Source organism: Phocoena phocoena, chromosome 2, assembly GCF_963924675.1.
Source record: "Phocoena phocoena chromosome 2, mPhoPho1.1, whole genome shotgun sequence".
NCBI lineage: Eukaryota > Metazoa > Chordata > Mammalia > Artiodactyla > Phocoenidae > Phocoena > Phocoena phocoena.
The window spans coordinates 39231213-39375391 of record NC_089220.1 but is presented as its reverse complement, the minus strand read 5'-3'; the positions used below and the strand labels follow the sequence as shown (position 1 = coordinate 39375391).

Below are 144179 nucleotides of genomic sequence, written 5' to 3'. Positions count from 1 at the left end.
CCGATAAATCAAAGTGCAATAAAATGAGATATGCCTGTATTTTACTGACTGGAGTCAGTCAAGGGAGACCTCTCTGATGAAGCTGATTTGAGTAGAAGCCAGTGAGAGAGAAAGAGAGAGAGAGCTCTGTAAAGTTCTGGGGGGAAATCCACCCAGCGGAAGGGACTAGCAAGTGTGAAGGTGCTGAAGCAGATGTGGACTCTGTGCATTGGCAGAACAGCTCAGAGGCCTCCAGAATCACAATGTGGGTTAATCTTGGGGGAGATGATGTTGCAGAAGCAGGTTTTTCCCTTTCCCAAGTTTCTTTCAATCTTTCTGATAACTGCAAGGAAAAGGTCTCAGTTTGATGCAAGTTTGTACTCAACACTCCTCTCATGCAAAATTTGTTACTCTAACTTTTAACAAAAAGATGACAGATTAAGGGATCACAGCCTTCTGCTGTGACAATATTTAACTAAAATAGAATAGTAGTGTTGGTTTGTATTTTATTTACTTTTACATTTATTATCTATTATGGCAAGTGCCCTGGTTTCCCGTTTATAAGAGTGATAAAATTGTCTTTTTAAATAAACATATTTAAGTTTTCAATTAACTCAACTTCAAGAAAATATATGACATAAGATATGGATAAGGGGTATGTAGTCACAAATGGCAAAAATCGTAAATGTGACTGGCAAATGACTAAAGTTTGGGAATCACGGTTCTAGTCCATCCCACCTGCACCTGAACTCCCTAAAGATGGATCCAAATCCATTGAACTCTGCTTCTGCTAAGACGATTACGATGTAGTGAATGTAGGTATAAATTAATCCAGATGCGCTAGTCAGTGATACTCTCACCCCTGAGTGAAAATAGCGCTTTTTGAGAACTTTAATTCAAATATTCTCTTTGGAAGAAATATCAAGGTATCATGGCTAGTGCAAAAATTGGGCAGAGTTCTGAACGTGATTTCCCATATATATTACCTAGATGATTTTATTGACTGTTCTCCCTAGTTGTTTCTGGATTTATGTGCTAGTTTATTTTTAGATTGATACTAATTTTTAAATATTTATTTATTTATTTATTTATTATTTATTTTTGGCTGTGTTGGGTCTTTGTTGCTGCACACGGGCTTTCTCTAGTTGCGGCGAGCGGGGGCTACTGTTCGTTGTGGTGGGCGGGCTCTAGGCATGCAGGCTTCAGTAGTTGTGGCATGCAGGCTCAGTAGTTGTGGCTCGCGGGGTCCAGAGTGACGGCTCAGTAATTGTGGCGCAAGGGCTTAGTTGTTCCACGACATGTGGGATCTTCCCGGACCAGGGCTCAAACCAGTGTCCCCTGCATTGACAGGCGGATTCTTAACCACTGTGTCATCAGGGAAGTCCTGATATTAATTTAGATGGAAGTTTTTCTTAAATGAAGTACTTTCACAAACAAAAAGATACTTTGGGGGAACTATGGTTTAGAAGGCTGTGTTCTACCTACTTAATGATGCAGTTTGAATGCCTCAGTACTGTATATTTGAATGTTTTTTTCTGAATTTCTTTCCAGTGAGATTTAAGCAAGGAGATGGGTGGGGGTCGCTTTGTATTCTTGGCACTCTCTGGAAGGAGAAAATAAAACGTGAACTGACCTGTTCCACGTAGAGGTCCAGGCTGATCACCAGTGAGTTAAATGGTACAACACCATATCCATCTAAGTGTAAATATTTTGCTCCATTTTTTAGTGACTCTGGAAGACAAGAGTTGGGAAATGATGTACCCACTTTCACAGAGAAGAAAGCCCCACTTGCACCACATTTTAAATCATTAAAGAACTATTGATATAATCTAAATAATCAGAGGAGAAACTCGTCACTCATTTAAATTATCTGCAGGATTTTTGAAATCCCTGTGACAAAACACATATAGTGATAAAAAAGACTCCTCCCCTCACCCTGAAAAAAGCCCTGGGCTAGAAACCAGAAGGCTCTAGGTGCTAGTCTCATCTCAGTCAACTATCCCAGTGTCTATTGACCTTGAAGAGCTCACTTGGTTTCTCTGGGCTCAGTTTTTTAACCCTGAAATGAGAGAAATAGATTAGATATATTCCCCTTAGGGTAAAAATGCAGTGCTTTTTATGATAATAACAACAAATATTACCAGAGTGAGTAAATTGTGTATCCTAAATAAGATAACTGGCTAAAAGAGTTTCTGAATGACCAAGCAATGAAATTACAGAAAGTAACAAGTACAAAATATATGCTTTTTACAAAAGTATAATTGTTGGGAAGTACTAAATTACATTTGGATGTTGAAAAGCCATGAAAGAACTCAAGCAGACAAAAAATATATATATATATACAAGATAAGAAGCACACACAGTTGTGTTGTAGCCATAATACTGCCCAACTCATTGGACCAGAGAAGGAACAAATTTTTGCTATATATTTCCATTTCTAAAACACACACACCAGCTGGGTCATTGTGACATGGATCGAAGGTCAGTTTACTCCTCAACTGGAATCAATGCATAGCTGTCAGAAGGGAGTTGTAAAAGCTCCATTCTGAGCAAGTGGAAAGGGAGCAACAGCCAGGCTGGAGCCATTAGAAAGTATTTTTAGGGCCACACATATCATTTCATAATAATGTGCATGTCATTGTATACTGTGTGGTCTGAGAACAACTTCCAAATTAAAATATAGTGATTGCTCCCATTAAGTTTTTCCTGGCAAATTTTTCTCTTTTCTACTTCTTTAGATGGGACCAGACATTGACTCAATACTCTGAAGCAGGTATATTCAACTGAGAGAGAAAAAAAAACAGGCACATATAAAGCAAAACTGTTAAGGGCTACAAGGAGCCTTGGCCACATTTGTGAAAGACTAAGATAATGCTAGCTAGTCTGTCCAGATGTCTGGGAATGGAATAGATTACTTTCTGGGGCTCCTTTTAGGATCAAGATGCCATAGAAAATTTCAGTAATTGACACATTTAGAGGGTGAAAAGACTATGTTTACTTATTTTTAAATGCTATGTACCTTTGTACTTTGGTAAATATTTGTGAGTATATTTTACATTGGCTTCCTTATAATATTTTCAGAGACACAATTTACTTAGAAATCAACTGGGTAATATAGCAAACTGCCGTGGGTGGAGATAAAATCTCATACCTTACAGGAAGTAATTTATCTGCCTGGTGGGTTATCAGGATATGGTGATGATTAGACTTGTTACTCAAATTATTTTCTAACAATTTCAAAGGAAATGATGTTGAATTTGAAACCATCTAGCATTTGAAAGCCTGTGTGAGTTTCAACTCAGCTTCTCAAGGACCACATTTTCCAAGGGGTCAGAAATGGAGTTTCAGATATTATCTACCATAGTGGCTATACTCTGAGGCCTAAACATGTCACAGGATGAGCTGCTAGTAGAAAGAAGCAAATCTCTCAGCTACATGGTAGTGTGAATTTTTGCAGAGGACATTCCAAAACATCCATCAAGTTAACTGAAAAAAAAAGGACAAATATAAATGTAGAGTCTGATGGATACCTAAAGCCCAAGGGAGCAGATATTTGTCATTTGTGAGCAGAATTCAAAAATTCCAAGAAGCAAAAGCAAAAAACAAATTTACCAAGTGGCATTCTTCCTAAATCCAAAACTAGACGCTGCGTGAGTTGATATCATGCTGATTTTGAAGCTCTTACACAAAACCAGCAAAAAAAATTATACACCAGAATTGCTGGATCAGTTGCAGATATGTTTGTTTGTTTTTAATTGGAGTCCCTAACATCTCTGAAACACACAGCTGAGCCACGAAAAGTACAGTTGACCACATATGTTAGTTTTCTTCACTTTTAGAACTGGCCAATTTTAAAACTCCAGAGTGAAGAAACTGCATCGTTGACATTAAAAATGTCTTTCTAACTTGTACTGTAGCAGTTAAACAATACACCATATTTTTAAAAAACGTATAAAAATAAAACCAAAAAGTAAACAGATTTGTGGAATTCCCTGACATTGTGTTAAAGTATTTCAGCAGCAGCCTCTGTGTTAGACTGGAACACCAGAACTCCTTAAACGTGTATTGTATTTAACTTTTTTTCCAGGAGAATAAAGAAGTAGAATTTTTTGCTGTAACTAAGTTGGCATTGCATTAATCAAACAAAAAAGCAAACAGGATGTCTGAACCACATGCATTAAAGATTTCAGAATGACACGGCAAGCAAATTATACATGCAGTGCTTACGCTTCCAGAAAACGAGGATGCTCAGAAAGAACTAAATCACATGTGGGTACTATGAAAAAATGATGAGGTGGGATGTAGCTGGTTGAGGGTGAGATTTGGAGCTTTTTTTCACTTAAAATACTTTGGGCTCATTCATGTGTGCAATGCCTCAACCCCTAATGGAACAAAGAAAAGCCACAAATATGAACAGAACAAAAGTTCTCTCCAAATGGAAGCTACAGATCAGAATCTTTGAGGTTTGCCTCCACCCCCTCTGTAGGGGTGGTTGGCACACACTTAGCTAGACACAAAGTAACTTGATAGAGAAATGTGCTGAGGATTCACAGTGGTCTGTGCTGTCCTTGCTCCGCCCTACTCCGTGGTCGCTCAGTAACAGGACTGACTTGAGTGAGCAGTTCTGCTAAATCAGTCTGGTTTGGTGCCCCCTGTGCTCCAAGGTCACGTGACTAGACATGTTCCGATACTCCAGAGGTGGGATGGTGTGACTAACCTTGCTGAGTCATGCTATACTTGTGGGGCAAGTAGCATCAGTGTTTTAATTAAAGTGCCCTTACGAGCATTGGGAAACAATGACCACCCTTTCCCTTTGCTTGGGGTGTGTCAGTGACACAAGACAGAGTTCTACACACGATGTAATTAATATGAGCCAGTCATGAGTAGATTTTTTTTTTCCAGTTAAAAGAATATAAACCTGACCACTCCTTACAGATGTGACAAAGGAAAAGGCATTTTCTTAATTTTTCTGATCATACTGGGGGAAAATGAAGAGCAACGCTATTTGTGGATCTATTCCCTCATTCCAACCCCTGTGTGTGGGAAAGGAGCAGAAATTTCTGTTTTTGAGAAGATTCTGCAGATGGCAGAATATAATAAAGCTCCAATAATTTAGAATATTTTGTACTTGTACAGACTTTTAGAGTTTGCCAAACACTTTCACGTAAATAATTTCATTTGTGTCTCACAGCTTCCCATGAGATGTCAGGATTGTTCTCTTTATATAAGTTGATTTTTAAAAACTTTGAATGCACTATAATATGTATACAAGTGATGTTCATTATACAGGTGCTTTTTCAATTTTCCCTACAAGCGTATGTAGAAAGTTTTACAATAGAGGCCATCCTCCAACCCCCACAAATACACACCCCACCCTACCCTAAAACATACTGTAGAATGATTTTCAAGAGAAAGTGTTCACATCTTATTTTATTTTTTCTAAAACAGGAAGTAGGCACCACAGTAGGAGAAAAAGGAAGCTAACCTTCCTCTTTCACTCTTTCTGGGGCTGTGAGGCAAAGCAGTGATGCAAAATATTTTAACCCCAGTTAATCACCATAAGAGAAAACATAATTAAAAGTATCACAGTTGAAATAAGCAAGAGTCAAAGAAAGCTTTTTTTTTTAATGACAATCTTCAACTTGTCATGTGCATGTGGGTTAGTGAATTAAGTGAAATAGAATGAGAATATTTAATTATTATTTATCTTTGTTTCAGAGTTTAAAATTTTTTTTATTGAAGTATAGTTGATTTACAATGTTGTGTTAATTTCTGTTGCACAGCAAAGTGATTCAGTTATACATATATATATACATTCTTTTTTGTATTCTTTTCCATTATGGTTTATTACAGGATATTCAAAATAGTTTCTTGTGCTATACAGTAGGACCTTGTTGGTTATCCATTCTATATATAATAGTTTGCATCTCCTACTATTTTTAGTTTTTAAAAGGTTACTGCGTATCTACTCTGATAACCACATAAAGTTCCCCATAATTTTTTAGCAATTTGGCCCCCTTTTCATTCATTCAATAATACATGATTTTAGAGAAATGAAAATCAAAACTACAATGAGGTGTCACCTCACACCAGTCAGAATGGCCATCATCAAAAGAGCTACAAACAATAAATGCTGGAGAGGGTGTGGAGAAAAGGGAACCCTTTTGCACTGTTGGTGGGAATGTAAATTGATACAGCCGCTATGGAGAACAGTATGGAGGTTCCTTAAAAAACTAAAATTAGAACTACCATATGATCCAGCAATCCCACTAGTGGGCATATACCCTGAGAAAACCATAATTCAAAAAGAGTCATGTACTGCAGTGTTCATTGCAGCTCTATTTACAATAGCCAGGACGTGGAAGCAACCTAAGGGTCCATCAGCAGATGAATGGATAAAGATGTGGCACATATATACAATGGAATATTACTCAGCCATAAAAAGAAACGAAATTGAGTTATTTGTAGTGAGATGGATGGACCTAGAGTCTGTCATAAAGAGTGAATTAAGTCAGAAAGGGAAAAACAAATACTGTATGCTAACACATATGTATGGAATCTAAAAAAATAAATGGTTCTGAAGAACCTAGGGACAGGACAGAAATAAAGACACAGACGTAGAGAATGGACTTGAGGACATGGGACGGGGGGGAAGGGTAAGCTGGGACGAAGTGAGAGAGTGGCATGGACATATATACACTACCAAATGTAAAATAGATAGCTAGCAGGAAGCAGCCACATAGCACAGGGAGATCAGCTCAGTGCTTTGTGACCACCGAGAGGAGTGGGATAGGGAGGGTGGGAGGGAGACGCAAGAGGGAGGAGATATGGGTATATATGTATATGTATGTCTGATGCACTTTGTTATAAAGCAGAAACTAATACACCATTGTAGAGCAATTATACTCCAATAAAGATGTTAAAAAATAATAATACATGATTACCTGAATGGTGTAAATGCCACTGTCCTTTTCTTAATCATCACAAAACTTTTTTAGCAGCATTGATAATTATTTGATCCTTTCTACTTGTTCTAGTGGCATTCTTTCTTTTCCTTTTTCCATCTATCTATCTCTCAATCTGTTTTCTGACTCTGTGTTTCTCTCTCTCTCTCTCTCTCCATACCTGCCATTTCACTCTCTTGCCCCTACACACTATCCTCCTCTACCCCACGCCTGTTAACTGATGTCTCTTACATATCAAGAACAATATCAATTCATAAACACCTCCCTGCCCCCTCCCATGAGCCCCTTCTTCCTACTCCATCTTTCTCACAATCTACCCAAAAATATCTTATTACAGGTGCTTGAAGATTCACCTTAAAAATCTGTTGCTGATGGCTCATCTTAGGTATGCAATAGTGAAAAATTGGAGGTTAGCCAACTATCTCTCGGGGGGCTATTGGTTAAATAAATTATGGTGAATTTATGAAATGGAATACCATACAACCATCAAAAGTGCGACCAGATACTGGCATGGAACATTGTTCACATATTTTTGCATGGAAAAAGTGGACTGCAGAGCAGTATGTATAATATGAAGACACTTTTAAATATACATAATGTCTTACTCAGTTCAGGCTGCTATAACAGAATACCACAGACTGGGTGGCTTATAAACAACATCTATTTCTCACAAATCTGAAAGCTGGGAAATCCAAGATCAAGGTGCCGGCAGATTTGGCGTCTGGTGAGAGATGGCCTCCTGGTTCATAGATGGCTGTCTTCCTGCAGTGCCCTTACAAGGGAGAAAGAGCAAGGGAGCAATCTGGAGTCTCTTTTATAACAGCATAACTATCCTTAAGGACTCCACCTTCATGACCCAAAGGCCCCACTTCCAAATACCATCACATTGGGGATTAGGTTTCAACAAATGAATTCTGAAGGAAACAAACAGTTGGTAGCAATTTGCATGGCAATGGATTTAGAAGAATTTATTCTGAATTGTAAGGAGAGATAGCCCCTACGTAGTGAATTAGGCATGACTTAATTTCTTTTTTTTTCTTCTTTTTATTTTTGTGATAAACCCATGTTGTTGTTTTTCTACAAAATTAAAATGATTCTAAAATACAAGTTTCATACCCAAAGTATGAGATCAAGGACTCACTTTCTCTAGCTTCTCACTGCTGCTTCTGTTTTTGCTGTAGAAAGCAGGAGGAAATATTTCTGATGGGTTCTCCACCACCAGAAGACAGGGGACAAACTGAAGCTGTCACTGGCCTCATTCCTTTCCTCCCAACCACAGATCGCGCAGCATGCAAAGCCCCTGGAGCCCAGCATGGTCCCTCCCACTAGTGACAGAAGCAAAACCCACGAACCATAGCTGTCAAAGACAGACTTGACTCTCCTCTGAATAAGAGAATCCTTGCTCTTAAAAGAAATTATCATATATAGGCATCAATAACTTTAAATGGGAACGTTCCTACTATGAAAGCCATCTGTCTTTTTGAATTATGTACTGCTGCCAAAATTCCCTTTCTTTACTTGAAAATTTTACTAAACTCTGAGCGTTAGTGTTCCTTGATTTGACTAGTCCTGCCATTCAAGTGGCTGCTCTGATACCCTTATTCGCATGTTCTAAAATAATGAAATAAAAACTCTCAAAGGCCTCAAACAACTGATTTCCCCTTTGTGTGTGTGTGTGTGTGTGTGTGTGTGTGTGTGTGTGTGTGTGTGTAAGAAGATATAGTTGTAGAACCGGTAAATTGAACAATATGTGATTTAAATCAATGTAACTGGCTCTTATTTTACTGAATTATGAAATGTCCTATCTTAATAGCATTTCTTTGCTCTTACTGTCAAAACCACTAATGCCATATCAACATTTACACTTTGTAATGCCCTGTTTGTAACTTCCGATATATTCAGCCACGGCTCAGAGTTGGTAATCTGAACCCTGGCTGAGGTTACCTCTGTAGATCATTTTCTGGGAAACCAATTGTGTATCCAAGGTTTGAGGATTCAAAGAAATGTTTAATGCATTTAAACAAACCTACTATCTTCAGTTTATTTAGCAATACGCTTTATACACACAGTTGTATGCACAACTGCAGTGATTTCTAACTATTCTTATCTACTCAATAAATGACTTTAACAACTGGGGCAACTTATTGCCGTTCATTCATTTGTATCGTGACAATCCTGGGGGCAATAAAACTGCCTATGCTAACAATATTCAATGATTCAGATTTCTTATTAATTCAGATTGGGGCACTCCTCAGGTTGATGGGTCCAGTTTTACTGTAAAAATGGATCCACCAGTTAATATCACTCAACAATAGTGTGTAGGCATTATGCATTCATTTCTTCATTCAATAAACCTACATTACTGAGTGCCTATTCTTTACCAGGCATTTAGTTGGCCCTGGGAATATGGAGAAAAAAAGCTGGGCTTTCTACACTTAAGGGTCTCTCAGGCTGGTGGAGGACACAGGCAGGTAAGGAGACAATTGCCCTCCAGGGAAGTAAGTGCTATGATAAAAACTCCAGTTTTCTGTGTGCTGGTGACTCTGGGCCCATATCTTACTTCTACGTACTCAGCTGTTTTTTGCATATCTCCACTTGGATCTTCCTCAAAAAAACAGAACAGTGGCATGGACATATATACACTACCAAACATAAAATAGATAGCTAGTGGGAAGTAGCCGCATAGCACAGGGAGATCAGCTCGGTGCTTTGTGAGCACCTAGAGGGGTGGGATAGGGAGGGTGGGAGGGAGGGAGATGCAAGAGGGAAGAGATATGGGAACATATGTTTATATATAACTGATTCACTTTGTTATAAAGCAGAAACTAACACACCATTGTAAAGCAATTATACTCCAATAAAGATGTAAAAAAACAAACAAACAAACAGAACCCATTCTGAGTACCTCCAGAGCAGACGCAGCCACAGCTAGAGACATGCCCGGAGGTTGGAAGAGAAGAGAAACAATATCTGTCTTGGCTTTTCCCCTCCTCTTGTTCTCTAATCCCTTGCCAGTGCCTCCCATGCCCAAACCAAACCAGAAACCAGCTAACATGAGAGCCCAGGGATCATAGCCAGCAAGTCAGCTCCTGGTGACACACCACAGAGCAGGGAAAGAGCAAGGAAAATGATCTGTGGGTAAACAGGCCCAGGACCAACGCATGCCTCCAACTCCCTCAAACCTTCAAAATGAAAGTTTTCATTTCTCTCACAGCCCAACCCTATCCCCAGAACCTCTTCATCCTCCTCTGTTTTCCTGCCTTCATGGCTGCCAATTATTGCCCAAGCCAACAATTTGGATATCATCCTTGATTGATTTCTCATCCTCATTCTGACAATCAATCGCCAAGTCCGTTGATCTCTGTCTGCTTCATCTCTCAAAAGAGTCATTCTTGTCCATCCCAACTGCACATCCTTCTTTCAGGTCACCACCATCTAACATCAATGACCACAACAGCCTCCTAACTGACCTCCTGCTGCTAGACTTGCCTTTTGCTCTCCTTCCATTTCACCCAACCTAATCTTTACAGTATAAATCTGATTATGTCAACCTCTTGCTTAAACCCTTTCTTCTGTGGAGTCCCAATGGTGTGTCCTCAGAATAAAATCTAAATTCCTTTTCATATGAGGTCCTTCTAATCTGGCCCCTTCTGTTTTCAGCACCATGTGTTCATTCATTCACGCCTGCATGCATTCACTCAAGCAATAAATGTTCACTGAGCTGCCTACTCTCTGTCAGGCACTGGGCCAAGCCCTAGGGACACTCCCTACAGTGAATGATCCAGGCTCTCACTAACCAGCACCCTGAAATCACGTTCCCTCTCTCCTTCCTCTTCCTCAGCCACTCCCTCCTTCACCCATTCCCTTTCCCTCATTCGTATTCTTCCTTCATATCTTAGATGAATCTTCCTCTAAGCAGCCACCCCTCATTCTCCAAGTCCAACTGTGTCCCTTCTAAGTATCCGCAGAGTGCCTTGTGCATACTTCTTTCATTAGCTGATCACGCTTTATCATGATTGTCCCTTTACTGATCTAAATTCTCAAATTGTGCTAAACTCTTTGAGCACAGGAGCTCTATTTTATTCACTGTTTTACTCCTATTGCCTAACACAGTGAACACTACATTGTAGGCCTTCGAATCTTTATTGAAAGAATCATCTAATTAACTAATAAATACACAAGGTGCTCTGGGAAGGTGCCCTATAAGGGGGTGCCCCATAAGAGGGTGATATAATGGTAGGAAGGGAAGGATGGGGAAGTTTTCCAGAAGAAGGTATTATCTTAACTGAATTTTGAAGGACAACTTGGAAAATTGTTGGAAGTTGGAAGGAAAACAGGTAGGTGAAAGAGTAAGGGAAAGTGTGAGAAAAGTTAACATGATATGAACACAGAGGCACACTCCAGAACTTCAGGTAGCTTTATATAGCCCAGTTCATAAAGTTTGAGGGGAAAGAGTGAAAGACGAGGCTAACGAGGATAATGAAAGACTTGCTAAAGTGTTAAGAGCTTGAACTGAAATTTCTGCAAGATGTTAAACAAGAAATGAGATGATCACACTTGCATTTAGAATGCACTGGCAGCTATGTGGGGAGTGAATTGGAGACAGCAAGGCTGGCTGCAGGAAGAGCAGCTGAGACAAGAAATGGCTAGAGCAGGAACTTGGACAGAGTGAAGACATATAAAAGAAATAGAATTAACAGGACTTGGCTTGATTGATAAGGAAAAAGGAAAAATAAAGGGTGAATCTAGAATGACGAGTTGAATTTCACCATGTTGGGGTTGAGATGCCTCTGGGCCATGGAGGTAGAAATGTCTATTTGGACCAGACAGGTCTGAACTCAGAAATGGTCTAAAGTGGACGTATGAGACAGGAATGGCTGTGAGTGTGAGAAGGTAAGAGAGAAAGGGATAGGTATATGGGTGTTCACTGAACAATTCTTCTAACTTTTTCCAATTTGATATTTTTCATTAAAAAGCATTGAGAAAAAATGAGAAGAGGCTGAAGGAAACAAAGAAAAATAGAATAGAACAGAATAAAAATGAAATAAATTAATTAAATAAAGAAGCTGCAACTCAAGAGGCAGATGGCAAACCAGCAAAGGGTGGTATTCTAGAAATCAAGGGAAGTGTTTCAAGGAGGAAGTAACAGTCAAATTCTGCAGATCAGTAAAGTGAGATAAGAATTCTAAATCATTTATTGAACTAAGTAGTTTGAAACCTAGGGAAAGGCAGTTTCTTAGAGTGACGGGAGTAGAAGACAATGGGAATAAGCAGTGATCAGGAAGTAAAAAGGGGAGACAATGACTGTAAACTACTTTTTTTAGAAAATTTGGCTGTGAAGGGAAAGCATTGTCAAGTGCCAGGTAGAGGGGGCAATGGCAAGAGTCTTTTTTTGAGATGGGAGGCATTTGACCTTGTTTGTACCATGAGGGGAAAGAGTCAGTACTCTGAGGAGAAAGAATCAGGGTGGAGGGTGAAGATATTGGGTCGGCCAAGAAGTTCATTCGGGTTTTTCTGTAACATCCTATGGAAAAACCTGAACGAAGTTTTTGGCCAACCCAATACAAGTGAGAGAGGAGATAAAGGGTGTTCCAGATCCCTGAAGAAAGGACAAGTGATGAAATCCAAACACAAGAGCAGAAATTAGCTGCTCACAGCAGGAGAGGTATCCCTTCGTGAAGACAAAGAGATAAGGATGGGAATAGATGCAGGTAATTTTGTCAAGGGGATGCAGGAAGTTGAGTGAGTTCTTGTTCAACCACTTCTAGTTTCTCTGAACCCAACAATTTTGACCACCTGGTTGCAGTTGGGTATAACTGCTAAGGTTAATATGTTGGGAAACTTTTGGTTGCATGCCCAGATAGTTGTATGAGATTGGGTTTCCTGGAAACAAACTTTCAAACCAAAAGTTGCATGCAGGAGGTTTACTGGGGAGACCTCTTAAGGAAATATACCTACAAAGAAGAGAGGAAAATAGAACTGGGGCGAGGGAGAAGCCAGTCCACAATGCATGTGCAACTGAGACTTTAGTTAATCCAATAGTGAGCCCTGGAGCTGAGATAGCCTTTCAGAGCTGTCTTAAACTAAGGCAGTTGGGATGTGCCTTTGTGCCTATACATCAACCAAGCTTTGGCTACAGACCACTCCATAGGAAAGGATACAGCACATGGCAAGGCTGTTCTCTGTGACTGAGGGCAATGCCCTGGGAGAGACACAGCTGCAAGCTGTCAGTTGATATTCGCACCAGTGTGGGTTGGATGAGCCAGCCCTGAAGAGGCGATCTGGGTGGAGCCATGGAATCCATTAGAGCCCACCATCACACAGAGCAGTCCATTTGTTTCTTACAAGTTTGTTCCATCTCGGAGTAGCTTCTTCAGGAGTTTGGTTGGAAAGCCTCATGTTTTCTGAGCAACTCAGAGAGGTTAGTGGGATGAAATACAGCTCCCGAAGCTGCATTTGATCTTAGGGCCATAACTGATGCTCATTATCCTTCTCCACTATCCACCCTCATTTAGCACCTCTGTGACCCAGGCAGCCTGAGAAATCTGAGCCTGTAGTTACCATTGCTCTCCTCAGGTGGTGGCTGCTGATGGTATCCATTTACTCTTAGCAAGAGGGCATGAGAAAACCAAGAGAGGCTCCAGTGGATCACCTGCGTGCCAAACATCGTCTTTCCTGCCCCTACTGTGGAGCAGTAACCCTGCCTCCTCCTGATGATTAGGGTCAATTACTCTTGCCAGGTTGGTGATTCCTTTTCTTGCCTGGATGGTGATTCCTTTTCTTGCCTGCTAGTCTTTTGGCACATGGAGCCCAGAGTGACCAAGTGAGTGCTGAAGCTTAAAATGTAATGGGACTCATTATGTCCTCTAATAACAGGGCCTCCAGGTCCACGGTGCCCAACACAGGGATGAGACGTACAGATTTCTCAAATGGGTCTCTGAGATGATGATATAAAGGGACAGTTCCATTCCATTCCTTGGTTTCCAAACTTGCAGCTTACCTATTAGGAATACAGGAGTACCATATAATCTTTGTTATTTAGGATGTACACAACATCCTGGGAGATGGTGGCAACCTCACAGGGTAACATCTCCAAGATGGAGCCTCAGATGCATCTTTAAGAGGCTGTTTTACTGCTCTATCTGGCTGATGGCCTCTGCGGGATACAGCAAGAAAGGACCAATGGATCCCATGGCCATGTTCCACTGCTACACTCCTTTGCTGTAAAGTGGGTCCCTAGGTAAGTCATACTCGGCAGCACTAGCTGAATGGCTAGTTGATGTCTCATGGTCATAAGCTCTGTCTCTTTTGTGACCCAATAGCCCACCAAGTAGTTTTTGAACGGTTTATAGTTCTTTGCAGCAGAAGGCATGGTCTTGTGCCAGAACACCAGAGGTATACATTATGATTTTCCTTTTGAGACTTCCCATGAACTACAAATGATCTCATTTCCCACCACAAGTACCTCTATTACATGCAGTTTGAGGGTAAAAATTGATTATTGGATGGAAAAAAACTCTTAGACAATTGCAATGGTTGGTAGTTCTCCAAAGCTCAACTCTACCTGACCAAAATCATTATTCTTTATTTTTTTCATTATTCTTTAATGTTTCATTTCTCTTATTGAATTTTCATGAGCATGACATGAACAGCATTGACATTGACTTCATGGAAATACACAAAAGGTATATAAGGTGAGTGCTACAAAACTATGGTGAACAATGGCTGTGATTGGCAGGTTTTCTCTTGATGGAGTCTCTATCTTAAAGTCATATAGCGAGACTAGACTGCATGTTCCTATGGGTTGCATTGACTATCTTGTGGATGTTGTCTATGTTTGATCCTCAGTGTTTATGTGTGTGACTTGGACTTTGAGAATTAAGTAAAAATAGTTTACATTTTATTATTTAATTCTACAAAAGTCCTTCAGCACATCATTAATTATGTCAAGTGCTAAAAAGAAAAGATGGTCAGCAATATCTTACTGAATATCGGCCTATGGTTCTATTGAAAGCCAATTCAACTCAAGACAGTCTCTATGTCATATATTGTGATAGTTCTTTTGCAACTGAGGCTATGAAACCAATAAGACTTTTGGATCACTTGAAAAGAAAACATCTTAATAAAGCAGGTAAGAGTTTAGAATATTTCAAAATTTTGAAAGAGAATTTTGAGTTATGTAACAGATAATCTCTAGTTAAGAAGAACACACATTTGGTAATGATCATTTTGTAATGAGCACAGATGTGGCATCATAATGTTTATAACTGAAACTTATATAATGCTATATACCAATTCCACCTCAATAAAAAAATTAATATGTGAACTTCTGGTTAAACATGATACATTGAAAATATAAGTTTTTCTGTGCTACCTCTCAAAGCTCAATTTTAAAATGTAAAGAAAAAAACACACAAATAACAATGGAATCATTGAGTCTTATAAAGTTGCAGAAATCACTGAAAAATCTGGTAGTTCTCATACACTTGTTGAGAGTATATGGATGTAGGGTCTGAAATTTCAATTGTGATACAGCAAAATACAGTATTTAAAAAGAACTGCCAGGGCTTCCCTGGTGGCGCAGTGGTTGAGAGTCTTCTTGCCGATGCAGGGGACATGGGTTCGTGCCCTGGTCCGGGAAGATCCCATATGCTGCAGAGCGGCTGGGCCTCTGAGCCATGGCCGCTGAGCCTGTGTGTCCGGAGCCCGTGCTCCGCAACACTAGAGGCCAGAACAGTGAATGGCCCGCGTACCGCAAAAAAAAAAAAAAAAAAAAAAAAAAGAACTGCCATTGAGTAATGATTCAATTCAAAGATATATCTATGAATTGTCTGTTAACATTGAAAAACAATAAAAATTTTTATTTAGGTTGATGAAACACAGTTACTGAAAATAAGACCCTTCTATTTGTTGTATCTATGATTATGTTAAATTGTAAAAAGTGATGTTTGTAAATTTTTTAGAAACTGACTATACTAGGGTATGTATTTTTGCTGCTCTAAAATTTTGGTTTGATGAAACACCAATACCATAGAAGAATTAGGTGCCCAGTGCTTCTGATGGAGCAAATTGCAGGGTTGGAAGACACAAAGGTTTAGAGCCCACCTAAAGGAAATACATCCTGAAGCTCTCGCAATAAACTGCATTGTGCATTGACATCAACCAGTTGGAACAAATGTTCGTGCAGCTCTTTTTCTCACTATTATAATTCGAACCACCCATAATATCATAGCAAATATGATTACCTTTTCAGAAAATGTAATGTCGATAAGGAACAGTATATGAGCCTTCTAAATGGCTTTCTGAAATAAACTAACAAGATTTGTACACCTTTTCTTTTTTTTTTTTTTTAGCGGTACGCGGGCCCCTCACTGTTGTGGCCTCTCCCGCTGCGGAGCACAGGCTCCAAACGCGCAGGCTCAGCGGCCATGGCTCACGGGCCCAGCCGCTCCGCGGCATGTGGGATCTTCCCGGACCGGGGCACGAACCCGCGTCCCCTGCATCGGCAGGCGGACTCTCAACCACTGCGCCACCAGGGAAGCCCCCTGTACACCTTTTCTTATATAATTCATTTTTCAGAAAGCAAAGGAGACAAATTTAGCAAAGAAGATCAGCAAACACAAAAAACAGCTTATGTACTATGGTTTGAATTTTCCAGTAACTTTATGAAGCCTCATTTCAACTTCAAGTGAAATTGTGATAAATATGCAAATTTAGCGACCTTTACTGAAAAACTGGAAATAGTTTATTTTATCTCATTTTTATTTTATTTTTAAAAATTTTTGGCTGCACCACGTGGCTTGCGTGATCTTAGTTCTCCCACCAGGGATGGAACCTGTGCCCCCTGCAGTGGAAGCACAGAGCCCTAACCACTGGACCTCCAGGGAATTCCCAAAACTGGAAGTACTTTTAGTTGGTTGAATGAGGAAGTGGTTCCAAGGTATGCAGGAGTTGGTTGAAATAGATGGACTACTCACTGAGAATAAGCTTAGTGTTTTTCAGATAGTTTAAGAAGTCAAACTTCTTACCAGAAAGCAAGCTAGAGCAGCATGACTCAAGGGCCAAAATCCAGGGGAAAAAAAAATCCATTGTTTTATAATCCCACATGACATTTTGTTAGTAAAATTCTCCACTTGTTTAGGCAGGAACTCCAATTCTCCAAAGTATTTCTGAGAATCCCAGAGGAATATCTCACATGCATTAACTAATTAGTTCAGGTTGTTCACTTTCCATACTATGGCTATCCTCTGCCATGCTGGAGCTCTGCTGTGGTTAAATGCCAGCTGGAGATCTGCTTAAATGCTGTTGCTTAAATCTGCTACGTTGATGTTCTATACCAGATCCTTGCCAACACTCCAGCTACCAGTGCCCTCAACCCTCGTTGGGTGTGATAGTACAGCAGCAGTGAGCTGCAAAGTGAGAAGGAAAACAATTTTCTCTCTGTATTATGCTGTGTGAGGGTCTCAAAGCAACATTCTTAAACTCTAATGTGTTTTCTAAAAATCTAGAAAAGCTCTCTTCAATCTCTTAGCTTATATTCTAAATCCAACCCACACCAGACCCTTCTCCCTATAGGGTAATTTGTATTTGAGATTCAGGTGTCCCTTGATTGTAATTTGCTCCCGTTGCTTCATGATCTATAGGTGCATATATATGCCTGAAATCCAATATTAACACTCATCCAAATTATTTTTCCAAAAGGTTTATCAGCATCTGTTTAAATCAAATCAAACAAAATAGGCACAAATAGGTGCAGGTAGAAAGGAAGTTGCCTATCTCTGCCCATAGCTATATCCGAATTTCAGTTTTGGCCCAGCTAGGATGCCCTAGTACCTTCTCAAAAGAAATGTAAAAGTTTTTCTGGAAAACGTTTTACATATATATGTGGAAAAAACTAAAACTAGGATTCAGGATATCTGGATTATAATCTTATCTCTGTAACTAATTTTCTTTGTGATCTCATGCCATGAACCTATTTCTTAGTGAATTAAATTAGTTTTGTAAGGTGGCTTTGACTATCAAATAGGATGATGGGTGTGAAAGTGCTTTGAAAATATTAAATGTACTAGTGAAAGATGAAGGATTCTTATTCTTATTAATTAAAATTTTGGTCTCTGACTTTAATTGTCCACCTACTAAGTTATGACATTCACTCTGTGTTTCTCAGTTTTATTCCTTTGAAGATGTGAGATAAATTATTTTAGATGAGCTTTGTCATAAAATGTTAGAGCTGGAAGGAGGGACTTTGGAGATTCTATAGCTCAAATCCCTCATTTTTCAGATGAGGAAATTGAGTCCAAAGAAGGGCAGATTATCTAGATAACAGATGGGGTAAAATGTCAGGCACCCAAGACACTGATACATGTAGTACTGATTTCATCACATCAAACAAGAGTGCTCTTGAGACATTATGTCTTCTTTTTCAGAAATTATTCAATGAACAGTTGTCCACCATGCTTATTGCCCAGACCTCCAAGTAAGATATATGATATTTATTCACACCACTCCTTATTCCCAGAGCTTTTACAGACTAGTGCTCATGGAGCCCAGTTTTTAGGAGGCCAACAAATTGGTATTTATTGACTTCCTTTTCTGTTCTAGCCACTAGTCAAGGCACTGAAGATTTAGCATTTAACAAGACAGTAAACCACTTCCAGAGATTATATTCCACTGAAATACTAAGCATAAAAACGATACATGTGTTAAAAGTAACCTGTTCTCTCAAGCTTGTAGGAGACACAGCTAATACTCTTTTTGGCAGTGTATTCCTTTAGTTGGAAGACTCTGTTGAATCACTGCTTCTCCATATTGGATTAATACTCAAGTTTCAATCTTCCTAGAGGTAGTTTCCAACTCCTTAAGACTGTTAAGAATATGTCTATGCCCATTTATGATAAAAACCCTCCAGAAAGTAAGCATAGAGGGAACTTACCTCAGCATAATAAAGGCCATATATAAAAAACCCACAGCCAACATCGTTCTCAATGGTGAAAAACTGAAAGCATTTCCACTAAGATCAGGAACTAGACAAGGTTTTCCACTCTCACCACTATTATTTGGCATAGATTTGGAAGTTTTAGTCACAGCAATCAGAGAAGAAAAAGAAATAAAAGGAATCCAAATTGGAAAAGAAGAAGTAAAGCTGTCACTGTTTGCAGATGACATGATACTATACATAGAGAATCCTAAAAATGCTACCAGAAAACTACTAGAGCTAATCAATGAATTTGGTAAAGTAGCAGGATACAAAATTAATGCACAGAAATCTCTTGCATTCCTATACACTAATGATGAAAAATCTGAAAGTGAAATTAAGGAAACACTTCCATTTACCATTGCAACAAAAAGAATAAAATACCTAGGAATAAACCTACCTAAGGAGACAAAAGACCTGTACGCTGAAAACTATAAGACACTGATGAAAGACATTAAAGATGATACAAATAGATGGAGAGATATACCATGTTCTTGGATTGGGAGAATCAACATTGTGAAAATGACTCTACTACCCAAAGCAATCTACAGGTTCAATGCAATCCCTATCAAACTACCAATGGCATTTTTCACAGAACTAGAACAAACCATTTCACAATTTGTATGGAAACCCAAAAGACCCCGAATAGGCAAAGCAATCTTGAGAATGAAAAATGGAGCTGGAGGAATCAGGCTCCTGGACTTCAAACTATACTACAAAGCTACAGTAATCAAGACAGTATGATACTGACACAAAAACAGAAATATAGATCAATGGAACAGGATAGAAAGCCCAGAGATAAACCCACGCACATAGGGTCACCTTATTTTTGATAAAGGAGGCAAGAATATACAATGGAGAAAAGACAACCTCTTGAATAAGTGGTGCTGGGAAAACTGGACAGCTACATGTAAAAGAATGAAATTAGAACACTCACTAACACCATACACAAAAATAAACTCAAAATGGGTTAAAGACCTAAATGTAAGGCCAGACAGTATAAAACTCTTAGAGCAAAACATAGGCAGAACACTCTATGACATAAATCACAGCAAGATCCTTTTTGACCCACCTCCTAGAAAAATGGAAATAAAAACAAAAATAAACAAATGGGACCTAATGAAACTTCAAAGCTTTTACACAGCAAAGGAAACCATAAACAAGACCAAAAGACAACCCTCAGAATGGGAGAAAATATTTGCAAATGAAGCCACTGACAAAGGATTAATCTCCAAAATATACAAACAGCTCATGGAGCTCAATATCAAAAACACAAACAACCCAATTAAAACATGGGCAGAAGACCTAAATAGGCATTTCACCAAGGAAGACATACAGATGGCCAAGAGGCACATGAAAAGATGCTCAACATCACTAATTACTAGAGAAATGCAAATCAAAACTACAATGAGGTATCACTTCACACCAGTCAGAATGGCCATTATCAAAAAAGCTAGAAATAATAAATGCTGGAAAGGGTGTGGAGAAAAGGGAACCCTCCTACACTGTTGGTGGGAATGTAAATTGATACAACCACTATGGAGAACAGTATGGAGGCTCCCTAAAAAACTAAAAATAGAACTACCGTATTACCCAGCAATCCCACTACTGGGCATATACCCCAAGAAAACCGTAATTCAAAAAGAGACGTGTACCACAATGCTCATTGCAGCACTACTTACAATAGCCAGGACATGGAACCAACGGAAATGTCCATCAGCAGGTGAATGGGTAAAGAAAATCTGGCACATATATACAATGGAATGTTACTCAGCCATAAAAAAGAAGCAAAATTGAGTTATTTGTTGTAGTGAGGTGGATGGACCTAGAGTCTGTCATACAGAGTGAAGTAAGTCAGATAGAGAAAAACAAATACCATATGCTAACACATACATATGGAATCTAAAAAAAAAAAATGGTACTGATGAACCTAGTGGCAGGACAGGAATAAAGACGTAGACATAGAGAATGGACTTGAGGACACGAGGGTATGGGGGAAGCTGGGGCAAAGTGAGAGTAGCATGGACTGATATACACTACCAAATGTAAAATAGATAGCTAGTGGGAAGCAGCAGCATAGCACAGGGAGATCAGCTTGGTGCTTTTCGCTGACCTAGAGGGGTGGGATAGTGAGGGTGGGAGGGAGGCTCAAGAGGGAGGGGATATGGGGATATACGTATGCATATAGCTGATTTACTTTGTTATACAGCAGAAACTAACACAACACTGTAAAGCAATTATACTCCAATAAAGATGTTAAAAAAAAAGAATATGTCTATGGAAGCCCACATGCAATATGAGAACCACCTTTATGTTTCACATCTACCTTGTATTGAATGAAACACATATTTTGCTTATACCCTTGGTGGCATTCATCTCCTAAACAGCAGCATTTGGTTGAGCAGAAGGAGAAAAGAGCCAGCTTTTAACATCTGTGTCTGGCCATTTTATTTTCCCTCAACATTTTGGAGCAGACAGAATTCATTCAGCTATTTTATCCTCTGGATTCTTCTCCTCTGGGCCAGCTGACCATTAGCTGCTATATATATTCTTTTGGTTGGAATAGTGAAAGCAGGGTGTGTAAAGTTCTGAGAAATGGAGCTGGGACCCAGGAGCCAATGGACCATAGACAGAGCTGAGATGAACAACTAAAGGCTAGGGTGTAGACAACATTCTGGTGATCAACTAATTGATGGGTGAAATATAGTCTGGTGAGAATGATACCAAGTAAAGGGTCAGAAGTTAGAAGAGTGGATCAGTGGACAGGTGGTGAGCCTCATTATGACAGTATAAATTTTTTTTTTTGGCAGTACGCGGGCCTCTCACTGCTGTGGCCTCTCCCGTTGCAGAGCACAGGCTCCGGACGCTCAGGCTCAGCGGCCATGGCTCACGGGCCCAGCCGCTCCGCGGCATGTGGGATCCTCCTGGACCGGGGCGCAAACCCGCGTCCCCTGCGTCGGCAGGCAAACTCCCAACCACTGCACCACCAGGGAAGCCCTGACAGTATAAATTTTAATCAACTTTACTGAGATATAATTTACAAGCAGTAATATAAATCCATTTTATGTGAGTTTGATGTGTTTTGAAATATGGATCTACTTGTGTATCCACCACGACACCAATATAATAGTTTTCAGTATGGACTCCTGTTTTCCCACCACATAATCTTCTCAGCTTTGTCTTCCTGCAGGTCCTAGGATAGCCAAGCTCTGGGATTGTCTTTGCTCCAACAGAAAGTATCAAGCAAGTACCAGGTCAACAAGACCTTGAGATAAACTCTTGTCCCTGAAGCTAGTTGCCACAGATATGGCTAACAGGATTGAGAAAGGGCTTGGAGAACATCCATGAAGCAAGTATCATAGATGTTCTGTTGCTTGGTCACATGGGGAGTGTGGAGGGAACAGTCAGGTCATGAATCCAGATGCTTATCTGTCCAAATACAAACACTTTTAACAACTAATTGGATTGTTTTCCTGTTGTCCCTCACAATCCTGGAAGAGTGGACAGGAAATGAGAATGGAAGTGAGGGTCGGGACTAGAAGGTGTTGGTTGAAATAATGAGAGACAATGTCTGTAATTCTCAAGATCCAGCCCAAACCTTGGCACATAGCACATGTTCAGTATCCTGAGCCCTGATAGACAACGCTGTGAAACTTTGTCTTCCTTGGTATTGCCCTGTAATTCACACTCACACAGGAGAGTAGCTAACCTGTCTTTGCAAGTCCATGCATTATATAAAAACCAATTTCTTGCGACTGCCTCTGCTTTTTCATAGGCAAGTTCTGACACACTTAACCAAAGAACCTTTATAAGTTTTCCAATATGAGAGCCAAACAGCTAATGTTTCTGCATTACCCACAAAAAATCAAAGGGAAAACATCATCCACCCAAAGTTTGGAAAATATGAGTTGCCAGTGTCTTAGCACACATGGAAAGAAAACCAAGCTAGAATAAATAGTCAATGTAAGATCCTTCTTCTCTTTCTGCTTTACTTTTTCTGTCACAGTTTTTAAATTAAAAATGCCTATTCTATCTAAAAAAAAAAAAAAAGGTTGTGAAGAACCTAGGGGCAGGACAGGAATAAAGACGCAGACGTAGAGAATGGACTTGAGGACACGGGGAGGGGGAAGGGTAAGCTGGGACGAAGTGAGAGAGTGGTGTGGACAAACATAGGTTACCAAATGTAAAATAGGTAGCTAGCGGGAAGCAGCCTCATAGCTCAGGGAGGTCAGCTAGGTGCTTTGTGACCACATACAGGGGTGGGATAGGGAGGGTGGGAGGGAGATGCAAGAGGGAGGAGATATGGGGATATTTGTATATGTATAGCTGATTCACTTTGTTATACAGGAGAAACTAACACACCACTGTAAAGCAATTATACTCCAATAAAGATGTTAAAAAAAATGCCTATTCTAAAATAAGTAAATAAATAAAAATGCCTATTTTTAAAAATCCCTGTATAAAAAAAAGATACAACTTGTAGTGGAAATTATTATCTAGAAGAAAAATACCTTTTAAATGACGTGTTCGCTGGCATCTTTAATGTTCTGGTAGTGTTTTCCTCCTGATAGAAAGCACAGTTGTTTTGGAGAGGATGACTATATTGCACGGTTTATAAAAGTAAGCACTTCTGTCATAAGACTTATTTTGGGATTCTCTCACCTACCTTCAGTCATCTGACTGCCTGAATTACTATATTAAAAAAAAAAAGTTTTCCTTGTAGCATTGAAACAGAGTTGGATGGAGTTGCACAGAAATTCTGGAATGTTACAGTCTAGCAGGAGCTATCGTTTAGCAGGGTTTGGGCAGAACTTCAGCAGACTGTATATAGAACTTGAAGATTTTCTCCTCTAGAGATGTGTGAGCAAATCCGAATTTTGGCCCCAAATAAGGAATAATTATATAATATTAATTCATATCACAACTATAAATGCTCAAAATCTACTAATCGAATTCTTAAAACTCCTACTTTAGAATGCTTAGACTCATAGAGTACTTTTCACCCTTCATTTTCATAAAAATCAGAATGAGCTAAGCTGGTTTGAACCAGATTTTGAAATTGTTAGTTATTTACAAAGAAGAGGTTTCATATCCTTGCAGCTGAAAAACAGAATGTATGATATGCAAAATCAGAGTAGTTGCTGTAGAGATAGTAAGGACAAAGGAAAGAAAAAATAATTTTTTAACTGGTTAGAATAGTGAGTATAGATAGAAAGCGATTTTCTCTATTTGTAATTCATTTAAGGTTGATAGCTTTCACAAACAGAAATTGACATGGTAACGTTTTCCCAAAACAAACTATAATATAAAAGTTTGTCTTTCTAGCTGTTGAATGTCTCTGCTAACCTAGAGAAACCCAATTTTATTTGTAATCAAATGTAAAAGATCTTTTTCATAGATATTAACGTTACATTAGTTTTACTTTAAAATTCTTGTGATTTTGCATTCTCCTTCACTGTACGTCTATTTATTATAAATATTGAAATTATTAGATCTATACAAACGGATAAAAAATAACCTACAAACAATTTTGTCACATGGAGTAAATTCGACGGATGGACAAAGTCTATACTATTCCATCATTTGTACAAAAAGGAAAGGACACAAGACAGAATATTTGGTATATTAATTGAATATCTCTGGGTAGAAACAACTAATTGGTAACAGCAGTTCCCTCTACAGAGAAAGAAGAGGGAAGAGAAGTCAGAAGAACTTTTTTATATTTGCTCATTTGCTGTATTTGATTTTTTTCTAGCCAAATGCATAACATATCCACAAACACACACATAGTTATATTACTCAACTTTTCCTCATTCTAAAATTGATACTATGCTTTTGTCCTCCCCACCCCTGACTTCCACAGCTTTGAGCATTCTTTGCCACACGGGTATCACAGTTTGAATAGCATAAAGGAGTGGCATGGTTCCACTGATTCTTAGCTTTGTGACTTTGTATTTTTAGCTCTTTGACCATAAGCTTACTGAGCCATAATAGGACCACCAGAATTTCTATCTCATAGGGCTGTCCTAGTGCTTAAATGAAAGAGCACACCTAAAAATCCTAAGCACAGTGCTTAGAATATGGCTGCTGTTCAAGAGATGATTGTCCTTGTGTACTGGTTAGCATCCCGCATTCTGGGGCTGCCAAGATGAAAGTTCCTGTCCATCGAAACCTCTCTACACTCTATAATGGCACATAAACCTGCATATTAAGCAAAAAGTATATGTCTGGCCCATAATAGAATGGCTACGATATATATTGAATCAGTGAATGAAACAATGATATATTTTAACTATGCTAACATGTTGGTGTGGTCTGGGATGGGGGCTAGGAAGTGGGCAAGACAGATTCTTAATAAACATCTTTCTTCGGTTTATCAAGGTACCAACTTATATACAGATGAAAAAAAGTTGAAATCCTGTAAGTAGTTATTTGGATCAGGAGGTAGTAGTACCATTAATTTTCAAAGACAAGACTGTTCTTTTTTCTCTTATGTCTTTCCTTTCTAGAAATGAAAAACCTTATGAAGCTGTGGCTTTTCAGAATCTTTCAACTAACTTTGATGTTGGAAAAATATCCAAATATCACTTTCCTTTCTATTCAAAGGGATGCTTCATCAAGGTTCATTGCTACAAATTAAAGCCTTTTGCTTTGTTGAGGAATATATGAAAACTTGACTTTGGAAGAGTATTCCCTTTTTCTCTTATAATTAATAGACCATTTCTTATAGTAGTTTTAGGTTTACAGAAAAATTAAACAGAAAGTTCCCATATACTCCCTCTTCCTCCACCTACAAACCCAGTTTCCTCTATTATTGACATCTTGTATTGGTGTGGTACATTTGTTATAATTGATGAACCAGTATTGATACATTATTAACTAAAGTCCACAGTTTACATTAGGGTTCACACTTTGTGCTGTAGATTTCTATGGGTTTTGCCTAATGCATAACGTCATGTATCCACCATTAGGGTATCATACAAAATAGTTTCACTGCCCTAAAAATCCTCTGGGCTACACCTATGCATCCCTCCTCTCCTCCCCCTAATGCCTGGAAGCCACTGGTATTTTGTCTGTCTCCATAGTTTTGCCTTTTCCAGAATGTCATATATCAATAGCTAGAATCATACAGAATGAAGGTGTTCCAGATTGGCTTCTTTCACTTAGCAATATGCATTTAAGGTCTTCCTTAAACATGCATTTAATGTCTTTCGGTGGCTTGATAGCTCATTTCTTTTTAGCACTGAATACTATTCCATTGTCTGGATGTGGCCTAGTTTGTTTATCCATTCACTCATTGGCAACTTTTAGTTGCTACCAATTCTTGGCAATTTTGAATAAAGTTGCTATAAATATTCATGTGCAGGTTTTAGTGTGAACATAAGTTTTCAACTCATTTGGGTAAATATCTAGGGGCATGATTGCTGGATTGTATGGTAAGACTATGTATGCTTTGTAATAAACAAACAAACTGTATTCCAGCATGGCTCTACCATTGTGCATTCCTAGCTGCAATGAATGAGAGTTCCTAGTTCTCCATGCGCTCAACAGCATTTGGTGGTGTCAGTATTCTGGATCTTGGCCATTTTAAGTGTGTAGTGGTATGTCATTGCTATTTAATGTGAAATTCCCTAATGATATATGATGTTGAGCACCTTTTCATAGGCTTGTTTGCCATTTGTATATATTCTTCGGTGAAGTATCTGTTCAGAAATTTTATGCAGTTTTTAATTGAGTTATCTATTTTCTTATTGTTGATTTTTAAGAGTTCTTTGTATATTTTGGATAGAAGTACTCTATGAGATAGGTGTTTTGCAAATATTTTCTCCTGGTATGTGGCTTGACTTTTCATACTCCTAGCAGTGTCTTTTGAAGAGTAGAAGATTTTAACTTAATCAAGTCCAATTTAGCTATTTTTCTTTCATGGATCACACTTTTGGTACTGAAGCAAAGGTCACCTAGATTTTTCTCCTATGTTATCATCAAGAAATTTTATAGTTTTCATATTACATCCAGGTCTAGGATCCATCTTTTTTCAAAATATTTATTTATTTATTTGGTTGCGGCAGGTCTTAGTTGCAGCACGTGGGATCTTCATGGAGGCACGCAGGCTCTTTTGTTGAGGCGTGCCAGTTTCTCTCTAGCTGTGGCGTGAGGGTTTTTCTCTTTCTAGTTGTGGCACACGGGCTCCAGAGCATGTGGGCTCTGTAGTTTGCGGCAGTCGGGCTTTCTCATTGAGGCGCGTGAGCTCAGTAGTTGTGGCACGTGGGCGTAGTTGCCCTGCAGCATGTGGGATCTTAGTTCACCGACCAGGGATAAAATCTGCGTCCCCTGCATTGTAAGGTGGATTCTTTACCACTGGACCACCAGGGAAGTCTCTCTAGGATCCATCTTGAGTTAATTTTTATGAAAGGTGTAATAAGGTTGGAGTCCAGATTCATTTTTTTGAAAGTGGATGTCCAGTTATTCCAGCACCATTTGTTGAAATGGCTATTCTTTCTCCATTGGATCACCTTTGCTCCTTTGTGAAAGATCATTTGGTTATTTTTGTGGGGGTTTATTTCTGAGGTCTCTATTCTATTTCATCGTTCTATTTTTCTACTCTTTTGACAATACCACTCTGTCTTGATTACTCTAGCTCTATAGTAAATCTTGAATTTTGGTAGTGTCAGTCCTCCTACTTTGTTCTTCTTCAATATTGCATTTGCTGTTCTGATCTTTTGCCTTCCCGTATAAACTTTAGAATCAGCCTGTTGATGTTGCAAAGTAACTTGCTGGGGATTTGGATTGCATTGGGTCTATAGATCAATTACGGGAAGAACTGACATCTTAACAGTATTGAGTTTTCCTATCCATGAACGTGAAACCTCTATTTATTTAGACCTTTGATCTCTTTCCTTAGAGTTTTATAGTTTTCCTCACATAGGTCTTGTACATATTAAGTTAGATTTGTACCTAAGTATTTCTTTTTTTTTTTGGAGCTAATGTAAGCAGTCTTTTGTCCCCACAGCCCCCCTGCCCCATTTTACTGAGATATAATTGACTTACAATATTATGTAAGTTTAAGGTGTGCAATGTAATGATTTGATACATGTATATACTGCAAAATTCTTACAACAGTAAGGTTGGTTAACACATCCTTTACCTCCCATAATTACCATTTTGTTGTTGTTGTTATTCTTATGGTGAGAACATTAAAGCTCTACTCTCATAGCAACGTTCAAGTATACAATACAGTATTATTAACTATAGTTCATAGTGTTGTGTGTTTTTAATTCAAACTCCAATTGCTCATTTCTTTATTTAGGAAAGCAATTGACTTTTATATATTAAACTTATATCCCACAATCTTGCTATCATTACTTATTCATTCTAGGAGTTTTTCTGTTTGTGGTGTTGTTGTTGATTCTGTGGAATTCTATTTATTGCCCTTGTTCTTTGTTTCTTTTTTGTCTTCCACTCTCTTTCTGCCTTCTTTGGTTTTAAAAAGAGGCTTTCCATATGATTCATTCTATATGATTACATTTTCTCTCCTCTCTTGGCATATCAATTATACTTTAAAAAATTTTAGTCATTGCTCTAGAGTTTACAATATACTTTTATGACTAATCCAAGTCCACTTTCAAATAACATTATACTGCTTCACCAGTAGTGCAAATGTCTTTTAATAGGGTTTTCCCAATTCTTCCCCCCATCCCTTTTAATAGTGCTGTCACTCATTTCACTTATCTATAAAGTATAATCATCAACTATACTTTTACTATTATCTTTCTGAACAAACTGTTACTTGTTATCTGTTAAACCAAAAATAAGAAAAATTTTTAAATTTTATTTTACCTTCATTTATTTGTTCCATAACACTCTTCTGGTTTTTATGCAAATTTGAGTTTCTAACCTATATTACTTTCCTTCTCTCTGTAAAACTTCTTTTAACATTTCTCGTAAGGCAGATCTACTGGCAACAAATTTTCTCAATTTTATTTCTCTTTCATTTTTGAAGGATAATTTCACTGGGTACAGAATTCTAGGTTGGTGGTTCTTTTCTTTCAACAGTTTAAATATTTCACCCATCTTTTCTTGCTTGCATGGTCTCTGAAGAGAAATCCAATGTAATTCTTATCCTTCCTCCTCTATAGGTAAGGTATTTCCACTACAGCCCTCTGCCCCATGACTTCTTTCAAGATTTTCTCTTTTATTTTCTGCAGTTTGAACACTTTTTGATATTTTTCCTACTTGGTATTCTCTAAGCTTCCTGGATCGGTGGTTTAGTGTCTGTCATTAATTTTGGGTAACTATCAGCCATTATTTCTTCAAATATTTCTTTGTTCCTCTCTCTCTCTTCCCTCTCCAGTATTCCCATTACAGTTAGATTACATCTTTTGTAATTGTCCCACAGATCTTATTCTGTTCCATCTTTTTCATTAATTTGTTTTCTTTGCATTTCAGTTTTAGAAATTTGTATTGACATATCTTCAAGCTCATTCATTCTTTCCTCAGCTATGTCCAGTCTATTGATGAGCCCATCAAAAGCATTCTTTATTTCTGTTACATTTTTTCAGTTTCTAGTATTTTCTTTTGATTCTTCCTTAGAGTTTCCATATCTCTCTTTACTTTACTCATCTGTTCTTTCATGTTGTTCTTTTTCCATTAGCACCCATAGCATATTAATCACAGTTATTTTAAACTCCTGGTCTGATAATTACAAAATCTCTGCTGTATCTGAGTCTGGTTCTAATGTTTGGTTTATCTCTTCAGATTATGTTTTTTGTCTCTTAGCATGTCTTCTAATTTTGTTGTTGAAAACCAGACATGGTATATTAGGTAAAAGGAACTTAGGTAGATATGTTTGGCTGGCGAGGAGATAGGCTATGCTACTTTTTGCTGTAGTTGTGGTGTCTGAAGCTAAAATTTTCTCTAGTGTCCTTGTTTTTGTTTCTCTTATTGTTTTCGGATATCCCTAGTGATTCTTTAAATAGGGTCTGAGTCTTGCAGTTCTTTTAGCTCTAATCCCCTGTTATTACCCAGGAGACCTACTGATGTGGTGGTATGGTATGGTAAGGTGTGGACGGAGGGAAAGCGTTCTATAATCCTATGATTAGGGCTCAGCCTTTTTGTGAGCCTGAGTTGAGTATTTCCCTTCTCTCATGTTGAAGGCTAGAAGGGGCTGGAGTTGAGTGTTCCCTTTCCCTAAGGTAGGTTAGGCTCTGGTAAAATAGCTTCCCTTGAGGACAGATCTTGTTAAGAACAGAATATTCTGAAAGTATTTCAAAAAGGTAATTTCTTCTCTAGCTGTGCAAAAAGCAAGAGATTTTCCTCAGACCTTCACAGTGATTATCTGTTAGGCTCCTGGAGTTGAAACTCAAGAAAGTTGTGGGGCCCCTCTAAGGCTGAACCCCCTTTGTAGTTTTTAACTCTCAAGCTGGTCCACACAGAGCCTCCAGCAGTTCCTCACTTGCAGTTTAAAGTGTTCCTGCTGATATTGGCTCCAACTGTGATGTTGACTTCAGCTTCTGGCTTCCGCTCCTGGTAAACTGTGATCCTCTGGTAAGCTTTGATTCTCTATATCTGTCTATCTGTCCCTCCAGGTTTCAGGGCAGCAGTTTGCCCTGTGACCTCATTTCCCTGGTGGATCTAAGAAGAGTTGTTGGCTTTCAGTTTGTTAAGCTGTTTTTTCTTATTGCAAGGATGGATTCTTCCAAGCTCTTTTCCAGAAACTGAAAATCCTTTGGCATTCCTTTGTAAATTTATGCTTAAAATGTCTATCATAACTGAAAAGTGCTAGTGTCAAAATTTCAGTCTATTCTTATTCTCCAGAAATTCAGACAAATATACATATTTATTTTCTGTTTTGATCCTTGAAAGAAAAAAAAAAGACTTTTAATGTCTATTATCTGCTAAGCACTTCCTTCCAAATGATATGCTTTTTCGTTGCTCTTATAATAGAATAGATCAAGATGGAGGAGAGGAGGAGCACTAAGGATAGTAATGAATCAGGAATTACTTATCGGGCTTCCCTGGTGGTGCAGTGGTTGAGAGTCTGCCTGCCGATGCAGGGGACACGGGTTCGTGCCCCGGTCTGGGAAGATGCCACATGCTGTGGAGCGGCTGGGCCCGTGAGCCACGGTCGCTGAGCCTGCGCGTCCGGAGCCTGTGCTCCGCAACGGGAGAGGCCACAGCAGTGAGAGGCCCGTGTACCGCAAAGACAAGAATCACTTATTGACCACTAGGTCTTCTTATATAGTTTGATACATTCTAAATTATCTGAATCTGATGTGTTTCACTCTTTGAAAGGCTCAACGCTCTATGTTATTTAGTACTAATCTAGATTTCAAGTTTTACCCTGCCTCTTCCTGAGTCACTGCCTAACTTACTACTATAAATATGGGTTAAGGGTCAATTGAGTCATTCGCAAGTAATCTTTCAGCCTACTTAGAAAGTTCTGCAAAGTGGCTTGGAATGAAATTTGGACACTTACAAAGATTAGAAAATAATTAAGTAAGATTGTTCGTTAAGGTTTATTCACATTATAATAACTTAAATGCATTTATTAATGGATGTTTATAAAGAGGATAATTTAAAATTTTACCCCATAGAAAGTTTTGCTTTTTAGAATTCTGTTATTTAACAGGATTGATTGAATTAGGGAACACTATTTAGTTACTTTCTAATTATGTGAAAACAAGTTGAATATTACCACTTTCCATGTTCATATGTGTGAGTATACACATATATATGTCTACATACACACATAAAATACCATATTTTATACATTTTTCTGAAAGCAAAATTGAACTTTGAGGCAAATGTAATGACTATTCAAAAATATCTTTTGCTGATCGGATTATCATTCTGCTTTAAACTTTTTAAAATGACTTAGATTTGGTATTACAAAAGGCTCACTTTTTGTTGTTGTTGTAATAAACACTATACACGTTAGCTATAATCACTGGCCAGAGAGAATTTCTCACCAGCATAATGAGAGGAAATGATTGAAGATCTCTGCAATCATGCTCATACACAAGGGTGGGAACATTATGGGCAGTTCCACAGTTGAAAACAGAGAATATATGTGAATTTATATTAACATAATTGGCATTCTTAGGAAGTTAAAACTGGCTGAACTGCGGTAGAAGCCCAAGTAATTATCACTAGCAGAGGCACAAATTTGGGGGTAATAATAATGATAAGAATAATGAAAACAAGATCACCAACAATACTAATGGCTAACATTTATTGATAACTTACTATGTGCCAGGTATTGTTCTGAGTACTTTACATGTATTATCTCATTTAATCATGCCCAGATTCTATGGCATAGATATAAATTAGTAAACTGAAGCACAGAGAGGTTAAATGACTTGTTAGAAAGTGTCAGAGCCTGTACTCAAGCTCACTCTTGACTCTGGCATCAGTGTTCTTAACACTGAGTTTTCAGAATTTTAAATTAAAAGGTTTTTAATTTACAGAATTATTCTTTCCACAATTAAAAAAAGAAAAACATGAATAATTTTTTTTGGTCCTTTCCTTTTTTCAGGCATTTCCCATGTTACTTTTCAAGAAGACTTATCATTCAGTGTTGTAGATCTGGAAAAAAAAAAAAGTAGCATTAAGATCAATCTTTAACTATATCTCTGGATCTGCTGACCAGTTAAGAGGTGCTATGTGAATTGATTTTTGTCTTACCAGAGTTTAATGCTTATGCTACGTGGACCATTGTTTTTACATGACAATATAATTGAAATCTACTACAGATATCCACATTAATTTATAACCCAAAGCTAGATTGTAACAATATAACTAATAAGGCAAAGGTGAGAAGTAAAATAATCTAGTGCCAGCTAGAGATATGTGTGCAGTGCTTCTTTGTTTGGCTCAAAACACGTTTCTTTTTCATTTAAAAGACTGACAGGCTTGAAATGTACGCTTCAAAAGCCAAAAAGTGATTAAGTCTTATCCGGGAGCTTGCAAAGTCATGCTAGCAAACAGGCAATAGTGGCTGCCACCATATCGAGTTGAGGTCCCCTGCTCAGGTCTCGGTGCGGGTTTTGGAGTCTCCTTCCTCTTTCCTGTCTACACAGTGAACTCACTTCAAGGTGGTAAGTCTCAATTCAAGGTGGTAAGTCATCTTCCCCTTTTTCTAAATCCATCTAAGATTATTTTCCACTCTTTGAAAAGTACCAAGAAAATAAATGTCAACCTAAAACCATTTTTCCTACTCTTTTTTTCTGAAATTCGGGTTTATGCTCTTTTATTAAAGTCACATATCTATTTGTAATGCTTAAAATAATTTCAGATTTTAAGAGTTCCTGCTACCTTAACTACTTCCCTTGAGAGGTTTACAGCAAGAAGAGTTTATTTTATATTTTTATTCGTATTTACGCAGTAATCAAACTTCATCACTGAGAAACTTAGGGGACAAAGAGAGTACCCTAGTGTTCTATGGCAAAGGCTGCGGTCGGTGACATGGCCCATGGTTGGGTAACCTGGCAAGAAAGACCCCACCGTAACACAGCTGAGCAAAGGGACCAAGGGTTTGCTGCCACGAAGCGAAAAGTCTGCTTTTTTAAACTGAGACTTGGCAGAGCGCGCGGCAACCCTGCACAGCACAGCTGCCGGAGAAAAAGACAGCGGGAGACTTGCTGCTCCGAGAGCAGGAAGTGTGATGCAGGCTTGGGACCCAAAAACCGAAATCCCTTCTCAGCAGCGCCTCCCAAAGCCAGCCAGTGCTTTCCCTAGGAGAAGGCGCAGAGTCCCCAGACCCAGGCTGGCCGCACCCCCATCTCCTTTCTCTTTCCTCCGCAGCGGCACACAGACGAGCACGTGAGCTCGGCAGCTCGTCCCAGCTGTGCCTCAGCTGACCGCCTCCTGATTGGCTGAGACAGACGTGGGCTGGGGTGGGGACTGGCCGCCTGCGTCGCTTGCCATTGGCTCTCAGGGAACCCGCCTCCCCCTCAGGTGAGGCGGGCTTGCGTGTGCGCGCCCTGTGCTCCGCGGGCGGGCGCGCCCCCGACACTCCCTCCCACCCCCCGCGCGATCGCGCGCCCCCCCCGCGCGCCTCCGCCTTTGCCCGCCCCCTGCCGCTGCCTCAGCTCCTCAGTGCACAGAACCGCCTCGTCTGAGGGGACGCGAGGATCGCCCTCGCTGCTGGTTTCGCCAGTGCGTTGGGCCGGGCCCTGACAAACTGCCCCAGGGGAGGCTCTTCGGAGCCGGACCTGGACCCCTGCGATAGCCGTCTGCTCTCCCGCCTCTGGTCTCACGAAGGGTTTCCCGCCTCGCACCCCCCACCTCTGGACGTGCCTTTCCTCCCCTCCTCGCGTGTGGAGGGAGCCAGCGCTTAGGCCGGAGCGAGCCTGGGGGCCGCGGGCAGTGAAAGCATCGCGGTGACCGATTCGCCATGGAGGGCGCCGGCGGCGCGAACGACAAGAAAAAGTAAGCCCACTCCCCCAGCCGGCCGCGTTCTCCGCCGGCCCTCCCGCCTGCCAGCCCGCCGCCGGGGGCTCGCTGGCCGGCCTCCGCGTTCCGGGGGGCCGCCTTTTTGTTTCTGCCTCTCTCCCCTCCCCTCTTTCTCCCCCAGCCTCGCCGGCCGGCCTCCCCCACTGTCCACGTCGCCATCTTGTCGTGGGGGGTGGGAGACGCGTCGAAAGTGCTTTCAGGGGCCGGGGGCCGGGGGCTGGGCCCTGCTCGCCTCCCCCTCCCGGCCGCCCGGGCCTCGCACCGCCCTCCTTACCCGCCTCAAACCCCCAGCCTGTCCCGTGCCCCACTCCGGGTGGACTTCCCCGAGCCTGAAAACCCCGGGAAGAGAAATGAGCCGCAGCTCAGTCGCCGCCGCTTGCACCCGAGCTTCCGCTCCTTCCCGCCCCCATCCTCTCAGGTTCCATTGAAAACTCGGCCCCGGGGCGGCCCCTGCACGCAGGTCCTGGCTTCCCTGTGGGCTCGGGGCCCTGGGTTTCCGACCCAGGGACTCGCGTGGTTGGATGATCTTGCCCCGCGGTTGTCCGGCTAGGCGTGTGTCTTTGCCTTTGTGCATTAGGGATTTGCCGCGATGGCCTGGGATGCTAACTTTTTAGTTTGCACGTGCAGGTTTGGTTTGGTTTGGTTTGGTGTGGTTTTAATCGCCTTGAAAAACTTGCGTAGAGCGAGAGTCGGAGTAACGGGAATTTAGGGGAATGGCAACATTTTAATGAGAACATAAGAATTGGATACTTTCTGTCACCTGTCAAGAGAGCCCATACTTTATAAGTGAATTATATGCTTCATTCATTCTTGGAAATATTTTAGTGAAAACGTAGCGGCTGGCTAAATTCAGGCAGACACTTTTAATGAGATTGAAAGAAAAGTATATGATCAGAGCAATTGAAATGCAGCAGTAAAATGTTGCAAAGTTTTTGGACAGACCTGCCTCATTTTCCTGAAATTGAAGTATATTAAAATATACCCGAAGTAAATAATCATCCTGTTAGAACTTAATGCAAGTTTTAAAAACACCTTGAATTTTGAGTCTTAAGTGGTACATTATAGGATTAAGAATTGTGAGTCCAACCAGTGGAATTAAGTGACCCACCTCCACTCCCACCTTTTGGTCCACTCTGGTATTTTAACCTTTGAGGAAATTATTTTAAGGAATTGAAGATTTATGGTAAGAGTTCTGGTTAGTAGGCTGGCTTTACTGTTAAGTCCTCCCACTCGTCTGGGAGAGATTAACTGCCCTAATCAGCATCAGCAGAAGATAAACTTGTTTATGTTCTTGCTATTTTGTGGATTCCTTTTTGGTCTTTATCGAATGGAATGATAAGTTTGCAGTTTGTATACACCAGAGAAAGCACGTATTAAATTCAAAAAGTGAGAAAACAGGTCTAGATTTCCGTTCCAAGGGTTGCCAGGAATTAATTGCAATTAATTTTGTAGAAGTGATTACAAGGTTTTTGATGAAATGATGAGGCTGCTATATTGTAAACCTAAGGCATATCATCTCTATGTATTGCCAATATTCTGTCCTTATATGCTGAATCATATTTAATATTGTGCATGAAGTTATGCACCAGTCACTCCCTTTTTGTATGCAATGTTCTACTTATTTCTCCTTTGCAGTTCATCAGTTGAGAGGAGCATAAGCAGCTTTAATATAAATGAATTAATTAGCTACTGTGCTTCACTCCCAAGTCTAAACTAGTTCTTAGATTTTCCTCAGTCACATTTGTTATTTTCAAAATATTCTCATTTGAAAATTTAGCAAACTTGGATCAGATTTAATGTTTCTTAATACAGAGGTTCTTAAAACTGAAAAATTAAGTTAAACAATAAATGGTAGCTACTCAACAACTTTTAGATGTTGTTTGTTAAAGATGTCTGTTTTTTTATCGTTTTCTAACTAATAATTTTAAAACTTTTTGAAAAGATAACTGAAAGATTGAGGGGCAGAGATTTTTCTCCTTAGAATTTTTCCATTTTAAGTGAGCCTGTAGAGTGCAGGTGGGGAGACAAATTTGTCATTTTTAAAGGAGGGTTAGGAAATTCAAAAGCTGAAGGATTGGAAAAAATCAGAACAGAGGTTGGGTATAGTTATAATAGATTTAACATAGGGAATTTCATGTTGATTCCTTAATAGTAGGGATTGAACTTAATTAATAGCACATTAATGTTGATTTTTAGATTTCAGTGGAATGTCAAGAGGTTCATTGTTCGCTGTCAGGTTTCAGGCCAGACCCCTTCGGTGTTTTCCAAAACATAGTTATTGGATCATTAAAATCTCAGAGAATGGACTTTCCTTAACTTCCTTCTTTAACTTTGGTCGTTAAAAATCAAGAAGCTCTCATTTACTAGTAAACTTTTTTCTTGTTACAATTTTACTTTGATTTCCTCTTGAAACTCTTGAAGAGGTTGCCTGGTGGTCAAGAGCATAGGATTTGAACTTGACACCTCTGCGTCTAGCCTTTTCACTTGTTAGCTTTGTGAGCTTGGGCAAGTTACTGAATGCTTGTGAGCCTATTTCCTCCTTTTGAAATGATGATAATAATAGCAACCATCTTAGTGGTTATTATGAAGATTAAATGTGATAATGCCTAGTGCTTGGTTTAGGAGTCTTGGTAACATTATATACTTGAAAATAGGTGTTACCTGTTAAAGTTTTAGTTTAAACTTCCACAACACTTTAAAACTCTTCCAAATGTTTCTTTGTGTTAGTTCTCCTTCTCCCCACTTTCTTTTCTATATCTCCTAAAAATGAAAAGACTGTCATTGGATCCACAACTTTAAAGGGGATTCTTTTCAGTTAAAACAGTACATCCCTGGATTATGTTGGCATCTAGCATCAATTATTCTTGAGCATCTGATCTACTGTCTACCTTAGGTCCCCTTTTTCACATTTCCTTACCCCCTTATTTCCTCCCCAAACAGGCTACTAAAAATTTCCTCTGGACTTTAGAGACTAGAGTCATAAACACATATACTAGTTAGACAGTTCATTTCAGCAGGGTATGTGCAAGGCACTGCAGTCTTAGGAATGGCAGTAACTTAAAACATTTTTATTTTGTCTTGATGCCACAGTTTGGAGTAGAAAATTTTATAAATATTAATCTTTGCTAAATATGATGACTTGATAAAATACTTGTGGTAAAACATATGAGCCTACATAGTAGAAAAACTGTACTTTACTTATGAATTTCTCCAGAGGTAAGATCTTAGGCTTTTATCTCAAGGCAAGGCTTCAAGCCTGTACTGTTTGTCTGATTTTTGTAGCTCGATTTGTATAAAATTTATATTAGTGCACTCTTCCATGTGTATGTGTTTACTGAATTATCATGCTGTTTTAGATTATGTGTGGTAGTTCATTCCTGCGGTCCACTGCAAAGCATTTTGTGCAGTTTAGATAACATCCAGTCTTTCTACCTATTGACTTCCATTGTCTTTGCAGCTCTAATGGTGTTTGGGCTCAAGGTAAAGATTTTGTGGTTACATTCTATTGTTTTATGTTAGGAATGGTGTATAGGAGGCTGAGGGGGATTAGTCTCGACTGATTTTTTTCAGAAGAACTCATAATAGTTTATTGTGTTTGGTGGTGAAATAAAAAACTTACCATGCATGGATGTTAAAGATTTGGGTTAGATTACTGTGCTTATTTATAGACATGTCCTCTTAAAATATAATTTTAAAAATTTACATATTTAAAATACTATATTCTTTTCTTGTCTGAGATGGTTAACATAGGTCTGTTTTTCAAGTAGGAGAAAATAATCTGACTTAAATGTGTTGTTGGATTAGTTTTCTATTAAGATTGATTTTAATTCATAAGAAGAATGCTCTTTTTTCTTGTTCCTTTCTCTCTTTTTTTTTTTCAACATTGGGACAAATTATCCAGTTGGTGGATTTTACCTAGCCTTCTGCTATTTGTGATGTATGTATGTATGTATGATATATGTGTTGTGTATGTTTCTGCTTAACTAGAGAGTTAGAAAAAGAATTTGAAACTAAGACGAGCCAACCTTCTTGTTGCTCAGTATTTTCGGTGAAAGTATAGTGATAATTTTTAAATCTACTATAGGCCTTGGAATTTTAAAGATAATTGTATCCGTGTCTCTTGGCGCATCAAAAATTAACTATTTTGTATGTGCATTGAGTTTTACATTAAAACTTGTATTTTCTGCAGTAAAAAGTAATAAACCCATATCTGTTTGCCAGACATGACCCTTTTAGGAAAATATAATGTATAAAATCTAAATCTATAAAAACAAACTTTAATGATTACCTCATGACTTTTTTTTCCTCCATAGCTTTTGAAGTGATTGTAGGGTTTTTTTAAGTTGTGGTTTTAAAAAACAACATAAAATTTCCCATCTTAACTATTAATAACTGTACAGTTCAGTAGTGTTAATTCACATTGTTGTGTAATCAATCTCCAGAGCTTTTTCACCTTGTAAATTTGAAACTCTGTAACTGTTAAACAACTACCTCCAATTTACCCCTCTCCCTACCCCGCCCCCGCCCCCGCCCACTGGCAACCGTCATTCTACTTTGTTTCTATGAGTTTGACTACTAAATACCTCATATAATTAGAATCATACAATTTTTGTCTTTCTGTGACTGGTTTATTTCACTTAGTATAATGTCCTCAAGATTCACCCATGTTGTAGCATATGTGAAAATTTTCTTCCTTTTTAAGGCTGAATAATGTGTATTAGATTTTAGTTATCCATTCATCTTTCGATGGACACTTAGGTTGTGTTGACAAAAATAATCAATAGACAATCTATAATAGAAATAGGAAAGGGTTTTCTTTGAACCGAACTGAGGACTATAGCCCAGAAGACAGCCTCCCAGATTACTCTGAGAAACTGCTCTGGAGAAGCATGGTTTTAGCATAGTTTTATGTCTTGTCAGAACAAAAAACATCAAAAACAAGTCAGAGATACATTCCTTCAAGGTTTCAAAAAAAAGCAGATCAGCAAGTACATAGCGAGTATGGCCTTGGCACCTGGGATGGGAGTCTTATCATCGAAGGAGTACCAGCTTTGTTGTCCCAGAAAGGGAGGCATTTAATCTTTATTTTTAACATGGACATTCTTTACTTCTGGTCAGTGTGCCCTTTTCTGTAATAATTAAAGCAGATGTACAGTGTATATTTGGTAGGCCACAGTCTGTTCTAGTTAGCATAAAATTCAAGTTAACTTATGTATAAGCCAGAATGATTTCCCCACACCTGGACATGTGAATATTTCTTTTGTCAGTTGCTTCCATTTGTTGACTATTGTGAATAGTGATTCTGTGAACATGGGTATGCAAATATCTCGTTGAGATCTTGCTTTCACTTATTTTGGATGTATACCCAGAAGTGGATTGCTGAATCATATGTAACTTAATTTTTTAAGGAACTGCCCATACTGTTTTCCATAGTGGCTGCACCATTTTACATTTCCACCAACGGTGCACATGGGTTCCTATTTCTCCACATCCTTCCCAACACTTGTTATTTTCTGTTTTTATGGTAGTAGGCATCATAATAGATTTGTTGAAGTGGTTGTGTTTTTAAGGGTTAGTTTGTGAATAATTAAACTTAAAACTAACAGCAGAGAACAGTTGCCACTGGAAGCTTTATCAGAAGTGAGATTAAGCAACTCTAAAATGAGAATTAAGTTTTTCTAGTGACTTAGAAAGATTTGATGTGCCAGTACTTCTTCAGAAAAATACTTACTGTTTAAAATGGTCTCTACCTGTTCTGTTGTTGATAAAGTCCCATTTCATTAGTAACTTTGTTTTAAAGAACTTAAAACTATAATTGAAATGACTTATTTTTATAAAATAACTGTTCCCAAGATGTTATCTTTTAATTGTTCTGGTGATCTCACCTGTTATTTATGCGTGTCTTCATTTAAAAATTTCACTTGGTTATAATATTAAACATAAAGATTATTTCCAAGTATGATTTTCAAAATTTATTGTTTTATAAATGGGACAAAAATTAGTGATGGAACATAACTTACTGTAGTTCTTGTAGTTCTACCAGTTGTTTTGAAAGTCACAATATATTTAAAGTGTCTCCTAGCTAATATTGCAGTTTTCACTGATTAGTGACAGTTCCCTGTGCTTCTCCACTTTTCCTAATAGTTTGTGAGAATTTCTTTTTCCAACTGAATAATATTATGGTAAAAATAAACAGAAGATTTAAAGGCAGAACATTTAAGTCTTTGAGTTGGAATATATTTCTATTCTTTTTTTTTTTTTTTTTTTTTTTTAACATCTTTATTGGGGTATAATTGCTTTACAATGGTGTGTTAGTTTCTGATTTATAACAAAGTGTATTTCTATTCTTATATATAGATCTTTTCTCATGAATTCAGATGCTAAGCAAATTTATTTAAAGTGACCCCTTCCCCTTTTTTCAGTTATAAAATTGAAACATGTTTCAATGAGCAAGATCACAAATAGACTGAATTTGAAACTTGTGATGGAGAAGAGATTACTGGCATACAGTGACCTCCTAAGTATTTGAATGAATAAATGAACAAAATGAAAGGATAACTGAATGAACAAAGAAAGCAGAGGAAGATTTTAAGATTTTTAAAAGGATTTTTTGGAAGTCATTATTGCTCTTCTATGTTGCACTTTTGATAGGAATTTTTCTTATGCTGGGGCATCTCTTGTGCTACTTTAGAACTTTCTTGAATCTCGAATTGTAATTTTTCATCACTTAAAAACATTTATAGTATCTATTAAAACCAGGTCGGAAAACAATTTTGTTAATAAATACAGCTAGGTAACATGTACTGGCCTTGAAAAGATCTCAATACCCTATTTTAAGGTATGTTAAAGGTTAGTGCCTGCCAATTCTATGTACTTAGAACACTGAGTAAAAAGTTTACTAAGAGGCGTGTATGGCTGGGGAAAATCAGCTAGGCAAATGTGGAAAATATCTTTACCCTTGTTTCATCTTTAGCAAACATTTCTTAAATCTACTCTAAACTTCCAGAAAGTTTAGACCAGTTTACATTCTCTAGCAGTATTTGAGAGTGCCCTTTTCTTGTACTTTATCATCATTAAAGTTTGTTTTTAATATGAAACACTGGCAGTTTGTAAGTGTATTAGGATTCTTTTTATTGCAAGTGATGAAACACAGCTCAGACTAGTTTGGGGGGTGTGGGCTGGGAGGCCGTTACTAGCTCACACAATCTAGCTTTGGTTTAAGGGACAGTTAGATCCAGAGTCTTAAGTGATGTCCTTCAAGTGTAATCTCAGGCTTTCTCTTGAATATTACTTGGTTTATATTTTGCTTGATTTGCATGTTGGCCTCATTCTGCCATTGACAAGCTATTAATATGGTATGAATTATGGCCACTAAGCATTCCCATGTCTGCATCCATACAGTTTGTGATGATAAAAAAAAAAAAAGAAAAGAAACTCCCTCTGTCTTCTAGTATCCACGTATCAGTCTCTTGGATGAATGCCCATTTCCCTGCTTGGACTATTCATTTTTAAATGTCAGTGGGGTTCCCTTATTACATGTGTCAAATGTCTTTTTGCAGATTATTTGATTGTTTTGATGTAGATTATTATCTCCTTATACAGGACTCTTGATCAATGCTGGGCTATAGGTTTTTGTTGCAAATCACCAGAATTCATATTCTGCAGAGTTCTCTATATCAAATCTAGTTGGTCTACAATTGTTCTTGCTTTGGGAAAGCTTAAAATCTCTTCTCTGGACTAAGGCTTTCATTTCTTTAAGAAAGATGTAGTAATGAATGACTAATGGCTAAGAGGTTTGGCTCTAGAGGCTGGCTGCTTACTTTTCCACTTAAGCTGTGTAATCTTGCACAAGTTGCTTTACCTCTTTAGGTCTCACTTTGTTTATCCGTAAATTAGGGTAAGGGTAATTGCCTTATAGTATTGTTGTGAGGACAAAAGAGATATTAACCCATGTGGAACACTCATAACAATTCTTGGCACAAAGTAAGGGCTTAATAAACTAGAAACCAATTATATCCGTATTATTATTATATTTATTAAGTTGTTTTCAAAAGAGTTTCACTCCCTTGAAGTCTCATGGTATTATTTAGAATCCTTCAAACCTTCTTTAGGACAGTCTGACAAAGGCTGATGTCCTTTTGAGACAATCAGTGAACTTATAATAGTAGTAGAATAGTTGGTGGTGCTTTTCCTCTACATTGCTATTTTTCCATGAATGTCTGGCCTTTGAAAATTAAGTGAAGATACTTGTTTTTTTTGTGTAGACAGGTTATTCTAAAATAATCATTTTCTACAGTGATAATAGTAAAGGAAGAAGAATATTCTCAAGGGTATTTGTTTGGCTGTTACAGGATGGGAAATTAAGAAAGCCTACTTTTCCATGCTCTTTTGATGTCAGAACTTCATTAAATGTCTATTTAGTCTGTTTGCAGAGGAAAGTTGGAAATTGCCTACCTTTGCAGGTAACATAGCTAAAATGTTTAAATGAGTTATGTGTCAAATCAATAGAACCTTCATTGTGAGTGGAGGAAGGGATATTTTCTTGGATAATATGAAGAAGTTGATTTATCTCAATGATTCAAAAAATTTTTTCAACCCTAGACCACTACTCTAGCACCTAACCACCATGGCCTGTAACATATTGTTGCACATTCATTTATTCAGCAGATATTTGTGCATCTAATTTGTCAAGCAGAGCGGTGAATTGTTGATGGCTCAGGCCATAGTTGAACATTCAGTTTTTGGTGTTAATTGATTCATCCATTATGTGTTCCATGTTTTAGTTTTTAGTACAGTGTGATTTAAGTTTGAGGTTATTGCAAAATAATTGACTTTAGGATTGAATTTTTTTATTTATTTGTTTTATTATTTATTTTAATATCAGCCATCACAGGAGTATCTTTTATAATTGTGTTTACAAATTTGCCAGTCTGCTGTGAGAATTTTCTTAGACACACATAAAAAGCACTCTCACAAAACAGTCTATTCATTTTTGCAGCTTTAAATGTTAGAAAGTTCTTTATCCCAGCATTTCTCAACCCTGACTACTGTTTAGATCTCTTCTGGAGCAAAGTAATCCTTGTGAACCTTTGAGATGTGCCCAGTGACCTCAATCTGTGTGTACCACGTTTAAAAATGTAACCCTGTTCATTTTAGTGATCATTTGGTACCAATTTGATCATAAACAAACGCAACTTCAAACACAGAACGTTTCTAACAATGATAGAGATCTATATAGAGATCTTCTAGATGATCCATAACATGCTTTTTTCCTTTTCTTTTTCTTACATTGCCACCAAAATGAGAATAAGATTTAAAAATTCTTATAGCTTACCTTCAGCACTGCTTAACTCTATTGAGCAAACCCTGCCATGTTGTAACTCCCACTTATTACTCTCTGGAATTGCATAAATTATGAAATCTGCCTTCTGTGTGACATCCTTTTCAAATATCTGAAGGTAGTTATGTCTCTTCCTTCTATTCCTAAGTAAAAACATCCTAAATTTCTTTAGTCTTTTAATTTAAATTTTAAAATTATATGTTAAGCATCTGATGTGTGGAAAGGCATCGACCGTATTAAATACAGAGGCATCATTCCTAGGTGGAATCTGAGAGCTGCCACTTAATAATAGTATTACTTATCCTCTTTTTATAGACAAAGAAACGGGATCAGAGGGTTAGTTGAAATTTTAGTTGGTAACATTGGATAGGATGGATTGGTGTAGGTGGAAAATCAAGACATTTGCTTCAGAAGAGCTTCTCTTTTGTCATCGTTTCCAGAAACTTCATCATGGTCAGGGCTTAGAACTAAACAGGAAAAATCTTCAGGGTGTGATTTCTGTGTGTATACCTTCATTCCATGTGATTTTTTTCCTACTATATAAGAAAGAACTTGATTATTATAACTTACGTATCGTTATATTTAAGCAAATAATTAAGGATACATTTTTCTGAATATACACATGCATAAAGTTTAATGTCACTGACCTTGATTTCCAGTCTCAGTTCTACTACTATCGGAAAGCATATGATAAGGGAAACAGAAAGGCATTTACAAGCTGAGAGGGAGGTAATGCTAAGGGAGAAGAGTAGTAGCGTAGGTGACGGGAAAGCCATTAACACACAGCTGTTACTCACGGACAGTGAGTCTCAATCCTTTGATGTTTGTGGCATTCATAAAGAGTTTAAAAGGTGATTTATGAAAAATTATTTCAGAGAATTGAAAAAAACGTTGCACCATTATCACATTTTTCGTTTGGTCATCTTTAAAGCCTAATTATGCTCTGATCTTTTTGAGGAAAATTATGGTTTTTACTAAGCACATACTTTATTACTGGCTTGTCATTGAGTGGTACCTCTAGCTTCTTATTCCCAGCAATTGTACTTCGTTCTACATAGTATTGCCCAATCCACTCAGTTCAGTGTTCTGCCTGACAAACACAGTTATCATGGTATGTGTAGGTAGCTGCAGCTACAAATAAATTTTTCTGTTTTCAAATTTGCTGGCTAACCTGTTAAACTTCTGCTATAAGATCTGCTGATGGTTCTCAAATTTCTGTGGCTTAAGAATCACCTGGGTGTTTAATTAATATAAGGGTTCCCAGGTACCCATCCACAGAGGTTCTGATTCGGTAAATTTAGGATGGGACTTAGGAATGTGTAAACTTTACAAGCACCTATAAATGAAACACAAACCTTGAACAGCTAGGATTGCTCATCAGAATCACCTGGAAGATTCTTTTTTATTTTTACTTTTTAATTGGACTTCGTCTATTTTTTTCTTCCAGTTTTCTTGAGATATAATTCACGTAAAGCACTGTATAAGTTTAAGGTGGACAGCATAATGATTTGACTTATATACATCATGTAATGATTACCACAATAAGTTTATGGAACATCCATCATTTGACATACATACAAAATTTTTTAAAAAGAAAAAAAGTCTTTTCTTGTGATGAGAACGCTTAGGATTTACTCTCTTACAAACTTTCGTATATAACATACAGCAGTGCCAATTTATTAATCATGTTGTACACAGAAGACTGTATTTTAAACTGACATGCCAAGCCTACAAGTTGAATTTCCAGGATTGGGATCTAGGTACAAACATCTGGGGGGAAAAGTTCTATTGGTGATTGTGATGCAGACCACAGGTCAACCATTGATTAATTTTGTGTAAGTCCATATTGTATTTTATAGTTACTGAGTTCTAAGTATGTGGCTATGTTAATGTCTTAGAGTCTGGATATGTTTTCCCTGTTTGTAAAGCATTTGGGCAGATTTTTAAAGAGAAGGTATTTAGTAGACAATTTTTGAGTGTTGATGAACAATCTTTTACGTCTCTGGGCATTTTTGAAGGACACATAATGAAGTATTTTTTTAGAGCAGAGGGGCTCAAGGTATTCTCCAGACCAGCATCTTCGGTATTATCTGCTAATTTATTAGCATTGCAGATTCTCAGGCCCCATCCAGCCCTTCAAAATTGGAAACTCTGATTGTGAGGGAAGCTAAAGTTTGAGAACCTCCATCTTAGAGTAATAGCTTCACATTTTTAAAATTTATCTAGTACTTTATATATTGTAGGGGATCAAAGATTTTTTTGAGAGGCTCAATACCAATTCTGAACTGAGAAAGTTGATTTTTAAATCACTAGTTAAGAATAATCTAAAAACAAGCATATTCTTTTTCCAAACAGAATTTCAATATACAATCATTAAACAGATGTAAATCTATTAGCTAATTAATTTAATTAGTGCATAGATAAAACATTTACATATTAATGCTATCTCAGATGTGATACAGATTTCATTTTCAGAATATACCCTCTAATTTAAAAGTGATTCTTTTTCCCCCTATTTATTTTACTGCAACATTAGAAAATCGAGTGTTAAAACTAAGCATTTTTGTGAGGTTACTGGAAAGTGAATAATCCATCTTTCTCTAATTGTGGACATTTAAGAGATCTTAAGTTAGTAAGTTAGTAAGATAATTATCATCTAAACCAAGAAATTTTAAAGCTGCTTTCAAAAATAATACAAGTAAATGTATTCTTAATATTTTTTGTTATAAACCATTTCACCTGCCTTTTGGAATTTCAAATTAATTACAAAATGATGAATTTTCAAAATCTGAAAATTAGATTAGAATGAGAAACTGAAAATACTGAATTATATTGCTTACTCAGTTTTACTTTCCATTCCCTGGAAAAAATATGATTGTTCTTGCGTTATTCCAAAATGAAGACAAAATTTAACTTGTTTTCAGTTAGTCTTTTTAGAAGACAAGTTTAAAAGATGACTACTTTCAGATTTTTCTGACAAGTGCAGGTGTCAGTGTTAGTGTTAGTTCAGTGGTGGATATTCTTAAAGAACAAAATAATCTGTGATCCTGCCATCTTGAAACTGCTATTGTTAACGTGTAAACTTTGCTAACACTTTATATATTGTATCTTTCTGGTTTTATCTGTGCATTTATAAGTTATACATTTATTTATATACATAAATATGCATTACATAGACACAGAGAGAAATGGATTCATACTCAAATTTTGTTGTAGAGCCTGCTGTTTTTGCATACTACTGTATTGTAACATCTTATATAAGTACAGATTAATTTTTGTAGACTGCCTTGTCTCCTAAAATTTTATATTACTTGGTTTTGTGGGAAGATTATTTCTGTGGCTAATGTTCTGTCAGTTAGGGATTGACCCTGGTAACGACTATTGAATAAAGACAAGAAACGAAGACATATTGGTCCTAGAATATAAGCTCCATAGGGGTAGGAACTTGGTCTGTTTTGTTTATTGTACTATGTCCCATGCTGAGAACAGCATCTGTCTCATAGGAGATGACCAAGAAACATTTGTGGAATAAATGAATACATTCTCTAACATGAGTATCCTAAAGGTTCATTTTTAAATTTATTGATTAGAATTCAGAGAAATTTTTCTGGAGAAATTAATTATAAATAATAGCTAGCTAACTGTCCTGAAAATTTAATTTGAAATGTCAAATTTTTGTTGATTTGTCCATTAAGAGGGATTTTTAAAAATTAAACATTATCTGAAGTATTCTGGTTTTACAGCAATTACCTGATGGAAAATATAACAACAAATCCTATTTATGATGAGAATACTCCTAATAATAAATCTAAAATACTTGTCTAAGGCTAATCCCCCGTTGGAAAAAAAGCCAGTAAGATTAGAAATCAACTTACTGAAAACTTTTGTGTCTTATGATAATAATTACAACACTTTCTAGGAAAAGATTATAGAAAATAAAAGGAATCAACTCTCATGTTTCCAGCTGGACTAGGAAGACATAAATGTGATAAAGGTATTGATTTAATTGGTTAACAACATTAACTATAACTCATGCATTTTCCTGACATAGATTGCAGTGATAAGGGAAGTAATCTTAAACTTCAAGCTTCTTTTTAGCAGATAGGTATTCTAGTTTCTCAGCTCTGTTCCTAGGCTGTAAATCTCTTCTCTGTCAAGATCACTTAACTCTCCTTGGTGATGGTATCCGTGCGATTCACTGTTACACCGCTTGGTGAATTTTTTTTATTTTTAGCTTTTTTTTTTTTCCATTCTAACATCTAGTATGGTTACTTATATTTGAAAGTGCATATCCAGATAATCGCAGTAAATCCAAATAGTATGCCTTGTTCCCAGTACTGACATCGTTACACTGTTTAACTATGATTGTAATCTATAGGATCACAGGAATGCTGGTGAATCACAAATTCAGTGATACCAAAAAAGAATGTTGAAGGGGCAGTTAACCTTCCATGGACCGAAGTTAAAGTCAAATAGCAGATTTGGGCCAAATACTTAAAGCCACTTACGCACATGCCTACTAAGAACACAAAACTGAACGAGGCAGTCTCCTGCCTCCAGGAAGATTTAAGGACTGTAGAGGAACATAAATATAGCAAAATAACCAGAGTGGTCCAATCTAGGGGAGAGGAGCAGTTTTTGGAAGACAAAACAGAGACAAAGTGATGATGGAATTGAATCTTGAAAGTTTCTCACATAAATTTACCAAGTTACATATTGAGAAGGATACCCCAGCAGAGACAGTGGAGTGAGTGAGTGAGCCATAAATGAATAACATACTATGCTTTTGAGTAACTACAATGTGGCCAAAGAAATGTGGGGAATGATGAGGATGAAGAGATGGGCAGGAAACTAGCTAAAGGAGGGTTTCATCTGAAAATAATTAGACTTTGTCCTGTGTACCTTTGATGGGATTTTAAGCAGGACATAATATCAGAGTTCTTAGTTTGGAAGTATCATTGTGGTAGTGATTTGAGGGCGAAATTGAATGAAAATGACAGTGCAGATTAGTTCAGTCAGTGGTTCCTAAATCTCACTGTGTATCATATACATTTTGGGAGTTTTAAAAAACCCAGATTTGGGGGCCCTACTTCAGATCTACTGAATCAGATTTACAAAGGTAAGGCCCAGAAGTCTGAAATATTGACTGTCCCCAAGTAATTACAATGCAGCTAGATCAGCATTTGGGAATATCGCATTAGGTAACTATTTCAGTAGACTAAGTGGGAGGCTGGCTATGCTCCATGAGGGTTGTTCTGCTTATCACTATATTCCTAGTACTTACACAGTGCATGGTACTTGATAAATGCTCAATAAATACTTATTGAATGAATAGTTCTTGAATGAAGATGGTTATTCTGAGGTTCAGGAAGGCCACTTCCCATCTAGTGTTTTGGTTCTCTAAAGAGTTATGATAATTAAATGAGCTAATATATGAAAGCATTATATTTATGTGAAAGCAATACACAGCGCCTAGCACATAGTAAGTGCTCAATAAATGTTAGAAGGGGGGAAATTCTCTTCATCTTTTCTCTCATGGTACTTTGTGTAAATAGGTATCTTGGCAATTGGTTTATGCCTGACCAGAGCTCCTGAAGTAAGTATGCAGATTGGTTTTACTTTGGGGATCTGGATGTTAAGCAAATAAAAAAACACCAACAATACTGAGCTTAAGATGTTCAAATTAGGTACAGAGATGCTCCTCTGCACAAATTAAAAATAAAGTCTAGTGGGAATGTATGAGTTGATTGGATTACTGATTCTCTCCCTTTATTGGCTGGCAGTACCCATTAAAGGGTGCTTTGCCTTGAACAGGTAGTCGGTGGGGCAGAAAGGATTGCCATTGTTAGATGCCTTTCAGTTAGAATTTTGGATTTATAAGCAGACTCCAGGAAGGAGCCTGGCCATGAGTTCCTTTGGATAGCTTAGGGTCAGGTCCTAAGTTCCAAAGCCAACCCCTATACCTCTCTTTTATGTCTTTGACGATGTAAAGTAGACCAATTTTGAACTTTAATTAATAATGGCCTGGACTTATAAATACTTACCTTGGTTATTAAAATGAGTTTCTGAGAGGCAACATAGTCTAGTGTTAATAGCATGGTTCCTAGAGCTAGACTGCTTAAGTTTGAATATAGGTTTACCATTTATTAACTGTGTAAACTTGGGTAAACTATTTATCCAGGTTCCATTATCTGTAACATGGTGATGATATAATGATTTAAATAAGTTAATAGGTGAAAAACGTTTAGAATACCACTGTGTACATAGTACACACCATGTATAGATGTTTAGATTTAAAGCTGCAGGCCAAAATGCCAACTAAAGAATGAAAATTTCCTTGGAATTTCCTCTGACCTGAGACATTAAGAAGTACAGGGCAGCTAAAACAATGAGATATACAAATTTCATATCTCAGCTTGGGAAAAATTAAAACAATAAAAAAGACCCAAAAAAAAAAAAGACCCATAATATATATTACCACAGAACACATGGGCAAATAAATACACATTCATGGGTTGGCAGAGACAAAAATGGAAACAGATCTTTTTGGAAAGGATAACTTAAATGCCACATCCTTTAGATCATGGAATTTCACTTCAGAATGTCTATCTTATAGAAATACACAAGAAGTGCAAAACAACAACAACTTGTACCTTCAAGGCCAGAAAGAATTTTTAAAGCCACAAATAATAGAGCTGAGAGATTTTTTTTTAATTGATACCTTAACTTTATTAGAAATGTCTGTTCATCTGTTAACATTTCGAATGATTATGATCTAACTTCAGTTCTTAAAGTCACCAATATTTACAATTAGGAATGCCAACAGGCTTTTCTTGTGCAATTAGTAGACAACACAGATGAATTAACATATATGCAATTATTCTGTGTTCTTATTAATCTGAAGAATAATAGGCTTTCTCTGTAAAATGGCTATTGCTTATTCATGAACTCTGTACACAAGAAGCTTAATAAGACAGCAGCTCTAAATGTATTTCCTTTACAAAATCATATGAAGATATAACTACTAGCTTCTTGTCCAGTACTGTATGCTAAATAATAATGAAATAGTAAGTATGTGAAAACTATAGTACCCCAAAGGTTAAGCTGTACTGCTAGTTAACTCAAACATTGATTCTAAAATGGTCATGGAAATGGGTAAGCAAACTATTCAAAAGACAGAATTTTTACTGTACTCTTGACTGATTTCTAGTGTGACTATCTTTACTTGATCTGTACTTAATAAAAACAACATAGATGGAATTGATAATTTAGAGAATAACGGTGCCCTTATTTGCATGCTAAAAATCTGCCTGTTCTGGTCTACAAAACTTTTATTGTGCCATCTAAATAGTAAGTAAATAAATAGTACAGGATTCATCTTTGTGGGACCTAGATTCCATGCTCTACCAGAAATAATTTGTGGTCAATAGTACTGTAATTCTGTGGAGTATGAACTGATAAAAAGAGCCTTCCTGTGAGTAGACAAGAAGCTGGGCAGTTCAGATGCTAAAACTGTTAAGAATTTTGGAAGTTTTAGCTTTAAGCTGAGAAATGTTTTAAGAGCTCCTGTAGTCACATGTGAAGAACATCAGATAAATTTCTTCATTAAATCTTTATTACAGGTCTCCTGATTGCTTTATGTCTAGATTGATTATGAATAGAAGACATACTGATTTTCATCACCTTCTTTATCTAATTTAGGTTTGTCAACTCTTGAGCTATCATATTACTTGTTTTATTGAGGCTTACTTTTTTTCCAAAATCCTGGCTCATGCTCAAATTCTTATTCTCACAGTCTTCACTAGCTTAAATATATTATCCTTTACATGTTCTATCCAAGCTCACATTTCTAATGGATTTGTCTTATAAAACTTGGTTGCCGTATCTTGGACATTCATTATCTTCAAAGTTCTGAACAATACAACTATTTCTAAAGATATAGAGATAATCCATCAGCATGGTTAGCTTGATCAGATGCCCTTTAAAAGCATATAGCATGTAATATAAGGATTTAAGTTTTTCACCAGGTGTTTCAGTTGGGTAGTAATTTGTTGGTAGCTTAGATTTGGTTGAGTAATTTAAAAGAAAGAGGGCTTAGTAAATCTGATGAAAGTTGCTGATTAAATTCTGATCACCTGGACTAATTGTGGCATTTGAACCAATATTCAGGTTTATCATGAGATCATTGATCATCACTGTTTTTTTGGTGATTTTACTTGAACCAGATAGAAATCTGTTTCCCACTCCACTGCTGCCTCTTACCTGCCAATTCAAAAGGGAAAAGAAGTGAGAGAAACAGTATCTGAGATGCTAGGGCCAATGAGGACACACTAGATGTCTCCCGCACCCCCAGGAACTTCAGTACATGTATAAGATAGGTTTTTTAAACTTTTATTATTGTACATTTTAAAGTTCAAATTTAATACATTTACTTAAAATCAATGAGAACAATGAAGTTCTAATGCAAATAAAAAATGAAGTTGTAGACTGAGGACACTTGGATTTTCATGTTAGACTTATAGCATCGAATATATTTTTGTGTTTTTAAAAAATTCTACAGCATTGAGAAAATCCTGATTCATATAGGTCAGTAGTTATAAGTAGTAATAATTTTTAATAGCTCACCTTCAATCTCAAGATACTCAAGTTAAATTGATCTAGTTGCTTGAATTGAAATTTTTGTATCAAAGTTTACTAATAATAGCAAATGTTCACATTCCTTATTAAAGTATAAAAGTCAGATGAGCACACAAACGTGAGCAACTGCTAAAATTATATCACTATTGTTACAACACCGCTGCTGGAATTTCACTTTGTAATTATACAGCATAACAGGAGCATACTCTGAGAATGAAGAGCCTTGCTTGTTTTTGAGAATGTTACTTCTATGATTGAACCTCATAACTTTGTAGATCATTGGAGGGAGGAGAGATTTAAGGTGGAGACAATCATGTACTTAATTCACAGAATATAAGGAAGATTAAGTGAAATAATGCTGGCAGGGTTCTTAGCACAGTGCTAAGTGCTCAATAAATGGTAATGGCTATTTTCAACATTTAATAAGTAATTGATTTAATTGGATTAGGTTGAGGGTCATAGGAGAGCAGCTGAGTATTTGAGGTAGAAGCAGCATTCTCCATTAAGAAGATAAAGCCTTGTGGAAGAGCAGAGACTTAAGTAAAAGTTTAAAAAAACCACCTGTGTTGAAATCCTGTCTCCTACAGCATGGCTATTTTTAACCTACTGAATCCCAGTTTCCTCATCTGTAAAATAGGGATAATATTTAACCTGTTTACAGGTTGTTATGAGAGAACTAGTACAGGACAGTGTTTGACACATAGAAGGTTTTAATAAACAATAGCTGTTAAAGAAGAAGCTAAGGATAGAACCAGGTTAGCCTTGTTTACCTTCAGCTGGGTCAGGAGGAATAGGTAGTGCTACACAGTGAAGCAAAGGAAGATGGCTCTGCTTGGATGACTTATGAAAATCTTTCTGACTGATTTTATTCTTGGAAGAGTTCCCTAAAGATGTATGATTATATTGACACCCTTATTAGTTTTTCTTAAACTGTTCTCTTAAATTCTTAGTATTATGCCACATCATTTTTTTCTTCCAGACGCCTGCATTTATTTGGTACTTTTTGTGCCAGTAATACTGAATAGATAAGGGGTTGCTAAAGGAGTAAGCAAGCTGAAAACAGTAGCTGATTATAGATGCTGATATAAATCCCTGTAGCTCATAGTCAGTATTGCTCATGTGGTAGCATAGAGGGAAAAAAGTCTCTAAGTTGAGACTACTTTTGAATGGCTATGAAAGTGCAGCCTTAGATGTACAGGCTACTTTTAAGATTTTGGCCAAATCAAAAACATCCTCTCCAATTTGATGTGCCAGGGAGGAAACACTTGCTTTGGACAGGTGTGAAGCTTCACCTCGGACTTCTTGTGAGAGTTCCTTTTGTCTGCAGTAATCCAACAATTTGTGTAGCTGTCTTTAAAAAAATACATTTATGTAGTAGGATACATCTCTATATAATTTAACTACATGGCATCTTCTTATCCTTTCATGGTAAGCAGAAAAATGTAAAATGAGTTTTATTCAAGCAAACACAAACTAACGTATTGTCTTTTTTCTCTCCTCCTCCTCCTCTCTTTTGTTAAATAGGATAAGTTCTGAACGTCGAAAAGAGAAGTCTAGAGATGCAGCCAGATCTCGACGAAGTAAAGAGTCTGAGGTTTTTTATGAGCTTGCTCATCAGTTGCCACTTCCCCATAATGTGAGCTCACATCTTGATAAGGCTTCTGTTATGAGGCTTACCATCAGCTATTTGCGTGTGAGGAAACTTCTGGATGCTGGTGAGTTGTTTTACAAGGACATGATAGGTCTAAAAATTAGAAATCAGAAGTAATTGGAAATTACTTTTAGAAGGTGGTCATACTCTCACTTCTTTTGTAACATGATATCCTTTTTATTACCTGCCTTTAAAGCTTCATTCAGGAATTTTAAGGTATTGGCCTCCCTCCCCCTCTTTTTCTCTTGCTGCACTTACCTACCTACCTACCTGTATCTAATGACATGACCCGTCTCTTTTCAGTGGTTTGCCTTGCTTCATTAGTTTAAATAATCATTAAAAGCCCCTGGAAAATCTAATTTTAGTCTTCCTGTCCTCTGGCCTTGACTGTGTTTTGTGTTAAAAGAATGACAGGAGAGGGCTTCCCTGGTGGCGCAGTGGTTGAGAGTCCGCCTGCCGATGCAGGGGACACGGGTTCGTGCCCCGGTCCGGGAAGATCCCACATGCCGCGGAGCGGCTAGGCCCGTGAGCCATGGCCGCTGAGCCTGCGCGTCCGGAGCCTGTGCTCCGCAACGGGAGAGGCCACAACATTGAGAGGCCCGCGTAACGCAAAAAAAAAAAAAAAAGAATGACAGGAGAAAAAATTTAAATATATAGAAAAAATATATGCTGCATGTATTAAATAACGTATCTGGGGAAAACTTTATAAAAACATCTGAATATTACTATCATTTAAGTATAACTTTTTAACTAATTTTTTTCTTCTTGTGCTTTTTTTAGGTGATTTGGATATTGAAGATGAAATGAAGGCACAGATGAATTGCTTTTATTTGAAAGCCTTGGACGGTTTTGTTATGGTTCTCACAGATGATGGTGACATGATTTACATTTCGGATAATGTGAACAAATACATGGGGTTAACTCAGGTAAAATACCCACATATTAAGAGCCCTTCTGTATGTGTTTATGATTTTATGTTATAGGTCTAATTTTTTTTTTTAATGTTTTTACAGTTTGAACTAACTGGACACAGTGTGTTTGATTTTACTCATCCGTGTGACCATGAGGAAATGAGAGAAATGCTTACACACAGAAATGGTGAGAAGAAAAGTTTATTGTTTGATTTATTGTGACAGGTGGTTTTACCTAATTGGATACTGTCACTAATTTAAAAATTTTGCTGTTGTAACCTAAGGCCAAACCTCATTTCATGCTTAATAAAATGTTACTCTATTCTTCGTTAAGTCCATGTTATTCTATTTTTTAGGAATTTCATAAAAATACCTAACTTTTTTAAAAAGCCCACCTAATCCATAAATAATTATACAAATATAAGAATTAATAAAATGGAAAAATAAATAAAAATCAGGACCAAGGAAGTTAATTTAGAATGTAACTTTAAGGCAAGGGGAAGTCATAATACAAATAATAGGATTTTAGACAGTTATTAAAGTTGAGGTGCCAGTTTGGGCTCAAGCTTCTAAATGCCCAAGAAAAAGAAAAAGTTTCCCCAATTTTAAAGAGCATAACTGCTGTCTGACCCCTCAGGTTGTTCACAATAATTTGAGACTATGCAGTTCAGTTAGAAAGTATTACATTATGGATGCCTCCACATTAGTAACAAAAAAGACCTGCTCGGACCTTTAACTCAGGAATGAATTGTTAAAAATAATCAAATCTTCCAAGATTTGGGAGAAAAGTACCTTGTGAATTACAAAAACTGAATTAGTCTTTTCACACCTGTGCCTTCTTAAACAGAGTATATAGATCATAATTTGATCTATCTTTCATGACTCAAAAGTTACCATACTGAAAATTTGTCATTTTGCTCTGTGGTTGTTCTTTGCAGCTCTCCCACTTAAGTGTAAGTTTGTTTGCTTCTACATTAAACAACCTCATTTATATTTCTTTGTTAATAATTTTTTATGGTTTTCTGTTTAATCTCACCTCATTTATACTAATAGTTAACCTTTATTGAGAGATTACTCTGTGCCAGGACACTGTTTTCTGAATTTTATGTGCTTTAACTCCTTTAAAAACCCTGTGAGGTTAACTATTTCTATTTCACTGAGGAAACTGAGTTACAGAGTTATTGAATAACTGGCTGAAGATTACTTGGTTAGTAAACAGCAGAATAAGGGTTAAACTAAGGTAGACTGGCTCAAGTCCACACTCCTTAGTACTTTAGAGCTCTTTTCATGTTCACCAACTCTCACTACATTCTACTGCCATTTCTCACTTTGGAGCCCTCTTCCGTTATTTAATTTCATGCCGTGTTCTTACTGTGAACTTGGAAAGCAAATGAATACTTTTTAGAATTCTGTGTAAAGGAGGAGTAAATATACTCTAAGCAAGGACCTAAGTGGGCCGTTGATGAGTTTAATATAGTGTTTACACTTTGAGGTTTGTATTGGCAGCTCAGAGCTTCCCTTGGGCTAGACTATAAATGCATGGATATATGGAAGTCTTGTTTTGATTTGGTAATGATGCTAATGCATTATTCTAAATCAGCTATAGTCTACTTATTATAGCTTAAATGTATGCTTTTAACCAAATGTTTTTTTAAAGCACATGAACGTTCAAAGTACATGTGCTCTCTTATAATAAATTTGTGATTTAATTATGAACATTAAAAAAATCATTCCTAATGTTAATGAATTTTTGATATCTTGTTGGGAAAGAAAAATGCAGATTTTCACTTTTAGCAAAGTGGGGCTGCTGCAATGCATCACATTTTGATGATACACTAAGAGCCTGTGGTATTGTTTATACAGCATAGTCCTATTTCATTTAAATTCTAAAAATAAGATTTAGAGTTCATTAAATTATTATAAAATATTTATTTTTATAGGGCTAAAAACTTAGTTGTTTAAAAACTATTTTCATTAGGAAAATGCTAGTACTTTTCACTTACCATAGTTTTTAAATTTATTAATATCTTTATGTCCCAGTTCAAAGGCTTTGGGTTCCCAAAGGTCAGTCCAGGGCTTCCCTGGTGGCGCTAGTGGTTGAGAGTCCGCCTGCCGATGCAGGGGACTCGGGTTCGTGCCCCGGTGCGGGAAGATCCCACATGCTGTGGAGCGGCTGGGCCCGTGAGCCATGGCCGCTGAGCCTGCGCGTCCGGAGCCTGTGCTCCGCAACGGGAGAGGCCACAACAGTGAGGCCCGTGTACTGCAAGAAAAAAAAAAAAAAAAAAAGTCAGTCCAATTCAAGTTTAGATTTTGCAGGACTGAAAATACCCCAAAGAATTTACATGTGGATCTCTGCTGCTACCACAACGCCCACCCCCACACACACACACATCCCTAATACCATCACCAAGACCATTATGGTTCTTGTGTCTTTTTAAAATCCACTTTCAAATGCTTCTAGGGAGGGCAAATTCAGTCCTATTTAAGTAAACCCAAATAACTTGTATCAGCACCAAGACTGCCCCAACTTGCCTATATTCTGTAATTGTGAGCATGAACTAGAACTCTTCTTTCTCAAGAGTCCAGTATTTCTAGCTAAGCAGCCTAAATTTAAACGTATTATCTTGTTTCTTTTCCACATGTTACTTTTCTTTCAATATACTAGCCTTAAAATCTCCAGGTCTTTTTTAAAAAGTTCTCTTCTCCATTATTTCCATTAATCTTTGAGTTTTTATGGATTCTACCTCTTCATTTGTCTTTTGTTGCCCTTCTTTTCACTTCTACTGCCTGCTGCTCAGCCCCTCATTACCATCATTGTATTCTAATTCTAACACATCATATATATTGCTGCTAGATTAATGTTCCTTAAGTTCCTATTGTGCTTCCCAACTCAAATTTTTTAGAAGCTGTATTTTGTATATGTAAGGCTGAACTCCTCATTGTGGCATCCATAGCCCTCTATAGTTATAGCCCTAACCATCCCTTCTAAGTCTGTCTCATTACTCCTCTGCATGTACTTTATATTATAGTCAAACTGGACTATGCACTGTTCCCCAAGTATGTGCTGTTTTTTCTCACCTCTCTGTTTTTCGTTCTGTTCCTTCTGCCTGGAATACTCTTCTTATTCATCTCTACTTACTGAAATTCTAATGTCTATTTTTCTAAGAAGGACTTTTTGGTTTCCCCTTGACTAGGTTTCCCCTTGACTAGAAGTTATCTTCTAATCTCTCTCTGTACTCCTTTAAAGAGTTCTTGTAAGCCTTGGGCGCTTACTCTACATCATATTGTTGTCATTGGCCTCACTAACTTCTTCAGGATAGGCATTGTGTCTTATTCATCTTTATATTGCCTGAAGTATCTAGTCCAGATCCTGAATAATGAATATTTTTGTATTTGTTGTGAATCAGACTGATCAAGGAAGAGGAGAAATCAAGTTGCTGTTTGTTTAGTCACCTGAGTCTAATCTCATTTTTTTAGTTATCTGAGGCTTGGAATGGGAGTAAATAGACTTGAGTTTATTTAAATCTTGAGTTTATTTAAATTTGAAATGTCATTCAACATGTTTTTTTTTTCCTAGTAACAAAGTAGAGATAATTTCCTGCTTGCTTTACAGGGAGATTTAAGAAAAATCAGATATATAAAAATGTTACTTGCTATTGAAAAGAAATTTTCTGTTTTAAAAGTTCTATAAATATACAGAATATTTATTATAAATTGAGCTAGCACATCTAGTAAAAGTTTGGAGGAGTTTGCTGAAGTTCTTTTTTTGGGCGTGCTTTGTACACTGATAACACAGTTATAGGGCAAATTCATACAGTGTTTATATTTCTTTGTAATTTGACCAACCTTACTGGCTTGAATGTGAAATGATTAGGTGCTATCCCAAATATGGATTCTCATCCCACCAACTCAGGGAATCACTACTACTGTGAACCCATTACTTACTAGAAGTGTGTTAAATCCCTTGGGTATGTTAAAATGCGCAAAGCAGTTGTGCTCATGTTGACACTTTTCATTGACTAGCACCTAGGTGCTGGGGACTATGCTATTCTTACTATAATAAATTTGTGTGTTTAATTATGTTTTTTAAGTTTATTTCATGTTTTCATTAGGCCTTGTGAAAAAGGGTAAAGAGCAAAATACACAGCGGAGCTTTTTTCTGAGAATGAAGTGTACCCTAACTAGCCGGGGAAGAACTATGAACATAAAGTCTGCAACATGGAAAGTAAGTAAAAATGATCTGTGAATGCACTTGATTTATAGATAAATTAATACATCTTGACATTTCTAATATTAAGACAGCATTAGAGGAGTTCCCTGATGGCGCTGTGGTTAAGAATCCGCCTGCCAATGCAGGGGACACGGGTTCGAGCCCTGGTCCGGGAAGATCCCACGTGCCGCGGAGTAACTACGCCCGTGTGCCACAACTACTGAGCCTGTGCTCTAGAGCCTGCGAGCTGCAACTGCTGAGCCCATGTGCCACAACTGCTGAAGCCCGCATGCCTAGAGCCCGTGCTCCACAACAAGAGAAGCCACCACAATGAGAAGCCCGCACACCGCAACAAAGAGTAGCCCCCACTCGCCACAACTAGAGAAAGCCCGTGCGCAGCAACAAAGACCCAGTGTAGCCAAAAATAAATAAATAAATAAAATTAAGATAGCATTAGAACTATGAGGGAAAAACTTACTGTTCCTTGGCATTTATAGATTTAACATCCAAACAGTGTAGTAATTCACCAATTTGAGGCATGGACTTATGTGCATTGTGATGCTACTGGCTTTGCCAACCACCCATTGTTTGAATCTTGATAGAGATTAATTTTCTATTCATTGTTGTATCATTTCTTTGCTCAGTGTTGAAACACAGTCATCAGATCAAGAAATAACCATCAAACAGTGACCAGATGAGTGAAAAATCAGCTCAGATTTGTATGAAGGCAAATTTTTTTAAACCGTAATCTTATGGTGCCTGAGGAGTAGGTCATGGGTGGTGTTGTAGGGAAAACATTTATTGATTTTCAAAAATGTAGTAATCTACTAATGACAGTAAATTTTATCAAAGCTTACTTGCTATGTCAGACTCAACTGTCTCTGCATTTTGTTTTTTACTAGCATAAATTTTTTTAAAAACTGCTTTGTTTTTCTTTATACATAGGTACTTCACTGCACAGGCCATATTCATGTATATGATACCAATAGTAACCAATCTCAATGTGGGTATAAGAAACCACCTATGACATGCTTGGTGCTGATTTGTGAACCCATTCCTCATCCGTCAAATATTGAAATTCCTTTAGACAGCAAGACTTTTCTCAGTCGTCACAGTCTGGATATGAAGTTTTCTTATTGTGATGAAAGGTAAATGAAATATAAAATATAACTTGAAATTTTTAATTAGTCCACAGAACTTTTTTTAACTATTAACTGTAATAAAGACTATGTATGCTTTCTTCCACTTAAGTTGAATACAACCATACATCCTAGAATTTAGTAAAATTAACTTTATAGATTAATTCAGCCACATTTATTGCACATTTACTATGTATCATACATACTTACTCTAGCAGGTGCTATCCAGAGATTATTAGGATGAGGTCTTTTTCCTTTAGGGGTTCTAATTTATTTAAAGAAAAAATAAATATATTTCAGAGATATACAGTGCATAATTTGAGGAAGGATTACTTCTGTTTGTGGATTAGAAAGGAAAGTCTTTGGTCATCTCCTCATCCTACATATTTTTCCTGAGCAGCTCCATCCTTGCCCATGGTTTCTATTGCTGTTTCTCAAATTTCTACTCATAATTATTTCCATTTAATTGCCAATTTGATATTTTTAGCTGGATATTCTTCTGTATTATAGACTAAATATTTCTGTACTTGACTGAAACACTCCTACCCCTAAACAACAACTTCAGAAACAGCTTTTCCTCTTTTAATGCCTATCACGATTAATATACCACTGTAGACACATGACTCCAGCAAACATTGGGAAGTCATTCTTAACTTTTCTTTTGCTTTCATTATCTACACTCAGTTGTTTCCTAAATCTTAATAGATTTACTATGTACATATACCTCCTGATCCATTCCTTCCTTCCACTCTTGCTTTCCTGCCATTGAGTTCTTCAGCTTATTATTACCTTTGGCTTGAACTGTTGCCATAGTCTCCTAACTGCATCTCTGCCAACAGATTTGTGCCCTTTTAATCTCATCCAGGTTTCCAAGAAGTGGACTTCCTCATGTGAAAATCATATCATGTCATGTGAAAATGCCTCAGTTGCTTCCCTTCATCTTCACACACAAAAAAACTTTTGTTTACAAAAAATATTATAAGAGCAGGAGATTTTTATCAAAGGAAGACATACATTTTGAAAAGCTGAAAGAAAAACAGACCTATGCAATAAATCTAAACTTCCTAGCATGGCAAGCAAAGATATTTATGATCTGGCCCCTGCTGACTTCTCCAAATTAATCAGGAGAAGGGGAAGACCCCTTCTGATGCGGCGGCCCCCAACACGCTACAGCCAGAGAACTCCACATGCACTATTGTCTTAGTGCAATGATGGTTTCCTCAACTCCAAACATGTACTTAGCTTCCAAGAGCCACCTACTGCATCTACTTGTAGAGCTTTCCTTGTTTCTTTAAAAAACTACCGTTCCTTATACATATTCTGTCATAACCTTTTTTCAGCTTTTGTAATTATTTGCTTGGTTGTCCCATTTTTTACTATAAGACTGTGTAACACAGTGGCTGAAGGCATAGGTTCTGTACCCAGACTACTAAATTCTGACTTTGCTGCCTATATCCAGATGATCTTAGACACATTACTACTTTTCTTTGAGCATCAGTTTGTTTAGAGTATAATACATGTATCTGTATTACCTTCAACTTGAACATTATGTGAGAAAACCGATTTGAAGCCCTTAGCTCTAACATGAAGTGGGTAAGAAGCCCCAGCCCTACTGGACAAGAAAATGTGACAGAGCACTGGCTTTGGAATCACATAATTCTTGATTCAGTCCTGGCTTGCAGTCCTGGTACTTATAGTGTGGCCTGGGTGTTACAACTTAACTGTTCTAAATCTCATGTCCCTTATCTGTTAAATAAGGGTCACGCTTCAAAAGGCTGTTGTAAGGAGTTTGTTGAGTGCCTAGTACGCATAGTGACCGCTTCACCACTGGGGTTAGCTTTAAGAAGAATGAAGACAGAAGAGCTAAGAAGTATTTTATGGTGTTTACTGCCTGTATTTATGTCAATGTATGATAGAACAGAGATGGCCCATCATTTTTTTAGGAATTATTTTTTATTTTTTGAACTCAGTATGAAGTATCGGGGTGGGCTGGGGAGAAAGAAAAGTGATGGAGCTACAATGAGAAAACAAGAAAGGGAGTGACATCCCCCTTCTGGTTATATTAGAAAATAAGCAAAATGGTCGTGGCAGAGGGGTAAAGGCAGCCTGCTTAGAGATCAACCAAGTAAGGTTTTGAATCTGACCAGGAGATTGTTGTTTTCTGGTTAGAGCTCTTTTTAGGAACTTCTCACAGTTATAACCCCTAAGAACCAAGATATAGAAAAAATTTTACTCAATTTTGAGAAAATCTAACATATCAAACTTCTTATATCCAAAATGTCCCACAAATGGCTATTATTTATTATACTAATTTCCACTTATAATCATTCAAACATTTGAGCATCTACTATGTTTGTGGCACGACAACTGGCACTAAAGTAGAAATGAAGTTTAATTCCCACCCCATGATACTTAGAATGAAGGAATCCTGTTCTGCACAGTTGCTTTAGATTACAGGTTTCCTAGTCCATTAAAAACACTTTTTGATTAAACTTTCTGGATCACTCCTCCCCTTTTTGGTACAAAAAGCTATGTAATTCTCTAACGTTAAATTATCTTGACCTTCCTCCCTCAAATATGAATACAGTTGACCTAGGAAAATAATGCTGTTTATATTTTGATGTTTATATTTTAGTGATAGACATACCTCAGCTCAGATTGAGAAGCACTGATTGACATCTGATTAAATCAGAGCTCCTTAACGTGATACACAAAAGCTCTCATTAATCTGATCCTCCTGCCTACTTCTCCAGCCTCACCTCCCCACTTCCCCCTGCTAACCATGTCAGAGTCTTTGTTGCCTGTACAGTGTCGACCATTTTCTCATCTCTGGATTTGCTTGTAGTGTACCTTCTTTCCGAAATGGTTTTGCTCTCTCTTTGACTCTCTTTTATACGCAACTCATAAGTCTCCTATAAGAAGCTGTCCCTCACCACCACCATTCCTTATCATGGATAGGGCTGGTTCCTCTGATTCCTGCACGATTCCCATCACTGCACTTGCCACATAATTTCATAAGTACTGTGGTAAGTGCACCAGAAAATTCACCATACTTTGCCTTTGCATTTTCACATCTAGAACAACGCCAGGCACACATGGGAATATAAAGATTTAAATAATGAAAAAAATTTAATTCCATGAGAGTTTTATTCAAACATACAACCTATATGAGACCAATTAAAATCATTTTTAAAGCATAATTTAAAGAAATAGGATTTTTGGGTTTTTGTAACAGTAGTTTCCTTTGTAATGCTGCCACCTAGTGTAGATGTGTTTAGAGATATCCCTTAGTAAAGAATTCTGGATTTTGGCTTAGTTTTGTTTAGTTTCTGTTTTTTTCAGCTATTTATCTGTTTATTTATTTTGGAATAAACTATGGCAGATCTTGCCTTAAGGTATGACAACACAAACAGTATTACTTTTATACATTTTTTAGGAGAAGGATATCTCCCCTGTGTGTTTTCTGGAGTTAGGATGCATTATATAACTTTTGCTTGTGCCTCAGTTAGAAACTCCTTTGAATCCTAAAGAGAAATCTGAGAAATCAAAGAACTTAACTCATGTTTTGCTCCCTGAAAAGGAGAGAATATTTCTGTTTAGCATGGTGCTAAGAAGACAGCTTTCTCTTTCTCATGAAATGGGCTCCATTTCAGACTGTGGTTAGAGAATGTCATAAGATCTAGTCTCTGTTCTAAAGGAACTGCCAGGGAACCAGAATGGGTAAATGGATTATTTTCCAGTTCATTTTCACTTTGATATCACAGTTTCATCTGAAATGAATTCCTATAATTTTATGTAATTTCAAAAACTAAGTACAAGAGTATCTCCCCAAACCAACAAAATATGAATTTATTTAGTTCCTACATTAAAATTTTGTAGTAGATATTGATCTCCCAAAGTGTGAAGCCTTGCCTAGAGGAACTGTTATATAAAGAATCTGATTTTGTATACACACACACAAAAAGAATCTGGTTGTATGGTAGAATAATGTTATGGGTTTAGTCTGTAATTTAAATTAAATGTCACTAACTACTTTTAAAGCTTTTTATCATTTAATTTAGCAGACCTTCATATCTATTACATTAATTAACTGTCTTATTAGCAAAAGTGTGTACAATAAAATATGATAAAAATAGGTAACAGATAAAAGGGTTAAATAGCAGGATGAACCCTTAGGGCTTAAAAAAATGCATGGTGCTGCATTTAGTAACTGTAGAGTTACTATAGATGAGATATAAGTTTATCTAAACAAAGAAGAATGCTCTTTATTTTTGAAAATTCAATTGTCCATAAGATTAAGGCATATCAGTTACTCTGGAGAAGCAAAATGTTCTTCATTATTTAGTTTCTGTCATTTTTATTCTTACTTACATTTTTTTTTTAACAGAATTACAGAATTGATGGGATATGAGCCAGAAGAACTTTTGGGCCGCTCAATTTATGAATATTATCATGCTTTGGACTCTGATCATCTGACCAAAACTCATCATGATAGTAAGTATAGACATTTTAATTATTTAACTCCTGCAATTTCTACTGTTTGGTTATATATCTAACTTTTTGGTTAAAATTAACCAGTCTTCCTAGACCACACATTTTAATAAACCACTTCATAAGTGATCTGGGTCATTAAATCTTTGTTTTGTATTTATTGTAACCAATACCAGTTAAAGCAGAATCATTTAATGATATATAAAACTACCCTGGCATTTTACAAAATCTAAAAAATATGTATCATAGAATATAGCATCATTTTCAGAATTCTTACCTAAGTATTCAGAACAGTTAGCACAAAGAACGCACTGAGAAAATAACTGTTCAGTGAAGCAATGAATGCAAATATGATCAACATCATGCACTAGTTAGTGGAAACAGGTACACTTGACGTAAGACATAATGCTCAGTTTTACTCATATGAATGTTATTTGAGGATCCCATGATAAGTAAAACTTTGGAATTTCTCAATTGCCTGTTTAATCTGTACCTAAACATGACTTCCCAGTGTGATTGGGCATGCCTGAATGTCACTGAGTTAGCATGATTAGCCTTGAACTGCAAAACGGGCCTAAGTCCACAGTCAGGGTCCCAATACTCATGATGATATCATTGTTACTGTTTATCTAGTACTTTCTCCCAAATCAATAATTAAGATTGCCTAAATTGCCAGAAGACTTCAGCATGATATCAACTGAGATTCAAATATGCTAGCACATCTATTTGAAGCATCTTTGGTTCTCTGGAAACTATAGCAGGAATTTAAGGAAATGATAGCAGTGCCACTTTGTTGAATGTTCTCTGTGGAATCAGGGTTATTCATTCTCTAATATTTCTGATACTTTCAACCTGTAAGTAGTTAAAGGAATTTTAGTCACTGCTGTCCCTCATCCCTGGCTTTCATCTTATTTAAAGTGAAGGTTGGCAGGAAAGGAGTTTATTTGGGGGATTAGAAGAATGAAATAGGTAACATTTTCAGCTATCCTGGGGTGTTTTCTCTGTCTCTCAATTTAAACAGTTAAAACTGATTCTATTAAAATAAACATTTCTCCTTTTTTCTAAAACAATGATCAACATTCAGCATCTATTCATTCGATTAAAAATTCAAAGTTATTTTCTCTACATGACTCTTTTCCTTTTCACTCCTAGTGTTTACTAAAGGACAAGTCACCACAGGACAGTACAGGATGCTTGCCAAAAGAGGTGGCTATGTCTGGGTTGAAACTCAAGCAACTGTCATATATAACACTAAGAACTCTCAACCACAGTGCATTGTATGTGTAAATTATGTTGTGAGGTAAGCTTGGAAAATAAATATTTGGGGGGAACAAGTAGTAAGTCTTTGAATACTCTCTTTTCTTTTATAGAAAGATTATAAATGTTCACTGAATTTTATTTTATTTTCACATTTCTACCTAATTATGGTTTTCAGTATTCTGACCTGAGTTTCTAGGCCAGCTATTATAGTGATTCCACTAATTACCATCAGTAGCTATTCATCCCCATCCTTTTTTATTCCCATTTTTAAAAAGACTTTGAAAAAAATACCAGATCTCCTATGGATTAGTTTGTTCTAGTCATACAGCTATCAGCATAAACTATCTCAAGGCAGCTATGTTATTTTTATAAGAAGAATTCTGGCCCTGGAATAGTTAGGTTTGTATCATACCCCTGTCCCTCATTAGCTCCATGACTTGGGGAAGTCTCCTTACTTCTCTGAATTTCATCCATTTAGGAATCCTTGCCTCAAAAGGTTAAAATGAGGATTAACTGAAATTCTACGCGAAATTACTGTAAAAGGCTGTATGTGTGACACATGGCTCGTGTGTATTCATGAACTCTTCTCTTAGATGATTGGCTTGTGAATATTATGGATATCATAAACTAATCTTTCATTTGATCTATTTCACTAAGCAATCGCCCACTTCTAGTCCATCTTCTACATTACCACCAGGCTGAGTTTTCTTGCATGGATATCTGATCATCTCATTTTCCTTAGAGTTGTTTTAAAGATCCCTTTATCACCCCCAAAATAAACCCTTGCCTACTTGCATAGCATCATTTGTCATTATTTTCTGTACTCTCATGCTTTTGTAGATTTAGCCTTCTTTCTAAAATCTGTGGCCACCTCTCTTAGGAAGACTTTCATCATTTGGTTTTTATTTTTGCCACTTCTGACACCATCCTTTAATGTTTTAAAATTAGGCAAAAGAGTTCTCTTGTGACCTTCCCATTATATAAGAATCACCCACTTGGAATGTCCTTCTTTTCCCCTATCCCAGTCTGTCTAACAGATCCTACATGAATCCAAGTTTCAGCTTACTGGCCTCTGTGACACAAACCTTCTCCATTTTAGCAACTATCACTTTGTATTTCAGTTGTTTGCACACATACTTTCACGATGGGTTTTAAACTTCCTGAGGGCAAGGGTTAGATATTTTAAATATTGTATCCTCAGTTCATTTCACATAGTAAACACTTAATGTTTGTTGATTAAAGGAGCAATAAAATTAAGCCAAACATGAAGATGGAGCTGTTGTTCATCATCTCTCTTCAACTCTATCCTGTAGGTGGTATCACCAGATCATTTTCTTACCACCAAGGAAAAAACAGTGCACCTCTTGGAAGGACCTTTGTCATTTATATATCTTTATATTCTAGGGCCATCCTTCGGTCATGCTTCATATATGTCAAAGAGTTCTTCTGTGCCAATATCCTTACACGTGGGCACAAAAGATCTGTTTATTGTCCTACATGTACTTGACTGTTACATTTCTTTGTCACCACCAATGTTCTCAAAGGAATAGCTGAAGTTTCTTAATTGAAATTAGTCAAATACTTGAATTATCTTGTATTGTGAATTTTAATAGGTCTTTATTTCATATTGGTATTTTAAACCCTGAATGTGACCAGGTAGGCATGAGAGATGTTTTAAGGCATCTTAAAATGTTCCTTTCCATAAAACAGAATTTTGAATTTTTTTGAGACAAGGCCATTTCAGAGTCCTTCTCCCCCCCACATTGTGTCAAGTGCTCATTTAAGAATTACTAATCTCTCTTTTTTGACAGTGGTATTATTCAGCACGACTTGATTTTCTCCCTTCAACAAACAGAATGTGTCCTCAAACCAGTTGAATCTTCAGACATGAAAATGACTCAGCTATTCACCAAAGTTGAATCAGAAGATACAAGTAGTCTCTTTGATAAACTTAAGAAGGAACCTGATGCTTTAACTTTGCTGGCCCCAGCTGCTGGAGACACAATCATATCTTTAGATTTTGGCAGCAATGGTGGGTCTTTAGTTATTTTGTTAATTGCCTAAACTATGTTAATTGCCTAAACTTTAACATTTTTTGTTGGTAATCATTTGGACATTGTGGTCTTTGCCCCTGTAATTTCTCAGCATTCCCGCTTTTGCACATTGTTGGAAATTGTGCTTCAAAGTGTTTTTAAGGTATTTCTTCTTTCCACTTTTAATTGTTCACTTTTAATAAGCTCTGCTATTTCTATAGCCTACTGTCATATTTTTTCACAAGTTAGCAGGTATACTGCAGTAGGCATAAGTTGCATTAAAGGATAAATAAGCAGTCATACCAGAAATCAAACATTGAAAAAGAAAACTGTAATTTCAAACTAGGTTAAATTTTAATGAATAAAAGGTATGAAAAGGTTGGAATTGAAGGGGTTTTTATGCTATATAGATTATAGAAGTTGTCAGTAGTGGATTGGAAAGAACTTAGACTTATGGTTATACCATAATATCTGCAGACTTTCGGATTAAGTAAAATTTGGTAACATTTTTGTTACTTGAGTGAACTAGATAAACCTTTTGTAAAAGGGGGCATACATTTCTGTATATGTTGAAATCTAGATAGTCTTTAAATTGACTAATTTTTTCCCCTACAGACACAGAAACTGATGAACAACAACTTGAGGAAGTTCCATTGTATAATGATGTAATGCTCCCCTCATCCAATGAGAAATTACAGAATATAAATTTGGCAATGTCTCCATTACCTGCCTCTGAAACTCCAAAGCCACTTAGAAGTAGTGCTGACCCTGCACTCAATCAGGAAGTTGCATTAAAGTTAGAACCAAATCCAGAGTCACTGGAACTTTCTTTCACCATGCCCCAGATTCAAGATCAGCCAGCTAGTCCTTCTGATGGAAGCACCAGACAAAGTTCACCTGAGGTAGGTGTCATGATAGAACAAGAAAAGTATAACTTACAGATTTTAATGTTTAGGGATATATATGTAAATTTGAACCACATGTCATAGTTTTGTTTCTATGAATTTTAGCACTTTTAAAATTACTACAAAAGCTATGCCTGACTTAGACCTCAGTCCATGTTTTAGGCTCAAAGACAGGAACATGGGAATGAGCTGCCTTAACATAAGGCAAAAGGTAAAACATATGTTGCTCCTGTGTGTATTTATATCAGTAGGACAAAAAAAGTCTTGAACTTAAGATATCCACAGAGAACAATACTGTGTGCCTATGACTGATCTAAGCCCATTCATATTACCCTTTGAGTTGGAGAATTATCCAGTGGCAAAGGGCTTATTATTAGCAAGCCTTAAAAGGGAAAGGACTCTAAGCTCTTTGCCCAATTTAGTACAATTGCCATCACTATTTTGACATTCTGGATAAGAGTAACATGAAAGTCTCACCAAGTCTTACTCAGAAAAATTACTTAGTAACTTTTTAATTCAAGTTCTGTCTTGATACTAGTTTTTCTATAAACAGAATAAAAATAGTCTTTAAGGGCTAGGCTGGGCCAAGACTGAAGGTATCATATAGGGCTCTATTTCTCAATCTAGAATGATTTGATTTCAGAGCTTCCTATGTCTAAAAACATGCTCATGAGTACGGCAGCTCAGATTTGAATATTATGACTTGATAAATGAGGCTCAAATAAGCCTAAAAAAAGCGGTATATTATTTTACATGAAATATTTACTGACTCAAACTGGCAAGCTAAAAGTAGGAGATTTGACATCTCATAGCCTTCTAGAGAATATATCCTACTCTCTGGTTGCTCAGTTTGCCTAGCACAAAAATGTTCGAGTCATTTTGTTTTTAATCCATAAAAAGTAAATCTAACAAAAATGTTAAGATGAGGGAAGCAAAAGTTTATGCTTAGAATACATAGCTATAGTTTTTTGGTTAGAATTCTTGCTGAAAACTAAACTAGTACTGCATTCATTAAGGTGAATACCAGTAAAGAACTTAAGTCTCCAGCCCTATCCTCGCCTGCCCCCCAGAGTAGCTGTGAGATTTTTAGGTAGATCACCACAATACTATCGCCTCTCAGTACACAGATTCCAGTGCATATATCATCTGGTTATTGGCCAGTTACGTACCATTTGGGAGTTGAATTATTAGGTGAGTTTTATTCTTTAGAATAAGCAGATAAATGCATCTTTTAATCTTATAAATGCTGTTATATTACATACAGTTAGAAATGGATGTATTGACAGAATTATAAGTGTAAGCTCAAAAAATCTCATTTCTCACTAGTTAGATAAGATTTGATAGAAGAGACAGACTTGGTTGTGTATTCTCTGAGGTTAGGTTTTCACATTCTAACAACTAGCAAAACATTTATGTAAGCTTCTTCAGGGAAAAGTAAATATATTAATTCTTTTTACAGCCTAACAGTCCCAGTGAATATTGTTTTGATGTGGATAGTGATATGGTCAATGAATTCAAGTTGGAATTGGTAGAGAAACTTTTTGCTGAAGACACGGAAGCAAAGAATCCATTTTCCACTCAGGTATATGAACTTGTTTATTATATATATTATTCAAAACTGGCTTTGGGTTTAACTTGTTTTTCTTTTATATGGTGTGGCCATTGTAAAAACTCATGTATTTGTTGTTTTAAAGGACACTGATTTAGACTTGGAGATGTTAGCTCCTTATATCCCAATGGATGATGACTTCCAGTTACGTTCCTTCGACCAGTTGTCACCATTGGAAAGCAGTTCTACTACTCCTCAAAGTGCGAGCACAATTACAGTATTCCAGCCGACTCAAATGCAGGAACCTCCTATAACCACCAACACAACCACAGCCACCACTGATGAATTAAAAACAGTGACAAAAGATGGTATGGAAGACATTAAAATATTGATTGCATTTCCATCTCCTCCCCACGTACCTAAAGAAACTACTTGTGCCACAACATCACCATATAGTGACACTGGAAGTCGGACAGCCTCACCAAACAGAGCAGGAAAAGGAGTCATAGAACAGACAGAAAAATCTCATCCAAGAAGCCCTAATGTGTTATCTGTCGCTTTGAGTCAAAGGTATTTATATGTAACATTAAAGTTATAGTTTGTTATTTTTGAGGAAACATGTATGATGGTAAATTATTTCTAAATGTAGCAAACTTTCTGATATATATGCTTTAAGGAACATAAAATTGACGTACAAATTCTGAACTTAAAACAAGCACTCAAAAAACCATTTCTAAATTAGCTTGTGTATTACTTTATAGTCATATCACTTATCTAAATGTAGGAGTAGAAGGGTCTTCTAATACCTCTAAAAATAAAATCCAGCCAGTAAGTTCTGTAAATGTACAAAAATTGGCCCAGTTTCTTGTAATTGCTTAAATCAGACTCATTAACTATCCTTACTTGCCTCCATAGCTTGGAGCTCTTTTTAAGCTTACCTGAAAAAAAGCCTTTCCAACTTAAGGGTATTTCCAGTTCTCCAATCCAAATTGAACTTGATGGTCTTCAGTCCTCAGTATTCAATATAGATATTTATAAGCATTTTTTAAAAATTATGTATAGTTATAAATTGCTTTTATTTTTTATTTTTATTTATAGAACACTAGCTATATCATAGGTTAAATATTTTTTAAAAGCTATAACAAGAATCTAAGCATGTGTCATGGCATTGCTTCTATGGAACTAGTTTGAGCAAACATATGGACACTATCCAAATTTTAAGTTATAATTTTTGTGTATAATTTGTAATAGGATTTGACACATTTAAAATTTAGGCTGTAGTCAGAGGATACAAGTCAGTGGAGCAGTGTGTGGAGGAGAGGAATGATTCCTCTACAGTGCCTAGACTGAGTCAGATATCAATAGCAATAGGAAAAAGCACTGCCATAGCCAGAGCTTATGGCTTTATTCTCCTGCCCTGCATCACTGCTTTGGCCTAGAATGCTAGGAGAGGCCTTTTCCCAGAGCTAGGAAAAGATCTTAGGGCTTTAGATTAACAAAGAAGTATTTAACATTATTGTTTTACTATTATCACCAACCGACTTTAGAGCTCCTCTGGGAGGTGACAGTGCCTCGGGCATTTCTGTGTTACTAATACTTAACTCAGTACCTAACATGTAGCACTTGCTTCAATAAATGGTTATTAGATGGAGAGAAGAATGAACATAGCAGTAGAATTGGCAGTGATCTGTAATTTTCAGTTACAGCTACAGAGAACCATGGGCTGTTTGGTTTTCTGAATCAGTTACAGCTACAGAGAACCATGGGCTCTTTGGTTTTCTGAATAACTACGTACTTGTCAAAACCAAAGTCCAACAAATATCTAGTCATTTTAGCAATTTTTTTTACATTAGTTCCAATATAGTATGTACTAAACACTTTATGAACTTAACCATTCAGAACTATATGGAGGCTTTTTCTTTACTACCTCTGTAGGTAATCTGCAAAATCAAAGTGCTACGGTAAACCAGACAATTTGCAGCTTTTAGAGCAAAGATTAAAAATAAACCATTAAAAGTACTACTACTAAGATGATATTTACATGATAGACTGAGTTACACTTAATAAAGGTAACATTTATATAAAAATTTAAAAATCTGCCTGTCTATATATTGACGGTTTCATAGAATTTTTTAAAAATACAAAACAAGACTACATGTAGGAGAGCCGTTAGAGTAGTACATCCCTTACCCATATGCCATTCTCAACTAGATGGGACAGCAAGGAGCTATTGTGATTATGTTGGGGGTGGGCAGGCGGTTCTTGAAAAGGCGAAACAGATATAACAAAATCGATGTACTTGACACATAAAACAGTTCTTCACTATTTAGTATTAATTTTAGATGCAGATCAAGTTTGATAACCAGATCAATACTGAGGGCGAAATGGCTTAGTGGGAGGATCACTGGGAAGGAGACTGGGTATCAGGAGACCTGCAGTGTACTTCCATATCTGCAACTAATTAGCAACAGAGCAAGTTACCTAACAAGCCTCAGGTTTCTCATTTATAGAATGTGTATTATATTACCTGTATTATCTTGGGGATTGGAGTGAAGCTACAGTGAACTAATGAACATGCAATGTTTTATAAACTGAAAGCGTAACACAAATGTGAAATTAATCTTTTATTACAGTAGTCCCAAGAATATCTGTGTATTAGGTGGGATGAAAGGCCAATACTTAACTCTTTGACATCAATTTAGTTCTGTTCAGTTCTATTTTCTAAATAGGGAAATGCATATTTTAGGAAATTTTGTTTCCTAAACAAAATTTGGGCTTTCAAGGTAATAAACTTTAGTAATCAGGACGGTTCTCTTATGTATAACATTATATTCCTTAATGTTGGGCTTTCAAGGTAATAAACTTTAGTAATCAGGACGGTTCTCTTATGTATAACATTATATTCCTTAATGTTGGAAAATAGGCATTATATATTTCATTTTAAAAAAGTAACTGGATATTTTTTAAATAAATAAAACAACCATATTTTTATTAAAAAATATTTTTCAGAACTACTGTTCCTGAGGAAGAACTAAGTCCAAAGATACTAGCTTTGCAGAATGCTCAGAGAAAGCGAAAAATAGAACATGATGGCTCACTTTTTCAAGCAGTAGGAATTGTAAGTGTGACAGTATGCTTGCTTTTCTATTCTAGCTAATGTGCTATTTCTAAGTTAGACATATAGGTAACTCCTTGTATCTTCCAAATACTAATGTTACGTTTCCAGAAGTTATACATTGTTTTTTTTCACTTGTACACACTCTTTCTTAAAAATACAAACATTTAATGAATCCAGTCTTGGTATAAAAATTCCAAACACTAGAGACGTATTTTGAGTAAGTACAGTTCTCCCCTCATTCCACACCCAGTGTCACCACCAAGTCTCTTTCTCTTCCCTTTAGGTTACTTTCCCTTCTTACCCACAGAACAGTCAGTGCTGGTGTAATCCATACTGATATTTTCAGACCAAATTAACAGGAAAGCATTTACACACGTAGCTGTCATAATGACCAGCAAATGAATTCACCATAGTAGTATGAAGAAAAAGAATTTAAAATAACTTAGGGCAGTATTTAAGAATCTTGCCCACATATTGTTAGCAAACTTACACTGATTTCAAAGTTTTGACTTAAAAAAAATTCAACATAGTAAAATTGAAATAACTTTACTGTTTTTAGGGAACATTATTACAGCAACCAGATGATCGTGCAACTACTACATCACTTTCTTGGAAACGCGTAAAAGGATGCAAATCTAGTGAACAGAATGGAATGGAGCAAAAGACAATTATTTTAATACCCTCTGGTTAGTTTATTCTTTCTGCCCTTGAACATCACAAAGAGAATTAAAATATATGAAACTTTTATTTAGGAGCTTTACTCCAATTGAGAGTGATTTTCACTCCTTAGCAGGATTAAAAAGTAAGGTTGCATTTTATTTGATCAGTAATAGCTATTTCAAGATGGAACTATGAATTTTTAGTAATTATCTTTGATCTGAGTCTGTGTGCTATCAATATTGAATAGAAGCTGAAACTTGCACATTTTAATGCCTTTTTCTAAATTGGTTTATCACGCCTTTGTGCCTTCAAGGTATCCTTTAAACATTTGTGACATAGCACCAGTAACAATTTTTTGCACTTTCTTGTTTACACGATTGTGGTTTTGCCTAATAGACTAAAACTCTTCTAGCGCTTATTTGCCTTATTTTCCCCAATACCTAGTGCATAGTGGCTGTTTAATAATATTCATGGATTAGATGAATAAATACTTAAGTATCTTTGTTTTTCAGATTTAGCATGTAGACTGCTGGGGCAATCAATGGATGAGAGTGGATTACCACAGCTGACCAGTTATGATTGTGAAGTTAATGCTCCTATACAAGGCAGCAGAAACCTACTGCAGGGTGAAGAATTACTCAGAGCTTTGGATCAAGTTAACTGAGCTTTTTCATAATCTCATTCCTTTTTTTGGACACTGGTGGCTCATTACCTAAAGCAGTCTATTTATATTTTCTATATCTAATTTTAGAAGCCTGGCTACAAATACTGCACAAACTTGGTTAGTTCAATTTTGATCCCCTTTCTACTTAATTTACATTAATGCTCTTTTTTAGTATGTTCCTTAATGCCAGATCACACACAGCACATTTTCACAGTTCTTTGGTATTTAAACCATTGCATTGCAGTAGCATCATTTTTAAAATGCACCTTTTTATTTATTTATTTTGGGCTAGGGAGTTTGTCCCTTATCGAATTATTTTTAATAAGATGCCAATGTAATTTTTTTTAAGAAGGCAAGTAACCTTTCATCATGATGAGTTTGAAAAATTTTTACTCAGTTTTTTCACATTTTACATAAACAGTAATGATTTGCCAGCAGTACATGGTAGCCACAATTGCACAATATATTTTCTTAAAAAAATACCAGCAGTTACTCATGCAATATATTCTGCATTTATAAAACTAGTTTTTAAGAAGAAATTTTTTTTGGCCTATGAAATTATTAAACCTGGAACATGACATTGTTAATCATATAATAATGATTCTTAAATGCTTGTATGGTTTATTATTTAAATGGGTAAAGCCATTTACATGATATAGAAAGATATGCATATATCTGGAAGGTATGTGGCGTTTATTTGGATAAAATTCTCAATTCAGAGAAATGATCTGATGTTTCTGTAGTCACTTTGCCAGCTCAAAAGAAAACAATACCCTATCTGTAGTTGTGGAAGTTTATGCTAATATTGTGTAATTGATATTATACCTAAATGTTCTGCCCACCATGTTGGTATAAAGGTATTTTGAGCAGATTGTGAACAAGAAAAAAATCATGCTTTGTTAGCAAAATTGCCTAGTATGTTAATTTGCTCGAAATTTGATGTTTGGTTTTATGCACTTTGTCGCTATTAACATCGTTCTGTTTTCATATAGATTTCAATAATTGAGTAATTTTAGAAAAGCATTATTTTAGAAATATATAGTTGTCACAGTAAACATCTTGTTTTTCTATGTGCATTGTACAAATTTTTCATTCCTTTTGCTCTTTGTGGTTGGATCTAACACTAACTGTATTGTTTTGTTACATCAAATAAACATCTTCTGTGGACCAGGCCCCCTTTGATCAGCTTTTATGTTAAAATAATATTTGCTTTAACACCTCCAACTCATAATATTGTTTACCAACAGTTTAAGTATTTTATGAATATTACATTACTCTTGTTTATTTCTACATTTATCGTATTGCCATCACCTTAAGTTATACTGTGTCCCTAAATGTAATGTTAAATAATAACAACCCGTAATGTTCCACTGTGAAAAGTATGCTTTTAGAAAAGAAACTTGTCATTTATGAACCTTTAATTTATTAAAGTAAAACAAAATTTTAATGTTCTAATATGAATGGGATGAATGAAGCAAATCCTGAACATTATAGTTACATAATGTTGTAAGGGCTAGAAAGTTCCTCTAAAGCAGCAGTCCCCAGCCTTTTTGGCACCAGGGAACGGTTTTGTGGAAGACAGTTATTCCACGGATGGGGGGGTGGGGGATGGTTTCGGATGATTCAAGCACATTACATTTATTGTGCCCTTTATTTCTATTATTATTACATTGTAATATATAATGAAATAATTATGCAACTCACCATAATGCTGACAGGAGGAGGAGCTCGGGCTGTAATGCGAGCGATGGGGCGCGGCTATAAATACAGATGCTTTGCTCGCTCACTTGCCGCTCGCCTCCTGTTGTGGGCCCGGTTCCTAACAGGCCACGGACTGGTACCAGTTTGTGGCCCAGGGGTTGGGGACCCCTGCTCTAAAGATCTCCAATCTATTGTCACTCACAGATAAAGAAATTTAGACCTCAAATGATAAAGGATTTGTCCAAGCCTTAAAGGTAGTAAGTGGCAGACCGAAGATTTAAACGTAGGTCTTCTGACTCTAATATGAAACTAGAAAAACGTTGCTTTGTTTTTGTCTTAATGATACTGTATATTTAAAATTTTTTTAAATAGCTTTTTTTCCCTATATTTTTTAAAATGAAATAGCGTTATTTCTTTTATGATTGTAAAAGTAATACATTCCCACTTAAAATATAAAAAATCAGACAGCACAAAAAGATATAATAAGAGACAGTGAATCCCTGCTCCTAGAAGTAACAGCAGATTATTTTTATGGACAAATTACATAGGCAGTGCCAGAGCCTTAGGCCCTGTATCCTGAGGTTAGAGGAACAAAATATCCTGGACAAAATTAAGCCACAGATCTTAGGAGGCTGTTTTTATCTTAGAATGAAGAAAATCTGATTACAGTTACATGAAAATATGGGAACAAAAGTTTACAATATTAAGACTCAATCTGTTTTTAGGGGCATATGCATATTTCACTGCAAATACTATGATCCAAAGTGCTTCTGCATTTAATTACAGATAGTAGTAGAGGTGGTATTTTAGAATAAAGTAGTTGCTTAATATTCCCAGGTTGAAATTTAAAATTCTGCTCATTTTGTTAGCAAATTAACTTAAGCTGAAATCTAGAAGTTGATCGTTTTCAACTATTAGTTAATGGTCAGATCTGTAATGACCACGAGTAGGAAAATGACTTGTGGAGCAATGATTTAGATGAGAAAGCCACTTTAAAGGATGGTAAAGCTGGGAGAAAACAAGTATCCACCCCTTGGTCATTCAGAAAATAAGTCCCCTGGAGTGCTTGAAGCTGTTTTAAATAGCAGAACCAGCCTTTCCTCCCAGCATTGTGCCAGCCTCTTTGAGACCGTAACAAATGTCTTTATAATGCCTTTAGCCAAGTATAGCTCTACCCCAGCAGCTACAGTCCTGTATTGTCTCCCTTCCTGATGAATGCCTATACTTCTTCCTCTGGCAGTGCTGTGAGTGAATGACCCACACTATTATTTTCACATCTGAAAAAAGTATGGCAAAGGAGCTTAGTGTATTTTGTTCATTTGTTCTAAGCCTCACTATTAACTCTGGAACTGAAAAAGATTTCCCCAGGGAGCCTACCATTGGTAGGTACAACTTCTTTTAGATTAGGAGTTAAAATGAATCTAATGTCTTACGTGCTATATGCTAGACTTTGTGCTAAGCATTTTGCATGTTATCTCACAATCTTCAAAAAAACACTATGAAATAGTACCTGTATCTCATTTTGTAGATGAGAAAACGGTCTTGGAGAGATGGCCTATGATTCAGAGTGTCTGAGCTGGTGAAGTGCTAGCCAGTCCAGTAGAACCTTACCCCTTTTCCCATTAACTGTTTAAATGGCAAATAGAAAGCAATGAGGGTATAGGGAACTGAGGGTGGGTGTCCCTTGATGGTAATGAAATCATAGAGGACACTGAGGGGATGTTCTATGAGAAGAATGGCAAGGCAAATGGAAATGAATAAAAGAGGTGTTCTGGTGCTATTTAGTGGGTTTTGAGTTTGAGCTAGAGATTTCGGTGTGTGGTTATGGAGACATTAACTCAGGTAAATGAGGTGGTATATGAAATGCACGTTGATAAACTATAAAAGGCCAGATGAATAGATGGTATGGTTCTGTCAGCACTGTTTGATTTAATAGCATGCTAGACACGTTTATTTTCTTTTAAGTTTGTATTAACCTCACAACTACCATTCTAAAGTTTGATTTCCCCCTACAACCTCTAAAATGCAAAAATGATGAACTTAAAGTTACTGGCTTTGCAGAAACCTCAACATTCCAAAAGTTCAAATTTCCAATGTAGCAACGTCAAAAACAAGTTGCAAATACTACAAAATCTTTTTTTTTTTTTAACGGTGTTTGGTTAAATAAAACCTTTGCAAACATGTTGCTATGTGGAATCAACAAAAATGTAAAAAAAAATTTTACTGGGGTGTTTTTTAAGTCTGCCACTAACCACTTTGCTCATATTTCCTCCCTTTAAATAGCGCTGAGCCTGTTGTCCCAGATCATTTTACAGAGAATTGGTTCAATCTGTAGGATGTGAAATGAAATAGTCTCCCTGTAAAACAAAAACTACACCTTACCTCTACCCTCCTATGAACACCTTCGGAGCTTTGTGTGTTCACATCTTTCAGAGGTTTGGACATAATTTTTATTCTTACCTGTAGTGGACGGCATTATCCAAGACGCTGCTCAGACACCCGATCTCCTTGTACTATTTAATTTCTTTTATTCCTTTGTCTTGGCTCCATTCCGGCACGGAGAGGAAAGACAGGTGCCTGAGAGCGGCAGTGACCAGACCCTCAGCGGGGAGAACCGCAAGGATGCGGAAGGGACCGGCACCACTTCTGTCCCTGGCGCCCTGTTGCCTACATGATGACGATGTGAAATGTGAGCCGCCCGGAGAAACTTCTCCAAACCCCGCCCGCCGCGCTTCAGGCCACGCCCCAGTACGTGCTGTGGCTCAGCACCGCAGCCCCGGCCCCGCCCGCGGCCGGGGACTGGGGGCCGGCGCGAGGCTGCAGGAGTGGCGCGTGTGGCTGCTGCTCCGGGCTCCCGCCTACGTGTGGGAGCGCATGTGGAGGCACCGCCACCGCCCGGCTTTAGAATGCGCGCGCGCGCGCGGACGGAAGGGCCGGCGGGGGCTCGTGGGCCCCGCGCTGCCCTTTGTCTTCCGTGATCTGCTCGCTTCGGCTGCCAGCCCTTCCTGAAACTTGGCCGTTTTGGATGTTGGAGTTTGGAGGGCGGGGGGAGGTTTGAGGGAAGGAGAAGTGAAGTGTTGCTGTAGGTAGAGCTGTCTTCCGAACTCCCAAGCAGATGCTTTGGAGTGTTAAGCTGTGCTCTGTAGAACAGAGAAATGTCGAGGGGTCGCCTAACAGATTGCGTAGCTACGCAACAGTTTAAAAAGATTAGTCCTATCTACTAATCTTACCAAAAACAGAGACGTTGTGTGTACATTTCAACATATTACCCCTAAGGCACTCAAAGGCTTCGTTATTTTAAATAAAGCACTTTGAGATATGCTTGATTAAGTAATTAAATGGAAACTTTAGCTGCCCTGGGTGGGTTCTTATTGTTGTTGGTTTGTTTTGTTTTTTCTGCTTGTCGTGTTTTTTGAATTTATTGTGTGTCTGCACCCTGAGAATCCTTTGGGAGAAGATAATCTTTTTGGAAAGAAGGGAGGTGAGTTTGGAAAACAGAAAAGCTTGGGGCATTAAATTTAGTCTCCTGTAATTAGGTTATGATTGCGCAGTTTGTTGTAAAGTACGGAGCCAGGTATTGTTTAGAATAAATAACCTCGCTTTTGTATATACAGCTGACTACATCTTATATTTTATTTTAAATTGTTTTTTCAGGAAAATTCATTGTTGATGTTTTCTCAAATAGAATTTCCTAAAAAGTAGAACATTAAAAATTCTCTTTTAACATTTAAAACAAGTGGCCGAGGTGTTCTAAATATTTTTTTCCTAATAAAAACTGAACTGTAGCCTCAGTCACCGTGTTTGTGCTTAATTAGATAGGTGTTATTTAGGGACAATACTACAACTCTTTTGGTCTTATGGATGCTTAATAAATCATTGTAAACTCGTGATTCTTCACGGAGGAGAGCAGGCCAGGGGATTGGAGGAGTAGGGTTCTTTAATGTTAATCACAAAAGCATTTTTTTAAATTGAGAAACATCATATATAGCCTGACAAGTAGTCTAGGACGCTGTTAAGTCATATTTTTTAGAGATCTTTTAAATATTAAAACATGAAACATTTTTATGTAGAGATCCTTTCCATATATTTCTGGATAATATTACTGGCTCTTTAAAACGGCTTTTTTTTTTTTTTTTTAACGGTTCCACACACAACTGCTTATGACATACTCTAATAGGAGTACTGGACAAAATTTGGGGTAAGCCATTATAAGCTGTTGCCTAATTCTCCAGCCTACTGGTAGAGTATTTAAAGCAAAAACCTAACTGAAGTAAGCTACGAACATCGCAAATTAGTGAGGAGCCAGCACAGCCTGGGTAGGTGCTTTACTTGTAGGCAAATTCAACTGCAAGTATTTGCCATCCCTGTGAACTTCACCTTTAGTCCTTCTGCTTTCTTACTTCTCTTTCTTTTTTTCAACGTTCTGTGCTAATTTATGCATGTCTTATCTCCCCTACCAAACTCTTAGTTCCTTCAGAGTGAGGTTCCCATCTGATTCATCTTTGATTGTTCCTAAAACCTTGCACTCTGCTTGCACAAGGACAACTCACATGATTGAAGGTAGGAGAGGATGTTGTGTGACAGAGACCAGAGAAGAAATGATCAGAGGAATGGAATGGGGAAAACAGGACCATTTTCTAGCTCTTCCAATGAAATCCATTTATTCAAAGAACAATTACCGAGGGTTGACTGAGTCTAAGATATTTGTGATGTTTTGAATGTTTGTGGTCCCTCAGAATTCATATGTAGAAATCTTACCTCCAAGATGATACAGTATTCGGAGGTGGGGACTTTGGGAGGTGATTAGGTCATGAGGGTGGAGCCTTCATGAATGGGATTTGTGCCCTTGTTGAAGAGGCTCCAGAGAGCTCCATCACCCCTTTGTCCAAGTGAGTATACAATGAGAAGTTAGGAATCTGCAACCAGGAATAGGGCTCTCACCAGCTAGCACTAACCATGATAGTATTCTGGATTTGGACTTACAGACTCTAGAACCATGAGGAGTAAACTACCCAGTTTATGGTGTTTTGTTTTAGCAGCTTGAACAGACTAAGACAGGGTTATTCTGAGACCTGTAGGTGATAGAAATATTCTAGAATGTGGTGCCTGCTATCAATGGGTTAATTCCCATTCTACGAGGTTCTAACACGTTCAGCTATAATTGGGCAAACACAAGTGAAGTTTGTATTGGTCATTAAAGATGTTCTAAGTCATCATTACCTTACCTAGAGCTATTACCAAGGTAATAACTCATTATCATCATCATTACCTAGAGTTACCTCTAGCTTGATAGTCCATGTCCAGGCCAGACTGCTCCCCACAGGCACGTCAAGTCTGGCCTCCCAAAAACTAACTCCTCATATTACTCAGCCATAAAAAGAAACGAAATTGAGTTATTTGTAGTGAGGTGGATGGACCTAGAGTCTGTCATATGGAGTGAAGTAAGTCAGAAAGAGAAAAACAAATACCATACGCTAACATATATATATGGAATCTAAAAAAAAAAAAATGGTTCTGAAGAACCTAGGGACAGGATAGGAATAAAGACGCAGACATAGAGAATGGACTTGAGGACACAGGGAGGGGGAAGGGTAAGCTGGGATGAAGTGAGAGAGTAGCATGGACATATATACACTACCAAAGGTAAAATCGATAGCTAGTGGGAAGCAGCCGCATAGCACAGGGAGATCAGCTCGGTGCTTTGTGACCACCTAGAGGGGTGGGATAGGGGAGGTGGGAGGGAGACGCAAGAGGGAGGAGATGTGCGGATATATGTATAGCTGATTCACTTCGTTATACAGCAGAAACTAACACACCACTGTAAAGCAATTATACTCCAATAAAGATGTTAAAAAATAAAAATGATGAAAAAAAGTAAAATCCTAAAAAAAACAAGAACTAACTCCTCATATGCCCTCTAAATGGCTCTTCCTCCTGCATCACCTGCTCAGTGAATGGCGCCACCCAGTCTCCAAAATCAGAGCCCTAGACAAAACTTGTCACTTTTACCCTTATCCACCACAACCAGTCTGATGCTGTCCTTTTCTTAAATGTTCATTATGGAAACTTTTGAACATGTACAAAAGTAAAGAGAATAGTATAATGATGTCAAAGTGTCTCTGCAGTTTGGGTTCTTGGGGAAGTAGATTCCAAGATGGAGATTGCAGGACATTTATCAGGGAGTGTTTTAAGGAAAAATACATGGACAGGAAAAAGCAGAAGTGGGCAGAGGGAGAAACTGAGCTAGATGCAGTCCCAGCAGAGGCTTTCAGCAGCCACATGGGAGGTGTGGACCTGGGATAGCCCTTGAGAAGGGTACCAAGTTACAGAGAGGGCTGAGGCCCCTACAGTGATCAGTCATTGAATGTGGGCTTCCCTGAGAAGAAATGACCTTTAATGAGGGCGCTTTTCTTCTGCTGAGACAACCCCCAAGCAGGACTGACAGCTGAGGACCACCTGCTGCTGCACTCCCAGCAGCCAGAAGAGTAAGTCATTCCTGAGACATCTGGGTGCCTTATCCAGCATCAGCCGCAGTACCAGCTTCAAAAATCTCAACTCGTGGCTTTTTTCATCAGTACCTTTACGCATCCCTCCCTTCCCCACCCATTATTTTGAAGCAAATTCTAGACATCATATAATTTCATTTGTAAATAATTCAGTATGTATCTCTAAAAATTATGTTCTTTTTTTGACATACCGCAATACTATTATTACACCTAAAACTTTAAAAGTAATGCTTTAGTGTTATCAAATCGTCAAAGTAAGTGACACAGTCTTTTTTTTTTTTCTAGGTATTTAATTGACACCATTCTCTACATGTCCACTAATACAGCCTCATCCTTTCTTGCCTGGGTTTCCTATACCTCCCCTGTTATCTGCCCCATCCCTGCTGCACTGCACTGTTGCTAAACCAATCTTCCTAAAACAAAACTATGGTTATGTTATTTCCATACTTAAAAATTCTGAATGTAAAATAGTAATTGTCCTTGAGGGGTGGAGTATCAGAAGACTTTTACTACTAATAAATTCTGTATCTTTATAATATTGTATAGGAAATATGATTACTTCTGTTAACAGAAAAAATTTTTTTTAAATATTCATAGCTATTGATTGTCTTTAGCTGATAGTTCAAATGCTTTTATATTTGGGATTAAGTCCAAAACTGAGGATCTGATACACACACACACACACACACACACACACACACACACACACACACAGAAACACCAGACCTCTAGACCAGAGAACAGATCATTTATTATTCATAGAGCTTGTTAATTCTGGTTCCCTGGTGCCCCAATTCCCCACAGGCTACACAGTGAGGGCCAGATATTCACCTGTATGTGCAGCAGGGTTTGTACCACAAGAGAGGAACCCTCAAATTATGAGACTTGGAGCGTACATGCAGCAGCTGGCACATTGCCCATCTAAGGAATGTAAACAAATTTCTCTGTGGGGAGGGGAGAAAGGAGGGTCTCTGTCTTTCCTTTACAGCCTTGAAATGCAAGCAAATGGCTCCAGGGGAGATAAGTCTCTAAACATCTTCAGAGTTTTCTGTCTTTAGGACTTATATTCAAGCATCTTCACTCAGAAGGCTCAGAATGTACAAGAACACTAAGAATTTCGGGGGTGGGGGGGCGGGAATCTGCCAGCACAAAGCATTCCAGACCTTGGGATCTCCTGCCTATTTTTCCAAATATTACAACTTTTTTCTTTTGCATCCAGTGCTGAAGTGATAAAACTTCCTAACATTCTCTCTTCCTCTTTGAGCATTTGCACTTGCTTTTTTTCTGCATCAGCAGCACTCTTCCTATTTTCATCTTCATCTTCTTAATTCTTTCCCTGATTCTTCACAATTCAATTCTACTTTAGAAAGCTTATCCTCTCAGGGACTGGTTAGGAGTTTCTCCTAGGTGTTCCCATGTTGTGCTGTGCTCACCTCTTTCATGTTTATCACACTAAAATTTTAATTATCTTCTTATTTATTTATTTTTTTTTTGCGGTACGCTGGCCTCTCGCCGTTGTGGCCTCTCCCGCTGCGGAGCACAGGCTCCGGACGCGCAGGCTCAGCGGCCATGGCTCACGGGCCCAGCAGCTCCACGGCATGTGGGATCTCCCCGGACCAGGGCACGAACCCATGTCCCCTGCATCGGCAGGCGGACTCTCAACCACTGCGCCACCAGAGAAGCCCCTTAATTATCTTCTTGAGGTGAGTTGTTCTACACTAGATAGTTGAAAACCTGAGTTGCCTTTAAATGCATCCCCAGGAAAATGGCAGTATGAGGAGCCCTATGGACTTACTACCCCGTGAAACAACTATAACTGGTGAAAATTTTAGACAACAACAATTTAAACTTTCTTGAAATTGTTTGAAGGGAATACAGCAGATGAAGAAACATTTATTCAAGAAAACCTACTAAATCTTGTAGGAACAGCAAGAGTCAGTGGCACCTGAGCCATGACCTGCTGCCTCCCCCACCCTGCTCAGTATGACAAATCTCCACTCTGGGCGGGCATGGCCAAGAGGGTGGAGCTCACTCTTCCCCCAGATCTCAGTAAAAATGCTATGGATCTCCCTGGGAGAGCCAAGCTGCCAGCATTTCTCATCCTCCTTAGCTTCATGTTGCAAACGTTAAATTCCAGATAAGTATGTCCTACAGATTGGAGAGATTAGGAACTCCTTTCTTCCTTTCAGACACTGTTCATAGGACAGAGGCCCTATCCCAGATTCAGGAGGCTATGAGTGCTGGGACCCCAGTCACCCTTGCCCCAGCTCACATGGGGGTTCCACGCCAGGAGAGGCAGCTTGAGAGGCAGAAGCTAATGCCCCCTTCCAGAACCCTGCTTATAAAGCAAAGGTATCACTCTGAAAGACATGGCACACAGTCCCCATTCCCAGCTTGAGCATTGGCTCAGAGCTTTTTGCCCAGGAGGAGAGAAAAGTCCACTAAAACAGAGAACTCTGAAGTTCTTCCCAGAGGAACTGATTTTATTTGGAAGAGTGTGAGAAAATTCAAACTTCAAGGTGCTCTTGAAAACAATGCGTATTTTGGTGGCAAGTAATTAAGAGGAGGCTGGTAGCTCCATGCAGCAAGAAGCTAAACTGCAGACCAGCTAGTTTACCAGAGAGAGCCCGAGAAAGAGACAACTAAGAAGAGCCCTCTGGGATCAGAACAAACCTCAAGACTGCATTCAATGGCCATCTCTGCAAAGGAACCTAAATATAATTGAACTCTGAAGCAGTTCATGCCCCAGGACATTGTCAAAAGCAGTAGAACATTGTCAAAAGCAGTAGAACAATCAGCTGGCATTTAGTGGAGTCTACTAGCTGGGTGTGATACCAAAAGAGGCAGACAGCTTAACAGAAAGACCAGGGCAAGAGACAGTCAAAGAGAGCCCTGCTAAAACCACTATCATCACACTGTGGCTGTGTGCATAGGCTCAGGGAATTGATCCACATGCAGGAAAAATTATAAAACTTTACTGATGATGCTAAAGATTACTTAAATACTTATAGGATAGGGAGACTCAGTATGATAAAAATGTTATCCTTCTCAAAGTGACATGGATTTAATGCAATTCAATCAAAATCCCAATGGTACTATTAGAGAAATTCGACAAGTTCAATTTAAAATTTATGTGAAAAAGCAAAGGTCCAAGAACAGTCAACATACTCTGGAAGAAATATAGCAGAGGGAGGAACACTCCCAAACTCATTCTACAAGGCTACCATCACCCTGATACCAAAACCAGACAAAGTTGCCACAAAGAAAGGAAACTACACGCCAATACCACTGCTGAACATATATGCAAAACTCCTCAACAAAATACTAGCAAACAGAATCCAACAGCACATTAAAAGGATCATAGACTATGATCAGGTGGGGTTTATGCCAGGAATGCAAGGATTCTTCAATATACACAAATCAATCAATGTGATAAACCATATTAACAAATTGAAGGAGAAAAACCATATGATCATCTCAATAGATGCAGAAAAAGCTTTTGACAAAATTCAACACCCATTTATGATAAAAACCCTCCAGAAAAATAGGCATAGAGGGAACTTACCTCAACATAATAAAGGCCATATATGACAAACCCACAGCCAACATCATTCTCAATGGTGAAAAACTGAAACCATTTCCTCTAAGATCAGGAACAAGACAAGGCTTTCCACTCTCACCACTCTTATTCAACATAGTTTTGGAAGGTTTAGCCACAGCAATCAGAGAAGAAAAAGAAATAAAAGGAATCCAAATTGGAAAAGAAGAAGTAAAGCTGTCACTGTTTGCAGATGATATGATACTATACATAGAGAATCCTAAAGATGCTACCAGAAAAATTCTAGAGCTAATCAATGAATTTGGTAAAGTAGCAGGTTACAAAATTAAAGCACAGAAATCTCTTGTATTCCTATACACTAATGATGAAAAATCTGAAAGAGAAATTAAGGAAACACTCCCATTTACCACTGCAACAAAAAGAATAAAATACGTAGGAATAAACCTACCTAAGAAGACAAAAGACCTGTATGCAGAAAACTATAAGACACTGAGGAAAGAAATTAAAGATGATACCAACAGATGGAGAGATATACCATGTTCTTGGATTGGAAGAATCAACATCGTGAAAATGAATATACTACCCAAAGCAATCTACAGATTCAATGCAATCCCTATCAAACTACCAATGGCATTTTTCACAGAACTAGAACAAAAAATTTCACCAATTGTATGGAGACACAAAAGACCCCGAATAGGCAAAGCAATCTTGAGAAAGAAAACGGAGCTAGAGGAATCAGGCTCTGGGACTTCAGACTATACTACAAAGCTGCAGTAATCAAGATGGTATGGTACTGGCACAAAAACAGAAATATAGATCAATGGAACAGGATAGAAAGCCCAGAGATAAACCCACGCACATATGGTCACCTTATTTTTGATAAAGGAGGCAAGAATATACAATGGAGAAAAGACAACCTCTTGAATAAGTGGTGCTGGGAAAACTGGACAGCTACATGTAAAAGAATGAAATTAGAACACTCCCTAACACCATACACAAAAATAAACTCAAAATGGATTAAAGACCTAAATGTAAGGCCAGACACAATAAAACTCTTAGACGAAAACATAGGCAGAACACTCTAGGACATAAATCACAGCAAGATCCTTTTTGACCCACCTCCTGGAGAAATGGAAATAAAAATAAACAAATGGGACCTAATGAAACTTCAAAGCTTTTGCACAGCAAAGGAAACCAAAAACAAGACGAAAAGACAACCCTCAGAATGGGAGAAAATATTTGCAAACGAAGCAACGGACAAAGGATTAATCTCCAAAATTTACAAGCAGCTCATGCAGCTCAATATCAAAAAAACAAACAACCCAATCCTAAAATGGGCCGAAGACCTAAACAGGCATTTCTCCAAAGAAGATATACAGATTGCCAACAAACACATGAAAGGATGCTCAACATCACTAATCATTAGAGAAATGCAAATCAGAACTACAATGAGGGGGCTTCCCTGGTGGCGCAGTGGTTGGGAGTCTGCCTGCCAATGCAGGGAACACGGGTTTTTTCCCCAGTCCGGGAAGATCCCACATGCCGCGGAGCGGCTAGGCCCGTGAGCCATGGGCGTTCGGAGCCTGTGCTCTGCAACAGGAGAGGCCACAACAGTGAGAGGCCCGCGTACTGCAAAAAAAAAAAAAAAAAGAAAGAAAGAAATTGCAATACCATTTTAATAAAGTTCAAAATCAACCACAACTAAACAATATATTGTTTAGAGATCCGTACACGTGTGATAAAATATTTACAAGAGAATGAGAAACAAAATAAGGTGGTCATTACCAAACTAATGGCAGAGGCAGGAGAATAGGTTAGAGGAGGAATTTAAAGATTGATGTGATGGGTGTTGGTCATGTTCTGGTTCCTATACAGGTAGAAGGTACATACGTGTTTGTATTCCTGCTATGCTTTTTACTCAGACATGTTACGTAAGTTTTCCTGTAATGCATATTACATAAACTTTTTTTTAACAAAAGATCAATATCAGGAAAGTTAAGTGAGTTGAACCGCATCTACAGACAGAAAACCCTTGTGTTTTTTGGATATCTCTCCTAAAGAGTAAGAATAGCATGACATGCCATCAGAGAAATAGTGAAAGGTACAAAATACTACTTGATAGCTAGCTCCTGAGAGAAGCTAGGAGATGGTGTGTACACACAGGACCAATTCAACCAAATAATCAATTAAGTATATATAAAGCCGATACAGTACTTTCTGCTAAGTACTGTGCTAGATTGTGGTGGTGCTGGGGAGATGTTTAGAAGAGCTTCTCAAGAGTGGCTGCAGAAGACTGTCAGCGATACAACGAGAGCCACACAGTAAGCACCGTATTATGTGGGTACAGACTGTAAGAGAATTAGTCCAGTCTGCTTCTCAGTAAACCCTCTTTAGATCCTCTTTCCCCGTGAGGGTGGTTTGAGGTTAGGAATTTTTCCTCCTTAGCTGTAAAACTTGACTTCTGTCACTCTAGGATTACCTTAAAGGAGAGGGACAGTAAGGGTAATATCGATTTGTACAAGCTAGCCTCACGTTGACCTAAAATCCTTCTTGGGCTCACAGGCCACTTGAGATGTAAACTTCTCTACTGAAATTAAACACGTCCATCCTACTCTAAGACAGCTGAGCTGCTAAAAGCAAATGCGACGACGCAGGAGCAGTTAACGTCGCGCGGTATTGGGCGGACCAGGCTGGAGGTGGAGCTGCCGGGGCCGGATATAACGTCACGGGGCCGGATATCACGGAGGGTGTGTGCGTCCTGTCGTAGGGGGCGGGGCTCAGAGCCTGGTTTCCTCGGCTACCATCGGCTGCTGGACCGCGCGTGGCGTCCTAGCTTTGCAGCTATGGGGGCTGCTGCAGGTTTGAAGGCAGATTGCGAGGCGCTGCTCAGCCGCTTCCAGGAGATGGACAGCGTGCGCTTCGAGGACTTCACCGACCTCTGGAGGAGTATGAAGTTCGGGACCATCTTCTGGTGGGTGTTTCTTGTCCACTACCCGCCTGCCTCCCCGCTCAGAGGCGGCGTGACAGGTTTCTTCCTTCCCCTTCGCTTCGCCGCACCTGGGAAGGGCTGAGAAAGGCGGCAGTCTCTGAACATTGCCTCCATCTCCCCTGAGCTCTCACTTGTACTTGGCCGCGCGCTTCCCCTGGGCGATTTCGTTGGCTTGAGTTCCTTCCATTTGCGGCCTCCTCCCGAATACGTATACCTCTACTTGGCCGCCCTTCTAAACTCTTCTACCTCCACTGCTTCACCCGGACCTTGGTCACCATCTTTTGCCCTCCTCTAGTCTCGTTTTCCTAGAACTCCATGTTTAAAAACAAAAACAAACACACAAGCAAAGACAAAACCCTGCATGATTTCATTTTTCACACAACCGCCGAAGTTCTAAAGTGCAAATTTGCTCAGTTCACATCCTTGCTTCCCACTCTTCAGTGGTTTCCATTGCCCTTGGGGTGCAGATCAAATTCCCTAACATGGCTGGCAGGAGCTTTCGTGACTGGTCTCTGCCCATCGCTGCAGCTTCATCTACCAGTCCACTCCATGCACTCGCTTTCTTGCTGCAGCGTCCGCACGCGGCCCTCTACAGGCGTTTCCTCAGCCTAGAGCTTTACCTCCAGCTCCCTTTGCCTGGGTACCTTATTCTTCACTCAGGTTTAAGCCCACATGACAGTTCCTCAGGGAAGGCCTCCTTTGCCCTTCTAGACTAAATAAGGTGTTCATGCTCTCTTTCTCTTGTAGCACTTTGTGCTTATTTTATCGCTTGACATTTTTTTTTTTTTTTTTTTGCGGTACGCGGGCCTCTCACTGCTGTGGCCTGTCCCGTTGTGGAGCACAGGCTCCGGACGCAGCAGGCTCAGCGGCCATGGCTCACGGGCCCAGCCGCTCCGCGGCATGTGGGATCTTTCCAGACCGGGGCATGAACCCGTGTCCCCTGCATCGGCAGGTGGACTCTCAACCACTGCGCCACCAGGGAAGACCTATCTCTTGACTTAACCACATTTTATTATAAGTGTGTAGTTCAGAAGGCGGTATAGTGTAGTGGTTAAGAGCATAGATAATGGAGTCCAACTGCCTGAATGTGATCAGAGTCCACTAACTGTGATTATATGGTAAGTGCACTCTAAGTGCTCAATAAATATTCACTGTTATTATTATTATTTTTAAATTTACCTTCCACTAGATTGAGCTCTGTGAGGACAGTGACTGGATGAATCTGGTATTTCATTAGCATAATACTTACAATATTGAAAAGGCTAAATAATTGACTGAATGAATGAGTCCTTGTGATTAAAACTCTGTGTTTTGCTGAATAAAGTGTAAACGTTCTCTCTTTTGTCTTAGTTGATGTAAAATAACTACCTGTGTAGTTTGTACATTGTAGGGGATGGAGAATGGAGAACTGTTTGTTGTACAGTTAATGAAAGGAGAGGAACTAATTTTTTTTAATGGTAGTAAATGTAATGCATTTAGAGCTGTATTTAATCCCTAGAACAACTCTGAGATCAGTAATTATCGTTGCTTTATAGATGAGGAAATTGAGGTTTAAGAAGGTTAAGTAATTTCTCCATGATCACGCAACTAGGTGGTAGAGTAGATATTGAAACCAGTGTGTCTTACTGTTTCTGAAACCCATGATCTTTCACTGTATCCCTCTTGGGAAAAGTGGTAGTTTAGAAAAAATTTTCTGGGGTTACCCCAATTCTTTCTTTCTTTCTTTCTTTTTTAAAATATATTTATTTATTTATTTTTGGCTGCTTTGGGTCTTCATTACTATGTGCAGGCTTTAGTTGTGGTGAGTGGGGGCTAATCTTCATTGTGGCGCGCGGGCTTCTCATTGTGTTGGCATCTCTTGTTGTGGAGCACAGGCTCTAGGCGCGCGGGCTTCAGTAGTTGTGGCACGTGGGCTCAGTAGTTGTGGCTCGTGGGCTCTAGAGCGCAGGCTCAGTAGTTGTGGTGCATGGGCTTAGTTGCTCCACGGCATGTGGGATCTTCCCGGACCAGGGATCGAACCCGTGTCCCCTGCATTGGCAGACGCATTCTTAACCAGTACGCCACCAGAGAAACCCCCTACCATGGTTATTTTATATATTAAATATTTTAAATTATTAACCAGTGATAATTTATAACCCCACTCCTTTTGCTCCCAGTTCAGCAATAAATTTGATGCTTTAGGAAGATGCATCATGTTTACCTAGTGTCTCAGTGTAAGAAGCACAGCAGAAAATTAGGTCTTCGTGCTTAAATCATGAGGGGATCAGATGTGGAATGCCCATCCACTTTCTAGCAGCTGCTATTTAAACAAGTATATACCTCTTCTGTTATTTTTTTTCACAGCCATAATATATTTTCTCTTTGTTTTCTAGTGGTAGAATGAGAAATTTAGAAAAGAACACGTTTACAAAGGAAGCTTTGGCTTTGGCTTGGAGATATTTTTTACCTCCATACACCTTCCAGATCAGAGTTTGTGCTTTGTATCTGCTGTATGGATTATATAACACCCAACTGTGTCAACCAAAACAAAAGGTAATATTCGGTGAGTTGTTTTCTTCCAGCAGAAATATGAAACAGGTACAATATTTTCACAACCAACTGATTTAAATAGAAATGCCAGTGCTTCAAAATTATAATACATTTGTGAAAAAAGATTTACATTTACTAACAACTTTTTTATTCCTCTTGTTTGCAGATTAGAGTTGCCGTGAAGGATTGGGATGAAATTTTAAAATTTCAGCAAGATTTGATAAATGCACAACATTTTGATGCAGCTTATATTTTTAGGAAGCTACGACTAGACAGAGCATTTCACTTTACAGCAATGCCTACATTGGTATGTTATCTAAAATAGATTGTTTCTCAAAATGAGAAATTATGCTTTATTATCCATAAAGTATCTAAGTTCCAGAAAGTGGAAAGACTATTATATAGTTTCCAATACTCGAAGAAAGGCTTCTTAAAATAGGAAACAGTGTTGGGGATTCCTGGCAGTCCATTGGTTAGGACCCCGCGCTCTCACTGCCGAGGGCTTCGTTCAATCCCTGGTCGCTGAACTAAAATCCCACAAGTTGCGTTATTTCAAAAGTCTAACAGTCTTTGAAACATGGATTATTTAATAAATATATACTTAGAGCTGCTTTTTTTTAATCCATGTTTACTGATAGACAGTTTTTGCTGCTCGCTTACTTATTTCAGTACTTAAAATATATTTTATAAAAGACATCTATTTTAAAGACATTCATTATTATTTAGCTGTCATACAGAATGAAGAAAAAAATTCAACGACCTGAAGTTACTGAAGACTTTAAGGACCCAAGTGATCATGTAATGAAACTTATCACTTCTGATGTACTAGAGGTAAATTTGTTCTTATGTTCCTGAATTTTTTTAAAAAATTGTTTTATTAACTACATATTGAGGTTATACCTTCATCTACTGGATACTGAAAACTTTTCTAATGCTTTTAACCAATCATAGAATGCTATTCCTTTCTCTAAAGTGTCAGGAATGTTACATCCTAAATATATCAAAATTTCTGGAACAAATCTTGAAACACAGTGAGAAACAGAAAGATGTAGAAGACTTGTCTCGGACTAAGGATATTTAGATTCAAATCCTGAAACCACCATTTGTATTTGACTTTAGATAGGTCATAAAACAAGAATTTAGTGACATTATTTTTTTTAATAATATGTGTTCATTTCCTAAGTTCCTTTTTACAATGCTTGTGTAAAAACCCACCACTGAAAACAGTGAAGCTATTTCGATGAAACGAAAATTTGAAGTCAAGAATAATGGATAACATGCCGCAGAGCAACTAAGCCTGTGCGCCACAACTAGTGAGCCTGCACTCTAGAGCCCACAAGCCACAACTACGGAGCCCAAGTGCTACAAATACTGAAGCCCGCGCGCCTATAGCCTGTGCTCTGCAACAAGAGAAGCAACGACAATGAGAAGCCTGCGCACAGCGATGAAAAGTAGCCCCCGCTCATCACAACTAGAGAAAGCCTGCACACAGCAACGAAGACCTAACAGAGCCATAAATAAATAAATACATTAAAAAAAAAAAAAAAGAATAATGGATAAGGGGTACGGTCTTAAAACAGCTTTTCCATCTCATATATTTTGGTATGTTATTTGAGTTGTGCGGTGTTGAGAAAAATCTTCTTTTGCATTGATAAGTAGTGATACAGAGTTTTACCTGAGAGGAAATGTTGCCCTGAGGTTAAAACAAAACCTCACTATAGGGCTGCAGCCTTCTGATCAGTGATCCATTCTCTTTTCAAAAGAATGGATTCATACGTACACAGAGAGTGTGCAGAGCGAGCACGAGCAGGTGGGGGCCTTAGTCATGTACTTTTCATTTCTTTGAGCCTTAGTTTCCCCCTCTTTAATATTAGGATTGCAACCCTTATTTCATCCAGTTGTAAGAATCGAGACCGACTTGTACCTGAAGAGTGCTGAGTGTGGCCTATAGCACATAGTAGAGACTCTTTTTAGTAAATGTTACTGCTTTTCCCCTGAACCCTGTTCAGTCTTTTCCTATATCAGGAATGAAAGAGGGATCAGATCTTTGATTTGCTCAAATGTTTCTCTGTGTTCTGGGTGCTGCCGTGTTTTAATAACTTCAGCCGTTAGGTTGCATCTGTGATTTTCTAATTCAGATAGCAAATTGATTTTTGAAAGTGCTCTGTATACTGACTTTATTTTTGAGCAAGAATTGCTAATCTGGGGTCCATGGATGGCCTTGAAAGGTTCATGGATCCCTTTCCCCCCTAAATTGTATTGAAAATTATTATACGTATGGACACTTGGTTAGGGTGAGGTACTCTATCCTCAGATTCGCAAAGGTATTCATGTCCCCCCAAATGGTAAGAATTACTCAGTTAGAGGGAAATTGTTTGCTAAATATCTAAAGACATGGTATAGTGCAGGAGCTCTACAAGATGTTTTGTGTATATCATTTGCAGACATCTCGTGAAGTATAACAAGAATTAGGATCTTTGCCCTCTAGCAGCTGAGCAAGAAAGAAGTGGGAGAAGATTATGTAGAAAAATAAATGTGAGAAAAGAACTTTGTGTAATAGAGGGAATTTGTATTTTGTCTTTTTGGCAGAGGGGAATCATTTAGAAGTTTTAGAGATTGGAGAGGCTTAGAGTGTATATTTAGGTTTGGGGTAAGGAGCCAGTTAGAAGGAGGGTTTGTGTAGAAGAGAAGCAGCACAGTCCCTGCTGTGAGGTGGTGGGTCTGTGACCAAGAGCCTGGTGGAGAGATTAGCCTTGAGCAGGAGAAGGCACTTCTTCCTTTGAAACCTTCGGGAAGGAGGTGAAAATGGATTCCTATAATTGGTTGTGAAGAAGAGAAGTAGAAGGCAAACAGACCCGATAGCCTGAACTTTAAGAGGCCTCCCGCCAGAACTAAGAACTGAGAAAGTTTGGAATAGCCGTCGCGGAGAGTGAAAGATGCTGGGATACCAGAAAGGATTTGCCAAGAAGTACTGATGTAAATTATAAAGAGAGAGGCAGAGAATGTTCTGTAACAGTAAGATGTTGTTCTTATCAGTATTCTCCCAATGAAAAGAAGATGATTTGAACCCAGTTGGTTGTAATTTTTGATTGTTGACTAGTGGTAGAATGTTAATTTTTTTCAACATACATTGCTAAACTTTTTTTTTTCTTCATTTTAAGCTCTTTTACTACAATGTGTTGAATTAAAGATTCCTCTGTTAAATAAATTGTATATGTCGGCAAGCAGGTATGGGAGATTTCAGAGAACAGAGCTGGGGTGATGCACAAAGCCATATCCTTTAGGGTGATTTGAGAGGAGGGTCAGAAGGGCCAGGCTATGAAATGCCTATTCCTAGAAGCTTCTGAGAATGGAGTAGTCTGTGTGAAGTCATCCTGACTTTATCTGGCATCTTTATCTTTGGTAGCCTTTTCCTTCAATACCTGTGTGGGCTTTATTTGTCCTGTCCTAGCATAGACCATGACCCATTTTCACTGATAATCCCTAAATTTAATACTTTTCTATTTTCCTTCTACTGCCTACAAATGCAATTAAGTCTTCATGTCAGCATACTTGAATTCTGGTCATGATTCTGCTGCTCATTAGTTCTCTTTTGTGGTTAAGGAGGTATAATAAAACAAGAGAATAGGATATTGAATCAAATTATCTGATTTTTTTAAAAAATTGAGGTATAATTGATATTATATTAGTTTCAGGTGTATAACATAAGGATTTGATATTTGTACATATTGCCAAATGATGACCACAGTAAATCTAGTCAACATCCATCACCATACATAATTACAATTTTTTTAAGGCATCTGCCTTCTAATTCCAACTCTGCTACTTAAATATGACGTTTAGCAAATCATTTCACTTTTGAATCTGTTTCTTCATTTATATTTACAATTATATTAATGGCATTACATGTTCAGTATTCACCATGTGCCAGGAACTATGCTGAATGTTTTTTGTATGTTATCTCACCAATCATCATAATAACCCTGCAGAAGAGATAGTATTTTCCCAGTTTTAAAAACGAGGAAACTGAGGGACTTCGTTGCAGTCCAGTGGTTAAGACTCCGCACTTCCACTGCAGGGGGCGCGAGTTCGATCCCTGATCGGGGAACTAGGATCCCACATGCTGTGTGGCATGGCCATAAGAATAAATAAATAAATAAAAATTAAAACAAGGAAACTGAGGATCAAGAAGTTGAGTAATTTGCATAAAGTAAGACACAGACACTGGATTTGAATGTCCAGGTGTGTAAAGCTCCAAAGCCCATACACTGTCTTTTATTTATTAATCCTTTGATTTTGTATAGTGGTTTACATCATACAGAATACTGCCACTTGTATAAGCTCACTTAATACTTTTATAGTGCATTAGGCGTCATTACTTCATTTTGTACAAATGTGGAACGTGATTCTTAGACTGAGGGATTTGCTCAAGGTCACAATCTAGCAGGTGACGGAATTCAGGCTCAAAACCAGGTCCAGCTAGTGGTCTTTGCCCTGTATTGTAGTGCATGTAAAATAATGGGAATATAGCACATTGTACCATGTAAAAAGTTAGGGGCTTCCCATGTCTGGACACTCTTCCCCCTTGAAGATCTTGCATATGTGAGCACTCGCCACTCCTGAGCAGTTTTGAATTGCTTCAGCAGATATCGATGGAGTCCATCAAAATCTCCTAGAAATGCATTGAGTAGCCTGTCTTGGGGTTGACTCAGAGGTTGTTGACCATCTGTGATGGATAGTTCTCTGCTGGTCTGTGAGCCAAGTCCCAGTGCTGGTTTTATGTGATTCTTAAGTCCACCTGCCGTATTTGTGCTACCTTTCTCTTTACCCTGTATACCTGCCCATTTGTCTGGAGTTTTCTGGGGGAGGAAGGTCTAATAAATGATGCCTCAAATGGTGTCATAAATCACTATTTCATTTAATCTTGAATCTTATCACTGAGGTAATGAGGAAGCTTATGGGGACAGGCACAGAGCTTTGAGATTTGTGAACGTCAGCCCATGTCTGTGGAGGATTGGGAGAGAGTCATTAGATAGGAATTTCCAGCTGAGCATAAAGAACTGTGTAAATATCCTTCATGTGACAATATGAAATAAAAATGTGATCTTAGTTATCAGGAGTAATACTTAAAGGTATGCTATACTATAAATAATTTTTGTTACATCCAGGAATGCAATCTTATGTTAACTAGTCTCTCCCCATCGTTTCTGCATACAGTGTGTATTGCCTAATGTTTGTTGAGTTGAGCTCAATGATTCCATACTTCTGGAAAGCAGACTCTTCATTAATAATGTTGTACTAGTTTGCATAATTATATCATTTTCAATATACTGTAGTATGTTATTCCTTTTCAACTCTGTCACTTTGGAAGGTGATTTTATTTTGTTATGGTTTTGCCTTTAAGTTTCTCCTTGAAAATTGAATTAAAGCACTCATCATTTCACTTTTAGGAAATGCTGAATGTTCATGACCATTATCAGAGAATGAAACATATAATTTCAGCTGATAGATCCAATCCAGACAAAGCCCTCAGCTTGATAAAGGATGATTTTTTTGACAATATCAAGAACATAGTTTTGGAGCATCAGCAATGGCACAAAGACAGAAAGGTTTGTAACTGATATGTCACCTTTGCGTTTGCATCATACGTGACTGGCTATACGTGACTGAGGACGTTGAGAGGCAGCCTTGCTTAGTGGCTACCTCCTGTGAAGCTAAGATCTCGAGTGCTTTACTTTTTTAGTATCAGCTTTGCCAGTTATTAGCCATGTGATCTTATTTAATCTTACAAATGGATTTTATATGTAATTATATAGCATATTATTAGTTATAATTAATCATTGTCATTATGTAATATATAGCTAAATGATATCCATTATACACTCACACGTACACTATGTAGTGTACATAATTATAGAGGAATAAATAGTCTTGGTGTACCATGGATTTATTACAATCTTTATAATTTAGCATTCTCCAGAGGTTACACATTGGCAGTCTTTGGGCCAAAGCCTGCACGTACTTTTTTTTTTTCTTTGCATAGCATTGTTCCTAATATTTAAAAAATTTGAATTAATTACCAACATTTAAATATTGTGGACTTAACTTAAAATTCCAGACATCCAACTTCTGTTAAAAGTGAGAGGTTTGGTAACACTGGTCCTACTTTGCTGCATGGCAGTGGACAGCTAGACTTGAGTGATGGCTTCTCCCATTGTGACAGAGCATGTGCTTTCTGTTTCCTGCCTTCCTTTATCCATTTACAAATCGCATCAACACAAGTCTTCCATTTAGTTTTCTGATCCAAATACTGATGCTAGAACTGCCCATATTCCATATTAGCCTTTTCAGCTAGAGAAACTTTTACTCTGGAAACCTGAAGACAGGCCTTGCTAAATTTACTTTTGAAACCACTACTCCATCTAATTTTACTAAATACTTCTAGGAAAAAATAAGTAATTTCTGATTACTTACTATGTGTTTGATAATGTGTTAGTGTTTTCACAAATGCTAGATAGGCATTATTATATAGCATTTTTCAGAGTGATTCGTTGCTACTTTTTGGAATATGTAAAGGGAGATGGCTCAAAACTCAATTTTAGAAAAGATAAACAAGGAAAGTGATGAGATAACAGCCTTGTGAAGAAGGAAATAATTTGCTTCCTCTCCGGACATTTATTTTAATGAGAGCACATTTTAGAATGTTTGAATACTTTAAGTGCTACAAATGGGTTGCACAAGCGACCTAGACACTTAACGTAAACATCTATTGTAGTGCTGTCTTTTAACAACTCTCTTTAATGAGCATTACTAAGACCTTTGAAAACCTGGAGGAAAGGAGAATAAACCAGCTTTCTCACTACCACATAAAGTGCATGTCATCTTTCATTAGTTAGGAGGATTTAGGTATTTTCTTGATGAATTTTGTAACTCTTCTTTAACCTAACCACGATCTTAATGTCAGGTGGTGAACCATGTTTTGATACTGTGAAATATTCTTTTAGTTTTTTAGTAATTAAAGTAAATGGTTTTCATTGTTCTGAAATTGATTTTCAGTTAATTTTTAGTTGGTTTGAATTGTAAATGTATAAATATAACTTTTTTGATCTTTCAGAATCTATCCTTAAAATTGAAAGCTAAAGATGGAGAAGAAAAGAGTGAAGGAAATTCACAACAGTTAGAGGTCAGAAAAATTCACTATATGATTGCTTATGGGGCAATAGTTTGGTTAGCTTCTTTTCATTTTATGTGTGGCTGTGATTCTGTATATTAACCATAATGTCCCATGGTCAGTATTCTAATACATATCTCAGAAAATTCTGTAACATGGGTTCTATGAAGGGCTAGCCTGTTCTCTGCTGGAAACCTTGTGAAAGACCACGCCAGTTATAGATTGGGAGTGGGATGTTCACAGTTTTCAGCAGGGAGAGGGAAGGATGGTGGTGGAAGGTGTCCTCAGTCCTGACAGGGGCAGAGTAAGGCTTTTGTAATACTATGTCTTTTCAGCCTTTCAGCCAGTGTGGAGCACAAGCTACTATTTACTGCTTTCTGTCTCCAGAGTTTTCATCCATCTTAGTGCATGAGGCAAGGAGCGATCTTTGGGCATAGGAAGATGAGGAGGGAATGGCCTGGTCACCAGGAATTTCATTCATATCCTCCTTAGATCCTGAATGAAAGCAATCCACAGCCATGGGGATGTTATCATGGCACCTGTTAGAAAGTAGTGCATGTTTATATGCCTTTACTTAATATATGTCCAATAAATGTTAGTTCCTTTTACCCTACCTTCTGTCTCAAATCTTATTTCTGATAAAAAAATAATTGGGAATTCATAATTTCACTCAGTGTTTGTGTGTTTTAACTTTTTCCCTTTCCTGTTTATTTTTACTTACAGAGAAGTGAAAGGGCAGAATCATTAGCGAAAATCAAATCAAGGGCCTTTTCAGTTTTTGTTGAGGTAAGTTATTTCTTTAATAAGGTAATTTAGAAATTTATGTGATGCTTTTTTAGTCACGTTTTAATTTTTTCATCAAAGTAACACTTGTGCATAGTTTTAACTAATAATACTGGAAAGTTTATATAATCCAGCAGTCTCCTGCTCTACCACTTCCTGCCCCTGTACTTCTGATCTCAAGAGGCAACCATCTTCACCTTTTTCTCTTTTTTTTTTTTTTTTTTTTTTTTTTTTTGTGGTACACGGGCCTCTCACTGTTGTGGCCTCTCCCGTTGCGGAGCACAGGCTCCGGACGCGCAGGCTCAGCGGCCATGGCTCACGGGCCCAACCGCTCCGTGGCATGTGGGATCTTCCCGGACCGGGGCACGAACCCGTGTCCCCTGCATCGGCAGGTGGACTCTCAACCACTGCGCCACCAGGGAAGCCCCAGAGAGATTTCTTAAACTTTATCTTCTGAATCATTATATTGCGTTTTTATTATTTCTGCTGATATTTTTTGATTACTAAGATTTTTTTTCTTGTTCTCTGAATCTTTTCTTACTTAAAAAATGTGTTCTTTATCTTTTTGTTTTTCTGGATGCAATATGCTTATATGCTTGAGGATGTTATTTAGTTTTTTGAAGTTTCCTCCTTTTTCCCCAGAGTTTTTATTTTTGTTTATTCCATTCTCTGTCATTCATTTTGTTGGCTTTTTTCAAACGTTTGAAGATCCTCAGATCATTAAGAGTGGTCATGTGGAGATATAGCTTTTTAGCTTCCATGCTTTTCTTGGATCTAGTCATTTTTACCAGAGAGCAGGCTTCCATTCCCTTGCCTGGGGGAGGAAAGTGGTAAATAAGCCCAGCTGCCAATGTTTTGGGTGCCTACAGAGAATCTGCCAACAGGCTCACAGTTCCTTCTAGAGGCTTCACTCAACCCACCTATTTCTAGTAAGAGGCTTTATCCCCTTCTTAGCTATACTGGTTTCCTCAAGCCTTCAGCTTCTCTGATTTAGCCTCTCCAGAGAGCAAGCCTCCTGTTTTCTACAGGAAGAGGTCAGATGTTCAGCTTTGAGGCTGCTAAATGGGATACTATTCCCTATGTAGATTTTTCATATATCTACCCGTTTTTTTAGTCCCACTTCTGATGACCCCAATTTCTGATCCACTTGGACCAGCTTTCCTTGTAGACTTCCTCAATACAGGCAATTAGATTTCAGCTTTCTTCATTCTAAGTCAGCCATCACTTTTACACTTCCAAAATTTTGTTGATTTGTTTACAGCTGCATTGTTTCCTGTTATCTCCGTTTTGTGAGTTTATTCATTTTTATTCCTTTCCTCTCATTTTAGTGGGGTTTCAGGAAGGAGCACCAATAAACTCGTATTTTTTTCTGTTGTTTTTTTTTTTTATGAATCTAAAAATGACTTTATTCTGTGGGAAACTACTATCATTCTCTGGTTGTAGAAATAAAAAGGAATAAACGAAAAAATTAAAAGTGACTATAGATTAGTTAAGTGTTATATATTTGCTGTACTACAGTAAATTGAGTACAAAATATTGTTGAATGAAAGCATCAAGGACAATAAATTAATTATTCCAAATTCATTTAAACCAGAACTATTTCCATATTATATAAGCTAATTGTTGTTTAATGTATTTCTTAAGACATTATGAAATACTTTAAAAAATTATTAAACAATTAAATTATAATCCCCATAAATTGTTATGAGTGTGTTATTGCATAGTTGTAGTTTTTTAAATTATTGAGGTATAATTAACATACAGTGCATGGTAGCTTTTAAACTGTTGTTAATACCTGCACCACATATATGACATTCATTGAAAACTCCTGTAGTCAGGGCTCTGCTTAAGCAAATAAGGGAATTTATTGACTGATATAACTAAAAAGTGCTTGGACTGTCCCTCCGTTTCTCACCTCTTATGTTGCTTTCATTGCCTTCAAGTGCGATTCGTGACAACTCCAGCCTTGCATGTTCCCAGCTTTCGGTTCAGTGGAAAGGGAGAATTTTCCTTTCTAATAGTTAAACAAAATTCTAAAATTGAGTTATATCAGCTATGACGCACATCACACACCCACCCCTGAACAAATCATGGTGGCCTGGGAATGTGAAACTCATTTTGACTAGATCGGGGCCACATGGCCATTCGTAGAGCCAGGCATAAAGTAGTTCCATTTGAAGTACATGGTGCTAACTAAGGAAAGTAAAATGTTGTTAGAAGAAAAGAATAGGTTATCAGGTGGTAAAAATGGCGGTACTTGTCCTTTACACCTCCATTTCCCAGCCATGCAACTGCAACAGTTTAACCCAGCAAGGATATTTTAACTCCGTTTGGGCAGATGAGGATGACAGCTGCAGGGAACTCTTCCTGTTGTAAAGCTAAAAGAGTATATACATGTAACAGGTATTAACCAAGCTAGTATCATGGTAAAGTACTTTATGACAAGTATTTCTGTGAATCTTTCGTCATCTTTGATTGTCTGTTTTGTTGTTCCCTAAATCACCTGTCAGTTGGGTTCATTTTGCGATTCATTGTAATTAATTGGATTTGCAACTATTTAGGCATCCAAGTCACGAAGGCATCGTCAGGTCAAACTTGATTCTTCTGACTCTGATTCTGCATCTAGTCAAGGACAAACCAAAGCAACTAGGAAAAGAATAAACAAAGAGACATTGAAACCAGCAGGGGGGAAGATGTCTTCCGGAAACAGAGGTAACTTTTTGAGACTTAAAAAAGGGAAAACAGGTCTTATTTACAACCTCCTCTCACCATGTTTTCTTTATTAAAAAGGATTACTTGTTTAAAAACCTTGTGAGATTTAATATTAAAAATAAATTATCTTAGATTCTTTGAATCTTACTACTGAAAGGGACTCTAGGAGTCATCAAATTCATCATTTCATAGATGATGAAATTTAGGCCCATACAGGTTAAATAACTTGTCCAAAGTGATATAGTTAGATAGTTATAGAATCAATCCAGAATTATACGGAGCATACTTTATTAGTAATTTTTGTGTGTGAATCAAACTTATGTGTAGAATAAGGTATGATAAGTAATACATTCTATAAACTGTATTTTCCATTTGCTTCACTAGCTAAGCTGAACCTGCTTTTCTCTTGAAATAGTTTATCTGTAAAATTACTTTTGGTATTTGGTTTTTTAAAAAAATGACTATATACTCAAAAAGTTTAATTTTTAAGCATTGCACAAATAGTATATGTTCACCATACATAAAGTTGGAATCTGATTAACAGGCTCAGGTGGAAAAAAAGGAGCATTAGAAACATAGTAAATATTTAGTGCCTAATATAAGAAACACAGAGCCACTGTAGCAGTATATGAAGATATGTTATAGCCTTGTAACATATTTTTTTCCTATATTGAGGCAGCGGAGGGAGAACTGAAGTCAAATACCTTTACTACAGTCCAGATATGATCAGTTCCGTAACTTAACGCTTGAAGTGCATTGAGAATTTAGAGGAGATACCACATTTGTTAAGGATAATCAAGAAATACTTCAGAAGGAGAATGTTTTTAGTTTTCTTTACACAGCTAGCAGATATTGTGAAGAGAACTGTTAGACTAATTTCACTTATAAGTATTAATGAAAAAATCCTAAGTTTTATGTATCAAAAGAATCTCAGATACAAAACAACTTGACTGTGTACATTCATTCTGAGATGCAGGGATGGTGCAGTTAGGAATCTATCAATATAATTTGCCATATAAATAGGTTAAAGGGGAAAATGTGAATTCATTTTAATAGTTACCCAAGAACACATTTGATAAAATCCAGCATCCATTCTTGATTTAAAAAAATATCCTCCAGATGTAGGGAGTCAGCACACTTTCTGTAAAGGGCCAGATAGTAAATGTTTTAGGTCCAAGTGGAACCTTCATATATTTCTGGTGGGAATACAGAAAGGTATAGTCACTCTGGAAAACTGGCAGTTTCTAATAAAGTTAAACATATACTTACCAAATAACACAGCAGTCCTACTCCTTGGTATTTACCCAAGAGAGATGAAAACTTATATTCACACAAAAATTTCTATGCAAGTTTATAGCAGTTTTATTCATAATTGTGAAAAATTGCAGTCAGCCTAAATATCTTCAACTGGTCATTGTATAACCGTGGTATAACCATACGGTGCAGTACTACTCGGGAATAAAGGCACTACTGATACATGTAATAACATGGATGAATCTCAGTGCACTGTGCTAAGTGACAGAAATGAGACACAGAAAAGGCTATATACGATATGATTCCATTTATAAGACATTCTGGAAAAGGTGAATCTACAGAGACATAAAAAAGATCATTGGTTGCTAGGAACTGGGGGTGGAGGGAGGTGTTGACTGCAAAAGGGCACAAGGGAAATTTTTGGTGCGATGGAATTGTTCTGTGTTCAATATTTTGCACAACTATGCATTTATCCAAACTCCTAGCTCTGTACCGCACTAAAAATGGTAGTTATATATTAATTCAACCAAAACCAAACCAAAACAGAGGATATGAGGAAAGGATTGATTAGTTTGATCATATTTAAAAAAGTAACCTCTGGTAGATTTTTTCTAAGGTATCAAAGATACTTAGGTTTAGAAACCTGCACAAGCATTTTTTTTTTTTTTTTTTTTTTTTTTTTCTTTGCGGTACGCGGGCCTCTCACTGTTGTGGCCTCTCCCGTTGCGGAGCACAGCCTCCGGACGCGCAGGCTCAGCAGCCATGGCTGATTGGCCCAGCTGCTCCGCGGCACGTGGGATCCTCCCGGACCAGGGCACGAACCCGTGTCCCCTGCATCGGCAGGCGGACTCTCGACCACTGCGCCACCAGGGAAGCCCACAAGCATTTTTTTATTAATTATCCACCTTATTTCTTACAAGTGCAGCCCAGAGGTAGTTGGTCAAGCTGCTTTCTTAAACGTCTGGAAAAGTTTTTTTATGCAGTTGAAACGGAGGAGCCGAGTGCAAGCTAGGAAAGAACTTAAATGAAAGTTCCTTTTCATCTGAAATGTTGGACACACGTAACTTATGAAATATCACTTCTTTCACTAGCCATAATTTTTTACTTAATGTAGTTACCGAAAACATTTTCATAAACTCTGAAATTAACTTTTAAGGATGGCTGAGGTTTGTTATTGAATTTACCGAGGTGTATTAGGGAGGGTTTAACCCATGAGAAAGAAAGTACACTAAAATGTGATCTGAATTAGATCCTTAATTGTAACTCAACTATTCCAGGTAACCAGCTTTGTCGCTCCTCTGAAGCAGAGGTAATTTGTTATTCTTCATCTTAATAAAGATTCAAGTGCTGGGCTTCCCTGGTGGCGCAGTGGTTGAGAGTCTGCCTGCCGATGCAGGGGACACAGGTTTGTGCCCTGGTCCGGGAAGATCCCACATGCCGCGGAGCGGCTGGACCCGTGAGCCATGGCCGCTGAGCCTGCGCGTCCGGAGCCTGTGCTCCGCAACGGGAGAGGCCACAGCAGTGAGAAGCCCGCGTACCGCAAAAAAAAAAAAAAAAAAAAAGATTCAAGTGCTTACTAAAAAGTTTCTCTTTAATTAAAAGTTCATTTCCTCAAAGTAGAAAAGTATTTTTGATTTCATAGTTTTTTCAAAAAGAGGTGTCTTATATTCCATAAAATGCAAAAGATCTTGTAAAACCATTTGCAGCACATAAGATTAATGCTAAACTTCTTAATTTTAGGAGAGCTGTTATAAATTAGCAAGAAAAGGACCACCACCCTTTAGAAAAATGGGCTGAGGTCATGAACAGGCAATTCATGAACAAAATGTGGTTACCATGCATATGAAGAGATATTTAATTTCATTAATAATGAAAGAAATGTAATTTAAAACATGATTTTCATGTAATTTTTTATATTGGCAAAGATTAAAGGTAACTGAATACCCATTGATAGTGAAAGTGTGCGGAGGTAAAATCTGAATTTGAGTGGGAGAATGAATTAGCACATCCTTTTTAGAGAGCAATTTGAAATCATCTGTCAATTGATTTTAATCAATTTTAAATGGACATGCCTTCTAACTTAGCAATTCAGTTTCTAGGAATTTATCCTTTACAAATGACAAAAACACACAGGACATTCATTGCAGGATTATTGACAAAGACTGTTAACAACTCAAATGTTTAACATTGAAAAAATGTTTAACGTTGAAAAATCCATGTAAAGGAGTATTTTACAGTTATTAAAAAGCTGGAGAAAGTTCTATATATACTGACATGAAAATATGTCCAAAATATATTGATACATTGCTTAGTGAAAATGTTTTTTTAAGGAAGAGTACGATTCATTTGTTAATAAATATATATGTAGATGCAAAACTATAATATAAAATAGATAAACCACAAGGTCCTGCTGTACAGCACAGGGAACTATATTCAGTATATTGTAGTAAACTGTAACGGAAAAGAATCTGAAAAAGAACAATATGTGTGTATATATATGTATATGTACATATGTGTGAGTGTGTGTTTGTATATATATATATATATATATATATAAATAAATTGAATCACTTTGCTGTACACCATAACATTGTAAATCAACTATACTTCAATTAAAAAAATGTAGATAGAAGTACAATATATATCATTGAAGAAATCTAGAAGCATATAACAATGATTAGTTCTCAGGGATGGGAAATTTCTAAGCCCATAAATTTCTGTTTGACTTTTATGTGATAACCATATGTATTGTAATCAGGAAAAACCCAAAGATTAAAAAACAAACAAATGTAACAATAATTCCTTAGACTAAGGCAAGTAGAGGGATTGGCATGAAAAGAGGCAAGGTAGTTGGAAGTATAGCATGTGAGGGGCCTATTTTTTTGTTTTGTTTTGCGGTACGCGGACCTCTCCCTGTTGTGGCCTCTCCCGTTGTGGAGCACAGGCTCCGGATGCGCAGGCTCAGCGGCCATGGCTCACAGGCCCAGCTGCTCCGCGGCATGTGGGATCTTCCCAGACCGGGGCACGAGCCCCGAATCATCATGCATGCTGATGCAATCATGCATCAGCAGGCGAATTCTCAACCACTGCGCCACCAGGGAAGCCCTGAGGGGCCCGTTTTGCCTGGAGCATAAAGGATGTGTTGAAGAGTTACTGTTAACGTGGAAAGATACGTTGAGGATTATATTGTGACCAGGCCTTAAATGTGGAACCAAGAAGTTTGGACTTCATTCAGTAGGCAGAGGGGAGTCACTTCTGAGCAAGCAAGTGGTATGACCAGTTTTCTTTGAAGAAAATCAATCTGGGAGTAGTATGGAAGGTAGGTGGGAACAAACTGAAAATAGGAACACTAAATAAAAGGCTGTTAAGGAGTAATGAGGATCTGGCCAGGTGGCTGTAGGAATTAGATAAGCAGATTAACAGGAAAGCCAATGGATATCTACAGGTAACCAAATATTTAGGCTGGTGGAGAGGGATGAGACAAAGATGCTTAATGCCTAAGCAACTGGGGGATGTTGTGACTTTAATAGAATAAGGATCACAGAATGAAGATTTCATTTGGGGGGAGAATTTGCCCCAATCTGCCTTTTTAGGCTCAATTTCTGTAACAGCTGTCTAGCACGTAAATAGGTGCTCAAGTATATTAATAGGATTTACCCAAGTTTGTATTATTTAAGCTTCAACTATACCTGTTCACCATTCCTAGAACATAACACGCATGCTTCTGGAAGAACATCAGTAATAATAATGGTGATACATGATGGTGAAGATGATAACAACTATTATTTATGTAACGCTTATTATCTGCCGAACTTTTTTCACACGTCCAAGGTCACCTAACTAATAAATAGAGCTGAGACTTGAATGGCAGTCTGTTTGAATCCAAGTCTGAATCTTTAACTGCCATATTTGCTGTCTCTCGGGTAATTGGAAATGTGGATCTGGAGCTCCAGTTAGACACGCACTTAAGTAATTGTTGTATTCTAGCTGCATGCATGTCCTATAGTTGTATGTATCGAGATTGAGCAATTGTCTATTACTTATCATTGCATTCCACATGATTAGCTTCGAGCAGAGTAAAACTATTGAACTGACAGCCTCTGAGGAATTAGTTGTGTGGATAACTGAGGTTAATTATTTAAATGTCAAAATTTACTTTTTAAACGGTTAATTATTCTGGTTGATATCTTTCTAAAACATACTACATTCTTCTCTGTATATTTCTTGTTTTCTACAATGTGCATTTATTATTTTTTACATGTATTTTGTGCTCTCCTATTTTCTAGAACTATGTATCCTGAACATAATTTAGTTTTTATGATTCAAGGTTATCATCATTAGCATGTTATTTTACTGGGTTTTGTAATATAATGATCCTATCAAATAGCTTAAGTGTGTGGGTCAGTTGACCTTTATACTTACGGCTTTGTGCTGCAGGACTTCGTCAGTTCTTATGTTTTTCTGTCACATTTGTTGTGGTAGGTGTCTTCATTCTGTTCTCAGTGTGCAGGCTTGTAGCAATTTTTTTCCCTTTTTGCTGCTTCTTAACTGTACTGGTTTTAAGAAATGGGTTTGCCATTATTCCTACATAAATGTAATTTATTTTTGCTGCTTCTTAACTGTACTGGTTTTAAGAAATGGGTTTGCCATTATTCATACATAAATAAATGTAATTATGTTCTGGATAAAGGCCTGAGGAACATATCTGTGACTGAAGTTCATGAGCTTTTATTTAATATGTGGACTTTGAGATAAACATCCTGAAGTTCTGTGTTCACTTCTTGGTTCCTGGCTATGTGATAAGTGGGTGAAGCATTGTATTTTGTTTTTCAGAGCTTTTAGAACACTGATTTTCTTTTTTTTAAAGAAGATGTTGGGGGTAGGAGTTTATTAATTCATTAATTTATTTTTACTGTGTTGGGTCTTCGTTTCTGTGCGAGGGCTTTCTCTAGTTGTGGCAAGCGGGGGCCACTCTTCATCATGGTGCACGGGCCTCTCACTATCGCGGCCTCTCCTGTTGTGGAGCACAGGCTCCAGACGCGCAGGCTCAGTAGTTGTGGCTCATGGGCCTAGTTGCTCTGCGGCATGTGGGATCCTCCCAGACCAGGGCTCGAACCCGTGTCCCCTGCATTGGCAGGCAGACTCTCAACCACTGTGCCACCAGGGAAGCCCTGATTTTCTTTTTTAAACTTACTCATTTAATGTAGAAATAGATCTCAAAATGTAGTTAATCATCATGTGACTAGATGAAGGTTTTTTTTTCTCAGTGACAGTTTTTAACTCAGAAATCCTTCCCTTGACATTGTTGGATAGATTCTGTTAGGTTGTAAATGTGGATTTAAAAAAATCATTAATAGTTGATGTGGATGCCCATGGTACAAGATTATAAAGAACAATATTAGTAATTTGAGGTAGATTGTACTGATTATAATCTTGTGAACAACTGAACATTTTTATAGGTTCAAAATCCACCCCCCTCCACTGCCAAAAATGTTATTAGATATGGAAATAGATTTCCTAAAATATTATCTGTCATCTTAAAAATCATGTAAAAAAATTATTGTATCTAATACTTAGGACTTCCAAGTAAAGGTAAAATTCTATTTTAATAACTTAATGGGAAATTGGTATTATTTTATTAAGTTTGAATTGCATTTAAAATGGAAGTTTATTGCTACAGTTTACTCAACTGCATCTAGAGCAATCTATTCATTCCATAAAATCTGCATCCCATTAAGATCCCAGAATACATGTGTTCAGAGCAGAAAGCTTAAACTCATCTTCATTTAATTTCTTGTCTCCTGTGCTGGCAGGTACTTATTAACATATACACTCTGTGAAATACTGTGTTATAAGATAGTTGAATCCATATTTATAGTTTATTGAGGCTCTAGTATATGGCAGGCACTTTTCTAAGTACTGGGGATACATCAACCTGAACAAACCAGAGTCTATCCTTGTGAAGCTTACATTTACTATGTATTATATATTAAGATATGAGGTGGTGTAAGTGTTGTGGAGAAGCGTAAGGATCAAAGAGTGACTGTGGGGGGCGGTTGCTACTGGGACAAGGAAGTAATGTGCTCAGTGAGACCTGATAGGACAACGGTGTTTGATAATTTGATTAGGATATTTCTTCAAGCAACAGAAAGTTGATGTAGAAAACCTCCAATGTTTTGGAAAATGGAACGTTACTGGGAAATTTTGACTAAGAGAAATATATCTTGTAGAACATATGTGGTGATACAGGAAAGTGTGTCTGCATTCAAAAACAAGGCTATCACGTGGCCTCTTCAAGATCAGGAGGCTGTACATATGTGAAAAAGTACGAATTAAGAACCTGTGTTCATAGGCAATCTGAACTGTGTTTCTGAAGTTTGTGCACATTTTCCTTCACTGTAATGTGATTTCACAGCTGTTTGTGAAAATAGTGAATAATTTAATGATCCTAAAAGTAACAGGTTTTGTGTGTGTGCGCACTTGTGTATGTGAGAATTGCCTTATTTTCAGGTTGTTTTATTTAATGATGGTTCCTTGGACAGCATTCTGGTGTTCAGCAACCAATACGGAATATTTGTCATTAAATCCATATCACTCTTTAAAAAAAAAAAAACAAGGCTATTAACTTTAGAATTACATTGGTGATTAATTAATAAAATTGAAGTAATACACATGATTATTCCCTGATGTCTGCAGATATAACCTATGCTGTGTGTGATAAAGATTGAATAATATATCTATGTTTGGCTAATTTTGTTTCTTCCTTTTTCCTCTGTTTACTTTAATGGAAGGATTAGAGACTGTTTTCAAAACATAGGTATAAATATATTATAAATTTATTAACACTTTTTAAAAAGATAGGTAGTTTTATATGCATATTTCTGTTTACCATTACAATTTTAGCTTTTAGTTTAAATATCTAATTTTTGTTATTATAATAATGTCATTATTTATATAAAATTTTTTTTCAAAGATTAGCATTCTTTATTTTCGTATAAAATCATTTTTTCAACTATTTCCAGGTGACATGCAAAATGTACATACGGAAGATAAATCTTTAAGTCTGAGTATGCCTGTAATTACAGAAGAGGAAGAGGAGAATGAACGTTTTAGTGAAACAGGTACAGATGAAATTTTATCAAACTACTTGCAGAGCATCGTTTAGAGCCCTTGAAGAGCATGACAGTTGGCTGTGTGTTCCTGTGATGCTTTAACTTTGGTGCATTGGAGAATCTTGGCGTTAATCAGACTGTTAATCATGACACTTAAAAGTAAGTGATAATACAGTGAATGAATGGATATGGAGAGGCACGGGTCAGTCCAGGTGAGAGGTGAAGGATAGGGAAAATATCATTATTAGTAAATGAATATCCATAATTGTGATGGTGTCTGAAGTGTATTTCTAACAAAGGGCAAAGGTCACAAAATGTGAATTACTGTATATAACTTTTTAAAAGATTTTATTGTTAAAAAATACTTAATTTCAAATTCTAGTAAATGTAAAATTTTCACCTATGAGATGATTGTAACTAAGTGGTAAATTGCCCAACATGAATTAAAATAGCTACATCTTTTTGCATTGCTGTGATCTTAATTCGTTTGTAGTATTTGTTAAACAGTAGTTTAAATAATTATTATCTCTAGTAATAATTACAGTAACGTACAGAGTAAGTTATAATAGCAGGCTAGGCTTGATAATCGGTAATCCATCAATGGTAATGAACATAATGTATATTAAGGATCTGCCTAATGACTTTGTTTTCGTTTGGCGCTGTATTCATTCAGCAAGCATTTACTGAGTGCCTGTTTTGTTTCAAGTGCTTAGGTAGCTATGGGAATATAAAGATATATAGCAGAAGAGTTTAAGAACCATTTTATTTTGATCACAGTGTGTGTAGACCTGAGCACAGGGAGTGGCTCATAGTGGACCTAAGTAACTACTGTTTAATGAATCAGATCAGTCTGTGCCCCAGAGGACCTTACAGTTTAGTGTGCAGAAAAACAACACAGTACCTTGTAGTAAAGAAACAGGGTGCTATGGAAACATATAGAAGACAAAGACAATTAAAAGAGAGTATTTGTTCCTTCGGAAATCTGAGTTGCTTCTGTGATTCGCCTATGTCAGCATAAAACGGTCCTTTATAATCTTGTGAGTTTCAGACTGTAGTTGCTTTCTGGTTTTGTCTGGTAGCTTTTATTGTGAGTAAACAATCAAACACATGTATACCTTTATGGCTGCCTGGCCAGTCCCATTCTAAAATCTATCAGCTTGTGAGTTTTAAAAATTTGGTTTTTATTAAATCATAATTACATAAGCACAGAATTTAACAATGAACAGTTTTATAATACTCATTACCACGGACTTCTGACTCTGACTCCCATTTTTATTCCCTAGAGACAACTCTTTTATAATTATTTTGGTGTTGATCTCCATGTTTCTAAATAACATGTTTATATTGTCACTTATTCACGTTTCAGTTCTATGAATTATCTATTGAGGGAGGCAAGGATTTAGTTCTCCTTAATACATTCTTTTTTTTCTTACTTGAAGTATAGTTCACCTACATCACTATGTTAGTTCCAGGTGCACAACTTAGTGATACGATATTTCTATACATTACAAAAAGATCACCATGACAGGTCTAGTTATATCTGTCACCATACAAAGATGTTACAATATAATAATTTTATGTATTCTTTACCTCCCAATCCAAACACATGATACTTCCTATCACCCACCCTCTCAGTATGGTTATTATTTTAGTTATATCAGTATTCAGCATTTTACAAAACATTATTAGCAGCAGGGCCATGTGATATATACTATGATTCTCCCTTAATCGGAACACTTATTGTTTGCCTTAAAGAGTTAATAATTTTTTTGCCTTATTAATTTGTTTCTTTATGTATTTATCACTAATTTACCCCCCAAACTCTTCCTCAGTGTATAAATCTCCCCTTGAAACACTAGAGCACATTAGGCATTTTATCAGTGTCATCTTCTTAAAAGAAGTCTCCTCCAGGCCTCTGACTTGCTTTACTCTGGACATCATTCTCTTGGCCTGCTGCCACTTCTTTCCAGGAATCTATTTTCTTTTTCTTCTTAATTTTTTCTTTGTCTTTTCTCATTCCTTTTCTGTCACTCTCCTTTCAGTTTTCATTGGAGGGGAATATTCCTTTCTTTTACGTCTTCCATAATTTTCATGTTTTTGTGTCTTCTGTTATTTGCTTTGTTTTTAGTGATCAGTAACTTCTAGGTTCACAGCTGTTTCTAGATGGACACTTACTTGAGTGTTGGTCATGGCATCTGCCATGGTAGCCAAAAAGATGTATGGTACTGCTGTTGTGGGTTACATTTTCAGGTTTAATCGGAAAGCAATTGAAATCTTAGTCACTTTCTTTTAGCACTGGCCCAGATACCTTTCAGCTCTGGCATACTGGGCCCATGCTAAGTATAGGGAGGGCATACCCCTATGAAACAACCTCAGAGTAGCTTATTATCAAGTAGCATTTAGGGTGATTAGGATCTCCAGTAGTACGTTTACAACTGCAGTATCATTTTGAAGGATAAAAGTCATGTATATGTCAGGTTTAAGATTTCTTGTATCTTTGCTGTGAAGGTGTTCTTATTATTATGCCAACCTATATAGTTTAATTGTGTATTATCAATTAAGTATTATAATTTTTAGACCTGACAGGCTTCTTAATTTTTTGTCTTCAGAGTTCACTGCACCCAAGAGGAGAAGAAAACACAGAACAAAGAGCCTGGTGTAGAGTACTTAATTTTGAGCTTTCTGACAGAAGAAAAGATGTATATTTTGTGTATTGAACAGGAAGACCACCAGTATTAAAAATAATTCTTCTGGGAAGCTGTAGGTATTTCTTTGAAATGTCAATACTTTAATATAGTTCTAGAATAAAAGTACAAAAAAATTAGAGTATTACTCTAAAATTTAATTTTAACATCTTTTGTGAAATATGCATAAATGATAAAATTTGGATTTAGAATGTAATAGAAATAATTCTGTTATTTGCAGATTATTGCTATTTCCTACAACTTTTTTGTGCTATTATACTATCTTAGTACAGTTCTGGAAGTGTTAGCTATTCTATTTAAAATCTTTTTTCTTGAAATATTAATGTTTATTATATGTAGATGGCTAATTATTTTATATCTAGTTTGGTAATGTTTGTTTATGATGTATATTAACTATTTTATATATTACGTTGTTAAGTGCAATAAAGTTTTTGCCTTGTTTGCTTTATTTTTTTAATGTTTGAAACTTATATGGTCAGTAACTTATGTGATTGATAACTTAGGAAGCTCAGTTTCTACTTCTGTAATCAATTAAGTATTCTTTTGTGCTTGTTTTAAAGCTCTCTTTGGCCTAACATGTCTATATGTATACATGTATGTTTGTGTAGGTATAGATATATGTATGTATTTGTCCAGTTATACATATAATATGATTACTCAATACATTGTTTAGGTACAACATTTAAATACTGATTATTTCTAATGAAACCTAATAAAAAAGAGTGGTAATGTACATTTCAGAATGTGTCTGGTACAGAAAGTTGGTACTTAAAGAAAAAAATTCAATAGCTTCATGACTGTGCCTCTCTGTTAATTTATCATTTGAGAGATTTAAACGGAGATTGCTTTAGCCGTGGTGTTTGAATTGCTGCTGATAGCAGACCATCTCACATCATGTGGCTGGCTCAGCCTGTCTTAAAATTGATTAAACTCCATGTTGTTTTCCAGTGTGGTATATTCAGGAATTCTACAAATGCCCCGTGAGTGAAAACGTGTGTAATCTTTTAAAATCAAAATACTAACACTAGCCCAGACAAAACTTCGCTTATTAGAATCTGTGCTGTCACATTAGCCGTGAAACAAAATTGTTTCCCTTGACTGTTTGCCTTGTTTTCCCTGACTTCAGATGTTTCTGTTAACAGGGCAGTTTTCATGATGTGGATATTGGGCAGAGCTTCTGGGGTTTAAATATTCTAACATTGGGGTTTAAATATTCTAACATTGTGATCCATTATTGGCCACTTGTATACCAGGTTATTTGCTAGGGTTTGTATAAACATTAAAGTTTACAGACATTGTACAGCTAACACAGTGAGTTGCCCTCTTATTTTTTTCACAACAGTACTTTTAAAAGGTATCATTTCACTTGTACAGTGAAGAAACTGTACCTCCGGATGGTAAGTGCCTTGTCCACATTCACAGAGTTAGTAATCCATCTGGGATACAGATACAGGGCTCTGGCCTATAATTTCAGAGTCGTTTTTTGTAAGCCAACAGAGATGGAAATCCAGACTGACTGCAAGAAGTAAAACCCCACTTCAGAATGGCTTAAACAGTAAGGAAAGTTTATCTGAAACCAGTTGAGCCTCAGGTGCGGGGCAGTCTGGGTTATGTAGTACATCAGTTCCATGATGCCTTCATTTACCCAGGTGTGGGTCTTTAGGGAAAGCTTTATATCAGTGTGGAGAACTGTTTACCTGCCAAGTTAGCAGACTCTTGCCTAGGACCAACCTTGCAAAGAAAGCCTTTTTAGGACAGCAGTCTCAGGCCTGCTCTGTTAACTTCTGCACAGTTTCGTTTCATTTTTCACTATTTCAAACAATGCTGCATTGATCTTTGTGTGTATATCTTGTCTCACTCAGGTTGGTATTTCTGTTGGATAAACCTAATCTACACATAAATTTGTTTGTTAAACGCTGTGTGTATATAAAATGTTGTTAATTACTGCCAAATTGAACTCCAAAAAGCCTGCCAATTTACATTCCTACTTACAGTATTTGCAAGGGACCCTCCATTACACTGGTTATCAATCTTTGTAATTGTTGGCAGTTGAATACAGCCAGGATCTTAAGAGCAGAAAATGTAGAAAATTGACAAAAAGTAACAAAATTGGATTAAGCTGATGTGACTTGCTATATGGTTACATCTGACAATGTAGTGCTTTAGCTGATAGCAAATTTTTCATGAATATATTTTGAAGATAGGGTGTGAAGCACTTGATAGATTTGCTTTAGATGTGAAATTGAAGCTTACTGGGCAGAGTTCAAATAGAAAATATTTGTGTTTAACAGTGGGTTTTCAGAATTAAAATATGGTGTCCAAATACTGGTTACCTATTAAAGTAAGCTATTTGTATTGTCAACTTGATTATAATAAAATGGCACCAAGTTGTAAATACATGATTTTAATATTAAATATTTATGAAATTAATGTTTTGTGGGAGAAGAGGGGTTGTGGCAGTGTTCATAAACACAAGCTACATTTTAAAACCATACCACTTTACTTTCAGAAATCTTAATATATGAAAGTATTGTTCAGAGTAGAAAACTCATAAATAGTTTTAGTGTTAGATACCAGGTTTACTTGGGGTATCTATAAAAAAAAAAACAATGAATAAAAGAAGTGTAACCATAAAGAAAATGGAGCTTGTATGGATGCTTATTAGGGGAATATTTTTCACTTGGAAAAAAAATAATTTATTATAGTTTATTTCTTCAGAAGAAAACTACCCTGGAAATGTGCACTTCTCTATAAGAAATCATAGTGTGTTGTCTTTATTTTCTGGTACTGTTATGAGTTTACGTGGTTGTAAGCTCATCTAAGATCCCATCTGGGTTTATAACCCCTTTCTCTTAATGCCTCAAAGGTTTCCTAACTGTGAGTGGATGTATTTAATGTGAGGAAACATTCCCAGTCTCCTTAACAGCCTGTTAAAGTGCTTGTTCCCTGAAACAGATACAGTTGTACCATCTGCAAATTATTTTGTACTGCCAGAGGAGATACTGAACCAACTTTTAGGCAAAGATTTTTGTCTTCTACAGGGATTTCCAGAACAGTGATAAGACAGGGAAATGCATTAAAAAACTTTATCCAGATGGTTTGAATACTTGTAACTTTCTGACCTAGAAGCTAGAAAGTAAAAAATTTCTATCCTGGTTCTGTCAGTGATTCATTGTGTGTCCTTGAGAAATTCATCTCTTTTTGTCTAAATCCTTTTGTCAGCTGTAAATTCAAGATAATACAGAACCATTTACTGACTTTTCAAAAATATTAAGAACTGCATATTGCTTTAAAAATGCAAAGATATGAATGCTAAACTACAAAATAATTACAGCTGGAAAGTGTAAGCTTTTAAAAAGTACTTGGATGTCAAGGAAACAAAAGTGACTATTAGTGGTTAATGTGATTTTTGAGGTGATTTTCTTAAGGAGTAATGATTGAAAGCTTGTGTTTACACAGATCCTCAGATTGATGGGAGACAAAGCTCTCATTGGTCAATTGACAAGGAGGATCTGTTTTTATCAAGTTGAATTAGGTACACTATATAGCCTCTAATAACCTATTTCAGTTATGACAAGAAGATTCACACATGTATATATAGAGAAAATATATTTAATTGAGGTATCTTTAAAAATGAACTCTATGGGCTGAAAATTACTCTTGCTTTGAGATAAAGAACCTAGGAAAATAAGCAGAGTTATTAATGCTTCCCAACCTACACTTGATTCTTGAATTAAATTACAGTTTGAAGAATGCTTGCTTTTTAAAATGGCATTGAGAAGACTCTGGGGGTGCTTAACTTCTCACTTTTCATTTATCTTTTGAACAACTATGTAGTAATTTTCATTGCACATTGTATAACCCCCTTTTATGTGGTGTTTTGGGTTTTTTTTAAATCTATTTATTTGTTTATTTATTGGCTGTGTTGGTTCTTCCTTGCTGCGTGTGGGCTTTTCTCTAGTTGCAGCGAGCAGGGGCTACTCTTTGTTGCGGTGTGTGGGCTTCTCACCGCGGTGGCTTCTCTTGTTGCAGAGCACGGACTCTAGGCACACAGGCTTCAGTAGTTGCAGCACGTGGGCTCAGTAGTTGTGGCTCACGGGCTTTGTTGCTCCGCGGCATGTGGGATCTTCCCGGACCAGGGCTCGAACCCGTGTCCCCTTGCATTGGCAGGTGGACTCCCAACCACTGCGCCACCAAGGAAGCCCCTATGTGGTGTTCCTTATGCTTGAATTATTTGGTTTAGTGTGCTGTATACGGCGGGTCTGGATTTTTAAAGAACAGTCTGGACAGGATCCTATTTAGCTGCAAGGAACAAAGGCACATTCACGTTATCTTAACTGCCGGAGGCTTATTTTAAGATTACAGAGGACAGGAAGGCGAAGGCCTCATCAGAGCCATGGCTGGTAAAATGGTGCTTTGTCTTGTAGTGGGCGCAGCAGCTCTGATAGCTGTGGATGTCCCCTGCTCTGTAGTCGTCATGTGCCTACTTATGTTTCCCAGCTTCTCCCTTCACATAAAAAAGTGCTTTTCTTACAAGCACTTCAATATGAGGCTTTAAAAAGTCTTATTTAAGATAAATGACAAAAAAGCTTTCATATAATTATTTACAGGTTGATTTCAGATACCTTATCACCATAATACTTAATGAATTGGGCTATGTTAGCTTCAGTTAACCCACATAATTTGTTGAACTTCATATAGTGTAAATGATTTAACTGAAATGAATTTTGCTAGAGTCTCAAATTTGTTAACTCTTCTGCCTTTGTTAAATGTTTTAAATAGTTGATTATCTCATAGTTTCCTAGTCTCTTGCAGTATAATTGATACATTGTCTGTACTATTATACTTGGTTAACTGAAGGTATTATCTCTGTAAACTTCAACTAGTTGCCTATAAATTTTTCTCAGCAGAAACTAATGGTATTACATTTAAAAATGAAATACCTTGTCCTTTATTTAGAGGCCATATGTCTAGAAAGTCATTCTGTGTATAAAGATTAATCAACCGATTAATCAACCAATCAAAAGACATAGCTTATTTTCTTTAGTGTTACCACTGACACCCGACAAAATATTGAATTACCGAGTTTTAGGCTCCGGGAGGTAGTGCCCCGGAAGCGGGGGAACGCGGAAGAGGCCGAGGCCGGCGCGGAGGAGTCTGGCCCGGAAGAGTCCCACCCGGAGGAGCCCTGCTCCGGGCAGGAGATAGAGGCAGGGCGGCCGCGGCCGATGCTGCGCTCAGTGAACACGCGCGAGCCGTCCCAGGTCATCTTCTACAACCGCAGCCCGCGCGTGGTGCTGCCCGTGTGGCTCAACTTCGACGGCGAGGTGCAGCCCTACCTGACGCTGCCCCCCAGCACGGGCCGCCGAATCCATAGCTACCGGGGTCATCTTTGGGTCTTCCTAGATGCTGGGACATCTGATGGGCTTCTAGTTAACCAAACCGAGCTGTTTGTGCCGTCTCTCAATGTTGATGGACAGCCTATTTTTGCAACCATCACACTACCAGTGTACACCCTGAAAGAGTGGTGCCTCCAGGTTGTGCGAAGCCTAGTCAAACCTGAGGATTACAGGAGACTGGACATTGTGAGGTCCCTCTACGAAGATTTGGAGGACCACCCAAATGTGTGGAAGAACCTGGAGCGGTTGCCCCAGGAGCATATTGAAAATCAGTGGATGGCAGAGGAGACTGAAGATTTTAATTGAAATCTACACTCCTGGATCTCGGCTTTTGACAGTCCTGACAAGTCTTGATCTAGATCTAGGGCTGGTCACTTTTTCTCGGCTTCAAAGTGTCTCATTCTTGGAGTAAAAATGCTCCATTGCTTAAAAGAAAGTTAACTGACCTCACTACTGGGCACTGTGATGTTTAAGGGCAAATATCACAAAATGTAATTTAATGCCTGTCCCTTCTAGAAGTATTTATCAAGGGAAAGTAGTTGCATTTTTGCCTCCTAGTGAGTCAGGAAAGTTTCTGTGTAAGGACTTTTGTGTAAATAATTCAGTGAGAATTGTAGCTTATTCTTGAGTTGTAGGAAAGCAGTGGTGTCTGCTTTTCATTCCTGTATCGTGGTTGGTGATGTGCCCGCGTCCCGCTCTGAGAGACCAAGATGTCCTTGGGGCAGGGGCATATCCGTCTGCCCTTTGACGCTCCAGTACCTCGCACGTTATGAGCCTTCCCTCAGTGTTTGTTGAATGAACATACCAGTGGCTACTTTGGTAGAAAGTGTTAGAGGTTTTCACCCCGTTTTTTGAGGGTGGGTGGTAGTGGGGACCTTAAAGTATATACAGTAAACGAATGTTTTCAAGGGCATCAATTTTATAGAAAGCAATTTTTATAATTTTCTAAATCGTGGCTTTTCTCTGTCCACTGTTGTTGCAGGGCTGTTTTATTTCTGTTTCTAAGCCAGGATTGGTTTTCCACAGTTCTTATTGATGATAGCTTTTTTGAAACTTGCTATCTGCACAGAAGATAGGAGAAAATAGCCATCCCCTTGTTTAATCATAGTATTAAAGAGCTACTCCTGTACTATAAATAGGTTTTTGCCAAATGTGGGTACTTCTGTTCCTTTTTGTAAATCCATGATATTTTTGTTCGATTCAGCAGGTTTTCATCAGGCAGGATCTGGTGACACTTTGCACCTGGCTGGAGGAGAGGACAAAGCCCTCCAGCCTCTCGGAAGGTACTGCTAACACACTGTGGATTCAGAGGGTAGCCTGGAATGTTTTCTAATTTTATACATGTACAGATCCTTTCCTATAGGCTGGACTTAAATTCATTAACTCAAATTCAGTACTTCTATCAGGCATCCTTTTTTGGTAGCTAATCATTAAAAAAAACAAAAAACAAAAAACAAAACTCCCCAGTAGAGAAAGTGTTGGAAGAGACAAAAATAAAGGAAGAGAAAAGATCCAATTAGGTACACTACTTAAATACAACCACTAACTTAACATTTTGAACTTTTAGCCTTTTTCTTGCTTGGTTTTACGTAGTTGAGATCATACTGAGTATAAGTTTTGTATTCTACTTTCTCTTTTAACTTTATAACTTAAACATTTTTCCATGGTATTATAAGCTCTTCATAGACATGAGTGCAGCCTTCCTTTTATAAATAATGTTGGGATATTTCTTGGCATCTTTATTAGTTCCTTTGAGCACAGTTCCTGTGCTCTGATATCAGAGTGAAGTGAATTAATCAAACGCCTTACAGTTTTCCCACCTAATCTTATTCTCCTCTTTCAACATTCAACAAATAAGTGGGCTTTTTTTTTTTCTTTAGCCTGTTGTGGTACTCATTCAGTGACACATCTATGATTTTTTTAATCTAATTTTTTTGTCGAATTGTTGGGTAGGGAAGAAGAAATGCTGGTATAGAAGGCAGCCATATGATTTCGAAAGTGGGATAGGATGGGAGATTTAAGGAAGCCTGCTGGTGCTCGATTAGTTCAGTGTTGGTTTGATTATTTTTTAAACCTGTCTTTGTGTCAAAATGAGATTTCATGTTCCTGTCAAAACTTGCAATATGAGTACTGTGTTTTTTTGTGTTGTCCAAGGAAGATTGAAAACCTATAGCATGTATGCACTCATTTGAAATCTGAATGTATTAAATGTATTGCTTTTAAGAGACTGTGACCTTATCTATTTTGAGTTTAAAAAAAAGCTTTTTTGGATACATTAAATGGTCCTAAGTAAAGGAAAAAAAAATTGAATTACCAACAAAATTACCCATATACCTACTGTACCAGTAAATAACTCTATTAGCTTTCTTTCTGAAAATCCCTTATATTTACAAGTATAATTCATTCACAAAACTGCACTCCACATAATTGGGACTTAATGCTTCAGCGAAGAAAATGAAAAATGTAGCCTGTCTCCTCAGGGCTGTATAGTCAGATATCTCTTTGTCCTTTGGTGGATTTACACACTTTCTGACATCAAGTTTTGATCAAATGAAGAGAGTATCTCCAGCGATTTGTACAGTCTGGGTGACTACATGAAATAAAACCAGTGAGGCATGGCCTTCCAGGCAGGCCTCTTTACGCTGGAATTCTTGGTGCCAAGGGGAGCTAAGTCCTAGCCAGGCCATGGCTCCATCCACTGAGTTTTAAATTTTCACTTTGTTTTTTCATTTCTGAGAGTTTTATTTATATCTGCCTAGATATTTTTGATATTTTCTCATTCTTTGATCAGTTTTTTAAGTTCATCATTTATTTCATGAGATATTTCAAACATAATTATTTTACATTCTGTACTTGATAATTTCAATATCTGAAATTGAACAAAGCAGTCTATTATTTGTTGTTTCTGCTAACTCTCTCTCTCATGGTTGGTTCTATCCTTGCTGTATTTGGTAATTTTCATTTGGAGGTCATATTTTTCTTGAATTTAACACGTGGGAGCTGGTGGGCCTAATTTGGGATGCTTCCCTTTAAAGGGGACTTACGTTTGCTGTTTTTTGCTGGCTTTTAGGGTTTGTGCTTTGGGAGAAACAACAGCTACAATGAAGGAACATAAATAGTACCAGAGATGCAGTTTCAAAGAATGACAGTAAAGGTTAGCTGGGAGTAGGTATTTGACAGTTCTTATTTAATATCGTTTATCAGAGTTGCAAACTAGAATGTACCAGCCATTAGCATCAAAAGCCTTAAAGTTGTTGTGACCCTCTTATACATGATTCTTGTAGCTTCAGTTTCCTTTCTCCTGCAAGAGGTGACAAAACATGGGACTCTAGAATGTGTGAGGAAGTGCAGACATTAGGTATAAGGAAAAACATTTGCATGCTGTCTGTCCAGGCTTCTTCCTGTTCTGCAAGGGCTGGTGAGTCTTGGGTATGTTTATCTTTATTTTCACGTTTGTGTTTTTTAGAAAAATGAATGATCAATAAATGATTTAAGTTTTACAGTTTTAAAAAATGTCAGGAACACTATTGTGAGCCAGGAATAGTAATAATCTGGTACCTCTAAAATCCCTGGAGTCTCAAGTTTGGGCTCAAAGTTTGGGTTCTTGATTGCAAGAGTTAGCAGTTCAACTCTGCTTCGTAAGCCACTTGCTTACGACTTACTGCCACTGCTCTAATTTTAGCCCATTGTTTTCATCTTCCCCTTGGAAATTTTCCTTACTTTTTAGTGAACACAGGAATGCATGAATAATTATTTCTATAGTAATTTATTTGGGAAGAGTTAGAATAGCCTTTGAAAGTAGCTGATCTGTCATACTGCCAGAAGTGGGAGTCCCAGGAGTTACTAATTTATCATCACTTTAGAGAAGAGGAAACAAAGGCACCAAGATGTTAAGTAACTTGCCCAAGATCACAGAGCTGCGGAGTGATAAAGCCATTGTTGGAACCCATGTGGTCTGGCTCCAGAACCTACGCTTTAACCACCACATATGAGTCTGAATCTCAGGGGAGATTGCACACATATTACAAAGAATTGGTTGTTGAGACCATGAGAGATGATAGGATACCAAGGGAGTGTGGAGGATAGAGCAATGAACTGAGGGTGGAGCATCAATATAAGGAAAATTTGAGGGGAAGAGGACCTTGGAGAAGAACTATTGATAACGATATGAAATGCAGGAGGAAGTATAAGAAAACAAAGTGTCACACAAGTTGAGGGAATAGAATTTCAAGGAGGGAGTGGTAAGTTAGTCATCATAGGCAGCAGTATGATACGATAAAGACCAAAAATTATCCTTTTGAGTTCGCCAATTAGAAAGTCACTGCCTTTATTGAGGGTGCTATAGACTGAATGTTGAATGTTTCTGTCCCCACAAAATTCATGTTGAAACTTAATCCCCAAAGTGATGGTATTTGGAGGTGGGTGGGGCCTTTGGGAGGTGATTAGTCATGAGAGTGGAGCTCTCATGAATGAGATTAGTGCCCTTATAAAAGAGGCCCCAGGGCTTCCCTGGTGGCGCAGTGGTTGAGAGTCCGCCTGCCGATGCAGGGGACGCGGGTTCGCGCCCCGGTCCGGGAGGATCCCACATGCCGCGGAGCGGCTGGGCCCGTGAGCCATGGCCGCTGGGCCTGCGCGTCCGGAGCCTGTGCTCCGCAACGGGAGAGGCCACAGCGGTGAGAGGCCCGCGCACCGCAAAAAAAAAAAAAAAAAAACAAAAAAAAAAAACAAAAAAAAAAAAAAAAAGAGGCCCCAGTGAGTTCTTATTCCCTCTCCTCTCTGTGAGGACACATGTGAGAAGATGGCCCTCTGTGAACCAGGAAGCAAGTTCTCATCAGACACAGAATGTGCCATTGCCTTGATCTTGGAACCACCAGCCTCCAGAACTGTGAGAAATAAATGCTTGTATTTTTTTTTTTTGCGATACGCGGGCCTCTCACTGTTGTGGCCTCTCCCGCCGCGGAGCGCAGGCTCCGGACGCGCAGGCCCAGTGGCCATGGCTCACGGGCCCAGCCTCTCCGCGGCATGTGGGATCTTCCCGGACCGGGGCACGAACCCGCGTCCCCTGCATCGGCAGGCGGACTCTCAACCACTGCACCACCAGGGAAGCCCTAAATGCTTGTATTTTAAGGCACCAAGTTTATGGCAGTCAGAATGCATTAAGACAGAGGGTGAATTTTTTTTTTTCCAGAGGGTGAATTTTAGTAGTGTATTGAGGATTAAACTGGAAGTGATGCACTGTGGATGGATCACTCTTTTCAGAAGTTTGCTTGAGGAGAGAAACTGGATGGTTTGGTGAGAGGGAAGCACGAGATCAAGAGGTCAAGATGTTTAAAGGTTTAGAAAATAGAACTAAGGAGAAAGAGATAAAAATGAGTTACTAAAACCATAAATTTTATTCTACCTTGAAATATATTATTATAGCAGATCAATGTTTTAAAACTTAGTTACAGTTCCCCTTACACTTATCCAGCTCTGTTTTCTTATATCAAATGGAAAAAATATTAAATACTCAGAGGTAAAGTGAAGTGGGTATTTTATTTCCTGACAGCCATACTTCCCTCCTTGTCCAAGAGTTATTCCTTAAATAAAACACAGATTTGAAAAATTATATCTTGTTATTTTAGCTAAAACAAACAAGTATTTTGACAGAGAATCGAAGTTACTTAGCTTGGAGGCAAGAAAGCAACTATGTGGCCCCATAACTCTTGGAGCTTTTTATTATGATATGAAGAATTAATTATTGAGAATTGTGACCAGTTCTTATCTTTATGAAGGATAAAAAGAAGGAATGGACTTCATTTTTAAACAGAGGTATTTAGATCTAAATAAGAGCCATTATTAAACAAGTTTTTTTGTTTTTGTTTTTTTTGTTTGTGGTACGCGGGCCTCTCACTGTTGTGGCCTCTCCCGTGGCCTCTCCCGTTGAGGAGCAACAGGCTCCGGACGCACAGGCTCAGTGGCCACGGCTCACGGGCCCAGCCGCTCCGTGGCATGTGGGATTTTCCCGGACCGGGCCACGAACCCGTGTCGCCACCAGGGAAGCCCTATTGAACAAGCTTGTTAGCACTGCCTTTGTTTCTTAGTGGCTGATCTCTCAGCATTTAGTAGCTTATCAATACCTCCACTCTCCATTGTCAGAGAAGACCAAAGCGGAAACTCCCGGGTCTGAAGTTCCAGGTCTCCAGGCAGTTTTATTACCCTGTGAGAAAACTCTTACTTGGGTCAAATGTTCTCCAATTTTAGGTTGTGTTGGAAACACCTGGGGAGCTCATTTAATATGCATGTTCCAGGGTCCCACTGCTACAGCTTCTGATCCAGTAAGTGCTGGTTGGAGTCTGAGAATATGCATTTTTAGCAAGTTCTTGGGGTGATTCTAGACCCGTTGCGCTGAGGCCCATACTTGGTGAACGTTGGCCGACTCCCGCCTTTGGCAAAAATCAAGAACAATTAGGATGCATTCTCTGGCCCCTGCACTCCCCCTCCTCCAGGCATACATGATCCCAGGGTTCGTATATGATGCTTGAGCTTTTTAGTATTATTTCTATAACTATGTATTTTTTACTTAAAAAAAAAAAGTGCTAAAATGTACTTTAAACAAATAAGCTGCCCTTCATCACTATTAAGAAAAAGAGGGCTTCCCTGGTGGCGCAGTGGTTGAGAGTCCGCCTGCCAATGCAGGAGACACGGGTTCGTGCCCCGGTCCGGGAAGATCCCACGTGCGGCGGAGCGGCTGGGCCTGTGAGCCGTGGCCGCTGAGCCTGTGAGTCCGGAGCCTGCGTTCCGCAACGAGAGAGGCCACAACAGTGAGAGGCCCGTGTACCACAAAAAAAAAAAAAAAAAAAAGAAGAAAAGAAAAAGAAAAAGAAATGTTGCATTCATAAAGAGTTTTGAACAGCAAAGCCATCATTTTGACCTATTTTTCTGCCTGGTTCCTGGACTCTCTTACTTTTTCCTGAGACTAGCTGTTCTCCCTTACCTCTTCTAAATTCCACCTTAGATTTCTTAAACATTTACCTGGCATCATGTATGGACCAGCTAAGAGGCAACTGCAGTGGGAGACAGGCAACCATAAGCGCTGTGATTTTCTAATTTTAAGCTGTTGATTCTCTCCAGCAACTGCTGGGAACTTAATCACCAAACTGCAGGGCCAGGACCCAGGCCTTCCCTCCACTTTCTGGACCGGACTTGTACCTGATTAGCCCTGTCTTACTTCTGCCCATTCCCTGTGTGACTTGCAAGGGTTAAATCAGAACATGATCTACTTATTATCTAATGCCTATTTTGCAAATGCTGCCTCTGTCTGTTACCATCATCCATATCATATCTGAATGTTCTGAAGTATCTGAGTTCAGATGCTTAGGACAAATAGAGAGTCCAAATGAAAATCAAAGGCAGGTTTTACATAAAACAAACAAAAACTCCTCTCTTCTCTTGTCAGATCCATTGCTCAGAAGCTCGCAGGCTACATGCACAAATCATAGTTAAAGTAATTTTTCTATTTTCACCTACTCTAACAAAGAGACAAAGCAATAGCTTTTTCAACCAAAACTAGTTTCTGCCGTGATGCAGACCCACAGAAAGTGGCTGCAGCCCCTCCCCGCTCCCTGCTCTCAGGCTTGTTTATAGCCAGAGTGCTGATAAAGTCAACAGGATGTGGTCACAGGTCAAGGTTCAGAGGGCCTATACGGTGATTTCCACGCCGCGTGTACGCCGCGTGTATAAGAGGTATTTGTCCTTTCTTATTCTGCTAATGAACTCAAGCAACATGGATGGTGACATTTGAGTCACAATTATGGCAAAGTCAGAAAAGCCCTGCAGCAATCATACTTCAGTAATCACCTTAGCTAAAGCATTTTATGAACACATGGTTGGTCCGGTGTTTTCCCTGTCCCGACTCCCCTTATGGATACATAGCCCCAAGAGCAAATGTTCTCCCAGGCCATTCGAGCCTGTCCTCCTACTTAGGTCTTCAGGGGCTCCAGGCCCTGGGCCTCTGCATTCTTCCAGTCCCTCCTCGCTCCTGCTGTGGCTTCATTTATCCTTCCAACCCACTGAGCCCTGTGTCTAGTAGCTATGGGGACACGGTGACCTCAAATTCCTCTGTCTTTTAGCCTTCCTTCAAGTCCCATCTCCTTCCATCCCCTGCTTTCCCCAGTGATGCTGGAGAAAGCGTCCACATGGCTGCCGTGCTTCCTGGGCTCCCGAGGCCTAATTCCAGGTGGGTCCTTGCTGTGGACCGGAAGTCCTTTTCTTCTATTCATCCCTTGGATTCCCTTTCACCTTCCTAACAGAGGCAGTTTAAACCGTTCCCGCTGTCCTAAGCCCTCAACCTTCTCCCTGCTGCCTTCCTTCCTGGTAACTCAGCATGCGTCCGACGTTACAGAGAACTCTGGGGCCACAGAGCATGCCTGCACTCCCTCAACCTCCCTCTTCCAACCACAAAGAGGACCTTCATCAGCCTGTTTTCCTCAACTTAAGTTTCTGAGACGAAAAATGCGTCTTTCTCTCCAAGGTGGAACCCTGTACACTGGTGATGCCAGCCACTCTCATCCAAAACCTATTCCCGCCTTTCTCTGTATTTCAGGTCCTTTCTCTGCGGTGGCTCCTTCTTCTCCCCTTGGAAGTGTGTTGGAATCCTAGCTTGCTATGGACTTAGGTAGTTTTCACTCCTAATATGTAACTTTATTTACCATGTCTCTTTTTAAAAAAATTTATTTATTTTATTTATTATTTATTTTTGGCTGTGTTGGGTCTTTGTGGCTGCACACAGGGTTTCTCTAGTTGCAGCGAGCAGGGGACATTCTTCATTGTAGTGCGCGGGCTTCTCATTGCAGTGGCTTCTCTTGTTGCGGAGCACGGGCTCTAGGTGCACGGGCTTCAGTAGTTGTGGCACGTGGGCTCAGTAGTTGTGGCTCGTAGACCTTGGCATCTGTGACCTTAGTTTGTGTAGAGAACTCAAATGGGCCAAAACCTTGGCTTTTGAGTTTCAAAAGCTAAGGTCCACATACAAGACACAGATTTGCAAGAAAACAGGATGTTTTAACAGTCATTTTTCCAGCCTCTTATTGGGAGACAGATTTCCTGGGCCAGGGAGAGAGGAAGGGTCATCAAGGGGAGAACTGAGGAGAGATTCTTAAGAGCCCTTCCCTACTCCCTTCTTCCTTGTTGACAGAACCTACCTCATGTCAGAGAAACTCAAAATAACAGACATTTGCTTTCCCAGCCTCCACTGCAGCTACAGTTGATGGAGGGAGCTTTTTAAAAAGATTGTCTTCCCTGACTGCAGAGAGAGATGAGAAGGAATGCCCTCCCCCTCCTTTTGGAAAGTTGTCCTGTGAGGACATGAGGTTTCATTTTACTGTGATCATGAGCGGGGACCGCTGCCAACAGACTCAGAACGGCTGAGGAGGAAGAGGGAAGGAGTCTGACTTTCCACTGACACTGTTGAGATGCCAAACTAACCAAGGGACCACCCACCTTTGGATTCCTCACCATAGGAGACAATACAACGTTCTTACTGTTTAAGCCACCCTTATGCATTGTATGTAGTTGAAAACATCCCGTACTCATTCCTTTTACCTTCTTAGAGAAAAGTCCTATTGCTAATGACCGGTGGGGGATGATAGAACTTACAGATGGATTGGGGCAATTGTGACTTAGGGGGATCTTTGTCTAACACCATATTAAACACGTCTTGTTTGTTGGCCAACCATGCAGAGTTCCTCTTCATCACTACAGTAAAAGAATGATAACAAAAAAGTGATTGTGTGTGTGGCTTGTTAGAAAAGGCCTGAGACTCCTTCCCAGGTTTCCCTGTTTCCCCAGAATGGCATGGGCACGTCATGCTTTTTCCCCTCAAAAGCAATGGGAAGGTCAAGGAGAAAGAGTCAGACCCGGAGAGGCTTTGGGTGTGGGCAAGAGGACAGAGCAATGGATGCTGCACTCATGGACAGACAACTGGGGGTCATTCCTGACTGAGGAGGTCTGATGAGCTCTGAAATTCAGACAAGTAGTCCCTCACAGGGAGGACACGGTGCCCGAGGGCCAAATACCTCTTCACATTCCTGATGCTTTATAACCCTTTCCTCCAAATGTTTCCACAACTGCAAGAAAAAGTGGGGAGGGAAGTCTCTGAATTGCCTCTGAATTGATGGAGTTTATCGCGAACTGACTCAAATCAAGGTTCCTAACAATAGGTGGAATTCGGACTTGGGCCAGAAAATTAACTTAGCTGTAGAAAAGCAAATTTCTTTCTTTTACATATTTGAATATAAGGGCAGAAGTATCTTTCCTTCTGAACAATCCTCTATCTTAAAAAACGAAACAAAAAACCAATCTCACCTGAAGCCTGTTCTCCTCTGAAGCTCTCCATTCCTCAGTCCCTGTACTGCCAAACTTTTGGAGAGAATTATCTATACCAGGGCCTCTGCCTCTTTGAGATCTACTTATTCCTTAACCCTCCTCATCTGACATCTGGCTCCAGGCCAATAAACTTGCTTTCGAACTGGTCATTCAGAAAACAATTATTGAACTTATACGTTGAGTTATGGTTTTTCCTCTTTCTGACTTACACAGGTAGGCTCAATGAAAAAAGAACCTCACCAATGTTCTACTGACCCTTCAAATGACTTCAACCCCGATCACCATCTTCACCCTCAAATCAGCTTAACCTCCTGGTTTGTGAGCCTCAAAACTCCAGGGTCATATTTAATCCTTTTTTCCCCCCCCTGTTCTCCATCTAACCCATTTCAAGTCTTTCTGCGTTGGGGCCTACCACAGAGGGTGGGTGTGAAAGCCAAATAAGTCAGATCTCTGAGGTTAATTGTAAGTGTGCTTCAGAATCACCTGTGTTAAACACAAAACGATCAAAAACAAACAACAAAAAATTGATGCCCTCAGTCCCACTTCAGATGTACTGGCTCTGGATATGGGGCCCAATCAGAATATCCATGTCTCCCTCATCTGTGCTCTGTGGATGGATCAGAAAGGAGTCCTGGCTTGTTCCCTGGTTGCTTTCTGTGTCTGCCCAGCCAAATGGGAGCTGCTTCTGCCCCTGCCTTACTTCAGGGTCTTCTCAGTGTCTAGCCCAGGGCTGGGGTGATCCCTACTGGGATCCCTACTGATTGGGTGGAAGGTGCTTCCCCAAATGCATCAAACAGATGTGTCTGTAAGAAGTAAATAGCCACCATATACTTCAGGACACATGTTTGAGTCATTTGATTGTTTACATCAGGGACATGGTGGGGGGGTCTCAGGTACCACTCCCCCCGACATACCAAGAGCCCATCGGAAATTGGTCTCTGGACTTCAGGAACACTTATACATCTCTCACAGATGGCTTCAGCTTGGAGCCCTCCTGAATCATGAAGGGCCTGGGAGGCACAAAACTCATTCATTGGCTCCCTCATTCAGTCTGATTCAGGGTACTCGAGGATCCACTCACAGTCAGCTGGTTGGGCTGGGTTGGGCCGGTGGTCATCTGTTAATCAGCTGCTCATCCAGGTGGCACCCAGTTAGTTGGCCATTTATTCAATCCTTCATTTATTCACGCAGGCTTCCGTCATATAGCCATTCACCCACCCACCCAACAGATATTTACTGAGAGCCTACGATGGGCCAGACACTGATTTCACACTGGAGACAAAACAGATGGTTAACACGAGAAGCACGGGACCCTCGGAACCTACCAGGGTGGTGTGGGGCGGGTTTCCCAGGAGCTCTCGGGCCAGGAGATTAGTGTCCTGCACCTGGCTGAGCGGCGCCTCCCACTCTCAACTCTCTTTTCCTGCTTTGCTCCTTCCAGTGTTTGGAGGTGCCAAGCTGCAGGCAGGAAGGTCGAGGCAAGGATGAGGTGGACATTGGAAAAGGTGAGACGGAAACGAGAACGTAGCGGGGAACGTGGTGGGAAAGGAGCGCGGCCGGGAGCGTTCTTCCAAGGGGCTGCGTTCATTGTGTTAGGGGGAGGGTCGGGGAGGAGGACAAGCGCTTCGAGGCGGGGAGGGGTGAGTCAGCCGCCCGGCTCCGGGGCTCGGCCGGCTCTGCCCGCGGGCCTGGGCTCTCGGGGCGCGGGGCGGCGCGGCGGGGGCGCGCGACGGGAGGGGCTGTGCGCGGCGCGGCCCCCGAGCGCGCGGGGCCTGGCGAGGAGCGCGCCGGCCCGGCTCGGCGCCGGTACCCCAGGCGCTGGCGGCCGACCCGCAGCCCCGGGCCGGACCATGGCGACCGACAGTAAGTGCGCTCGGGTGGCGGAGGCCGCGGGTGGGAGGCCGCGGGGCCCGGGGGTGGGAAGTCCTCCTGTTTCCGACGCCCGCCTTTGTGCAGGGCTCGTGGGAGCCTCGGCCGGGTGCCCTCTCGCCCCTCCGCCCGTCACCCTCTGCGGCCGGGCAGGACTGGAGAGGCGCAGGCGGCCCTGGCAGCCCGTCCCGGAGGGATGTGGCAGAAGGGCGTGCGGTGGACGCCCAGGTGGAGGCGACGCTCGATGCCGCGGGGCAGCGGGCCTTGCCAACGCAGCCCTTTGGGGGGTGTCCCCGGGCTAGAGCCGACCTTTGGGGAGCCCTGCCACCCAGGCGCCGCGAGCTCTTGGCGCTGAATTCAAGGTTCGCCCCGAGTTCTGGGCTGGGTTTGCGTGTTCGACTTCTGGGCATAAGGGTGGCCTGAGCGATCGGCCCCCCAGTGGCCCCAGCCGGGCCATGTTCCCAGCGGCCGGAGACCGTATCTGGTCACCATGGACAGTGAACGAGGTGAGCGCGCGGACGTGTCAGGTTAAAACTACTGAAAGGAAGTGTTGGAAGGCTCTGGGTTGGCCTGCTTTCGGCATCTTGGCACCACTGCTTTATTGCTCAGTGCTTTTGGAAATGGAATCACATCTATGAAAGCTGGTTAAGTTAGCTGTGTTGGAAGCTGGGTGTGTGTTGGTAGCTGGGTGTGTGTTGGTGGAACCTCAAAGGGAGGTCCGAGTAAAACCACTGGTCACACCTGCTGCATACCTAGCACACAGGAGGTGTTGTGTCTGAGCCCCTAGTACAGACCTGGCACGTTAGGGGCTTAAATGAATGAATGAATGAATGGTGTACTGGCTGGAGAGGCCCTTTGGTAGGCATCTTTGAAAGGTGAGAAGGGACAAAGATGGGAAGATGGGGGTCAGCATTTCTGCAATAATTTATTATTTTTCTTTTAAACAAACTATTATCCCAGCCAAGAACACAGCTTTGCTATAGTGCAGAGAACATGGGTTTCTGTAGCCAAACAGACCTGTATTTGAAACCTCTGAAATTCACTTCCATGGAACCATGGAAGGTTACAAATGACCTCAGTTTCTTTATCTTTAAAGTCAGGACAAATCTGTCACATCTCCTGCACGGTGATGAGCACATCGTAGGCTCTTAGTACAGGGTAGTTCCCCCCTTTCTTTGCCATCAGTTTATATGTGTGGAGATACCATCATGCTCTCCCCCTTTTTAAATGAAAAAATCTAGATCAGGTGTTTATAAAAAAATTGGCTAATTTGAGCCAAGCCTCTCTTTTTCTCTGCTCATTTATAAAAAGTGTAGTTTAGCTCACTTTTTTTTTTTGTCTAGGAAAAGAAATTATGGCTTTAGCCTTTTATTAACAAAGTAATACTCAAAAAAGAGGAAGATAATTAGATTTGGCCGTATTCTTGTATTTCTTAAAAACAAAGGCAAAGGGGCCTGAAGTATCTATAGGCAATTTTTTGCATCCCACAAATGCTGTGGGACAGTGTACCATTATTCATTTTCTTATATTTAGGGTAAAGATGATACATTTGGTATCCTAGAAAAAAAATTAGCCGTGCTCTCTCTGCCCAATTTATTTAGAGAAATATTTCTTCGACTTCCTTACAAGCTATATTCAGCTCTACTGAAGAATCAAACTTTAGCCCGTTTGTTTTGTTTACGGAAAAAATGGTAATATTCAACCAGCTTAGCTCTTGAGCCGATTTTTAGGTGCAATCTTAATTATGTTCGTTCTCAGCTAGTATGGAGCTGAAACTATGAAAGGTTTCCAGAGGTAGAGGATAATTAGTTTGTCTTTGTTCTCATTCAGAAGTAGAGTGAGAGACTTACTATGTGTCCTACTAGGGAAATGAAAAGAAGGGAAGTATTCTCAGCCAGTGTCTTGAAAAATTCTCTCCAAATCTTGACCATATCTACAGCTTACAGTCCCACAATTCCCTTACAGTTAGCATAAAGGTGATCTCATCTTGGTTGCTTATTAGAATTACTCCAAGAGCTTTCAAAAATACTTTGACATCATTATTTTTTTTAAGTAATACATCTCAGATTTTAATCTGTATCAGAATCACCTGGAGGGCTTGTTAAAACAGATTGCTGGCCCTCCCAGAGTCTGTGATTCAGTAAGTCTGGGTTGTAGTCTGAGAATTTTACGTTTCTATCAAGTTCCAGGTGAAGCAACCATGCTCCCTGCCCTTCTCTCATCTGTAAGTGTGGGAATGACAGGTGAGAGGCAGGTAGGAGCACAGAGTGACAGTCCCTTCTTCAGTCCTGTCACTGTGTGTCAGGTACATGGCCTCATGAACATAAATCAAACCTGGGCACTGTTGCCTTAGGGCTATAGCTGACTGCTTTCTCTATTTTTGTCCCCCAGGAAATTTCCCCTTGAGAGAAAAATTAGTTCTAAAGCCGAGCAAAACCTGAATCCTCTCCAGTCATTTCTGGAAGGAATCCAGAAGGACCTCCTTTACGAATGTAGCATGTAAATGTGTATAAAATAGAGATATTTAAAAAATATTTGCCTGGCAACTTATAACGTTCACCAAAAAGAATGTAACAAATAGAACGAAAATGTCCTTACGTTCGGACAGCATGGTGTCCGAGGGCAGATTCCAGGGGAAGAATGGAGAATCTGAGAGCCTCACCTTGGTTTTCAGAGAGTTATGGTGAAATGATAAGGATCTTTGAGACCTTCAAACTAGATTCCCCTTGGGCTATGCCTGTTTTTATTTGTAAAACTCAGGCTTATAAGATCTTTAAAAGGTTGAAACAGTTGGGAGGAATTGTAATAGAAAGAAGGTGAGACTAGTAGGAAAAAACCCCCCAAAACCCTGTTAATGTGAGCAGCCTGGTTATTATATAAAGTGGTGGCGTATTTGACCTATGTTTCTTGAGTTTCTCAGTAATAAGTATTGAAATGGAGCAGGGCCCTATGGCCCTGGCCCCCCCCCCCCCCACACCGTGTCCTCCGCCTGCCTTTTGTCTGTGGGAAAACTTTAAGTTTAATCAGAGAAGTGAGAAAATGCACAAACAAAGGAAAACAGTCCAACGAGAGTAAATAATAACAGTTTAGTCATTAAGCATAATTAAGGACCTTTAGTTCCTCCTCAAGGGCTATAGATAAGATTCTGAGCCCTATCCTGTGAGCTGTCTTGTGGATACTCAAACCTCCACCAGGTGGAAGAAGTTAACTACATGATGACCAGGCTGTAGCCATGACATAAGCTGCCACAATTCCAAGAACTGGCCTCAAGGAAGTGGGAACAAACTGACCCTGGAACTGAAGATTAATCGTATTTAAAACAATCATGATGATGCTGGTCAGACACCACACGACCAATTTCAAGATGACTGGCACAGCAGCTGACTGTACTGTTTCTGCATGTTGCCCCCTCCCTTCACCTATAAAAGCTCTTGCCCACTGATTGTCCGGTGGGGGGCGGGCTTTGGACAGAAATCTGCCTCCCCCCCGTCCCTCCCTCCACCCCGCTCCCCAGTTTGTCGGCATCCAAAAATAAAGCAAACTTTCCTTTCCACCAACCTTGCCTCTTAATTGGCTTTTGAGTGGCAAGCTGCCGGATCCCACTTTCGGTTACAGCGTTGCCGATAGTTTTGTGTTTCCAGATCATAGTGAAGTATTTTTCTCTTTTCTTCCATTTATGTCGTTCGTTCCATTACTAATACTTCCCCTTATGAGTCTTTATTGTTAAAGTCACTGTAGTCTGTTTATAAGCCTAATTTCTCAGGAACTGCCAGGTGTGTTTGGGCAATGTTGGAAATACGTAATTGTATTATGCCCTGGAACTTGCGGGGCATTCTTGGGTGGATGGGTCTTTGGGGCTGTTGTGGATGAATATTTGGCTTCATCGGGGAAATATCTAGTCCCCACCTGGTTGCTCCTGGTTTACTGGTTGGTAGTGTGTCATTTTGGCCAGGTGCATCCACACGTTGCTACCCCACAGGCCATTCCTCCCTCCACTTACTGGTCGACAACCTGGAATTTCCTTCTTACCCATCCTACTTATCCCAGCAGCAATTTCCACTCTGCTTAGTCCTGGAGGACAGAAGGAAGAGAAAGCAGGGGAGGGAAAAATCAAATTTAGGCTCTAAGCAGGTAAAGATTAGGGATCTCTGCTAAACAGTTACACTTGAGATGTCAGGACTTAGGATGTTGAGGAGTTAAAAGAAAATTGCTTGACTTTGAGTGAAAAAGTACTCAAATTCTTGAGTAAACTTGTTTATAAGTTTTTAATATTTATTATGATTGGAAATGAGGCCAACTAAAAAATATAGACAAAAAGAGTTAGAAAATGACTACTTTGCAACCATCATAGTAACACTTGATTCATATAGTAATCATCCACGGATGCTAAAGTATTGTGTGAAAACTTGAAGACCAGAATATTTACATTTTTGGGGAATTTCCCCACAGATTTCTTGTTAATTGCAAAGGGGAAAAGGGTAATGTTACCGTGCAGAAACGTGGGGTTCACTACCTTAACCAAACCGTCAAAGTTAGCATCACTAGTAATGGGGCAAACTGCTATCCTGTGCTTCCTGATCTGAAGCCCTGAGAAGGATACAGCGACACTTATGCCAAAAACACATAACCTGGTTCTAATCAGGAGGAAATATCAGACAAGCCCACATTTGGAGACATTCCACAAAAGTCAGTGTCATGAAAGATGCCTGAGGCACTGTTCCAGATTGAAGAAGACTACAGAGATAAGTAAATGCAATAGATGGTTTTGGATCTGACCCAAATCAGGAAAAAATGCTACAAAGGACAAATTGTAATAATTGGGGAAATTTGAATATGGATTGTATGTTGGATAATAGCCTTGTATCAATGTTAGATTCCCTAAATAGGATGTTTTTACTGCAGTTTGGAAGGGACTGTCTTCCTTAGGGGAAACCGGAGTCCTTAGGGGTAAAGGGACGTGATGTCTGCAACTAAATCTCAAATGGTTTAGGAGAAAAATGTTTGTGTATATGTGTGCAGATTTATGTATATGTGTGTTATACAAGAAAGAAGGAGATAAAATATGCCAAATCTTAACATTTGGTGAATCTAGGAGTTCTTTGTACTAGTCTTGCAACTCTTCTGTAAATTTGAAAAACAAAGTGTATGGTTCCATGTAAATTTTAGGATTATTTATTCTAGTTCTGTGAAAAATGTCATGGGTAATTTGATAAGGATCACATTAAATCTGTAGAGTGCTTTGGGTAGTATGGCCATTTTAACAATATTAATTCTTCCAATCCAAGAGCATGGGATATCTTTCCATTTCTTTGAATTATTTTCAGTTTCCTTTATTAGTGTTTTATAGTTCTCAGCATATAAGTCTTTGCCTCCTTGGTCAGGTTTATTCCTAAGTATTTTTCTTTTTTTTTAGTGAGATTTTTAAAAGGTATTGTTTTTTTTTTTTACATTCCCTTTCTGATACATATGTATAACTAAATCACTGCTGTATAGCAGAAATTAACAAAACATTGTAAATCAACTATACTTCAATTAAAAAAAACCCATAAATGATAGCACTGGGATGCTGATCTGTAATTCTAGGCATTGTGCTCTAATACTATTTAGTTTACTTTGTGAAAGAAATAATATCGAAAGACACAATTCTGGACTCCTCATTCTGGTTTGAGATGACGATGTTCACAAAACTTTTTATTATGGAAAATTTCATGTACATATGAAAGAAGAGAGAATAGTATAATGAATCCCATGTACTCAGGTAACCCAGCTTTAAAAATTATTAGCATTTTGCATTTACATACCTGCTCTCCCCCTCCCCTGTTTTTAGGTGCTATTTTGAAAGCAATTCCAAGACATCATGTTATTTTAACCACTGATGTTCAGTGTGCTTCTGTGTACATTTTTTTTCTCCCATAACCCTCACGCTGCTATTGCACTTAAGAAAAGTAACAATTCTGTAATACAAGATGATAGCATTTAGAACTTGTTAGTGTTGCGGGATAGTAACCAGAGTTCTGAGAAACGCACTGATTTGACAAATATGGGTTGTGCGCTCGTTCTAAGTTGGAAAAGCTGACAAAGCCTGGCTAATTATAAATGGAGTAGAAGAAAGAGTCTGAGAAGCTGCTTGTTTTTGTTTTGTTTCCCAAACTCCTCCTTCTGTTTTTAAGCCAAGAATTAAATTCCTGAAGAAAACATAAAGATGGGTAAGGAGACAGTATTCTGGACCAATTTATTCATTTGATGTTGTCCCAATGAAACATTCTGAAAGTTAGAATGACTAATTTCATACTATTTGAGTAGAATTCCCTAAGTTTTAATTTCAGCGTGGCACCTTTGATTTAGTAAGTCCAGTGAAGCATTTTTTTTCGATTGAGCTGACTTTCTAATGTTTTGTAATAGAAATGGGCCAGATCTCTTGGGAGGAGTAAACCTCCTGAGTGTGGGTAGATGTGGATGACATTTATTCTTTTAGATCACTAGGATATCATTTAGTAATTAAGTACTATTATTTAGCATTATGGATTGATTTAAAACATGCCCATTATGCCATTTGACAATGATTATCTGTATGTTAAAATGATGGTAAAATGATTGACAGCTCTTTCTAATAAATTAGGGAGGTATCTGAAGCACATATTGCAAACAAACTTCTTATGTGCAGTTATCAACCTTGCATTAAGGGACTGTGCACAACTGATTTTAGGCAGTTTAAATTTATGCATAGATACTATCCCTTTCCATTAGATTTTCTTATTACCAGAGTATAATATTTTTGAGAGTTCTAATTTTAGGAATGCACTAAGTCACATTTTATAGTTTGACTTACAGTGGAGCAAAGGTTAAGACATATAATGATTTTATCCACCCTATGTGAAGATTTCCCTGGCTTATATACTAGTATATTTATATACTACTTTAATCATAATCTGTTACCAATCAAAGTTAGATTTGCAATTGAGTTAGCGCAATATAAATTTCAAGAGATTGAGGAACACTCTGTGGGATGGTCGAAGAAAGCACAGGCCTAGTTCAGAGATGCCCACGTTTTGAGCTCTGGTCCTGCCACTTACTGGCTGGGTGACCTCAGGGAGGTTGTTTAACTTCCTGGAGGCTTTGTCTTTCTCCACTCTGAACTAACTGAGATGGTGCACACAGTCGCCATCAAATAATTGTCTGTCTCCTCGTTCCCTACAACATCCTTCCCATAGTATGTGCCTTATGTTACAAGAAAGGTCCGACCTTCAGAAATGGGGTCCCTAGTCATTGATTCCATTTTTCCTTGTGAAGAATATAAAATGAAGACCAAATGATCTGTTTAGAAAGGTAAGACTGCAGGGAGGAGACTCCAGGAGAAATCACCGGAAGGTGCAGAACTCAGATTTTCCGTAGCAGTATTAATTGTGATGTGTTCTTTTCCAGTGCTCATTGTTTTGTGCAAGTGTGGTGCAGCATGTGAGTACGTGGGCTTGTGGTGCATATGTGTACGTACAGCCTTTAACAACCTGAGAGGTTTCCGTGCTGGGCTCTTAGAGGGGCTCCAACAACTACCTCTTTTACTGAAGATCCAGGAGCATTCTGGGATCCTCTCTGCTGACTGGCTCTCGGGGATCTCTCTGGGCTTTGTGGCCTGCCTCTTGTGTGGCCATGACGGATGGGTAGCTGTAGCACTGGGTGGAGGTTGCTTTAGGGTGTGTCCTCAGAGCTGGCTCTGAAGTCTTATAAAAGCTTGTCCGATGATGATAAGCGTGAGGATACTGCTGGCGGTCCCATTACTGAGCTCTAAAAAGGCTTAATCTTCTAGTAATGTCCATATACAGTGACCTCACCTGCCTGCTATCTCTGCTGGTCCTGACCTTGGCCATCCAGGTTCTGAGGGTAGCCTTTCTCTGTTTCACTCCTGCCCTGGGAGGCCCTCTCACTGCCCATCTTGTTAGTCCCCGTTTCTCTTGCTTCCCAGCTCATTCTGTAATCTCTGTACCTGCCGATCGTTTCTTTTTTGTTTGTTTGTTTTCCTTTGGTTTCACTATTCCTTTGACTTTTGGCTGAGACACGCTGACTTTGTCAATCTCAGGTTTGTAGAGTCCCCAGAAGCTAGGCTGCCTTTAACCAGCCCGCCCCTGCTTCTCTACAGGGAGGAGGTGGAAGACAACCCTTCACCCCTCAGCCCCTACCATCCTTTCCTTAGACTTTTTAGAGGTGCATTGCAGTGTTTTCCCTAATGGGTCTATTTGCATAAAATCAATTGTTAGATTTTCGGGGTGATCATTACTGTCATAATTATTAGCTATACGTGTTATTTTTCTTGGTGCTCTCCCTGTATTTGTTATCTATTGCTGAATAACAAATTACAACAAGCTTAGTGGATTAAAACAACACACATTTGTCAGCTCTCTAGGTTAGGAGTCTGGGCAGGGCTTCTGGATATCAGGAGTCTGCCAGGCTGCAATTAAGCTGTCAGCCAGGGCTGGGTTCTCATCCGAAGGCCTGAGGCGTGACTGGGGAAGGATCACCTTCCAAGCTCACATAGTGTTGGCAAGACTCAGGCCCTGAAAAGACTTGGGCTTGTGGGCTGTTGGACTGAGGGCCTCAATCTCTTGCTGGCTCTTGGCTGGAGGTCATCCTTAGACGTGAGCCTCCCCAGTATGGCCACTTACTTCATCAAAGCTAGGAAGGGACAGTCTCCTACCAAGACAGGTATTAAAATCTTTGTCATATTCCATTGGTTAGAAGCAAGTTATAGATTCTGGCTAAACTCAGAATGAAGGGATTAAACAAGGGCATGACTACTAGGAGATGGGGACATTTGGAGGCCATCTTAGGTTCTATCTGCCATACTCCCATGAGACTTTTGTATCTACATCTTCAATTGTATTTTTGTTTGGAGTATCACATTTCTCTTTTAAACTTTAGATAACATTGGGATGGTAAAATCTGAAATGATAATTGCCTTTCTCAGAAAAGAAATTGACCTCCTCCCTCCTGCCAGAGAGCTGATGTGCTGTAGGAAGGATGGTAGTGGAAGGGGGGCAGGGAAGGTAGTGTTTGGCCTTTAAACTGTCACCGGGAAAGTCATGTCTGAATGAGATGCTGCTGCAGGGAGCTTGAATAAGCAGAAGACTGCGTGCCTTGTGAATTCATTTTATGAAAGCTGTTACAAAATTATAAAAATGAAAACACTCACATTCTTTTTGGAGAAGTTAAAAAGTAAAGGAAGTCAGGATGAAGCTGTGAAATTTGAGTTGAGAGTTGGTGAACAACACAGTAAGAACAATGAGGGGGATGAGAATTGTGTCAAAGGGAAGCCGTTCTCTCTCAGGGGCAAATGGATTTTATGAAGGCTCCTTGCTAGCATGTGAGGCATCACATGGGGATAGGAGACTATTTAAACTTTAAGGCTCTATATGCTTCTACTGTATACTCTTACAAGTGGTTTTATCCATTTTAAATCATTTTTTTTTGGACTTAGTAAGAGGGTGACAGATACCTGGAAACTAGACATTTCCTTACTGCCTGATAGTATTGTTCTGTGCAATGACAAGCTGCTGTTTGAATTCTTCCTTTAAAATTATTGACCCTTAGTTAGTTAGAGCTTAGAAAATGAAACTATTCGGAAAAGGTTTGCCTAATGGAAAGTATTGATTTTGATTTCATGTCCCTTTCTTGAAACTCGGAGCAATTTCATTTTTGATTACTACTTATCACCTGAAAGCTATTCTATAGTAAAAGAGCTGTAACCAGGGTCATTAGCTCCTTGTAATCGAGATGAGACTATCTTAGTCTTTAGAAACTGAGTTAGCTCCCTGAGACAAGCATTTCTGTTTTTATCTGATAAAATCACTGTTTATAAAATGAATAGAAAGGGAGAGTCTGAAATTAATTTCTTAAAAAGGTGCCTCTGCCCCATGGTGGTCCAAGTCACATGCTGTTTTGTCTTTGACGTCTTTATCAACTCTCCCAAACAGAATCCGTCATTCATTTTACCTGTACCTCTTCGGTTATATTTTTCTATTTTAACCTCTGTCTATTCTATATGCCCCTTGAGGAAAAGATCTACTTTTAGGTGTCTTTCCTCAACTTTGTCGTTCTATTGAATAAGCATGGTGACCTGCGTAGAGTAACAGTTCAAATGTTTGCTAAATTCAGTCTGTTTCTTTACTGTGAGCCTCCTCTTTCCTGGATCCCATCCTTTACACAGTTCTCACAGTGTGGACCTGAGAACCCAGGGTGGTCAAGGTCCCTAAGACTTTTAGAGGGTCATCAAGGTCAAAACTGCTTGTATAACATGAACAATGTTTTCATGTTTCAGTGACCCTTGAACAGTGTTTTCTGTCTCTTACTCTGTGCATGCAAGCATGTAGGCCCAGCTTTTATCATCTTGTGAGTTTGGGAGGTGAAGATGTCCAGTGGTCTTTCCCTTCATTTTGGGGCTCTTCCCAAAGACCCTGTTTTCAGTACAGAACTTCATCCTTACCACCAGAGATGACTGGTTCATTGAACCCAGAGCCTTTCTGCTTGGCCATTAGATACTAGGAGTGTAGTGGTATCTCATTGTTTTAATTCACACTCCTGATGAGATGTGGAGCATCTTTTAATATGCTTATTTGACATCTGAATATATTTTTTGGTGAGGTGTTTGTTAAGGTCTTGATCCATTTTTTTAATTGAGTGGTTTGTTTCCTTATTGTTGAGTTATATAGTTCTTTGAACATTTTGGATAACTGTCCTTTATCAGCTGTATCTTTTGCAAATATTTTCTCCTAGTCTGTGGCTTGTCTTCTAATTCTCTTGACATTGTCTTTCACAGAGCAGAAGTTATTAATTTTAATGAAGTCCAGTTTATCAGTTCTTCATGGATCCTGCCTTTTGTGTTGTATCTAAAAAGGCATCACCATACCCAAGGTCATTTAGGTTTTCTCCTATGTTATCTTCTAGGAGCTTGATACTTTTGTGTTTTACATTTACATCTTTAATCCATTTTGAATTAATTTTTATGGAGAGCGTAAGGTCTGTGTCTAGATTAATTTTTTTGCAAGTGATGTCCAGTTGTTCCGTACCATTTGTTGAAGAGACTGTTTTTGCTCCATTGTATTGCCTTTGAGCCTTTGTCAAAGATCAGTTGACTATATTTATGGGATTCTATTTCTGGGCTATTTTGTTCCATTAATCTGTTTATTGTTTCTCCAATACTACACTGTCTTGATTACTGTAACTATTAATTAATCTTGTATTCAGGTAACTTCAGTCTTCCAACTTTGTTCTTCTCCTTCAATATTGTGTTGGCTATTTTGGGTCTTTTGCCTCAACGTACAAACTTTAGAATCAGTTTGTTGATATCCACGATATAACTTGCTGGGATTTTTAGTGGGATTGCTTTGCATGTATAGATCAATTTGGGAAGACCTGACATCTTGAAAATATTGAGTCTTCCTATCCATGAATATAGTGTATCTCTCCATTTATTTAGTTCTTCTTTGATTTCCTTTATCAGAGTTTTATAGTTTTCCTCATACAGATCTTGTAATATTTTGTTAGATTTATACTGAAGTATTTTTTTTTTTTTTTTTTTTTTTGCGGTACGTGGGCCTCTCACTGTTGTGGCCTTTCCCATTGCGGAGCACAGGCTCCGGACGCGCAGGCTCAGCGGCCATGGCTCATGGGCCTAGCCGATCCGCGGCATGTGGGACCTTCCCAGACTGGGGCACAAACCCGTGTCCCCTGCGTCGGCAGGCGGACTCTCAACCACTGCGCCACCAGGGAAGCCCTGAAGTATTTTTTTTTGTGTGTGTGATTCATTTTTATTTATCTTGTTCAAGACATTTTCAATATTAATTCTCAGCTCCCTAGTTCTGGAAAATTCTTAGTCATTATCTCTTTGAGCATTACCTCTCCCCCTATTTCCCCTGCCCCCAGTTCTTTCCTTCTTAAACATTATTAGACTGACAGATGTTGCAGCTTCTCTTTCTGTGTTTCGTATCTATTAACCACTCGTTCAGTGATACTCATTCTTTCTCTTTTCTTTCCTCCCTTCCCCCATCTCATAATTTCTTCAGATTTGTTTTCCACTTAAGCAGTTCTCTTTTAACTTAGATCTAGTCTGCTATTTAACCTACTGATCATTTTTTCATTCCAGTGATAAGATTTTATTTAAAAAATTGTTTGATAACTTAAAAAAATCTGTTCTTTTCCTATAGTATCTTATTTCTTCATTATGGTTTCTAAATTATTTAAAAACATGATTCTTTTCTAGTCTATTGTTTTTACTTCTTGGTGTGTCAATTTTGGGGTCTGCTACTCACTCTTATGGTGATTTGTTTCCTTATGTGGTCTGTGATATTTAAGTTTGGTAGTTTATTGTTAGAGTTTTCTGTAAGCCCTGAGCTGTGGAAGAGTTGCTAAGGATAAAGATTTTAATGTTGTGTTTGCTGGATCCCTAGGGATTTTAGTGGTCTTGGATCACTTTATATATTAACTATTCATTTGCATTCTTAAACTATGCATGGAGAAAAAAACTTAGACCCCCCTCATCTTGTGTGAGCTTAGAATTTCCATTTTTTACAGGTGATTTTTTTTTTTTTTTTTAACTCAA

The 144179-nt window shown here is 38.4% G+C and overlaps 2 protein-coding genes and 1 pseudogene across 4 annotated transcripts; all 3 read left to right on the top strand.

Annotated features, from left to right (window-relative positions):
* The first annotated feature begins 34033 nt into the window (after window positions 1-34033).
* Window positions 34034-76110, top strand: HIF1A (hypoxia inducible factor 1 subunit alpha). Of its 2 annotated transcripts, none has more exons than XM_065870856.1 (15): window positions 34034-34347; window positions 53873-54063; window positions 54780-54925; window positions 55013-55097; window positions 59023-59135; window positions 60066-60268; window positions 64647-64753; window positions 65903-66050; window positions 67822-68042; window positions 68659-68945; window positions 70408-70530; window positions 70643-71067; window positions 73507-73615; window positions 74175-74301; window positions 74788-76110. In XM_065870856.1, the coding sequence occupies exons 1-15, from the start codon at window positions 34313-34315 to the stop codon at window positions 74937-74939; spliced, it is 2472 nt and encodes an 823-aa protein (XP_065726928.1). In that variant the 5' UTR covers window positions 34034-34312; the 3' UTR covers window positions 74940-76110. The 2 variants fall into 2 exon arrangements, with proteins under 2 accessions (XP_065726928.1, XP_065726929.1); XM_065870857.1 differs by lacking the exon at window positions 34034-34347 and adding an exon at window positions 52656-52747 and having other exon boundaries at window positions 74788-74939.
* A 12074-nt stretch (window positions 76111-88184) lies between these two features.
* Window positions 88185-114292, top strand: SNAPC1 (small nuclear RNA activating complex polypeptide 1). The gene is made up of 11 exons (XM_065872628.1): window positions 88185-88188; window positions 89539-89676; window positions 92067-92226; window positions 92390-92530; window positions 92950-93054; window positions 97674-97832; window positions 99338-99406; window positions 100118-100180; window positions 102739-102889; window positions 111166-111264; window positions 113865-114292. Exons 2-11 carry the CDS (start codon window positions 89549-89551, stop codon window positions 113915-113917), a joined length of 1128 nt encoding a protein of 375 aa, XP_065728700.1. The 5' UTR covers window positions 88185-88188; window positions 89539-89548; the 3' UTR covers window positions 113918-114292.
* Window positions 114293-119071: 4779 nt separating this feature from the next.
* LOC136119066 (von Hippel-Lindau disease tumor suppressor pseudogene) lies at window positions 119072-119665 on the top strand (annotated as a pseudogene). The gene has a single exon (XR_010655460.1). The product of XR_010655460.1 is annotated as a von Hippel-Lindau disease tumor suppressor pseudogene (transcript).
* The last annotated feature ends 24514 nt before the right edge of the window (window positions 119666-144179 follow it).

Bases quoted from the DNA above. Each gene is read 5' to 3' on its own strand.
- HIF1A (XM_065870856.1), top strand. From the start codon at position 34,313: ATGGAGGGCGCCGGCGGCGCGAACGACAAGAAAAA. The intron at 70,531-70,642 runs GTATATGAACTT...GTTGTTTTAAAG, and splicing joins AGAATCCATTTTCCACTCAG to GACACTGATTTAGACTTGGA. The intron at 73,616-74,174 runs GTAAGTGTGACA...TACTGTTTTTAG, and splicing joins TTTTTCAAGCAGTAGGAATT to GGAACATTATTACAGCAACC.
- SNAPC1 (XM_065872628.1), top strand. From the start codon at position 89,549: ATGGGGGCTGCTGCAGGTTTGAAGGCAGATTGCGAGGCGCTGCTCAGC. The intron at 97,833-99,337 runs GTTTGTAACTGA...TTGATCTTTCAG, and splicing joins AATGGCACAAAGACAGAAAG to AATCTATCCTTAAAATTGAA. The intron at 102,890-111,165 runs GTAACTTTTTGA...AACTATTTCCAG, and splicing joins GATGTCTTCCGGAAACAGAG to GTGACATGCAAAATGTACAT.